Source organism: Pteropus medius, unplaced genomic scaffold (genome assembly GCF_902729225.1).
Source record: "Pteropus medius unplaced genomic scaffold, Ma_sr-lr_union100, whole genome shotgun sequence".
Classification (NCBI taxonomy): domain Eukaryota; kingdom Metazoa; phylum Chordata; class Mammalia; order Chiroptera; family Pteropodidae; genus Pteropus; species Pteropus medius.
The window spans coordinates 3,461,145-3,605,323 of record NW_024350319.1 but is presented as its reverse complement, the minus strand read 5'-3'; the positions used below and the strand labels follow the sequence as shown (position 1 = coordinate 3,605,323).

At 38.9% G+C, this 144,179-nt stretch overlaps 1 protein-coding gene and 1 long non-coding RNA gene across 4 annotated transcripts; both read left to right on the top strand.

Annotated features, from left to right (window-relative positions):
* The first annotated feature begins 36,702 nt into the window (after window positions 1–36,702).
* Window positions 36,703–128,992, top strand: WLS (Wnt ligand secretion mediator). 3 transcript variants are annotated; one of them, XM_039838553.1, is made up of 13 exons: window positions 36,723–37,086; window positions 72,702–72,974; window positions 97,203–97,327; window positions 102,626–102,787; window positions 103,773–103,909; window positions 106,718–106,886; window positions 108,483–108,580; window positions 108,940–109,003; window positions 110,945–111,088; window positions 112,318–112,401; window positions 118,775–118,928; window positions 122,753–122,816; window positions 128,027–128,992. In XM_039838553.1, exons 1-13 carry the CDS (start codon window positions 36,981–36,983, stop codon window positions 128,028–128,030), a joined length of 1,584 nt encoding a protein of 527 aa, XP_039694487.1. In that variant the 5' UTR covers window positions 36,723–36,980; the 3' UTR covers window positions 128,031–128,992. The 3 variants fall into 3 exon arrangements, with proteins under 3 accessions (XP_039694486.1, XP_039694487.1, XP_039694485.1); XM_039838552.1 differs by lacking the exon at window positions 122,753–122,816 and having other exon boundaries at window positions 36,703–37,086; XM_039838551.1 differs by lacking the exons at window positions 122,753–122,816; window positions 128,027–128,992 and adding an exon at window positions 119,777–122,239.
* On the top strand, window positions 109,010–109,712 carry LOC120583208 (uncharacterized). Its single transcript, XR_005647731.1, has 2 exons — window positions 109,010–109,180; window positions 109,285–109,712. It is a non-coding gene; the product is annotated as an uncharacterized LOC120583208 (long non-coding RNA).
* Window positions 128,993–144,179: the final 15,187 nt, after the last annotated feature.

Sequence of the window (144,179 nt, the reverse complement as noted above, 5' to 3'; positions counted from 1 at the left end):
TAAGACTGAGATGTTCCTGCCTTTTTTACTCAGTTTTCCTGAGGCTACATGAAGCGAGACGTTGCAACAGATGGAATGCAGAAGTAGATAGGATAATCCAGCTGTCTTCCATTGACAAAGACATTAAGAAGATTTTTAAAAAGTTAAACAATGTTACTCTTTTCACTAAATGTTTTTTATTTAGGAAAATATAGTTATTTTTTATAAAAAAATAAGATATTTATGTTAACATATAATGAATATGTTGTTATTTAAAAACGTAGTTCTAAAAGGTTTCAGTTTAACTTCCAATATTATAAATATCGGGAAATATAATCCATATAAACAAAAAGTCTTTGGATCTTCAATAATTGTTAAGAGTATAAAGATGTTTTGTAGCCAAAATGTTTGAGAATGTCTGAGGCCACTATGAACAGCAGATCTAGAGTACATCAGCTGGAATATGAAGCAAGTGAAGTTAAAAATAGTTCATTATAGAAAGACCTATAAAGGGGAGGAGTAGGAAGAAGATATGAGGTTAGCGATAATTAATTATTATAGTTAGTGATAATGAACAGTTAGCATTTCTGAAGTGATCATCCACTCGGCGACATCATTTGTGATTGTGACAAAGGAAAATTTAGATATTAAGAAATGTAACTAGAAAATGTTTGCTATATATATATATATATATATATATATATATAAAACATTGCATTCCAAACATTTTGTCTGCAACAACATAAGACATGTCTGCTTCTACACAGGCCTAGAATAGAATACGGAAAGTGGAGACTTTTCTTTGGAAGCTCACAAAAGAAAATGTATTCTTTTACAAATTATTTTTAATGGTATTCCCAAATTGCTTATAAAATCATTATAAAGTGGTCGTTAAAGCTGAATTTTTTGTGTGGTCAAGAAACTGCTCAAAGGTTGAGACACTACAGGCTTCTTTTTCTGATCACAGATTTGATTAAATCAACAGGTTGGGCCACTGTTTCTTAGCTATTTTACTAGTTGAATCCTGTCAACTATATGGCCATAAATTGATTGTGACTATCAACTGAAACCATGGCCAAAAAAATATAATTGTCAATTAGTGTGTTTCATGTAGATAAGGCCAAAGTGTATTCACACCTACATTAAATGTCTCACTCTCATTTTGGTTCTGGGAGCTCAATTTACAAAGAGAATTAACATTTCTCTTTATTTTAAGTGGTTTCTATGGATACCTTCTATGAAGCATTTCATTCACATCTATCCAATTTAAGCTTCTCATTTTAATTTAAATACATTTTCCATTCCTCAAGAATCTGTATATGATATCCACAGTTCATTTACTGAAAATAACCTATGAAAAGCATTTAGGTGCACGATATTTTAAATTAATATGTTTAAAGGTTTAAAAAGAGAAACTTCTACAATATAGAAATTCATAATCCAAAATTAGAAGTCTATTTTCATTTGTCTCATACTCATACAAAACCTAACCTGTAAAATAAAGAATCATGTTTTCTGATTTTAATTTTCTCGGTCATTATTAGTCTCTCTCATCCCCACTTTCTTGATCTTATTTATTACTACATTGCAGTTTTCTTACTTAGCAAAGTTGAGATTAAAGCTTTTTAGGGGCTAGTTAAAAATTCAATAATAATTTAATTAATAAATCAGGTTTCTACTAAGTGTAGGAAATTAAAAAATAAAGATGTTTCTTTTTAAGAATACAACCTCAAATAGGCATTTGCTAATCTAATAAGGAATTCCATTTTTGTGCTTTTTTTCAAGAAAAACTATAATATATAAACTCGTTAAAGATCTGTCATTTTCAGCTACATCTTTCAATTTTTTAATCTACTGTGCAAACTTGGTATTACTCGGCGTAGAAACTAAGTTCTTCCACATTGTCTTTCTAGACTCCTGCCAACTTTATCCACCACCCCTTCCTGTGCACATTTATTATGCCACAAACAAGCCTACTGAGTTCTCCAGAGAGTCAGTCTCCTTGCTAGTCGCTGGCCTTTGCTCTTGTCATCTTCTTTCCCCTTGAAATGCCTCCTTCAGGGTCCCCATTGTCTGTTAACTGAAATCCTATTCAGTGCCTCCAAAGATGACCAATGCTACTTCCTCTAGAAAACTTTTTTGATCCTTCCAGAGGTATCCACTCTTCTCTATATTCTACACAGTACACTATGTTTTCAAAGATTCGTTTGTATATTTGCTTTATCCTCTATTTCAAATTTTAAAATCTTTTACATTTTTAATTTATTTTTAATAAGTAATGAATATATACACTAATTATACAATTCAGAAAGCACCAAAGGATATTCAAGAAAACATGTCTGCTTCTTACCTTCCTTACCCAGTTCTCCCCAGAAGCATCTAATACTAGCAATTCTTTGTATCTTTTCAAAGATAGTCTATGCATATACATAAATATGTGTGTGTGTGTGTGTGTGTGTGTGTGTGCGTGTGCACGTGTGTATGTACAAATGGCAGCATATTTTCATGTTTTTCTACAGGATGGACACAGTGTTGGAGAGGTTGCGCCTTATACAAGTGTGTCCAGTAGAAAGGGCTCGGAGGTTGAAATTCATTCTATGCTTTTCTTGTCAAGCTGCTGTATGCTCTTGCTATGGACATCCTAAAGAAAGAGGGCTTTCTTCAAATTTCCACAAATGCTCTTTAGAGGCTAGCAGTGGTCCTACTGTGTATTTTTATTTTATTTTTAATTTTCACCTTATTGTAGAATATCTTTGTTGTTTATTTTCTTCACTTTGCACTATTACAAGAAAGGACATGCATTACAAATTCATGTTTAAACACAGTCATAGGGGAAAACAATTTGCAAAACCTGTTTTCAAGCACTGGCCTATTTCTTGACTTGCCAATTTAGAAATCATCGGTGGGTATGCTAAGTTGATATTATTATTTTGAAATAAAATATCCATGAAAAGGCTTTCCAGAAGTCATGAAAATATTAATAATCATACTTATAATGGTTATTATTTTTGTAAAGGAAGAATTTTAAAAACGTTTACTAGGCTAGGTTATTTGGAGTTTATTAAATCTAAAAAAAGTTTAATGTAATAATTTACCTTTTTTCTTTTCCCCAAATTCATCGAAGATATATTTTTAAAGGTACTGTTTTTATACCCTAAGGCTCATTGAGTGTCAGTTACAGAACATGTCAAAATCCAAGGCTCTTATAGTTCCAGAAAAAATTTATTTTTAATGCTTCTCACTCCAGGGGGTCCCCTTTTGATGTATTTCTGCCCTCATTTTCCAATAATTAAACCTAAACTTGTGTTTCCTCTTAGAAAATGCATCATTCTACTTTGGAGCCTGAGATTTGCAAGCCAGGACCATGGCTCCTGGATATGAGAACTCAGAGACTCTCTCTTAGATCAAGCAACCTATTTGTATCTTATAAACCTATCTAGGTAATAAACCTTATATTAATCTCTCCAGGAATTTTATTTTAAATGGCCTTGTTATCCTGCTTGGGCACGTTATATTTAGGTCAGGATCTCTGAATGACAAAAAGACAATTCCCCATAGCCTATAAGATAAGTGCATGAATATTTTCAATGCCACAGACATTAAGTACTTACTCCTATTTTATAACTTAAAAAAAACTAAGCTTTTAGATTTTTAATATAAAAATTAACTAATGTGCCAATCATTTACAGTCCTATTGCTGACCTTCATGCCTGTTTCTCACACTCAGTTCACCTCTGACCTCGGTCTCAGGGAAGAGTGAGCAAGGTGATGATAAGTAGGGGAAGAAGAAGGAGCTATAAACTTAATGGTCAGTTTTTTCGAGTCTCCAGATGCCAGGGAGTCAAAAGTAGCTTGTCAAAATACCCTGTTTCATTTAAAGTAAGATATATTCCCTGCATATTTTTCATAAAGCAGTAATAAGTATTAAGACATTATCACCTTTCTCTTCATTGACGGGGCTCAGAATACTCTACTGTGGCATAAAAATTATGTTGAGCTGAAGGCATTTGAGAAGGCTTTTTTCCCTAACTCCCTTATCTGCTTAAAAGCAGAGCCTCCAAAAAGAACTCAAGAGAACTCAGTTGTCATAAATCCCCTCCCTAGAAACAACCAGAGAAGTTTGTTTCATCACTGGCAAATAGAAATCAGCACCGCACCTAAACAGACATTGTCACAAAAGTATCATATCTTCTATCCATTCTCGTAAGGGCGTATTTATCATTCCCAAACGACATGTTTTCCAATGAGGCCCATCTCCCATCTTCCCCTATTAAGTTAGTATATAAGCCACAAAATCTAACCGACTCCTTGAGTTACATTTTCCTTCCAACTCACGTATATACCAATGTGAATAAAAATCTGTTATTTCTCATGCTAATCTGATTTTTGTCAATTTAATTCACAGGGTTCCAATTACTCAACATAGAGCGTAGAAGAAAAGTTCTTCCTCTCTGACAGCATCATTGCTGCCTAGGGATATAATACTCACCCGTTAAGGCCCAGCACAAATGTTGCAAATTTCCTTCATCAGGAAGTGTTTCTTCTTTCCGACTTTCCAAGAAATTTGCTTATACAGTTGACCCTTGAACAACATGGATTTGAACTGTGTGGGTCCACTTATATTTGGATTTTTTTCAATAAATAGCCCTTCCTATCCTGGGGTTTTGCAGCTGCATATTCAACCAACCACAGATCAACAACAATATTTTTGCATTCTCAACCACAGATTCCCAGCCACAGTTTTCCAACCACGAATCAAAAATAGTATTTTCGATTGAATCTGTGGATGCAAAAGGCTCATTGCAGAGTCAAATGTCATTCACAGACTTCCAGCTACTCAGAGTTAAGTTCCCCTAACCCAAACGTTTTTCAATAGTCAACCGAACTGTCCTTTTAGAAAATTTCCATAAATATCATAATGATGTATGCACTTGTATTACTCCCTCTTATTCAATATACATGTTTTAAAAACAAAGAGTGAACCTACCCTATCTTTAGATTCCCAGTAATACTAAGGATGGTATTTTGTATACGTGATAGATATTGGATAGGAAGAATGAAGACTTAACTAATGGTTCCAGCATTATAAATCTGAAGTTTCAAAAGTGCCCAGTTCCTATTAGCCTTCGAAAAATTCTTTTCCATTCTCAGCCTTAGCTTCCTCATTTGCAAAATGAGAATCATAGCACCTATGTGGAAACTAATTTTCATGGTGATTAGATGAGCTATTTCATTTAAACATCTAGCAAAATGTCTAGGACATCAAAGACACACTGTAATGAGAGTTCTTCTGCTCCTTCACACATACCAGAACACTGAGGAAACTCAGAGGTCTTCACATTTGAATCCTATCTAAGTTTCTCTTTCAGGAGGCTGCCATCTTCTCTTCTGTCCAGGTGAAAAATTTCCCAAATAAGAGTTTCTCTTAACAGACAACAAATACTGGGCAAAATTTCTTCCAAGGGCACATAAAGCCAAAATGTTAGGACTGCTGAAAGCTGGTCTTGTTCTAGGCATACTGTTAGATTAGGTGGTCAGTAAGCTTAATATCTCCTGTGTCTCCTGGGATAGGGAGGTTTGAATGGTGATTGTGGTGGGATTGACCTGATGGAACTGGGCTTGAGAGAGAGGAAGAGGGATGGAAAAGGTGGCCACATAAGATGGCTGGGCTCAATGATGAGAACAGTGTCCTCATAAAAATTCCTAAGTATGAATTTTTGTGATTTTTGTCCTCTGAATCTGTGTGTTCGTGCTTATGTATTCAGGAGAATCACCCAAGAAAAATCCATTGGCTGTTCGTTCATTCATCTGCTCATTTTAATCAAAGTAAATAACCTTTTTAAAATGCTCTAGGCACTAGAGGGGAAAAAGATAAATAGGATACCCTCCACCTATAAGGAGTCAGATACAATCTGTTTACAGTCTGTTGAAGACAGACAAGTAAGTGCTTTACAAGTGAGGTTCTATGATAGGTTAGCAGGAAGTGCTAGGAAACAGAGGAAAGAATGCTGGAAAAAGGAAAAGAATTAAGCTGGGTTTCTTTTCTCCTTTCCTGGTTCTACAAGTACATTCAGTTTCATATATTCTCCATCTTATCTTCTCCCCACCCCAGGAGTTTGTTTGGAAATAGAAACAAAGTTAATGAGATTTTTTTTTTTTTCCTTTTGTCATGTGCCGAAAAGCCAGTACTATGCAGCATTTCCTCTCTGGTTTAGGGGCCACTTTTTTCCTCCACCAATTCCAACTGAGCAAAATAAAAATCTGACATTTAGTTATAGCATTTCCCCTCGTTAGTTGTGGTAGATTGTAAACTCTTTGAGGTAGCAACACAGGGCCTAATGATATAGGGAGGAGGCATGAGAGTTAAATATTAAATCAAGTTGTATTCAGAGCTTGCTACATGCTGCCTGACACGGGAACCTGGCTGATCAGCACACAGCCAGGCAACAGGGAACCTACAGGAAGATTCCTGCTGAGATTACCAGCAACTACTTCCCTATGCCTATAAGGCTGCATATCCATACCTGGAAAGAAAAACAGATTTAAACTCAATTCCTTGAACAGTCAGGGAGCCTCTCATTCTCTGTCTCTGAGAGGAGACCACACCCCATCTATGGAGTGTTATTCCATCTCTAATAAACTTTCCTTTGGTCTCTCTCATTCTCTTGTCTTTGAGAGGTGACCACCACGTCTCTGTCTGTGGGACATTATTCTTTCTCTAATAAACTTTCTTTGTCTCTAACTCTGTGCATAGTCAAGAACCTTCACCAATTCTCTCTCAATGCAAAACTTGAGTCCCCACCCTTGTCCTGCATCACTAGCATATAGAAAAGGCTCAGTAAATGTTCTTTGAATGTTGAGTAAGTGAGCGAGTGAGTGAATGAGTGAGTGAGTGAGCGAGTGAGTGAGTGAGTGAGTGAAACTAGGTCTCATTTGTAAAGTGGAAATACGTCTTTCTGATTCCATTGTGAGTAGCCTGATGCTGGACCCGGTCTTCAAGAAACACTTAATACATGATAGACAGTGTTGTTATTATCACTATTAATATCAACAATTACAGCTTAGTGGATAACAAGTACCAAAACACTTAAAACATTTACTTTTGCTTTTAAAGTAAAAAGAGACAGAAAGAAAGAAAAACGTTCAGGCCATAATTGAAAACGTGCGAGGCACTCCACAGCTCTGTTTTCCAGACTTCTACAAGAGGTTTCCTCCTCTTAGCCAAATTCCGAGATGTAAGAGCTACCCCTTGAAGCGAACATGCCATTCCAGGCTGGGGCCATTATCTTGCAACCTCTGTTATGTGAACAAACTGTCTCCTTGGCTCCCTTGGATGAGTAGATAACCACACCTGAGGACAGTCTGCCGTCTACATAATTCCAGTCCCTGGAGTCACAGCCTAGCGTCTGAGAAACCCAGAGCTTCCAAGGGCTGCCTCACACAGGACTTGACTTTCACTTCTTTGCCTCCTAAGTGTTTGCCCACCACAGAATTCTCCACTGCCAGGATGCTTGGCCAATGTGCAAACCAGTGTGGTTTCCAGGACTGATCACAACTTCTTTTGCTGAGATCTACATTCTGAAGACAAAAGGACTGAGTTATCTGCAAGGGCCACAGTTGGATTTGTTATTGATAGGGAAAGTGGGTTATTTATCAGCATTTGTGAGAAACATTTGGAATGCTACCTCAAGCCTGGTGATAGATTTAACTCACTCACATCAGCTATTTGGATTTTCATTTTGAAGAGCTGACTTTTATACCTGGTGCTACAGTTCTGAGCTTGGTACAAAAATATCTCCCTCACAGAAAAAAATATTGTTTCAATTAATGGAGATGTTATTTGGGTCTTAACCTGAATGATGACATTTACCTCATCTGGATAGAGAATTTTGCTTTGTAGGATGGCTATTCTCTCAGGCTCCATTCAGAAAGAAAACCTCTAAGGAATTAGACCTGGCAGGAAGCAGGTGCTTTTAAAAAGTTTGCTTCACAATGGTAAGGCTGGAGGTATAGAGAGGACAAAAGGAAGTATGTATAAATATGTTACCATGTAATTGAAAAATTTTACATAAAAAAAGTAAAGCAGAAAGACAAAATGCTAACATAAATTAACTTTTCTTAATGTGGGAACATATATTTTATATGTTCTTTTTTATATTCTATTTCAATATATTTATATTTTTCATAATTCCCCAAATTTAAAAAAAAAAGTTTGTTGCCTGAATTTGGTCACCAAGAGGATATGGATTAAAGGGCACTAGAACTCGTTACAAAGCAACGAGTGGCTTCTGCTGGCTCTTTTTTTAAATGTAGGCCAGATCATATATCCTTCACAACAACCTTAAGTGTCAGGTATTACAATATTCATTTTACAAAAAAAAAAAAAGAGGCACAGAGAGGTTAGTTAACCAGGCCAAGATCACATTGATCTATATGGCTGAACTGGGCTTCAGATCAAGCAGTCTGTCTTCAGAGCCCTTCTCTTTAACTACTAACGTGATAAATTGGAACCACTGAAATTGCCATTATACAATGCTGCAACAAAAATAGTCCTGTCTCCTGTCTTCCTGGAGTCAAAAACAGCTGGAGAAGTTTATGTTCTCTCGAAGACAGTGTTTTTCAACTTTTTTTTTTTTTTCATTATCACCTCTCTTAAAAGAGCCTTTTTGAGACATTCTTTTTTCCCCCCTAATTGCCCTCTCTTCATGAACTTTGAATACCACAGATATATTGTATATATAGTTATTATATATATCTAGTACTTTGAAGGGTCACAAATCATTGTAGTGTCTGGTTTTTCTCACCCTCTAAGAACCGATTTTCATCTCCTTGGCCATAATAGTGTCCCCTGCTAAGAATGCAGGTTCTAAGAAAGCCAGTATCAAAGATTTCTGAAAGACCTTCTATATTGCCATCATTCATCCACATATTACAAAAATGTGGTATGAAACAAAAGCTCTCATGTAGGCTGAGATCACAGGAAATATAGTAATGGAAGAATTTCAGTTCTTTCTCCCCAGTTTCTGAGGTTGTATGTTTGAGGGATGACTGCTGGTAGGTTTTGAGAGAATGAGGGATGAGTAACAACAAAGTAACTGCCTTCAAGCTGAAGATTCCAGTTGTCCTTATTATGCAGAGTCAGTTTTCAATTATATGTGCTAATGAGGTCCAGCAACAGGATGGGTAATTGAAATCCACAAAGAATTCCCAGACCTCATTTAGGAAACTATTTCAAGCTCTTTCTTTGAGCCTGTGAACCTGTAAGAAACAGACTGGGATAACTGTTCATTTTCTTCTGTTGTTTCCAGCTTCAGATGGAGTGGGAATAACAATCATGCCATGTTCACTTTGTATTCGTCTACTCGGGGACTTCTCCCTACCAGCCACTTTGTGTCCTGTTCATGGAGATGTCTGGTTTAAGGCCAAAGCCTCCACATGGGGTAGGTATCATCCTTTCTATTTTAAAGATATGAAAAATGACCTGCTGCAAGTGCTGCCAGTAGGAAATTCAGAGTCAGGATTCAAATTCAGGTATTTCTAATTTCAAGTATGTTTCTTTGTAGTACTTTCAAAACCTTATGAAAAAGCTGGAAAGACCTGGAAAATTTCAATTCAATTGAATTCAGTATTACCAGTTCAAATGTTAATTATTTGGACTTTAAAGTTAGAAAATTTCTTTCTTTCTGATCACCTGTCAATAAACAGGTTTCTTAAGGGTCTTGTTTTCACTCATATTTATTCTAATCAGTAAAACCGTGTTGTAGGGAGGATTAAATGAGACCGTTATCAACTACCTAGTATAGCCTCTGCATCAGAATCTCCCACCACATGCATCACTTTAGTCCTCATATTATTTATTTAGCTTTTGTCCTATGCCACCCTGCATTGTTATTGCTCGTTTTACAATATCTGTCTGACCTCCTTGGCTGAATTGTAAGAATATTGGGATCACAAGCCATTCTCATAAAGGTGGTTCTCAAATTTTCATATTTGTATTTTTTCAAGGCATGAAATTGTATACATTGCACCTCGACACTCTTAAAAAGACAGTTCTAAGCTAAATGTAGACTTCTACATATCACCTAATGAGTAAGTATTTGACTTCTCAAATTGTTGCCTCTTGCCAGGATGGCAACACTTTTTGTTTGTTCTGTTATATGAATAGTTTATTGCATTTGCTCTTTGAATTTTATAATGAGTGGAAAACAGTAACAACAACAACAACAAAAGTAATAAATAAAACTGTGCGATGATAGAAGATATCCCCTAAATGGCTGATCTGTATATAGCCTGTGGATGTTTATTGGACTTTAGTCTATGTCTGTGTTCAACGTTGAAGGGTAAAAATAAAATGAAAGGTCACATGTGAAACATCTGGAGTCTATTTTCTGACTCTGCCTAAAAGGAGAGGAGTGGTGGTAGGAGACATGAAGAAATCTTTAGATTATGAATTGCAAATCTGTGTAAAAATCATTGCTATGATTCAAATGCCCAGAGGAATTCAAGGCTGAGAGGGGTGTTGCTAGGGGTAAAGTTCAGATTCCGCACTCAAGTAGAGAATGCCAGAGAATTTCCTTTCACAAAAATTTAAAAAAAAAAAATGATATCATAAAAATCATCATTATAAATTTCTGGTCAATCTCCTGCAAAAATCACATTCGCAAATCCTTTCTCCTACGATGAAATGATTTGTTTCTTTTTTCTGTTTACAAGATGCCATTTTTAGAAAGTAAGTTCTTCATGGGCAGGAATATCTGTTTTTATTTTTATGTGCTCCAAGCATACAAATCAGTACCTGGCATAGTAATCAATTAATAAATATTTACTGAATTTAATTCAAGTAAACTAGTTGAGATAAGATATTACTTTATAAAATTATTTGCTATATTCAATGTGTTTAATAATTATGTGAGCCTTATATAACTCAGGAGTTTAAGAAAACCTAAAATGGAGAATATAGTTAGGATTTTATAATTTTAGTTCCACTGAGTTCAGAAAAGTTAAGTACTAGGTTAGGTTGTGTCTTGCATTAAGTGTGTAATATTGATCAAGTTACTAAACCTCCTTGAAACTGATTTAAGATATATGCATAGTAATATATTTTTGTATCAAACTATTTATCTATATATCCACCTCACAGACTTACGACAGCTTACAAGAATAATATAGGTTAAATGAGAGAATATGATAAAGAAAAGAGCCTCAGGTTTTTCAGTTGTAAGTTAAGAAATGGCACTAACCTTGCAGGTTAATATGAGTATCAAATGATTTAATGTGACATTAATTTGTTAAGTTTAACACATTTTAGAACTTTTAGTTGTAGCAGTTGTTGTAATCATAATCTTATAGATGGATAAGATTACTTTATGTTTCCTACCTAGATGTCATTCATGGCATTAATCTTCCCTCTCCACTCTAATCTTCATGATGGTTGTGGATGCTCAGTGGGTTTTCAGTAGATATTTGAAGGTGACACACAATGTGTGATAGATTATGTGCAGAGACGGCCGCCAAAAACTCATTCCTACACATCTGCTGGGCCTCTCATCTTGAAGTGGGGTCTATTTTCCTTTCCCTTAATTCTAGGATGACCTTGTGACTTGTTTTGACCAGGAGAATGGGACAGAAATAACATGGCACCAAGCTTTGTGAAACTCCGAAACTTTTTTTTTTTTCCTCTCTTCGGAGCCCTGAGACACCAAGTAAAAGTCCATTTTCCCTGGTAGACAAAGAAGCCATATGGGGAGAAAGAGGCCTAGCCATCCCCAGACATTTTAGCCACCCCAGCTAGAGCTTCAGACATGTGAGTGAAACCATCTGAGATCCTCCAACTCAGGTGAGCCACCCCAGCCAACACCATATAGAGCAGAGATGAGCTGCCCCGACCAAGCCCTACCCAAATTGGGGAATTGTGGGCAAACATATGGCTCTTGTTTTAAGCCACTAATTTGGGAAATGGTTCCTTTTGCAGCAATAGGTTAACAGTATGGTTTTCTCTGGTCAGAACTCCAGCTTCAGAAGTGCCCCACCCAAAAGCAGTTTGTTTTGTTTATCTCGCCTTTTATCTCCTTTGCTGAGCAACTTCCTCTTTATTTCATCAATTACAACTCTATTGTCTGACCTATTCACTATCTATGGATTTTCAAAGAAGATCAATGATGTTGTGAAAAGGCCTTGACCTTTGACTGATGTCTCAGAGAAGACTACCAGATGTGAGCAGTAGGTAAAAATAATATTTAAAACTTAGTTGTTTGGCAATACAGAAATGGAAATCTGGGACCTCTATAGACCAAATACCAGAAATTAGATGCTTCAGCAGTTTGTTTGCATTAGGCAAGAAGGAAAGAAAATGACATTAGTCATTTCCAGTGGACCCCAATGAGATATTGGTATTGCACAGGAAATGCAACCTTACTTCACTTATAAGGTGATAAAAAAGATTAACACACAAATATGCCCTTTTTATTTCCAATCTTAATATATTGTACAATCGATATTTTAAGGACAAGGAAAAGAATAAAATGAACCACAATCTTACCACAAAATGCAAGTATTTTCATTTTGCTAAGTTCCTTTCCAGTCATTTTCTATGTGTATTAACTGTGAACCTCTATTTTTAGCTGGTTGATTATCCAACTTCTCGTGCACAGACACAAAGACCAATATAAACCCAAACCAATGAGGAAGGCAGGAAAGGGAAAATAAAGGAATTGTGCTCTTTATCTCCACAAAAGCTTAAAGAGAAAGCGTTAATGGTTAATTTTTTTTTTTATTTATTCAGTCAACGAACATTTTTGCAAGCATTTTAAGTACTTTCTGCTTCCTAACATTCTTCGGCTGTGTAATTACTTGTTCACTTGCCTTCTGCCCAACTAGACTGTAAGCTATGTATGGCCAAATCTGTTTTAACTTATTCTCTACTATTTTTTCTAGCATATAATATAATGCCTAGCACTTCAGAGGCATTAAGTAAATATTTGTTGGATTGAAGCAAGGGAATTGCAAGTCTAGAGAACACATTTACCAAACTAGAGATGGAAAGAAAGAAGAAGAAATGGTGGTTGTTAAATCAAATAGCTGATGAGAGTTTATATATTAAAGGAAGAGCATGCATGCCGTAATGTACTTTTAAATAAATGTGGTCTGTTTGATTAATGGTGATAGTTAGGATTTGGATCTTCTGGAAAAAAATGACGAAACCATCTCCGGAGACATTGTGCATTCACTTCATTTAATATTTATATCCAGCTTCTTTACTCAGCATCCTCAAGGAGACCAAAAATGATCATTGGAATGTGCAGAATGATACTCAGGAGAATCAGGTAAGAGCCCTCCCCACTCGTCCAGTCCCAGATAAATCAACATAGATTGAGTTAAATTTAGGTGCTCTCCTAAAGGATGGAGAGAGTACTCTAGAATATTTGGAAAAGAAATATCCTTTCTCATCTCTTTCTCTGTAAGACTCTGGCAGAGATTTAAAAAACAGGTTTGTTATTACAAGAACAAAAAAACACCCCATAATTCAGTGGCTTAAAAAAGATAAAATTTTATTGTTCTCTCTCATAATAGTCTACAGTAGGCAGACCAGACTGGCAGACAGCTCTGCTCAACAGAATAATTGAGACCTAGATTCCTTCCATCCTATTGATCCATCATCCTCTACTAAGGCAGTACTTCTCAAATGTTAATGTGCATTCAAACCACCTGTAGGTCTTGGCTAAAATGCAGATTCTGTTTCAGTGGACCTAGAATGGGGCCCAAGATTCTGTATTTCTAAAAAGCATCCAGTGATGCTGATGCTGCTAGTCCAAGGACCTAGAGTACTGTCATTATCTACATGTTCAAAGCTGGTAACTGACATATCTCAAGTCTAGTTCTCAGGAAGGGGAAAGAGAACAAGTCAAAGACAAGAAGTTTCCTTCAGGCAAATAATATAGAAATAATATACACACTTTCTGCTCACATCAAAAGTCAAAGACAGTCAGATGGCCATGCCTGACACCTAAGGGGCTGGCACAAGTGCTTAGTCTCTAGCTGGCAGCATGTTACAGGCAAAAAAAAAAAAAAAAGTGTGGAATAAAGGAAAAAAGCATTATTACCATAGGAAAAGAGAGAATGGACATTGGAAATCAGTTAGCAGTCTGTACCACAAAAACTAAGGAGGCAGGTGCTTATAATTAAGCAATAGCGATGAGATGAAACACCAAGAAGTAGGATGTGTAAGCTAGATATTACTCTGAAATCTGTGAAGAGGACTTTAGCAAAAAGCTATTGAATCAGAAGTTAAGAGGCATTGATAGCATTTCATTTTCAGTTTTCCATCCCTGGCATGCTTTGCTTGCATGTCCTCTGTGACTTGGTCTTGGGGAGTACTGACAATATGACAGATAACTGGGAATGACTCAGACTATTTTAGAGACACAGAGTGAACTCTGACATCTGCCTATGTTTTAAGAAAATAAATGTAAACTAAAATCAAGAACATAGCTAAGATAATTAAAACATTAAGCTGAAATATTCATATAATCCAAGCATAAATTAGGAACTTCTGGATAAATAAAACATGAATTTATATCTCTAGGACCATCATTTTATCCAGGACATACTTTAAAGTTTGTGTGTTTCTGAAAGATCATAACAAAATTCTTTGGTCAGCCCCTTGGATATGACATATTTTCTTAGAACATTCAGTTGAATAATAAATTTTAGAAGCTTCCAGCAAAGAAAGTGGCATAACTTTTTCTAGTACCCCTACTCCATTTTGACATTTAATTATCCTCTGTCTTGTATAAGATCTGTTTTGCATCTAATTGAGTTAGAGTGACCATATTGGAACACTTCTGAGATTGAAAGGTGCATTGTTAATTATGCCAGGACAACAGGGGTAAACCAGTATTGCCTGGATAACCTAAAGAATATATAACTAAGTCTAGATAATACTCATCATATTTCCTTCCTTCCTTCCTTCCTTCCTTCCTTTTTTTCTTCTTTCCTTCCTTCCTTCTTTCCTTCCTTCCTTCTTTCCTTTCTTCTTTCCTTTTTTCTTTTTTTCCATATATAGATACACATGTATGTATATGTGTTATATAATTACTCAATACTCAATATTTTAATATGTCTTATTTCTTAGGTAGAAGTAGAGAACATTAATTGTATTAATAAGACTCTACGATTGCAAAGAATAGTCAGTTGCAGATTACCTTTGATAATGAGTTTGTTCCAAGTATTTTATGTAATAAAAGTAATGTGGAGATATGACTAGAGAATTGAGCAATCAGTCACTATAACTCTAATCCTGTACTTTCGAGAGTGGGATATACAACAGGTTAGAGTTCAACGTTATCCAGAATATAGTCTGGATTCCACTGTCTCCCCTCTCTGTGAGCCTTTGTTGGCAGAGATATTGCCAAGTCCTCTCAAGGCATTGGCCTCCCTCATATGAAGACTATGCATTTATTCATTATATATTTGCATTATGTCAGGCTCTGTGCAGGATGCTACAGTGTATAAAAAGATGAGCAGGTCCTTCACTCAAAGGACTTGAAGTCCTGCGTGTTTGATAAAACATGTACACAAATAATTACCTTGTCACCAATGAACCATAAAAGCCAGCTATCATCATAACTAAGAGATGCTTAGAGTTTATGATTGTGATTTCCTACTGTGGGACCACATGATTCTTTAAGTCCATAGAGAATCAGTGCTATTAAAAAGAGCAGACACAGCTGAACTAGGGAATTAAAGAAAGGCCAATTGAAACCTAATTGGGAAAAGTAGAATAAACTTGCTTTTCCTCTGCAATTCCAAAGTCCAACTTTAAGTGGTAAAACAAAAGCCCAAGTTATCAAAAGTAGCTTAAATGAGATCAAAGTATATTTCTTAGAACATTCTAACAATAAGGGATAAGGGATAACAGGGCAACTTCATAGCATCAAGGGCCCAAGTTCCTTCTCTCTCTGGCATTCCCATTGGTGTTGCCCTCTCCTTGTAGTTGAAGGTGAATTGTCAATACACCTCAATGGTCAGCATTTCAGCAAGCAGAAAGGGAGAAAGGTTCAAGGGAAAGATGCACTTTTTGCTTTTAAAATGCAATCTGGAAGTAGCCAACATCACTTCAGCTCATATCTCATTGACTACAGGGGAAGTTGGGGAATATCTTCTGTAGCTGGGAATTCTGGTAAAAGGCAAAGAGAGTAGACACCAAGAAACTACTAGCAACCATGCCACACATATAAATAATGATTTAATCTGTCAATGATTAGGGAGAGCCTATAGGCATTATTTAGTCAACTTGCATCAAAGAGTAAATAAACTCATACACCGATGATATTAGAATTGACAAACCCTTAAATTCTGACTTATGAAAAGATTTTGAGAAATGAGGACAACAAAAAAAAATATTAGACCAAAACCCAATATTCATAATCCTTCAAGGACTTAGAAAGTTTCAGGTTATAGACTTGAAGTTCCCTAGACAGTTTTAATATTAATAATAAGAGGATTTTTCTTAATGAAGAGGCACTAATTCTATAACATTATTCTTGATCTCAGATACAGTTCAGAGGAGCTAATCCTTTTGGGGGGGTTTCATTATGACTTTTATTTTGTTATTTCTATTTATAGTTCTAAATTTAATATGAAGATTCTCTGGGCCATTACTATGTTGGTAAAAAGAGAAATAGATTGAGGAAGTCTAACAGGTAGAGCTGATAGTTAGGAGGTACAATTAATTTAGTCTAAAGTAGTGATTTAAGGCTGGCCTCTCTTCTGAATGATCAATACCTGTACCAATGCTAACAGGGACCTTTGCATTAAAAAAGCAAATGTCAGTTCAAAAACCAACTCATTCTTGAGGAGAATAGGATAAACTTAAAACATCTTCATTTTATTTTGGTAGATAGTTTTAAATCAAAGACAGATACATTTTTCGATTCTCCAAATAAGTGTCATTTGCAAGTTGACTAAGTTGCGTAGGCCGGCCCTTGAGTTTTGGTGCTGTTTTAAACATAGTTTGGGCTTGCTTATAAAATTCAAAAAAAAAAAAAAAGAATCAATTTCTCCTACTGCTCCCCTTCCTGCAATGAAACCGAACAAACAAAACCAGTGGGTGTCGTTAATGTACTAGCCTAAGTCACTCATAAACACAGGCAGCATATATGTCTCTCTTCCTAAGACCATTTTCAACAAAGCATACAAACAGGTACATACACCTAATCTTTTCTATTCTCTTAAAGTTATTCTGAATCTACATTTTCTATTTAGATTTGAAAAGTTCTCAACAGAAATGATACGTATATATTGACTCCGAAGTATTTGAAGAAAGTAATTTGTGAATTGACATATTAGTTTTCTTTTTTGATGTTTGAAACATTTAAAGCTAGTGACTAACAAAACTAAGATTTTCCAGCTTTTTTAACCGAACATTAGAAACCCTGCCCATTTCCTGGTCTCTGATAATTTCTCTTCAATTTATAGTGCAGAAAGAAAAGACAGCATGGGGAAATTAGTTAATTCATGAATTATTTCTCTGTCACTTAAACATATAGAAATCAGGTATATAGATACATAGAAACCAAATTATGAGGAAAACAAGAAATTCAGAGAACTCATTTTTTTCTATCATGATTGAATCAAAACAACAAATTATTTAAGCCATTATATCTTCCAAGGCTAGGCATAGCTTAAATAAATGAAGAATAAATAAATTTGAATTACTCTAAGCTATCAGGTTTTTCTCCTATGGATCTTTTCTACAATACACTGAAATATTCACTTGTTATATTTTAGATGTAAGATTGTGATCAACTGCTTTTCTTTTACTTCAAAAATATTTTGACTCACATATACTACAAAAATAGGTATTTTTTAATTAGAAAAATAAAATATTATAATTTTTATCATTAGAATGCTCATTTATCTGCTAAAATTCTACTGCTTTACAAAGTTTTAAAGAAATATGAAATGTAATAATTAATAGTTGACTCTGCTGTTGTCCTCTACTATTCAATGTAATTAATCTTAGAACTTTTTGATAGAATCTTTGTTGGCAAGATACCATAATTCTGAAGTCAGCATACTTTCATAAAACTGAATATTTCTCTTATGCAATAAGTCTCAGAGAGGTAATGAGAGCCAAATTATTCAACGTAGAAAGAGATTGAATCACCTCTAATGGAAGTTAAAAGTCATAATTTTGTTTAATTTTGTCTTATGATGATTTTATGGAGTATAATTACACTTAAAAAAGAGTGGGATGCCTGATTTTGACCAGGAAACGAAACAAAGACTTAGGCACATTTGCCTTAAATGAGTAAAGTTTTGAATCTCTGACATTAATATAACCATTAATATAATTTGTTACTTTTAATATTTAACAACAAGATAACTTTTAAAAAAGATTGATTCACATTATATAAAGGGTCTCTAATAGTCAACAAAAATTTCCATATGGAAATATCACAATAATCTTTCTTAATTTAATTTATAAAATCAAAGAATGAGATTGAAATCAAAATTTGTCCCCATGGCAAAGATGAGTGGTTTATTGTGAACTCTGAATATTAGCAGTTAATTCACACCAACATTAGACAAGGAACAGTTAAAACATGTTACTTTCAGGGATTTAACTTATTTCCACCATTAAAATGATTATTTCAAACTAATAATTCCTCCTAATGTTTCAATATCTTAGAAGAAAAGCCTCTATTGCCTATCCTAACAAATGAAAATTGTTTATAGTTTTTCTCCAAGAATTGAGGATAAAAGTTATTGAAAAAAATTTTTAAGTAAAAATAGTAGGCATGACTGCAATGAAATCATGGTTTGTGCGTGTGTTGCATATTTTTACCAGAAATTACTTAATACTATCAATGAAAAGTAGAATAGCCTAACGTTTAATAATACAGTTCTATGTCAGAATCCTGGAATCAAATCTTGGCTCTACCAATCCTAGTGGTGAAACCTTGGACAAGTTATATACCCCATCAAAGACTCAGTTTCCTTATTTGTAAAAATGGAAATATCTCATTGGAGTATTGTAATCATTACATAAAATACAGAACTATAGCTTCTAATCCAAAACTCTAAGTCCAAATGTATTTCAAAATTTAGATAGCATGTTCACAAAGGAAATATGGTGAATATACTATATATTATGTAATACCCCCAACAGAGTCTGGAGCAGTACTCTAAAATCAATTACATTGTATTAGTCAGCTATTGCCTCAATAATTCCTCATAACAAAACACTCAAAAACTCAATGGTAACAAAAGTAATCAAGTGTTTTTCTTCTTATTTATAGGTCTGTGAGTCAACTGGGGTGACTGCTTCAGGTCGCAGGTCATCCTGGGCTCAGCTAAGTCTGGCTGGGTTTGCTCCAGACTGTAGTTTGGGGAAGCTGTTCTGCAGTTCTCATTCTTTTAGGATCAGTGATTTCCTGGGGCAGGCTTTCTAATATGAACCATGGGAAGGCTTGAGGCAAGCCCAACCCAAACCCCACAAGCACATTTAAAGCCCCTGTTCAGATCACCTCCACTCATGTTTCACTAGCCAGTCAGATAACCAAGTCCGAAGTTAGGGAAATATATTTCAGGAAGAAGTAAGTGAATTACTTCTGTAAAATACTTAAATCTATTATACATAGTAACATTTCTTCAGTAAAACATAAATGAGTATATTCACATTAAGTGGGATAAATACATTATAAATAACCTCATGATAGTTTGGTTTTCAGAACTTTCTGGATTTGCATTTATAGACAGACATTGTGGCTCAGTAATGTAGGCAAAACACTTAGCATAAGGCCTGATAAGTCTTTTTCTGTGCTCAAGGATGTTTTATAATCTTTATGGTACCTAGAGACTCTTAACTTATTGAAAGCTTTATCCCATGTCATGGCAAGCATATTAAAATGCATCTCTATCTCCTCTTGAGTGTATGAATGAAATTAAACTACAAATAATTAGATGACATAATTCTAGATTATAATAATGACTAAATATTTATTAATTTTAATTCATTTATTTTACTGGGGTTTTTTTTAATGTTGAAGGCAATAACATTTCTTTAATTCTGAAATACATAAATGTAAATAAAATAATGCTTACTATGAGTCAGACACAATTAAACTTCACATGTATACCTAATTTAATCCTAATAACTACTCTGTGAGTTAGGCACTGTCGTTATCCCCCATTTGATATCTCTGATAAAGAAACGAAGCAAAGATGTTTTAAAACTTTATTCATCTTCACATACCTAGATAGTTGCAGAATTGGGATTCAAATCCAGGACCCCTACTCTCTTCTCTTTTTTCTTAACCTTGTGCTAACCATTTTGTAAACATAAGGAAGTTCATAACTCCACAACATTGAACCAAAAATCCGTTGGTGGGGCGGGGCAGTGGGGAGGATCCCTGTTTACTCAAAAATCTAGGACTTCTCCAACTATCTTTTAAGATTTGGAAAATCTAGTCATTAGTTTACTTCTCGTCAATGCCATTTATCTGCAAGGTCCTGAAAATCAAGAAGGCCATGTGATATAACATTATCTTCCAAGTGTCTGGCACAATGCCTGGCATATAATAGGTATCAAACAAATATTTGTCAACAAAATGAATGACCAAATATGCTACACATAAATAATTAGTGCATTCTAAACATGGGCCTTTAGGTATAGTTTGGCAACAGTTTGTAAAATCTCCATCAAATTACGTGGTATTTTTCTCTCTTGTCCATTTACTCTTCAATTTTTACTCCTGAGTCTAAGTGCTGCAGTAAGGATGTCCTCCCCTCAACGCAAGGCAGGCAAAAAGCTACCTCTGGTACTAGATTCTTAAAGTTCTCCTCTGTGTCATGGCTGTTTCAAATTTCATTCATTTCTTTTGTTGCCCTCACAGGACCTAACAGAAGCTTCAGGCCCGTAGGAAGCCCAGAAAAGAAATGCTTATTCAATTGGATTGTAATGTCAGTGATGTGTAGACTCCAGGCAAGCCAATTGTGAGAAGGCTTGAGGAATTAAGCCCCAGGGACATTCCATCCATTCAGTTAGTGCATCTCGTCCACTCGTACTCTCTAATCTCTATGCTTAAAGAACATCTGAGCAATTTGCAAGTATTAATTAAACTTTACGGCTCCGTTTATTAACAAATTCATACTACCATGTTTTAAACCAGAGTGAGATAGTTACTTAGTCTTCATTAAAATTTTCCTAAAATAAAGAAAAAAATGTTTTTATTCGAGTTATACTAACATCTAAGGTCAACTAGTAAACAGTGACTATATCATTTTCCTAATCCCTTGGCTATCTGAGAATCAGTTTCTAAGATTTGAAATATGGCTGTTGACTTGTGTTTAAAGTGGAATATTGCCCAATAACAGTGCTGTCTACTATATATTTATCCCTAGCCCTTCTGGCCTAGATTATAATTAAAAGAGGGTTATTAAAACTGCATGGTTATTACTTATTTCATGGTACAGTAGGTTGTTGATGTCTTCTTGAAAATAAAGAACTAAACTTTAACCTGAGGAATTTTTCTAAAAAATCTCAGTGTAATTCTTGAATACACAAAATTATGATTTCTCAAATTTTGGAAGAAGAAATAAATTCCAAATAATTATGAAAGAAAAACAATACTGCTGAATTACTAGCAATTGAATTTAAAAAAGTATAAAAATAAATTGCATTTGGTTTTAAGGCTAGATCATGAGAAATAGCAAATCAAAGATAAATAAAACAAGAGAAAGATTTTACAGTCTCAAAGGAGATTTCTAGACATTTTTCTGGGACTTTAAAAATTGACACACACATACACACATAAGTAAAGCTGACACAAATTCTCCATTGCTTTAAAAAATTAGTTTATTTTATTGCTGCAGTAATACAGGTTCAATACTTTAAAAATTAACAGAATAGGAAAGTATAAGGTAAAACAAAATTTCCTCATCTTCTAGCCTCCTTACATTTTGGAGGTAACCTCTGGTAACATTTTCTTCCTTTTATGGCCATCTAAAAGATTTTACTTTTATTATTCATATTAGTTTGCTAGTGTTGTCATAACAAAATACCAGAGTCTGGGTGATATAAACAATAAAAATTCATTTTCAAATAGTTTTGAAAGTTTGAGATAAAGGTGTCAGCAGAGTTAATTTCTTTTGAGGCCTCTCCATATGTTGTAAATGGCTGTTTCTTCCCTGTCTTCTCATGGTCTTCCTCTGTGTGTCTTTCTGTGTCCTAATCTCCTCTTCTTATTGGGACACAGTCAAACAGGATTAGCACTCAAACCAACAGCCTCATCTAAATTTAGTCACTTCTTTAAAAGCTCTATCTCCAAATACAGTCACATTTTGGGATACTGGGCACTAAGGCTGCAACATATGAATTTTGGGGAGACACAATTTATCCCATAACACAATTAAAAGTAATGCTACAACAAAATTGCCATTCTTATACCTATATCTCTGAAAAATTTTGCAGGTATATGAGTAGGATGAATTTCAAGATGGAGGTCAAAGGATGTGCTCATTAGTAATTTGGAAAGACATTGATAAATTTCTTATAAAAAGTTTATAATAATTTATACTATCAACAATACATAGACATACCTATTTCCCTTCAGCCTTGGGCATACCTAACCTTTCCATTTTTTAATTGGATAGAAAAAAAATGACTATTTTTGTTTTAATTTGTATACTGTAAAGTATGAATGTTATTGAGTGTCTTTTCACATATTAATTGTCTACTAATATTTTTCCATGAATTCTCTTGCCCGTTTTTTCTAATGGGTTATTTTTTTTATTTGCTCATTTATGAGAATTTTTTTGTATATTAAGGATGCTTTGTCATATGTATTGCAAATATTTTTTCAGTCAGCTCTCTTTTTTGACCTTTTTAATGCATAGAGTTTTAAAATTGATAAAAAATTTACAATATTATGATATAAATTTGGATATTATCTTTTCTTGTATAGCTTAAGGGCTCTGAAAATGCTTAGAATGGCTTTTCCCATGCCAAATTATTTTTGAATTAATATTATCCCATATTCTTTTCTAGATATTTTATAGTTTTTTTGAAATTAAATTTATTGGGGTAACATTGGTTAATAACATTATATAAATTTCAGGTATACAACTTTATAATACAACATCTATATACTCCATTGTGTGCTCACCACACCCTGAGTCTGGTTTCCTGCCATTACCATATATTTGATGCTTTTTACCCTCTTCATCCTTCCCCTACCCTCCTTACCCTTTGGTAACCACCATTCTGTTGTCTGTATTTATTAATGTGTATGTTTGTTTTGTTTGTTTATTTGTTGCCTTTTGTTTTATATTCCACATGTCAGTGAAATCATACAGTTCTTGTCCTTTTGTATCTGATTTTTTCACTTAGCATGATACTCTTAAAATTCAACCATATTGTCGCAAATGGCAATATTTCATTTTTTTTATGGCAGAGTAATATTCCATTATGTATATACAACTTCTTCATCTAATCATCCATCGAAAGCATATAGATTGTTTCCTTGTCTTGACTATTGTGAAAATACTGCAATGAACATACTGTGAATAATGCTGCAATGAACAATGAACATATAGACACGTTTTCAAAATTTTCAGGTACATCTCCAGAAGGAATGCTGTGTCATATGGTAGCTCTATTTTTAATTTTTTAAGTAACCTTCATACTGGTTTCCATAGTGGCTGCACCAATTTACATTCTCACTAGCATGTATGAGGATTTCCTCTTCTTCACATCCTCTCTAACACTTGTTATTTTTTGTCTTGTTGATAATATTCATTCTTACAGAGGTGAAGTAATATCTCATTATGATTTGCATTTACCTTATAACTAGTAATGTTGAACTTCTCATGTCTCTATTGACCATCTGTATTTCTTCATTGGAAAAGTGTCTATTCAGGTCCTCTGCCCAGTTTTTAATCAGATGATTTGATTTTTTGTTGTCGTTGAGTTGTATTAGTTCTTTATATGTTTAATATCCCCTATGGTTTCTTTTTCTTTCTTTTTTATTTTTTATCACTTTTAAGTTTCTTTTTTCACATTTTAGTATAGAAAGAATAAGAGGGAAACTCTGCTTTATGTTCTTCAAATGTTTGTCCAGGCTTATGAACATTATTCAATAACTCATATTTTCTTGTTTAATAAAGTGAGATTTTTATTATTTATTAAATTCTGATGATTATTCAGGATTATTCATAGATTCTCTCATCTGTCCTGTTGATCAGTTGGTCTAATCTGAGTTCAGAGAAACACAGTTTCAAATACCTTATCCGTTACTCTTCTTACAGTTCTTCTCTTGTAGAATTATTTCTTATTTTACATTCTTCATATGAATTTTAGCATCATTTAATTCATTTCAAAGAAAGTCTTGTTAATATTTTGGTTGATTTAAGGATAACCGATGTCTTTTAAAATATTGGCTTCTCTATCCAAATTAATGGGTATTTAACATTTTTTTATGTACCTCAGAGGAATTTTAAATTTCTATGCTTTCTTATTACATTGATTCCTAGAATTTCAACTTTTTATAGTAATTCTGAATGAGATATTTCCTTCCATTCTTTCTGACAGATAATTAGTATTCTAAAGTAAAGTAATGAAATTTTATATTAAATTTGTGATTAGCCATATTAATTAATCCTTTCATTGCTTGAAATAATTTTTGTTTGGTTTGTCTTTTTTAGGTTTATATTTATATCAACTATAAATAATTATAAGTTTGCTTCCCTATTGCTTCTCTTTTTATTCTCTTGTCCAATTGCACTGGCTAGCATTTCCAAAACAAATATCAAATAATAGTGGCGATTTTTTATTTCTACATTGTACTGGAGGCAATATTCATTATAATAAAGCAAGGAAACAATTAAAAGCTATAAAGTTTGGAAAGGAAAGGAAGAAGTAAAATTATTATTATTCACATATGACATGATTGTTTATGTAAAAAATAAAAAGAATCTACAAATAAATTATAATAACAAATTAATTTTGCAAGGCCACTGGATAGAAAGTCAATATAAAAAATCAATTATGTTTACATATATTAGTACCAAACTAGAAAATAAAAATTTGAAATTACCATTTATAATAGCATCAAAAAAAATCCAAATATTCAGGAATAAATCTAACAAAAGAAATGTAAGACCTCGTCCTTAAAAAATTTTAAATATATCTGAGAGAAACTAAAGAAGATCAAAATACAAAGATGAAATCCTATGTTTCTTGATTGTAAATCTCAATACATTAAGATGTCAATTTTTTCTAAACGATTCAATGCAATCCTAGTCAAAATTCAACAAAATTCTTTTCATGGAAATTGATGAGATGATTCTAAATTTATTTGAAATTCAGAGACCCTATAGGAGGCAAGGCAATTTTGAAAAAGAACAAATCTGGTAGACTTTTTGTATATCAAGCCTCAATATAAAGCTTCAATAACTAAAACAGTCTAGTGTTACCACAAGTTGAGATAAACAGACAAGTGGAATAGAATAGAGATCTCAGAAGACCTGTACAAATATGGTCACTTGATTTCTTACATAGCCACTACTGAAATTCAGTAAGAAAGAAATTGTGTGGGTTATTTGTCTAAACATATAGAAAAGCTAATTTAAGATAAATCATAATCTTTTATGTGAAGTAAAACAATCAAGCTTCTAGATGAAAACAGACTATCTTCATGACTTTGGGATAAAAAAATATTCCTTAAATGGAATATCAACACAAACCATAAAAATAAGTTTGATATATTGGATTCAATTAATATTAAGGATGTCTGTTCATGAAAAGACGCCATTAAAAGAGAAAAAACAAGCCATATACAAATAGATATTTGCAATACAAATCCTGAAAAACAGTTTAAATCCAGAATATATATGTAACTTCTGCAAATAAATAAGAAAAAAAAAAGTCAACCAATTTTAAAATGGGAAAAAGAGTTGAACAGTCATTTCATCAAAAGGACCATCTCGGGATCGACGGCTATTTGTGCTCTTAACTCCACCCTAGCATTTTTAGCTACAATATTTCATCTATTTTTCCAAGACAAGGAAACAGGAAGAGGGTGTGGAATTAGTACAATCTTGTTATTTTGGACAATTCAGTGAGCTGCAAATTTGAGTCCTATTTCTGGATTCACCAGTAACTTTTGAGCAACCCTGGATTTCTGACTTCTCCTCCTTGTACTCCTGCTTTTCCTTATGGAAAGTGAAGATAATTATAATTGGCCAGACCTCCAAAGTTGTGAAGATTACTTAGATATTATCTTAAAATTGTACAGAACTGCTGCTATGCAAACACAAGAGAAGGTGTTATTATTCCCAGTCCAGTAATAAACATGCTTTTAAATGATAGCTTTCAAAGATCTGTAATCATAATGAGAACATCACTTCTCCACCCTTGTGATGTTCCTATCTCCCATGGCTATATGTCTCCAAAGCAATATGTTGGAGAAACAAAGACATATTATACCAACTTCTCGGCTAGATGTATGAACTTTAAGAGTTCCTGTTTCCTGATTTTAACCTTGCCTATCTATATTTTCCTTTTTGTCTATCAGGGGAATTCCTACTTATCCTTTAACACTCATCTAGAGCTATCTTTCACTCCAAAGTCTCATCTGAACTCCTTTCTTTTCTCTAATATAAAGTAAGCACTCTCTTTATTCCTGCTTTCCAAGGCCAGTGTACCCTTTTGGTAATACCATGACTACTCCTGACTGTAGCTGCCCTTTACTTAGTGTTATCACATTCCAGGCCCTGATCAAAGTTCTTTATATTTATTAAAACTTAAAGTCTCGACAGCAATCACATGACGTAGATACTATGAAAAAAAAAAGACTCATAAAATGTTTAAATGAATTTTCTAAGGACATAAAAGAAGTGACAAAGCCAAGCTTTGAACAGTCTGTCTGCATCTAGAAATTGTTCTCTTAACCTCTGCAATTCTACCTGTCACACTTCATTGTACTCATTATTTATAATGTTCTTGTCATTTTATGGATATTTATTTTTTTGAGAGGAGAAACATTCTCTCAAGTATTTAATGTCTTGCATACAGTGGGTGCTCAATAAATGTTTGCTAAATAGGTGGGTGGTGGGATGAATAAAGAGACCCCTCCTTTCAAACTTTCAAAAGTATCTGAAAGTTTGTGATATATGATATGAGAAATCTAAAATTCCAAAGAATCCTGAAATAAACCTTTTAGAAGAGGAAATGCATACTCTTTTGAAGTGAATGTTCACTTCCAGATTGTCTGGGTTTTCAGTTTGAATTTTTATTTGGTTTTCTGTAAGCCAAGTTCATTTGCATCAGTAATCAAGGGAAAAAATAGCACCTATCTCATAAAGGGTGTGGTGGGGATTGAATGAAGTAATACATGCAATATATTCAGAGCAGTGCCTCGTACATAGAAAACCTTAAGGGGTGTTACTATTACTGCTATTTAAACCAATAGCAGAAGAGAATAACTCTTAAGTGCATGGACTTTGGTGCTACACTGGGTTCAAAGCCCAGCTCCAGTATTTATTAGCTGTGTGATCTTGAGTAAATTACTAATCCTTTCTAAACCAAAGTTTCTCTCAGTGTCTAAAATAGAATAATAGTATGGATCTTATATGGCTGTAGTGAGGATTGAATGTTCTCAGTCATATATATCAGAGTACATTTAAAACATTTAATCCTCACCACAACCATTTGAGGTACATACTTTTATTATACTATTTTAATTCTAAGTGTTATATTTTATATACTACATACAGTCTATCTATCTTTATCTCACTTCAAACAGGGCCTTTCACATAGTAAGTATGTGTTCAGTGTTAGTATGATGGTGTATTATTTGTGATGTCTGGCAGATAATATTCTCAACATCTGTTGAGAATATTTCCATCAACCCTATGATTTTTCCATCAACCCTATGAGAAGAGATAAAGTAAAGGAGAGGATACTTGGGAATACTAACATTCAGGAGTGAGCAAAGGAAATGGAGCCAGTGAACGAGAGAGGAGATGATACAGAAATAGTAGGGAGACCAAGAGTAAAGTGGGGAGAGATTTTTTCAAAAGGAGAAGTGTTACATTTCAAAGACATCAAGTAGGATGAACACCAAAGAGGTCACTGGTGGCCTTTGTCAGACCAGAGGCAGTAGAATGTTGGGTCTGGAATCTAGATTGTCTACAGCGGGTCAGAGAGGGAATGAGAAGACAAGTTATAAAACTAGCAAATGTGAACTGTTCATTCCAGAAGTTTGATTTATAGTCAAGGAAAGAATCTAGTGACTGTAATGAATTATGTAGAATACAAGGTTGAGAAAGGTATTGTTAGGTTAGGAAGACTTGAGAATAAGATTGAGGGAAGGGATGAAAGGAGATTATTGAAGAACCAAGCCATAGAAGGTGATAGAGGTAATAATAATAGCTAACATTTACCAAGTGTATACAATGTGCTAAGTACTCTACCTATTAAGTCCTTTTCACCGGCTAACTGATTTAATTCTTACTCTTACCCTGGGAGCAAGGGCTAAACAGAGCACATGCTATTAACCTGAGGCTATGCTGGCCAGCTCTCTTAAATAGAGCATAAGTAAAGTTATATAGCAATATGTGTATAAGTAAAGAGGTATGCTTTGCCTAAAAGGTAGTTCATTGCTCCTTTGGAGATTAGGCATAGGAAAATCATCAGTTTGGAGGCTGAGAGTGGTAATGCCTGATGCTCCTTTTCCCAATATCCCCAGTAAAACAAAATATTTATTTTCGGGGCTGCGGGAGGAGGGGGGAATGAAGAGGCAACGATCTGGGAGAATCACTACAGAGTCTGGAATTCTACTAGAATTAAATAAAAAGATTTCCAAGCAAAACATAGCTCTTTTGTCTTAAAAACAGAACAAAACAAAACTGTGATCTACTAGAGCAGATATGATAAGTGCCCAGATAACCGCAATATCAAGTAGCATGTGTGAAGGGACACAATAGATATAGCTATATAAGGCTTCACCCAAGGGTGATGCTGTATCTGCTTAGGAGGGAGGAAGATCAAAAAGTATCTCAAAGTATGTGTGATACTTGAAAGATAGTCAACTCCAATCCACAGTTCCAGAGCTTGCTAAGAGCAGGATCATTCAATGAGAAAGAGTTGTCAACAAGGATTATAGGCAAACAAGGGGAACCTGGCAAACAAGAAATAGAGTCCCTAAACAGTGCAGAATGGGAGGGCAAGGGTTGGGTTCATTGAACCTTAGTTTTCTAACTAAATAATGCCTATCACCTCTACATTAATCCTCTTCCTCTTCCTCTACTTCCTCCTTAATATTGAATGCTTATCAAATGTCTGGAACTTTGCTAAACTCTTTATACACTGAATGTATTCAATCCTCCCCACAGCTTTTGTGAAGATACCATGATCACCATTTTACAGGCAACTTCCCTGAAGTTCTGAGAGGTCGAGTTATTTGCTTAAGGTCCCCGAATTTCGCCTAGATCTGTTTAAGCTAAATTCTTGCCTCTCACATTGCCTCACGTAATTATGTAATAGCACCTGGCACATAGGAGATGCCTAAAAAATTAATAATGGATAATAATAATTACTAATGAATATATGTACAACAACATGTGGTGCTTTGGAGATTTATTAAGATGTTTTAAGTGAACAGAACCCAAAGTATCCTTGTGGCAGTAGCAGAAGAGGAAAAACTTCTGGTTATTTTTGTTTTTGTTTTTGAGTAACTTAATACTTCAGGCACTATTTTAAATACTTGACACAAATTATCTCATTTAATCTTCATAACATTCATATTTGGGAAGAGTATTATTATTCCCATTTTATAGATGAAGGCACTGAGTGACAAAACAATTACCCTAACTAGCCCAGCCATACAACTAGTAAGTAGCAAAACCAGATTCAGATTCAGACCCCAGCTAGTTTGGCTCCAGAGCCCAGGCTCTTCGCTGCTACACAATGCTGACCCGGTGAAGATCAAATGCAGCCAGAGCGTGGAGTTCCTGTGCACCCAGCCAGGGAGAGCACCCCCTGTCCTGTTCCTTCCTCAGATCTGAAGTCTCTTCCATCACTCTTATACGGGTGATTCTTTAGGACTTACCATCTTGGCTAAGAGAGCCATGGCATCACCAAGACCCTTTTATATACCTGAGATTTAAATTTTATGAAAGTAAGAGCATATCTGTCTTTTTTGTATTTGCAGCTCAGCACTTGCCAGATACACAGCATATGGTAAACACATAATAAATATTTATAAAGTAAATGAAAGAGAGTACCATCTAATCATACAGGTTTCCCATATCAGATTTCTTAGAAAGGTAAAACATATATTAGAAATTGGGAAACTTTGCCCTCATAAATTGTTACATTAAAATGAATAATATTGATAAAGCAACTTGAAATCTTTGGTAAAGAGGTTCTTTATTAGGAGTTCATATCAGGATGGCAAAATAAACAAAAATATTTGGAATCAATTTGCAGGTTAATTAAGCCAAAATTAATTTTGTGCGCTGAATGTCTTTCCCTAACATGTATTCTTCAAGAATGTCCTCAAAACATTCTGAAATTGTGCTTAACAATCACTTTCATGAGTCATTAGACTTGAAAATTGGTCTTCAACTCGGAAAAGCCTTAGTGGCAAAAACCTGCAAAGAAGACTTGCAAAGATTTAAGGCTGAATTGGAGGGAGTTTGATCTGAGTGGGAGTAAGGTGCAGAAGAAGAAAACGGAGTTGACTCAATGAACAAAGGGGCAGCCGAAAAACACTAAAATGGTTCTGTCTAGAACTGGCAGGAAAAGGGGTTTCTAAATGAATGTTTCCTGAGAGCTCATGGGGAAAGCAGGAGTGAGGCCCCTTGGCAAACCAAGGAGGTGATTTCTATTCATTTCCACAGCCCTGCAGGTTTCTTTCTGTGTTGAGTTCAAAGGGCACAGCTGACATAAAGGAGATAAGAACCAAGGCTCTGAAGTAGACTTTCTAATGTAGGCTCCATGAGGGCAAGGCCTTTGTTGAGCCCACTGCTCTTCCCCAGCATCTAGATCAGTTCCTGGCACTCACAGGAGCTCAATCAATATTTAGTGATTGAATAAATGGTGTGTTGCATCTGCTTTAGAATCTGAGCTTCCCGGTTTACTAATAGAAGGTAAGGGAATATTCCTTAACTTCTCTAAACTGGCTTTTCTCTTTTTAAAATGATCAAAATAGTACCTACCTCATAGGACTGTTGTGTGTATTCATGATGATGATGTTTGTAAAGCATTTAGCATAATGCTTGGTACATAAGAAGCAATCAGTATAAGTTCTTGTTCTTGTTACTGTTATAATAATTATTATTATTAGGGGCTATTAGCTGCTGTTAGATCTGACATTTGGGGAATTACCTGCCCTCCCTCACTCCTATACATCTCGGTTTCCTTCATCTCATGCAAAGTAGAAATATTAAAGGTCCTTGACTTTCACGTATTTTATCCTCATGCAACTTTTACTTTCCCATATTACATATAGAAACCTGAAGCTGTTTTTATTGGAGATTATCCTTCATGCTGAGCTACTTAGTGATGATTCTGAGCAAATTTACAATTAGTGTGGGGTAAGGATTGGGCTTTGGCTCAAGTCAGGGACTATTCTCACCCCAGATGGTCTAGGTCTGAGGTTAAGTCTGAGTTCCTCTTCCTGCCATTGGCCATCTGTAGGGGACCATCCTGAACTCCTGGGCAGCCGGAGACTGGAATGCGTTCATTCATCATTCATTCATGCAACAAAATTTATGTGCCGACTCTGTGCCACAGTGCTGGATGTTGTCTACATATCACAAAATCACTGTCCAGAGCATGTGTGTCTTGGCCTGTCCAGGAAATGTGTGTCTTGGCCTGTCCAGGCTCTCCTCCTCCTGCCACTCTCCTTGGCGGGGAGCAGATGGAGAGGAGCTTATGAGCTTGACAAAATACAAGGTGAGACTGGGAGGGAGAGCTGTCGTGAGAGCAGTCATGGTGGGCAGGGAGCACTCAGCTCCGACCCCATTAGGCTTATGGTATGGAAACTGGAAGAGAGAAAAGGCCCTTTCCCTCCACCTCTGTCCCAGAAACTGAGCACATGGCATCTCAGAGGGTTTAAACACTGGAAGCATCCCAGCTCTCTGCTGCAGCCTCTTTCAAGCCTGGGAAACAACAGGAGGCTGACTGGCTAGTTCAAGGTGTCAGCTGCCTTCCACCAGAGGCCTCTGGAAACCTATAAAGTTTTTTTACCTGCTCCTTCAAAGTTGCCTGGATTCAAAGAAGCAATTTCATAAGAAACAAGTATTAGGGTTTTATAGTTCTTTGTTTTGTTTTGTTTTGCTATTTGGGAACAGAAACTTCCTTCTTATAACATGTAAAATATTTGTCCAGTGCCCACTTTAAGTCAGGCTCTGTGTTAGGTACTTTGTAACACTTTTTTTAATGCTCATCAAAATTTATGAAGTTGATATTAGCATCTTTAAAAAAAAAGAAATAAGAAAAGTAAGTCTCAAAAAAATAAGTAATTTTTTCAAATTTATATACACAACTAGTAAGACATAAAGCTCTGACTGAATAAGCCTAATGTGTTAAATGTACATGGAGTGTTAAAGAAAAGGTAAAATGGAGTTTATTTAGGGAGGGTGCAGATATGTAAAATGGGAAGGGACAGTAAGGTATTCATGAAACAATTTCATCTAAAGATCAGGTTGAAGTAGCAGTCTTCCCAGCCCTGGGTTCGAACAGCTCCTACCCAAGATTAGTGTGCAAAAGGAGATGCTAGGAAAGGTCTTGTATTTACATCCGAAACGAGACAATGGGGCTCATAAAGAGAGAAGGAAAGTGTGGTTTTGTCTGGGGAAAAAAATAAGCATTAAAAAAAGCTGTGAGTGTGTGTGTGTGTGGAGAGAAAGAGAGAGAGAGAGAGAGAGAAGTAACACTGAATAATAGAATGTGAACCCAAAGTGCCTGCTCACATTCACAGGCACTAAGAGAAAATATCAACAACGCAGGAGCCACAGGGTGCCATTTATAGATAAAAGCTATTTATGAGAATGAGAAGCCTAAGAGTGAGATTATTACTCTTGTTAGGTCCCTCTGGGAAGTAAATTAGGTATTTGAGGGGTATATGCAATTCTTTTAGATCTCTGCATTACATTAACTGCAATGCCAATAATGATATGCTGCCTTTGGTTTCCAAAGGGGGCTTTCTCACCTCTAGGAACTGAGCCCTCCTCTGTGCAAGATGCTGTGCTGGGGCTGCGAGAGAGACAAAGGCTCAGTCACACTCTTTTCGGTCTTAAGAAGCTTGCAAGCCAAGGGTGACAATACGGCACATATATAGATGTAGGTATAAACTACAACCCTGGATATATGTGCCAGATAATCATTAGTCAATAAATGCTATAAGGAATGTGGGAAGGGGGTAGGAGTTGCATTTAATTCACCTTCAGTTAGATATTCATTTATTCATTTGTCCATTCAATAAATATGCATTGAGCATCATTATGACCTTCCATATGCCAAACCCTTCAAATAAAAGGATGGGTAAATCAGGATCCCTAACTTAAAGTCTAATGAAATTGAGTTAGAATGATCAATTTCTGTTGTTAGAGCTGGATTATCCGTCTCTAGGACAATCTACCTTGTGACCCAAAACAAATGTTTTATTAGTGACTGGAAGAAATTTTTAGAACGGAATGTTTCTATGTTTAAAGTTCACTGACTGTCGTTCAGAGTGCAATACTAGATGTTGGCCTTATTAGCACGTTAGTTGGAATTAGCCAGCCAGATTGCTCCTAAAATATATTTCAAAAAATAAATATAACATGATAAAATTTTAGAGCTGAGAAAGAACCAATTATGATCAGATTTACCAGGGTTTTTTTTATACGAGATTATTGATTTCCTTTAAGGGTTTCTAATGATAATAATTAATCATAATACTTTGCAAGCACACCATGAATTAGGTACTATTATTATCTACATCTTACAGATGAAACCAATGAGTGGCAGAGTGGGTAGGTGATTGTGTAATGGCCCGGGACCACACATATTTAGGGGTAGAGCTGGGAGCTAGACTCCATCCCAAATCTAGCCCATCTAGCTTACTCACTCATGCTCTTTTCTACTCAACTGTGCTATTCCCTTGGGAAATCAGAATCCAACAGTCATTTTTAATATTTAAAAAGACATACTAGGAATTGTAATTTATTTTTAAGCACTTCATGGTGATGAATGCTGCATGTGTTTGCCCCACACTCAGCTTGGCAATATTAGTAATCTCAAGCAAGTTAGACATACTGGTTAGCAATTAGAAATATCTCTTTTTAATTTAAATTGCTATATAACAAGTGCCTTTTCAAAATAGGGGATCACCATGCTGGAGAACTAGTATTTTAATCCAAGCCTCTCATTTCTAGATATGACACTGAAATCTAAGGAGTTAGGCCAGTTACTTTGAAGATATACATTTGGGAGCCAAGGGGATGAGGTATATTGTAGCAGTGATAGAAAAATGAGTTGAGGAGCTCACTAAACTTAAACAAATAAATCAGTTCAACTAGCCAAGAATTTCTTATGGATCAAATTCATATTTGAAGAGCTTGGAACACCATTTCTTTATTCCTAGTGAAAAGTAGTTTCAAATAGAGAGTAAATCTTGATGTAGAATTCTATTAACCTTACTTTAAAAACGTCTCTGGTATTAAAAAAAGCAATTCTAACCCTAAGGCATCATTATTATTTAAATATATGGAAGTTGGCAGCTTGCTGAGATGAGAACACAGAATGTAGAGTTAACTAGTAACAGAGGTGAGAAGGTCATTCTTAACTCTTTTTATGATGCCCTGGAACCTACTCCTGTCAGGGAAAAAAAAAAAATGAAGCAAGCTTCTGAAAAGGTAAAGAAGGTAGGCATTGGTCTATTTATGTTTGGGTAACAATAGAACACTTTAGATCACTGCTTTTGACAAGAATTATTTGGCTTATCCCCCCCCCTGCCCCTCCCCCCCCCCCCCATCTGGTGTTCACCAAAGTAAAGATTGTCAATCACTATTCAGAAAATAACAGCTGGAGTGGAGGAGTCCCAGACAGGGGCAAGTATTTTTAAACCTCTGTATCCTCCAAGGCTTATACAACAAAGCCTGGAACAGGTTAAGGGATCAATAAGTGACTGCTGGTTAAAGGGTTTAAGGAAAGAGTAAATAAAGAGCAACTATATCCCCAGAATCATTAAGAATTGTTAGACTCCAAGGAGACAGAGTTGTATCTACATAGAATTTGGTACCGGCCCTTAAGAAGTGTCTAGTGTAGTTTAGTGTAGTTGGACACTAGAAAGGATCACCTCTATTCTATGAAGTTTAACTTCTATGGCATCTTCTATAACGGCACTGTAAGTTCAGGAACAGAGTAGAGGAGGAGACAGAGCTTGGGATACTCCTTTGGTATCAGAGGGCCTAGATGGAGGGGATAAGCAGGAAACCAGGTGTGTTAGGGATGGTGGGTGGTGGAAACCATGTTATGTGTGGGAATGGGGGTAGTCACCAGGGTCAGAGGCTATTGGGCAATGTGTTTTGTGCTGGCCAAGCGACCAGTTTATGAAACATGAAAAATCCAGGCCTGGGAATTTAGGCTTAATAGAACAGGAAATCTTTTAAATCCCACTCTCTTTTCCCCCTTGGACCTTAAGTGTAAATATAAATATATCCTTGCAAGAAGACAACAAACATTGCAGCTCAATGTGTACCATCTAAATCATATGTCTCTTTTAGGCTTTTGAAATGCAAACCATGGGCTTGCTTTCCCTTCACATATTTATTCAGTTCACAAAAGTTTGTGGAGGACCTACTAGAGCTAGAATTCTGTTAGGTACAGGGCGGAGGAGAGGGGGTACAAATATGAATAAACTTGGTCTCTATCCCCCAACAGTTTATGGCTCTATGGTGGAGACAAACGTGTACACTCAAGTCCTTACAATAGAAGCTAAGAATGTAAACACAGGAACCGTATAGCCTCATTTCCCGGAGGTATTACACGGAGGTGGTTTGGAAAATTAACAAGGTTTTGCAGACAAGTTGGTTTTTAAATGAGATTTAAAACTCTGATGGAGTAAAAACAAATATTTTTAAGGCAAGTGCCAGGGTCAAGGCTCCGGAAACACATGGAATGGAAGATAATGTGGTAATGAACAGTGGTCTGATTTCGCTGGAGCGCAGGTTTCCTTAAGGGGTGCAGTGAGGGGCGGGAGGGGCGGATTTCGCTGAGTATATGCCTACCACCCAGGCCGGGATCAGGTAGAAGGAAGCCAAGCTGAGACTTTATTCTGCATCTCTAGTCTTTGACTAAAGCATCTTTGGGTCCCTTTAAAAAATTCTCATTCCTAAAGAGAGTTCTAGCAATTGGGGGTGGGGATCATTTCCTAAAGTCAGCGCGTAAGTTAAAGGTCTGCAAAGCTGTCCACGGGTGATTTCTGTCTCGCACCAGAAAAGGAAACGTGTGAGAGGCAGGTAGGGGGAACCCACTTAACAAACGACATCGACCTCGAAACAACACCAGCCCCTGGCGGGACACGCTGCCTGCCAGCCCCGGGAGCGGGACGCCAGCACCCGCCGGAGCTCCGAGCCCCGCACTGGCGGGCAAGGGGGAGAGGAAGAGAGGGAGGTAGGGAGGGAGGGAGGAAGCGCGAGAGGGAGGGAGGAAGAAAGGGAGGGAGGCGGTGTCATGTGATCCGCTTCCCTGCTCCTTTAAGCGTCCACAGCCGGCGGAGCGGCCACAATCACAGCTCCGGGCATTGGGGGAACCCGAGCGGGCTGCGCCGGGGGAATCCGTGCGGGCGCCTTCGGTCCTGGTCCCATCCTTGCCCGGCTCCCGCACCCCTGAAGTTTTGCAGCGCCCAGAAAAGAGGCGGGGGAGGAGGGAGCGTGAGAGGAGAAGGGAGCAAAAGCACACCCATAAACATTTATTTCCAAGAGAAAAGAAAAAGGGGGGCGCAAAAATGGCTGGGGCAATTATAGAAAACATGAGCACCAAGAAGCTATGCATTGTTGGTGGGATTCTGCTCGTGTTCCAAATCATCGCCTTTCTGGTGGGAGGCTTGATTGGTAAGTGCGAGAGCTGCAAACTTTTCCCCCTTTCTCTTTTCGGGCCCCTTCCCTCTTTGCCTCTCGGGCTACTTGTTACAGTATCGCTGCCTTGCTTCTATGATCTAATTAGTCCGGCTATTGTGCTTAAGAAAGCAGAGCTCCATGGGGCTCCGTGGGGCACAATCCAGTCTAGTGGCTAAGAGAAAAGGAGGGGAAAAAGTTTTGGCCTAGTTTCAGTATCCACTTGAAAGGAAGGAGGGGGGTGGCGGGGGTGGGAATCTTAAGCATGGCGACGGATCGCGCGAGGAAGCGCTGGTTACAAAGTTGATTGCTGCTCACCCCCGCTTTTCCCCGCATTCCCCCCTTTTCCTTTCCGTTCCCTCCCAATCGGCTCCAGAGGGCAACGTAATCGACTTTATTAGGAAAAACAGAAGAGTCGGGTAACTGCGCCCCGCGCAAACCCGTTCGTAGCCCTGTTACGGGTCTGTGCTCCTTGCATGTGTAAACGCATTTGGTCGCCTCAGCCAAGAGGCGAGTTGTATTTTGGGTCCCGACCTTCGCGCCTCCGCTTGCTCGCCGCACCCCTACCCAGCCCTCGCCTTGGCTGTCCACAGGTCCGAGCGGAGGGCCGGGAGGCGGGATGGGATGGGGTGCGGTGGGGGAAAGTGCTTGTCTGGCGCTGCGGGAAGTTGGAGAGGTCGGAGAGGAACTGCGTATCCGAAAGGTGTTGCTTTTGGCCTCCTGCCCTCTCTCGAATCTCCCCTCCCCCATTTCCTAGAGCCCCAAGAGCGGGCGAGTATGGGGCTCCTGGTCCTCCTTTGGTGTCTCGGAGAGCTGCCCCCGCCCCCGCCACAGCCCCGCGCAGGTGACAGCTCCCCCGGCCCGGCGACGGCGCCCGCCTAGGGAGACCTCCCCTGGTGTGCACCACCCGGACCTCTTGGAGCCCAGCAGCCTTCCGGGTGAAGAAGGTGGTCTCGTGGACCTTCCACTCGAAACACTCCCTCTCGCTGTCTCTCCATCTTCATCCATCCTTCCACCTCTCCGCACAGTCGCGTCCCCTTTCCCCTCGAGATATAGGACATCCCGGCACAAACTTCAGCGCCAACTTTGCAACCTGAGCGGATGGGAGATTTTTTTCTTCTTTACTTCTGGAATTTGTAAAACTTTGCGAACTAGAGAGTCTATGGAGGGGCTTTCTACGGGCTACCCTTTTCGAGAGTCCGCGCGGCGCGGGCGTAGTAGTCGTAGGGATGGGAGCTTGGGCACCTTGAGTCGTGTGCGTGGCGTTTTGTCTCCAGACTTGGGTTAGATGGCAACAAATTAAAGGGAGTCTGGTTCTGCAAACCACTGTAACATCCAGGCTAATCGTTTAAACAAAGGAGAGTGCGCGAAGCTTCACCGAGGAGAGAAATTTCTGGAGGAGATATGGCTTTCTTCGTGATATATCCACAAAGCAGAAAGGGATTCAGAGTTTTCCAAGTTCATATTCTCAATTTGGGCCAAACGGCTTAATATTTTTATTCCTGGACCCCCAACTCACACACACACACACACACACACACACACACACACACACACACACACACACACACACAGTTGAGCTTTCCTGTTAGCTCCGGTTTGGCTACGTGTTATCTCCATGTTTCCTTGTATTGGATTTTAATACATTCTCTGCTGGGAGCCAAAGGCAGCCTTCCCTGTGCCCTCACAGTGATTATGCAGCGGTTACAATTACACCTCTTGTCTCCCTTGATGAGCAGTTGCAGTTAGATGCCATTGGATCTTGTGTGATTTCAGTGGCAGACCATAATTAAAATTTCTTGCACCTTGTGCTTTCAGAATTAAATTGGCCTATTATCCCTGTCTGACCTTCATCCTCTTTGAGGTTTTTGCACAAGCAGCGAACCATTACACATAGTTCCCTGGTGTTTTGTTGGTGTATGTTTCTTTTTCTTTTCCTAAAGCCGATCTCTTAGCCTTGAAGAACCCATCATCCAGTGTTGTAGGTTTCTTAGGGCACTTCTGGAATTAGTATAATTTCTGTAATCTTAGTACTGGGGAGATGGTCCAAGGGCACTGGTAAGTGGCTGCTGAGTGGCTGCTGGACATTAAAGTTGCTGTAGGATCAAAACGGTTTTGTGTTCAAAGAGGGGTTTGTCTGGCGTAACTGTTGCCAAGGGTGGTTTTTCCCAGAGAACTTGGTTAGTAACCATACTTGGTAACACTCTCAAAAAGTTAGTGATAGGTTCCAACTGGAATTAGATTCCCTTCAATAAATAAACTGCTTTATTTCCAACTTTCCTTGAAAAAATGTCTGTGCATAACACTTCTTGGGGAAAATTGTGTAAATTTACTGCTTAGCTCCCCTGTTTCCTCAATTGTCACAGCTTTGTCCCCAGTTCTGGCTGGAAGACTAAAAAGATCAGATCCAGTTCATGTTAAACACTTTGAACAGTGAGTTAGCCTTTATCTAGTCCACTTAGAGATTTTTATTTTTATTTTTTTGCTACTAAATAAATCTAGGAACTTGGGTATGCTATGAGACCTAAATATGGGAAATAAATATCAACAAAAGGTAAGTGATATTTTTCTACCATACTTCCCTAAATTAGAAAGCAGATGAAATTGAGCAAAGAATAGACCTTCAACAAAGTGGTCTGGGGGAATCAGTTGTTGAAGGCTGTTTGTAGGCTGGAAAGTTGAAGTGTAAAGTTCTGAAACCTCTTCTCCATTCTCCCCAGTGAGAAGGGAATTCCTTCACTGCACATTTCCACTGATAGGTTAGAAGTCAGGTGTCCTGAGTGGAAAGTGTCTTTCTAATATATCTGTAAGAGACCAAGGGAGAAAGTGAAATCTTCATTTTAAATTACTTATAATATATGTTTCTTTTTGATCACTTGTCCTGGATGAAAGGAAACATGGCAGCCTAGGAAGGGGAGCATCTGAATGGCAAAGCTCCTGATTACAAGAGTATAAGTACTACGCACACATATATACAAAACAAACACAAGCAACTACCCCCAAATGATAATGACAAACCATGCACCCCAAACAGTTAACCAACAGGCTTCTGTCTCCCCATTGGTAGACTGAGTTTAAGGTTCCTTTCAGTTATAAAATTGCATGAAATTTTCAGTACTTAGAAAATTTTATATGACATCTAGACTGGTGTTTGGTTGCAGCCTTCTAGAATTGATGGGGAAAATTTAAACATTAGATACAAAAGCAAATGGGAGGGACTGGGTTTTGATTAGCCAGCTTAAATACTGCATGCCCCAATTGCCTTCTTAGAACCAAATTTTGTATGTGTGTGTGCTTTTGTTTTGTTTGTTTTCTTTGTGCCAGTGTCTATATACTGCTAAATCGTTGATGGGATATTGGAAAAAAAAAAACTAGAAAGCCATTATCCTACATGGTAGAATTTGGGGTATTGAAAATTTCACTGACTTATGCCATCTATGGTTTTGTAAAAACTTTGAGCCATTATAAAATCTTGAATCTGATTGTTTTCTTATGTATTGACAGGGTTTCTGAAGTAGCTAGCTTCTCTTAATATTTAGAATCATTAAAAAAATTTAAGAACCCCCAAAGGAAGAGAAAATTTTTTAAAGATGTAACTTAATCTTTATCCTCCTTAAAAATAAGCCCGCTGAAAAATTTTTAAAAATAAATTTCTTTTGATTTTATGTTTGGTGAATTTAGTTCATGGAGAGGCAGCTGCAGGGGTGAAAGAAGGAGGGGGTGGAAACCATGCAGCTGACTAAAAATCATGAACTTGAATCCCTGGCCCATTATGTGCAATTTGCTCAGCTTCAAATTAGTCATGTCTGGGGGATATAATGGTTGAAAAAGCAGGTCACTGTACCCACCTGTTCTAAAACTGTTAAGAATATGAAGATCAGGACTGGGTGAATAGAAAATTATTGTATTATTTTAAGCATACCCATTAATGCTATTATTTCAAACTTAAACTACAAATAAGTATCGACAAATTACCCATTATTATTTCTTTAGGAAAGATTACTCTTTCTTTCAAAAGCTCAATATGTGAGCAGTCTTTTTTTTAATGCTGAGAATATTTGTGTATTAACCATATACATACATATATAACCAGTTTTCTCTATTTTTCACGGACTTATACTGCCTTTTGGTAATGTTGCCCATACTATTGTGTTTTTATTGTTTAAATGGAAACTGTTCGTGGTCTTGATTGTGGTTCATCCAAGCGAGTTTTTATTTCTGCTACCATTGTTTATTTAGAAGTGGCAGGATTTTAAGAAATTAAATACAATTACAGTTATGCAGAGTATATAAGGGTTTGCTTCCCAATACATTAAGCTTTAAGTTTGTTGTATTTATTTTAGAATGTGTTAATAATACCATACTTGTAATTCTGCAATGTTTGGATATCTGGTGAGAATCTTGAATCTTGAGAATTTTTCTGTATTTCAGTTTCCTTTTTATTTTGTAAAATTTTATGTCTGATTAAACCATGTCATTTTTTTTTCTTTTTGTTAACTACTAGAGTGTCTAATGTGGTTTGTAGGAGTACTATACAACCTCAAAAATTTTTGTAGAACTTTTTATAATTGAAATTACATTATTTGACTTTCACGCTTTCATCCAATTGTTCAGTACAGCCTCTCTAGCCTTCTATTGGAACTTTCCCTGCCCTCTGTTAAAAGTGAGAAATATTTCCTTAAGATAATAGTGTGATGTGTGTCTTTGTAAGGTTTTCAAGTCCCTGCCTGGAACCGATGTCTAGACTCAAAGTCGTTCCTACCTAGTTGACATTTTGCAATAACTTGGTTTTTAAATTAAAAAAAAAAAAAAAAAAGATCCAGATAGATTGAGGAAAGATTCTTACCTTATCTTCCTCATAAAGGTGTTTCTATGGAGATTTAGAATTTGAGATTGTATGAAGGTCCTTAGCTTTGAGCTTATGTGCTGAATGTGAAAAATAATTATTAGAGCCTACTGTGTGCTCAGAATAGGGTTGTGGTGTTGACTGGAAGTTAGGAAAGAGGGGACTTGAAGCCTGAGTAACCTAGGAAAGCCCGAGGTAGAAAAGAACCCCTTTTAATCCAAGTTCACCAGCAAAAGATTCCCTACTTTGAGTTTTCTGTCATCAGGATAATTCTTACTCATTTATTGGGAATTTGAGAACATGTGAAACAAACAGCCCTGTTAATTATACCATCGAATTATATTAACATTTCATCTCAAAATAAATATATTAATGAAATAGTATTAATAATGTTAATCCTGTGTTAAATGTGCACAATGTGCCAGACGTTATCTAATTTAATCCACACAAAGCTTTGCCAGATTGGTACTGTTGTACCCAATTTACATGTATGTAAACTGAGGTGCAGAAGGGTCTAGTAAAATTGCTCATGATTACCTAGCTAGTCAGGGTCAAAGCAAGGACTCCAGTCAATCTGACAATAGAGCCAGAATTCTCAACCATTAGTTTATCCTGCCCTGAGCTTCCAAAGCCTTGACTTTAAGCACTGAATAAAAATGGTTTTAATGCAGAAAGACATTACACTAGAAAAGCAATTAATTTCTCATTTTTAATCATTGGGTAACATATAAAAAGGAAAGGATATCAAATGTTATGATAAATGAAATGGAGTCCAGCTGTACATAGCAAAGCAGTGCCTTGCCAAGGCTAAGGGAGGACACCTTTTGATCTGTCTGCATAGGCCGGTCTAACCAATTTCTTAACAAGTGCTAACCAGTCTTCATAATTGTATGAATCATTCAACTGGCTGAGCAGCCAATTTCATTAACCATAATGTGTTTGAGTTCTGCTACTCTAAGGAAGATTACTTGATTTCGTTTTCTCTAGTTAGTGGTTTTAACATAGTTATATAGTTATGTAAGTCTGGACTCTTTCAAAGGAAGAAGAGAGAAGGAGTCAACTGAGGTTGGAGAGGATTTTAGAGGGTGTGAATTGGCAGTGATGGTAGAGCAATTGAAAGAAGAGCCTCCTACGGAAAACTGAAAATTCTGTTCCCCAAAGGATGAGTTTTGTGTATATACACACCCATACATAGTAATGAGGGCATTTCAAGCTAAAGGGTTTCATGTTAACACCACGAATAGGTTTATTTTGTTCCTTGGAAAAAGTGCTGATAGACTTTCTCTATTGAAAGATTTGTTGCCCTTAATTTTAATAGAGACTCTTAAGGGATGATGGCAGATGGGGAGCATGAAATGATTATGTCTATTCCATTTAGTCTTATGACTTCTCTGAGATGTAATGGTGGCCTAATAGACAAACAAGCCAGATAAAGACAGTTCCCAGAGAAAGTATCCGGATGGGGTTGGAGATTGGGACTGGAGAAGAGGTGCTTGAGGCGTTGAAGTTCCCAAATGTGATGATGAAATGTTTTGCAATTTCCTTTTTCATAATAAGGCTAATCTAAAAGGATTGCTAAATAACAGAAAAGAGCAACTCGTGTGTTTTAGAATACAAAAACACTAAGGTTCTTTAGCCTTTTACTACTCTCTTTCTCTCCTACCCTGCCCCCAACAACCCCTAATTAAATATTGTAGATAAGCAAAAGCTATAGTCAGATTGTCATCTGAGAAGTAGTGAGAGATTTGGCTTATTATGATTTGTTGCTGTTTGAGAATTCATTGACTGTGGGAATCATTTTCTGTGTGTTGATTCATTTAATGATAACAACCTAGAAAAGCGGATACTTTCTCAAGTTTTCTGACGAATCCAAAGCTCATTTAAGGAACTTTTCAGAGATTACACAGATAGTAAGTAAGAGGTTCTGGCACCCAAGCCCATTATCCTCGACTTAAGCCATGGTCTTAGGTCTAATGCCATTCTCCTCCTATTGTCCATTCAATTACCATGGTTAACGAAGGGTAGAGTGTATTGATTCTGCACAGATTTAATAGAAGATGAAAACTCAGTCTCCCTTTTTTCTGTTTCAACCCTTTTCTCAAGCCACATGACTCTCATCACTGCATGGGTACTAATTATTAATCTAGTTAATTCCTAAACAGATTATCCCAATTCCAAATACATATTAACCCCTTATACTAGCCATTGTTATGTTGACCAGTGCTTGCAGGCCATGCTGGGGAGGGCTGAACCTGAGAAAATTATACCCCAGATACCCCCCAAAAGAAATTATTACACATAGAGAAGAGTGACTGAGAGTTGTAATTGAAACGTGTCAAAATAACCGATTTTCTGAATGCTGCCTGGACTTGGCACTCACAGCAGGGCCTGAATATAGCTGTTGAATACCAGAGAGGGGGACGTGGGTGTGGAGAAGGGCAATGGGAGTAGAATATGGACCCAAGAAAGGGAAACTAAGGATTTTGTGAACGTGAGACTGTCTCTTTGGGACACAGCTTTTACCTGGATTTCCAAAACCTACTTCTGGTACCATCTACCCCCCAGTCCCCAAACTGAGCTAGTGTTTCTCTCTGCTGTGCCTCTTTAAATCCTGGGCCTTCTCCTTTCTTTTTTTCCTTCCCACTCCATTCTTTTAATATTCCCTAATAAATGGGTGTTCTTTCTTCACTGGCCCACAGGGCCTTATAGGGCCTTCTTAAACTTCTGGTTAATTCCCTGTGTTAACTCAGAGGCTTTATCCACAAAATACATTTCCAAGAAAGCAGAGGTAATTGAAAGAAGAGGCCAAGTTATTACATTTGTTTTGGCAAAGCATTATGATTTCTCTGTAGAACGAAGGTAATGGGTCTGTAAATGACTGGCTCAGTTTTTTTTCAAGCCCCAAGTTAATAAGGCTAAGCTCATGAGAGCTGGTTGGGGCCAGTTAACTGTTGCCTTAGTCCTGGCTGAGCCCCTCCCAAAGAGAAACCTCCTGGTCTCAAGGCAGCATCCTGTAGTGGAGAGAAACTTGGCTCAAACTCTGCAGATGACTTGTCTCAGTGATCTCAAATAAGTCACAAAAGCTCCTTGACTCCCGCCCTCAACTCTGATGTGGGACAGAGCGCTCCTAGGTCATCGATGATTGTTTCAAGGAATTCACTGTCTTGAGGACGTGGTACCCGTTAGAGTGTCTCGTTGAACCAGACCCACCAGAGATGTGATTCCCAGAGGACTCTTCTCTGAAACTATCTGTTTAACCCCATGTCCATCTTTCCTGCTTTCTTTTCTCTGTCCCTCTCTGCTTTTAGATCTAGAGAGAACTTAACCATGATATTGTTTATTTTCTATTCTTTCTCTTCCTTGAGTCACTGCCACTTTGTCAAATACCTCCAGATGCATGGATCTATTGAGGCAGAAGGAATGGGCATGACCAAAAGCATTACTAAGTTTGAGTTTGAAAGTACCAAAGAGGTCATCCCATCCTACTTCCTAATAATGTTAATCCCCATTCTGTTACTGAATATCTCATAATGAGCCTTCTCTAAATAGTAAATACTGTTGCAGAAAACAAGCAAAATAAGAACATAAGTCTAAATCATTCTCCTAAAGCACGCACTTTTTACTCCCAAGAGAATACCTCATGCTTTTACTCAAGATCTATTATTTTTGCTTCCTACACAATTTTAATAGAGCTCAGTTATGCCATTTCTAAGTCTACAACATTTGGGTTGATTTCCACAGAAGCTCTAGCAGCAGAGAGATGTAGGAGTGTGGTGGGTGATGTGAGGACAAAAGAAGAGAAAGGGAAGAATGAATGCCCAGGATTCTGAGGTGTCTGTGATATGAGCAGGGCGTTTCATACCTCACTAGCCCCCTTGGCAGCATGATAATTGATTCTACTAAAAGCTGTGTGATCTTTTTGCCTGCCACGAGTGCATTTTTTTGGGTCCACTGTATCCATACACTTTGGTGTTTGTTGTTTGGCCCTGAATGGAAGCCTTGGAGCTTGTCGCTATTAAATTGTAAAGATGAAAGGGCCTTTGAGACCATCTTGTCCTACCTCCTTTAAGGAAGAATCAGAGTCCTAGGAAAGGGAAGAGACCCAAGTTTATAGAATTAGAGACAGAACTGTGGCTTGGACTCAGGTTCTAATGCCAGTCAGCACTCTAAACATATATCCCCTTCTGAGTTTCAGCATGAAAATTATTTGATTCCTGTACAAAGCCATAGAGTTAATGTGCAGAAAATTCTCCACATGTAGTTCATAAAGCTCTATTGACTTTTCTGTACTTGAAAATAAAATAGCAATAACTTTAATGTCTTCTCCTTCTTGCCTTTATATACTTAATATTCTTAGTTAATGTCTTATGGAACAATAGAATTATATACAGTGTTAAGCTGTTCTATGTGAATTTTAAAGGATACTGCAAAATTAAAAAATTAAACTAAATTCCTTCTTTGCTTGCCTTGGGCATGGTACATTCCCTTTACTCTTGCATGAGAAAGTGTTGTAAATTTAAAACTTAAAAAAAAAAAAACCCATGACTATGGTCCTTATTAAACCAACGAAAGAACCATCCTTGTGTTTAGTTTTAAGACTTCATCAATCAGGCTCCTTTGACTAAAATTCTGTCACTTAACTTTTGTGCTTTTAGGGCATGTTTGTGGCATGCGTAATTCTGAAGTTATAGTGAGTTTAGAAGAAGTGACGTGTCTTATATTTTTTGGTCTGATTTACATACAAAAGCAACAAAATTGCTCATCTGTCTTCTCTACAATTTCTTTACTTTAATGATAATTGCAAACAGAAAATTCAGATTGCTAAAATAGAGCTTAAAATGTTGAGGACTCTGTGCCATAGTAGCTGACAGGCATATTTTTATGCTTCCAGAGGTACAAATATTACACTGTAAATTCTTGCTCCTGTGCCCTTCTTTTTGTTGAAACTAAGCAGAGTCACAGAGCACTATGTATTTCTGCATCCTCTGATTTGGCCATAATGAATCTTGGCTTTTAAGTCTCTGTTTAACATGCTTGCCTTCAGGTGATCATAACCAAAAAGCTGCATTCCATATTTATTAAATCCAGCCCTCTCTCAAGGCGGATCAGGTCTTTTTGAGGCCCTCTTCTTTTGCTCTGGGTTCTTATATATTTTATCTGCTCTCAGCTGGTTGTAACTTGCCTGAGAATGGAATACCTCCAACGTAGACAAGACATGTCCCCACATTCCATTTTTTTTCTCTGTTCTCTTGAGCTAGTTCTGGCTTGTGTGAAACTGGCTTCAACTTTAGCCCCTGCTCGCTATCATCTATAGAACACACCTCTACTTAGAAAAGATCAGCTTTTTCAGAATTGTGAGGTCAGGTGGGATGGGGTGGGGTGGGAAGAGTTGGCTCTGACCGACATCTCTGGGACCTTAGACATCTTTTTAGTTACCCTTCCTCCTAATTTTACAGAATTTGCAGGTTCATGAGAGAGCTGGTATTAAATCCCTGGAAACATTCTTTGAACATGCCCAAACAGAACAGAGTTTTGCTATAATAGAACATAGTATTTCTGAATAACAGTTGATAAGAAGATAGAGAAACAGGATAATTTATAGACACCCAAGATTTTTAAACTAAAAGGAAACTAAAGTTACCTTTCAATTAGCATTTGTTTCCTTTTTTTACAGATAGCAGAAGAATTCCTTTCCTCCTCTACCTCACTCACTTGTTAAAAAAGAAAGATAAAATATAGTTTGGGAGACGGATGAGCAGTATGTTTGGGATTTAAACAAAAAGATCATTAGAGGACCTGGGTTAGTTCCTGAGACCAGCTCTGTCCATTAAGCACTTTAGAGTAATTCTCTTCGCTAAGCAGAACTGCTACAGTAGTTTTGAAAGTTACCTTTGATGACTTGGGCTTCTCATAGGATTTCTAGGAAATGGTCATTCTGGTAAACAACATGGTGCTGGCTCAAGATTGTCCATGTGGTATATCTGTTCAATGATAAACTCACTGATCCTTTCATCCAAAGCAATCAGATTTCTAACTGATGGCATGCAGTTTTATGGTTGATCAGCAGGTGTGATGTGGTTTGTTATCAAACTTGCTTTGTAACCTGGACAAACCACTTGCACACTTTGAACCTCAGTTTCCTCATCTGAATATTTATTCTTCACAGGGATGTTGTTGGGTTTAAATGAGAGAATGTAAGTTATCTGTGTATACATGTTAGATCAATCAATATATATTAGCCATTTCCCTGAATTAGAAGTGTCACTTATTAACTTTTTAAATGTTTTTTGGTTTTGTTTTTTTTTTGTCATTTTATATATCTAGTTAGGCCCATGACAGGTTATTGCTGCCTCTTAGTGGATTATATGAAATTAGAAACTCAGCAACCCTGCTCGATAGCCTTCTGTTAGGTGTAATCTATGCTAGCCAATAGTTCAAGAAGCATGTCATTTACACATTTGGAGAATTAGAGCAACTAACTGACTTTCTGAGTTAATGATAGTTTTTACCAAGGTTTAATTTGAATGTTAAATTTTGCCATTTAAAATGCAGGACAAGTATTTTTGGCCCTTTATAGCGTAGATAAACCCACGTAGCAAGACTTTTAAATGGATATCACTCAGTTCGTGGAAGAGATATATTCCATCTATGCATGCTACAGAGCGAATCCCAGTTGTTCTGTTTTATGTTATAAAATTGAAGTCATCATCTATTGGGAAATTATTATTATTATTTCTTTGCTTCTAGATATAATGTAAATGACAAAGACCTTTGAAAGTCAAACTTCAAGGAAAAAATAATGATCTTTTTCTTATAAAATATTAACTACTTCTGAAACATTAGCTATAATTATAGTGCTCTATTGTAAGAATTTATAAACGAAAAATAAAGATGAAAATATAACTCTTATAAAACTGTAAACTACCTGAGAGCAAGAATCGTCTAATTTGCTCACCTTTATCTCCAGTGGTTACCACAAGGTAGTACAGTAGAGATGCCTAGTAATGCTTGTTGGAGCAATAAATAGATAAATGCCTTACATTTTAGACCTATTGCAGAGGTAGCTAAAATACTTCAACTTCAAGGTCTCCCCTAAGATTTATAATATTTTATCCTGGGCCATTCTTCTATAATTTAAATGAGGGAAGATTTCTTATTCACTTGAACTTAAAAGATTGTCTCCTTCATGGTTTACATGCTTAGATTTGTAAAAGTGTATACTTTTTGGAGTTTGAGAAAGGGACCTTCTTCTATTATATTGTGGAAACGAAGGCCCAGAGAAGTCACAGTAAAAGAGTAAGATCTGAATCAAGTTTCCTGACAACTAATGGAGTATATCAGTACCTACGCCTACTGTTCCTCTGATTACTATTATGTCTTACATATATTTGGTCTTTACTTAGCCAAAAAGGCAGAGAATTCATTGTTACTGGTTGTCCATACTGGCTGGGAGGAAGGGGATATATAATAGTATATGTATTTCCAAATTTAGAATATTCAAATGAGAATGTTGATTGATGATGGAAATTTTATGACATATTGTCTTTAAGAAATACATGTGTTTCTTTTGTTCCACATGGGCTGTCTTTTTCAGGACTTTTAAAGAGCATATGATTTTCTATACATTTTTAAAGATGGAAAATTCATCTTTCAAAGTTGCCCTTCTAAGAATTTTGTATGTGTATTTACAGTTCTTCTTAGAGATCAATGATGTATTTATGATATCAGCTTTTATAACTTCCTTTGACAAGAAAACTTCCCACTGTGTTCAGCTTATGCTTCCGGTGGGTGGGAATGAATTCATCCACACATTCTTCCAAGTTCCTGAATGGTACTAAACATGCTGTGCTGAATGTGTGCCTGCAGGCAAAGAAGAACCTGGGCCCATCGACTTTCAAGTGGAGCCAGGTGGAGAAGCTGGAACAGAGATTTAAGAAGCAGCTGTAAGCTGAAAGGGAAGGAAGCAAAAGCCAAGGAGACAGTCACACAAAAGCTGGACTTGGACTTGTCTTAGCCAGGCATTCCAGCTAGAGGTGGGAGGATTTTGGAGGAGCGGGCACAGAGTTGGGGTAGAGTAAGGGGAGAGGGAGGTGGTGGTGATGGAGAAAAAGTAGGGGCTTGAAAGAAAAATGACAGGAGTTCCTCCTCAGCTGGGTCATCACGTCATCATGTACTCCCTCTAAAGTCATGACTCACTCTCTCTCTCTCTCTCTCTCTCTTTTTTTTTTTGGTATGGACCCATCCACTGCTCAAAAGCCTAGATAAAACTCCACTGGAAATGGGAGTTTTCTATTCTAAATGTAAGTGAGAGCTTTGTGGTCAGGACTGGATACAAATCCTGACTCTACCACTTACTATTTGGCCTTGAACAAATTACTTATTCTCAGAGCTTTGAGTTTCCTTGACTCTCAAATGGGTGAAATGGTAGTAATAATGCTCATGACATTGCTGTGAGGATTAAATGACATAATATGTGAAAAGATTAGATGAGATAATATGTGTACAGTGCCTGGCAAATAGTAAACAGTTAGAATAGACTAGGTACTATTTTATTATTAGTCTTATTCTTTTAACCCAGAAATGAGTTCTGGGAGTTAAAACACCCAGAGTCTTTTGGGAGGCTGGCATAAGAGGTTTTCTGTCTTCTCTGAATCTGACTTATACTGATTCAGAGAAATGTAGATGGTTCTAGAGTTAAGCTTAGATTGCTTGTGTGAATTTAAAATCTCATAACTAGAAACATGCATTTTTCCCCTCCTAATTTTGAACAAAATTGAACAAAAATACTATGATGTTAAAGGAATTAAAAACAAAGGAAAGAAATCCTGAAATCCACCATTTATTTACAACAATTCCATGTTAATATTTTTTTCTTTCACCTTCTGTGACTGAATATTTTCAATTTTATATAAAAGAAGTGTAAAAGCCTAATTAGCAGAGGCTCTGAAGTTTATTGTTTATGCCTCTACCAATTGTATGTTTACTTTGGAAATTCAATAGTCAGTTCCTCCTCTCCTCCTTCTAAACTCTTCTCTAATACTTAACCCAAGATTGCTTGTTGAACCATTGAACCATGGGAAATTCATTTTCAAAATCTGCTTAATTGCTGTGAGACTTTTAATTTGTTCTGGATGATGGTGCTAATGTCTGGGAACTGGGACTGAAGCCCTCCAAAGTTGTTAATTCAATCAGCCGCTGTGCCCTTGCCATGCCTAATGAAGGGGGGCATCCAGGTCCTTCTCACAAAGAGGCTGGGGCTCTCCTGACCACCTTGTCAAAGATGAATGAGAGGGGCCCCACAGTTAGGTTGAACACTTGGGGCAAATTACCAGGGTGTCAGCCCACATTATCCAAAGCCTTGGGATGGGCTTCCCAAAATAATTATTCAGTAGGTTTTATGTAGGACCCCAGATTCTTACGGCATAGGTTTTGTGTGCATGTTGTTCGCACCTGCTAATCTGCAAAATTCTTTAATTACGAAGTTCTGTTGTGGCTCTGTCTGTAATCTGTAAGATCATAAACATTACCCCCAGACTATTGATATTCCCGTTAACCACTGAAGTTTTCCATGGCGAGACTGGTGAAAGCTTGCTCTGTCCTCATGATAAATTAGCTTGTTTATTCCTCTTCTGCTTATTTCTATCCTGCTGTTGGTTAGTGTAATGAAGCAGAAATCCATTGTGTATGTTCATTGGGTAGCGATCCTCTGGCACCAAAGGGGGTAATTGAGTAGAAAGGCAGAATGCTGTTGGTGCATGGGAGAAGTTAACACCACATGAGGTCACCAGGCTTCAAGCTTTAATCAATGTGGACACAATGCAATTGAGATTTTGAAAAGGGTTTGTTTATAGTGTGAGAGTAAGGGTCAGTAGTTAATTTGAAATGCTGTAGGTGTGTTTTCCTTGAACCAAGAAGGTACAGAGCATGTGTCATAGAGGTTTGTAAATATCCTCAAGGGAAGGATGTAATTGGGGTGGGGGTTAAAGAAGGGCATTTAAGAACTTAAGCATACTTATTATTAACCCATTTATATTTTATTTAAACTTTACCATTCTTCAAAATGAGAAAGAGACTGTAAAAGAAACACAATATAAGTCTATAGTATAGAGGCACAACCCTACCAAGAAACAACTTTTTTTTTAAGCAATGATTTCCTTTGGGAAGATAATTGGAGTGCTATAAAATATTGCTAATAGTAGTACTGGGTGCTAATTCTAAAAGAATTCTCGCTCTCAGAAGTTTACATCTTCTAGGATTTTTAATTGCCATGGCTTGGCTTGAATGAGATGATATGAAAACCATTAACCTCTCTACTTGTTCATGCTGCTGCCCTTCTCCATTTCGGGCTGACTCCAGCCTATATATACTAACCTATACCATGTCTGTCTGCTTTTTGGATTATATTTGGCATTTCCCCTTATTAACACCTAAGTTTCAACAGCTAGAAACACCATACTTTTTTATAAGCACTCTTTGGCCTATTTGGGCCGTCCTTTGTTAAAGGGAAACTTTACGGACCAATAGCTGGTTTTCAGAAATGACTATAGGAAAAGAACATGAAAGTTATGTGGTAAAGCCAAAGGTTTGATACAGACTCTCAGATGCTTCGTTGAGTGTATGTTAAATCTAGGTGATGAATTCTTACTCCTGATTCCTCACGCTTATATAGTGCTTTTAGCTTCCTTCAGAGCACTTTCATAGAAATCATCTCATTTGATATTACCAATAACATTCTAAGATAGGCCAGTCCACTAGGGACATTCATATTTTAAAGTTATGGAAATTGAGAAGGAAAAGAGCTATGTTTATGGTGAGTTTGTTGGAGAAGGTAGTTGGTTTTGTTTGTGATAGGAATTACTCTGGGGATTTGAAGATTAATTGCTATATGATTGGATGAAGATCAGAAAAAAAACTTAGTTTTTTTGTATAGGGAATTATTTACTATAGAAGTCTCTATATTAACCACAAATTACTTTTTGAGCTCTCTTCTAAGACAAAAAAAAGTGCCACCTGTGGTCCATTTTGTTCACCTTGCCCCCATAAACAATTGTTAAATATATAAAAAATATCTCTTTGAAGGAACAACAAATTTTAGCCTGCTGAGGGTGTCCGTATGTTTTGATCTTTCCCTGGGCAGAAGCTAGGTCTTTAGAACCTTGGGTATTTATTCAGAGGAACCCAAGACACTACTTCGAAGGGACATGTGAATCCATATGCTCACTGCAGCATTATTTACAATGGCCAAGATATAGAGGTAACCTGGGTGTCCATCAATGGATGAATGGATAAAGAGGTGGTACATATATACAGTGGAATATGGAATTTCTTTTGTGGCACTTCCCGTTCCTCACTCTCAGTCCATGTGGTTTAAGAGAATCCTTATTTCTAATTCCAGTGATGGGCCTGTGACCAAACCACAGTGGACACATGGCTTCAGTTACTCTAATCAGAGTAAATTCTGAGGCTTTTGTGGAGGCTACCAGCAAGTGATATCCTCTCTTTTTCTTACTGAACTTGAACCCTGATAGTATGTACCTGGAACTACTGGAGGCTTTCCAATGAAGCCTGATAATGAATCTAATAAAATGTAAGGTAGAATTCAGTGACTATACAGAAATGAGATCTGTTGACATAATTCAATTTCTAAAAACAACCGTTATCTAAAAACTATTCTGTCTGTGGACTTTTTTCAGCTTTCTCTTACTAGATGATTAATTAACTTGATTTTTGCTCAAGCAACTTTGAACATGGTTTACTTTCCCTTGCAACCAAGGGACCCCTGGCTGATGCACTTATTACTATGTCTTTGATTTAAACGTAGGTTGATGGAGACCACTACTATATTGCAGAAGGTACGTTTGGAGAGGTTGTTCCTGTTGGATGAGTTATGACTTCTGTAACAATTAAAATATAAAATCAGATATGGCACCACCTCTGTTAGGCACGGTTCTTCCAACTAGAGCACTAGTTGAAATGGGTGTGTGTGTGTGTATGTGTGTGTGTGTGTGTGTGTGTGTGTGTGTGTTGTACTACTGTTGGAGCACCAAGTGGCTGGTGAAGATCATTAGTGATAATTCCTGGAACTAGGCCAGGCTGTTGGCTTTGAAGTCAAGCTCATTGTAATACGTACTCCTGCTGAGATGGATGTCTATATGAAATGGATGGCAACAGGATGTCCCAGCAGTTAAAATGAAGTTCTTGAAGGCACAGGAGAAGCTTTAATAATTGCCTAAGCAGAACAATATTTCTGGGGATGGTTGGGACTCTATTACTTTGAGATGTCTGGGACTCTGTGAGGCGGAACAAGGAATGAGCCAGCACACGTTACGACCATCCCCGACCTGGGTTAGTCAGGGGCTACTGAAGGAATGCACACACAGGTCTTGCCTTCAAGCAACTTAATTGGAGAGATAAGATCACTGAAATAAGAGTTTGTCTTTAAGGTCAAAGTTCGGTGAAAATGGCCTAAGTGTTCTAAGCATTTTTTAGATCAGATAAAAATATTCTTTTGAAGAATTAAGGAATTTGACTTGGGCCTTTGAAGTTTGGGGTGATCACTTATGCAAATACTTTATTATGCACATCAAAGTACAATTTGATGTGCATAATATAAGATTCACCTTATTTAAAATATTGAATCAAAAATGAGCTTATTAAAAAAGCCAGGAGTAGAGTATCAGATCTGGCTCTACTGCCATTTGCCTCCTTAGACATACCATTCAATCCCTCATGCTTCTTCTTGCCGTATTATTTGCTAAGTAAACATGGTAATACTTTCTTTTGGCAAATAGAAACAGTCATGTCTTTCTCAAAGCCAAATATGTTGGCATTTTCCAGCCATTTCTTTTTTGCTGTTGTTAAAGGCACTAAGATAAATCCTGAGACTTTAGGTTACCTACAGATTAGAAATTTGTTTAAATGGTGATTAATGTATATCTTAGCACTTGGTTAAATTCTGGGGAATATGAATAGGCAAAAGACTTGATAATCTGCTCAGCTGTGGTGTTATGGAAAGAAAGCACTGGATCTGAAATTACAAGTTGAGATCTCAGGGCATCTACCACTTGCCAACTATGAGATTGTTTGCTTGTAGTATCTCATCAATAGCCTACCACAGGTCTGTAGGCTTAAATAAGATGATTTACATGAAAGCAGTTACCTTTTGTAATGCACCAAAGGCAAATAGGTGGCACTGTTTTAACTGAGTAGATAGGCAGGACATATCTTAGAATATCATTAATAAAACAGAGCAGAATGTGATAATATATTAGGTAATATTAATTGAGAATTTAATGTGCCAGGCAATGTGCTAACTGTTATGCATTATCTCAACCTATATGGTGGTTGAGTTGGAACTAGAATCTTTGTCTCAGTCTCTGTTTTCATATTTAAAAGTCTTAAGAGACTGAAGGATCCTTCAAACAGTGATTTGGACTTCCTTAATTTGTTAATTGTATTTCTTAAAAAACTCTCTGTTCTAAAAGCAGTGGAGTTTTGGGGACAAAACCTGGAGGTGGCTATAAATTGACCGGCTTTACAAATACCCATAAGGATGGCCATTGTGTTAGACATTGTGGACAAATCCATTCAGCCCAGGGCCTTCAGTCTGTATTTCCCTTTGTGAACTCTTTTGCTGAATGTCCCATCATCCTTTGTCCAGATGAGGTCCTGTTCATCCTGTCTGCTTTCATGACCTAAATGTTTTAGGAACTCTCCACAGACTGGCTGGATTGTCTCTTTGGGCTATGAACAGATTGTGTGGGTGATGAGACAAGTAGGAAAAGACTCAGCAATCAAAAAAGGGAGGTGGAAATCTCTTTCTCTGGCTTTCAGAGTGGAGCTTGGACACAAAGGGAACTTCGTTAATCATGCCCCCTTTGTAATCAGAATGGTGGAGGCATTTTTTTCAACCACTATTATTTTGTCCTCTGTCTCGTCTGAGTTAAACCAATTGTTAACGGCTAATCGAGGGGTTAAAAATTTCCCAGACACAGCCAGGCAGAATCAACTAACTTCATTTGATAAAGGAAAGGGTCAATTCTGATTGGAAAACCAAGTTAGGCGAGGTATGAGGCTTACTACAGACATAGTGCTAGTCTGGAAGGGTACCCTTGTCCAAGGTTTACATGGCAGTAGATTTGTGCTTAGACGATAAAAATGTATGTGTGAGAAATGGGGATGAGATGAGTAAGACTTGGGGGTTTTTGTGAGTTTACAAAGTTCAGTCACTTTGTACCAAGACACTAAAATAAGCACTGAATGGAAAACTCCAAGCATTTTAATTTACTGAGCAACCTTGGACAACTTACCGCTTAATCTTTCTACAGTTGCCTTCTTAGAAACCAAAGGAGAATAATAATCTTAACAGGTGTTACGTAAAATAATGAGACTATAAATGATTCGAGTGCCCTGGAGATGAAGAGATAGGAAAATTTCTCTTAAGTATTATTCATATTTAATGTGGAAAAATGAATCGGTATAGCTTTTCTTTTATCTTTTCTTTTCTTTTTTTTGTAAAACTTGTTATGCTGTCAGCAAAAAGAGATTGTGTGCCTTAGCAGAGGTTGACTTGGTAACAGTTCTGTTTTCTAAGACAGATCCTGCAAGTTTACAATGTGGTTGGTTTTCTGAGAGGAAGGTTTGAGGCTAATCTTGTCCTCTCTCCATTTAGTCGATCTAGTGGTAAAATGTTTCAAATGAATTAGTGGTTCAGGGTAAATCAATTAAGAATTAAATGGAGTTTTGAAGTCAAAATAGTGAAAGGTAGCTGTAAAGTCCAAGAAAGAGGCATCACAGTTTCTTAGGGTTGGAAGACAGAAGAAAGAGATGTTTGATTCTTGGTCTTTCTACTTTATCTTTGTCTTCTTCTCCATCTCCTCCTCCTTCCTGTTCCCTCCTCCTCCCCACTTACTCCCTACTTCCCATTGCCCTATCCTTTGGTCATCTATTTAGGAGGAAAAAATTCCCCCCAAGGTCTTTACCTCTTATGTTTAGTCTCACCTAAATGATATTTTATTCCCAGACAAGATTGGAATTTACCACTCCTATTAAGGTGATGAGCTACTGCTGGTGCTCTCTGCCCAGTGGAGACCTCCACTTCTCCCACTTTCCATTTGTCTGTTTTCAACAGGAATTTCACAATTTCCCGGTTCTTTAAAGAAACAGATTCTTATTCTGTAAGGGGCCTGTGAATTTGTCTAGTCCAGCTTTACCCACACTGGGGTCTCCCAACAGAGACGACCACCCTGCCATCACCTATCTAACCCAGTGATGAGTTGCTGTCTAGCCAGCTTGTTTAATTTCAATCCAATTGAAATACTGTGATGATTAAATGTTCTTATCATTCAGTGGAAAACTGGCTTCCATTACCATGATGTAATTTCCACTCACAAATCCTTTTGGAATAATCTAGATCATGTGCTTTCCTTCTGTTAGATGGTGGCCTTTCAAATAATTGAGGATGGCTGTCATTTCTTTTGACTTTCTCTTTTCCGATTGAAAAACACTCCTTGCTGGTTTAGACTCCTTACCATACTTGCTGTCCCTGTCTTGGTAATTGTATTCCCAGTCAAGATTAAGTTTACCTCTGCTACCATGGCAACCAGCTACTGCTTCTTGTTTCTATGTACAGGAAACCACCATTTTCCTGTTTTCAGTAGAATATCCATAATCCAAAAATCAACTTGTTAGTGTCCTTAGAACAAAAACATCTATATTGCTGGTTGTCAGCTTATTCAGAAAATACTGAGTTCTAGAACAGTCTGTGCACTGCCTCAACATTTTAACTCATATAACTTATGCCAAATGTATTTCCCATATATATCTGCATTGGTTTTTCTCACTAGGAGAAATAGTGTGGCCTAAGACAAAGAGAGACTCTAGGCTCAGAGGATTCAGGTTCAAACGCCAGTTTAACCACTTGTTGACCTTGGGTGAGTTATTTACATTTTCAAAGCCTCATTTTACTCATCTCTAAGTGTAGATAATACTATCTTACTCTCCGTTGTATAAGAATGAATAACAATCCAGTTAAATCCCTTAGCCCGATGCCTAGCACATAACAAATATCCAACAAATGGTATCTGTTATAATCATTTATAATTTGTAGATGACAGCCTGATACAGCCATTCCAGCAGGCAGACAGTCGTAATGGTTATGGATTGTTGAGAATTTGGAATCCCTGTGTTGCAAACTCTGAAAAGGGAGTATCACATACAGAATGGCTTAGTGGGGTATGAATTTTTCTTCTAAGATGAGCTGTTAGGAAAAAGTAGGGTTTCTCAGCCAGGAACAGTTTTGCCCCCCAGGGGATATTTGGCAATGTCTGGAGACATTTTTGATTCTAATGACTTTCCGGAGAAGGAGGGAAGGTGCTACTAGCAATTAAGGGGTAGAAGTCAGGGCCGCTGCTAAGCATCCTATAATTCTTGAGATAGCCCTCACAACAGTTATCCAGCCTTAAATGTCAAGAGTGCCAATGTTGAGAAGCCCTGGGGTAGAGGAATGGGGACAGGCAGCCAGGAGTGCTAACAAGAAGTTGGCAAGTATAGCTCTCTGATGTGAGGAGCCCAGACTTTGGACAAAATACTGAAATAAGATGATGATCTAGTGTAGCTCTGGCCCTAACTTCATATAGTCTAGCCCCATAATCCTAATGTGCTTTTTCTAAGATGTCAATCCTTTCCATCTTTCCAGTGCCACATGCTAATTAAATAAATCCTGCCAAAGATTTATATGAAGCTTTTGCACCTGTTACCATATTTTCTTACATTGCTTCTATTAAAGACATGACTGGCCTCCCCTAGCCAATTCCATCTCTTCTACCTGTCCCCTTTCTCTTGAACCCAATGAAACCATCTAGCAATAGTCGAACACTCATTGGGGCACACGTGAGGACGGACATGCCATGGAACAGGCAAAACAACATTCTTTTTGTCTGAAGAGAGGAGAGAAGGAGTAGGGAAGAGCCAATTTTGGCTATAATTATTTTATAATAATTTGCATAAATAATAGTGAAAAAAAGAGGTTATAATCCCATTTCGCTGAGGAGAAAACAAGGGCAAATTCTGTGTTCCCTTAAACTAGGGCTGTTTTTCAGGGAGAGACATCTTAGATGTTCAAGTTAAAATTTTTATAGAATCATCTCTCATTATTGGGACTATTAACCAAGAAACAAGGAGAACCCCTACTTTTAATGACCCAATTTCTAGACCATCCAATACCTTGGGATTAATACATCATAGGTAAAAGAAGACAGGATAGGGAGCAGGAATTATATCACCGTCTCCCGCCAGATTCTTCTTCTTCATTTGCTGACAGCATCGTCGTTATCAATAGTTAACATTTCTTCGGGCCTCACTACGTGCAAGGTACTGTAATTGGCCTTTTCTATTAATTATTTTATCTACACAATCAACCTGTGAGATGGCTACTTTTAGTTAAATTTTACAAAGAGGAAACTGACATTCTGTAAGGCTAAGAAAATTGCCCAACTAAACCTCTAGTAAGTAGCAGAGCCGGTACTTGAACCCAAGTATTTCTGAGTCTAGAGACCTTGCTTTAAATTTTTTGTATTCTATGGTAATATAAAGAACCTTTCCTATGAAAGCTGCACTCTGCACTGTAATCGTTTTCTGTTATGGAATATTTTTTGGTAGAGGGTAAGGTATAAAATTTGAAATATGGTAAGAACCCAACACTTTAAAAGAAAACCTGAATGAATGTTATGAATCGATGTCTCATTAGCAAATTTTGTTAATGACCTTTTAGCTTAGGCCAGTGTATGCCACAACTTCCATTTTTTCTGAATAGTAATAAACAGCTCTGTTGAGCTTATTTCTGTCATCCTGAAAAATAGATGTTGGACTTGCTCCACATTGTTTCATTGTATTGGAATGTCTTTGTGTTGTATTATACTGTGCATGCATGGGCCATTGTCTGGAAGCTGGAATGGAGTCCCCCCCACCCCCCAAATGTTTTCATTTTGATCGGTTTAGACTCACTTTCCCATAGTATATGCTATGGAGGTATATTTCATCCTGCTGAAATCATCAGTATGAAGTTTTATAGTTGGCTGTGGCTTGCCCTTCCTTTTTGGAACAACTTATTGGTCTCACCAGTTGTTGGAAGATAGAAAATACCCAGAGCCCATTCTGATCCCTAGCAGCAAGAGAATAGAGTAGGATAATTAAGTTCTCGCCCTCAAACAGATGTTGAAAATACAAGGAAAATAAGGGGAGAAGGGACCTAGATGAACAAGGCTCGCCAGCCTCTATTCTTGGCATATAAATTGACCCTAATTTAAAATGATATTCTTTTAACATTAAAAGAATGATTTTCGCTATACCATAAAATATATAACTTCCCTTATAGAGTCATAGAATTTCTAAGCTACAAGTCTTTAACAGTTAAAATACTGCCTTTACAGTTGAGAGAACTAGGGCCCAAGATTGTGGAATAATTTGCCTGGTTTGTGGCAATCCAGTACTAGAACGCAGCAGTCCTGATTCCTAAGATAATTAATTTCACCAAGTTTCTTCTCAAGTTTGTAGTAGTTCAGGAATAGCAGATCATGGACCAGAATTGAAACTCTAAATGTATGAAGAGTCCTCACAAAGTGTTAATTATGAAGAAATCTCTAAAGGCCGCCTTTTCATCTCAGCCCTGTGCTCAGGTGTCCTCTGTACTCTGTATTCACCAAGTGTTACCAGCAGAAGCACCTCTACTCACATAGGTGTGGGCAGCTCATTGTCTGCAACTGGTCGGGGTAACTTTGGACTGTCAGGTTTTATTGATCTCAGATTTCCTTTCTTAGAATTTGCAACATTGGGGCTACCTAGAATAAATCTAGTTCCTCTTCCAAATCTTAGTCATTTATATATTTGACCTTTTATCCCCCCATCAATGCAAACTGAGCTTTTTTCTTGAACAAGCCATACACCTCCAACTTCTACATATTCTCTTGTAATATGTCATATCACTCAATTTCCTTTGATTTCGCTCTTAGCAGAATGACATTACCATCTGTCTGCTGCCTGTGCAAGAAACTTGGAGACATTCTTAACTTCTCTTTCTCGCCCACATGAATCAACAGGGCCTGCAAATACTTCCTAAACAGTATTTCCCTCCAGTCACAACTGCATCTACCTGTCACCCTTTAGAAGCTCTATGTGTCATCTTAAGATTTCTGATACCCATCCTATCTATGTACCACCGTTCCTTCAATACCAGAAATCTTACATTGCTTTTTTCACTAGTTTTTTGAGAATTTTCTATATAATTAATTGGACCAGAGAGAAAAACTCATTTAATACTGCTGCGTAAATAGAACATACATGTAGCAGAAAATTCATTTGCCCATTTGCCCAGGTTTCTGTCTGAGCATGTTTTGGAGATATGGTTTCAAAAGTAGGATTTGATGCCTTTAGAAGTGGGTGTTTGCTTTTCCTCACTAGTAGGATTTGTTTGAAGACGTTAATGATATGGCCCAAATTTTCCCTCTGTGTGTTCTTAAGAATATAGATTTTGTCATAATATCTTCAAATATGCTGCCACTAATTATATGCATTTAAAGCTAAGAAATGGACATTTTATCTCATTTTTTCTCTTATTTTTTTTTCTATCATTCAGGCCTTGATCCTATCAGGGCAGTGCTAGACTAGGATAAATAAATCTAAGTCCTACAATTGAGAACCTCAATTTCCAGGAAATAGGCTAAAGAATAGTTATCTAAACACACTCCCACATTTTAATATTAGCTACAAACCCTTTGGGAGAAATTCAGAAATTACCATGTTTTTGCTTGCCTGTTGTCTGTCTCATACACATTCTTTTGATGTGTAAATTTACTTTTTTTCCTGTGAATTGGGATGGTAATGTTTCAGTAGGAGAAGTTTATTTTGATCCTCAAAATTCAGTATTCACGTTATATATGCGTAGGTTGACACAGATCTATAAGAACCATCATAAATGGAAATGAGCCTCACTTGGGGCGCATGTGTACCTTGGGGGATCAACATCAAGGAAAGCGGTCATGGCTTCTTCCCAAACTCTCTGAATGCCAGTCTTAATTGTACTTTCCCATAAGCAGGCCGTGGATCTAATACACTATGATATTTTCTTAATGGTGCCATTTAATAAATGTTTGATAAAAGTTTATTAGGCAAATCAAACATAACAACATTAATGTGTTTATTATGACATAAAGACCCTTTAATGTCAATAGTTCAATTCAGTTTTGGGGGTCTGCATGTTCAAATCTGTGCTTGGTGGCATAAGGAGGAACAAGACATGGTCCCTCTTCTCAGGAGCTTGTAATTTTGTAGGGTTTAGAAGCTATATTTACAAATAAAGTCAAATGCTGTAATGAAGACATAGACCAGGTGATATCGGCATTAAAGGGATCATTTATTACTTAAGGGAAATTGGCAAAAACCTCATAAGATGCTGGCACATTATAGGCATTTAACAAACTGAATAAAAGAGGTAGCACTTGAGCTAGAACCCAGAACTGATGGAAGTATTAAAATATTTAACAATTACATAGTAATTTTACTTTATTTCAGTACTTTAAAAAAAAATCTAATAATTTCTAAGAATGTGACTGTTGAAACTGCAGTTTACTCTTAAATTTTACCTGTACCTCCATCCAAATCTAGGGAATTTGGAAACTATAAGGTCCTACTTTTTCTTTGAATAATTAAGAAAGGGATATGATTATTCCTGGCACTGTCCAACACTAAAGTTTTGGCCCTTCAGAATGTCCTGGACTTTTGTTCCTTTAATTGCTTTTATCTGTTTTTCTGAGATGGATCAGAATCTGGAAGAAAAATAAGCCAATAAACAGCATGAAGCTCTTTATTGGGCCTTACAGTCTCCATTCCCTAGTATCCCACATGTGTGGACAGGGGACTTTATCATTTTGGCGACTCTAGGAAAAACTTACTTAGTTCAGGCTCTTAATCTATTTGGTTACTTCCTGAATGTTCCCATGAAAGGAGAACTCACCCTTTCCTGAGTCTGACTGTGCCCGTGGTTCGCATACCTGAGTTGTCAGTGAATTCTTCCTGAGGGAGCTCTGAGGTCAGCCCGCCTCTAATGTGATTCTGCCCACGAGATCTGGTATCGACCCTTCCGTGGCAGCTCTATCATGTGTTCCCGAGTTGGATCTTCTCTAGGTTAACATCCCAGGCTGCCAGCCCAGAATTTGAAGTTACAACCCAAACTAATAAATTATGGGAGAGTAAACATTAGTTTCAAGTGAGTTTAGTACATTTTTAGGAACCTGTTATTCCAGCATCCCTTTCTGAAACTCTATGGAGCTACTCTGTAGCTGACTAAGTTTCCCAGAGAAGCCAGTTTGCTGGTTTTGTTTGTGTGGCTACCAGCCCAGTGCTGGATAGTGCCTGTCTCTGGAGCTTCAGCAAGTTCCTGATGGCTCCATTCGATCTTCTTCATCCATCCCTCTGCTCTATACATTACCTCTCAGGTACTTTGAGAGAGTTAATAAAGAAATGGACAATTGAGAAGCAGTGTGGTGTATTGAAAGGAGCATTGGAAGTCAGACTCGGGTTCTAATACCAGCTCTGCCACTTACTGGTGGAACAAAAATCATCCGTCTTCTTCATGTGCAATGGGGGGTCATTATAATGACTTACCTGTTTACTGTGAGGATTAGATGATGCAAATGTGTGAAGAAAGTGCTTTGTAAAATGCAATATGCAATAGACATATTAGCATTTGTTCATTAATAATATTGATAAAAGTAGATACCTATAATTTATAAATAATAAGTGATAATAATCAATGATAACAAATGTGTGAAATTTATGGTATAACAAGTACTTCAGAACAAAGCAGCTGACTGTTTCTTCTAGAAAAAGTTTGAGGTTTCTTAACTCTAAAATTTTAATACAAAAATGTGCTGGTAGCAAGCTTGCTCACAAAATAGAACCAGTTATCCACTTTTCTGTAGCCCTCAACCCATCAACTCTGCCAGAGCAGCTTTGGGGTCTCCAGGAGGGCTCAGAGAGATTTCCCACACAAGAACTGGTTTGCCCTCCATGCTGAGTTTATGAAAGATCATAGCCAAGGTAGTAAATTATAAGGTGTTGTAATTCACTTTCCATAGGTGGTCTTGGATGCATTCCATAGCCTTTTGGCTGAAAGGTGGCTGATTTTGAAGCACTGGCACAAAGTCAAAAATTCAGCCCAGATGACTGGTTTGCTGAGCAGTGAGCAATAGCATCAACAGATGAGCCATTTGGTTTTTCTGTGGAGGTCTTTTGTGTTCACTTCACGAATATTTAATTTTTACTGTTTTGAGTATTTCTGGAGTGACTGAGAAACAGTAATTGCAGGTATTTTTCACAGATAGAGGTAGAATTAGTGATCTGATGTATTTCTGTTGATCTTCTTGATTTACTATCTCTTTGCTGCTGCACACCAAAGGTGAAGGTCAGTTCTTTTAATCAGAATTCAGGATTTAGGATTGCTCCCCCAATTAGCACGTCTAATGGTTGGCAGATTTGATGTGCTAAATCCCTTTATGTGCATTTTATTATTTTTTTTCAAAAAGAGAAAAAAAAAAACTGGCACCAATCTTGAGCCTAAAGTAATTTCATGTTTACCACAGCATTTCAAATACTATGTAAGAGTTTGGCTCAGTGTCCCAAAGCACTCTAATTTTTTTCCTCTCGCTTCCAACGCTCCTCAATTCCATGGGATCCAAGCCAGGCAAGTAATGGAAGCCAAGTGGTGCTGCTTGTTTGCTGCGTAGATTCTGACAAATATAGAGTAATTCTTCTATTCTTCAAAGCTGTTACATCTTTGGCTCCAGAACAATTGAGGTTTCAGGCCAAGCATTTAAAACTCTCATCAGCCTAAGATATAAATAAACATATAGTATTTTTCAGTATTTTTTAAGTCAGAATGAATTATACAAGTGTTCGCTACAGTTTCTGAGACTTTGATGTTAAAATGTCCATGTCATTTGTTCATAAGTTTATGTTGTTGAGAACTATTTTTAAATAAGTGCTTGCAACTTTTGTGTGTACAGTACAAATTATTTTGTTTTCAACTCTGTTGCGTAGTGTGTGAATTTTTGTGTTTTGGTGGTAGTAGTTTAGTATAGAGGAAATTTCTGCCATGTTTAAAAATTTAGCTTCCCTACAACAGATGTTAGCATAATTAACTACTTATTGAAAATTACTGGTAAGAATGAATTTCACTTAATGTACCGCATAACACACACTAGGGCATAACTAAGATAATTCCAAAAATCACTTCTCTGGTCTTGGCCCTGCAGATCCGCTTTCTATTCTCCAGTAATTGAGATTAAATTGTGAAATAATATTTCATTTAGTACTCTAGTAAGATTTCATTGGTATAGTTGAAATCTAGGAGAATTTTATCTTTGAGGTAGTGTGAATGTCTGGCTATTATAATTTCAGAGCAGTTTCAGTAAAGGAATTAACAGACCGAGTCAGTTAATTCTGAAGCAGTAAGTCATTTTAACACAAGTAAGTATTTACACTTTCTTAAGCTGAAAACCTTTGAAGCAGTCATTATAATGAGACATCCTAAAACTTAGACACATGCTGTGGCAGATACTAAGAAATCTTTTTAGGAACTGACCTAGTGGGAACTGTAAGCAGAATCGGCTGAAGGAATTGCTGGTTGTCTAAAACCTCACAGTTCAACCAGATAATATGATGTGGCTCTATCAGTTGTACAGTATATCCTACATGTTTCCTTTTAACTAGAATTAAAGTAGGAGGTTTTTGAGCTTGAGAAAGGCAGGCAGAATCTCTGAGGGAACTCAATTTAACACATTTAAAAACTAATTTCTAAATTTAGCTGAAGATCCTTTTATGTTAAATGAGTACTTGTATTGGGGGGAGAGTCTTTGAATAAAAATTGTAGTTGTATAAATAAGAGCAGTTCATCTGGTCTGCTTGATTTCTGCCACCTGTGTTCCTCTTCCCCTCTTCTCCCTCTCCTCCTTGAGGCACATCAAAAAATCCTAAGCAAACCCTAGAATTATCCAAGGGCCTAAATGCTCAATACATTTCATATACATTCTCGTTTAGGCAAAGTTTAGAACCAAGATATTCAGATAGGCAAAGTTTAGAACCAAGCTGAGTATAGTAATCCCCCCTTATCCATGGTATCAGTTACCTGCAGCCAGCCATGGTCTGAAAATATTACCTGGAAAATTCCAGAAATAAACAATTCATAAGTTTTAAATTGTGTGCCATTCTGAGTAGTGTTATAAAATCTCACATGGTCCTCCTCCATCCTGCCTAGGACCCGAATCATCCCTTTGTCCAGGGTGTCCATGCTGTATACGCTCCATTAGTCACTTAGTGGCTGTCTCAGTGATCAGATGGACCATCTCAGTATAACAGTGTTCAAGTAACTTGAACCTGTGTTCAAATAACCTTTATTTTACTTAATAATGGCCCCAAAGTACAAGAGTAGTAATGGTGGCAATTGGCATATTCCAAAGAGAAGCCATAAAATGCTTTCTTTAGGTGAAAAGGTATGTCTGTATTGGAAAGAAACATAGTATATGTAGGATTTGGTACTATCTGCAGTTTCGGGCATCCGCTGGGGGTCTTGGACTATATCCCCTGTGGATGAGAGGGAATTATTGTATGTAATCTCAAACACCATTCATAGCCAGGTAATGAAAGTTTTCCATACATTACAAAGTGAAATGGACATTGAGTCACTTAGCTTTATAATTCGGGTGAAAGTTGTGGGGGCTTACATTATCCAGCTATTGCTTTTGTTCTCTACTTTTGTAGATATACACATAAGCCAAGTAATTCTTAGCTCTCAAACATTAATTCTATCTTTTGAAATCAGCCTCAATAAAAAAAATAAAGTTTAACATTTACCTCAATTAAAAAAAATAAAGTTTAGTATTTACTTTCTAGTAACCCAAAAATTTTTTAGGGAATAAAGTAGAGAATAACTAAATGACATTATTAAAAAATTGATTAGTAAATCAAGCATTCATGTCCAGAGATCATGACACCAGCTTTTTAACTGAAACTAGGTTTTAAGAATTAGATCAACTTCTCTCTTGAGTCAGTAGAAAAAAAGTATCTGCTAGCAATTGTTAGGATGATTATTAATGCTTATAAACATGAATTACCCTTTTAACTGATCTGTTCTCCACATTCCTTCTCCTTGTAGCCCAAAGCAGATTAATCTTTAAATATCATCTTTGTTGCAAGGCAGACATTCTTCTTCATATTTAGGTGAAGCTTATTACCTGATGATCTAGACTTCAAAGGCTCTTCTGAGGCCCAGTTGCCAGAATAGGAGGTGGGGCTTCTCCATTCCCTCCCACCACTATCTTGCTTTTTCATCTTCCAGGACAGCTCATGTCTAGCCTTGTGGAAACCTACAGGACAGAGATAGGTGTCTTAGATGAAAAGATCTTCCAAATAAAAGTTCTTTGTTATTTGTAGGTCTCTTTATTATTACTTCTTCACGTTGCTCTATAGAGTGGAAGCAAGACTATTAGGAGCAGAAGCCAAGACCACCCAGTAGAACGGTGCCAGTGGCTAGAAAAAGCAAAGGGCTGAAATAGGGGTGATGCTGCATTTTCACCTGTTAAATGATCTTTTTAGAAATATTAATACTCAAACACAGACATCTGTAGAACATACTGTGATTTTCGAGGTATCCTATGACCCAGCACATGTTCTTCTTCAGTGCCTTTCCCACTTGGCTGTCCCCCTTTTCTTCCTTGGCTAGCAAACACCTGCTCTTTCAAGGCTAAGTCCAGGCCTTCTGCAAGCAGCCCCCAACCCACAGCCTTCTTTTCAACTAATGCATCCTGAGCAAACTTCTGTCAGAACAAGTTTCAATTAGGATGTACTTCTCTGCCAACTTCTCAGCCTCCCACACCAGACCATGAGCAACTCAGGGTCTGGGACTGTCATTGTCTCTATCTTAAGTTAGTACAGTGCTCGCATAATAGTAATACTCCTAGATAATTGCTAAAGGAATTGTTTTTACTTGAATAAAGCAAAGAAATAAATAGTCTCTGTTAGCCTAAATAGAGAACCATGTGTCATGCCAGCATGTTGTTTTAATTTTAACTTTTCTAGGAGGCAACCAAGTCTTGCATCTCTGTCCAACTCTTTAATTACAGGTTCTGGAGGGAGTAGGGGCTAATGATTTGATGTTGACTCACCTTTGAGCATGATAGCGGTAGTGGTTGGCTAGATAGTAATTTGTAAACTGGACAGCCATTTGAGATGCCATAACAGGAAGCTGACTGGAGTCAATGAATATTCTTCCAAAAGAAGTACAGGTTTAGTCATTGTTCACTTACATTTTTATTAAAGGTTACATTATAATGATGACTGGAATTTTTGCCTCATTCTAGCGAATTCTTCTTCACAAATATCTGACTGTTGCCCTTTCTCAGGTAATGTCAGGATAAATGTAGTATTCACCACAATTATAATTACTTTTTCCTATAATCGTTTTTTGTCTGTTTTCCTTATTATTTGTACATTCCACAGTACCTAGCACATAGTAGGTGCTCAAGACACACTTTGTAAATGTAGTATGAGCCTTAATAATGCATGTCATTGAGGGGCCACTGAATTTTCAAAGAGGCTTCAAGTTGTGTTTGTGCTGTTTTTCACAACCTTGAATTATAAGTCTTTTTAATTTCATAGCACTTCTAAATTAAATGTTGTGTAGTATCACATTTCACAATTCCTGTACTGTAGTGGAGAGGTAGACAGAGGACTAATGTTGAAATACAGATAAGAAAAAATAGCGTATGTTTGACATAGTAAAAAGAACTGAACTCAAAATGGGCCAGAGTTTTCAGTGAGTAGCTTGTGATTTTATGACTTCTGTGCATACTCTAAACACTGTCTTAACCAACCATAAGTTAACTAGTCCACAGTGCCTGGAAATATTCATTTTGGGCTAGCTTGCTCTGTCTAATAAATTGTACTCATGTAGAAGTAGCTTTTGGCCTACTTTTTTTCAACTAAATGCTATGAATGGGTAGAGGGGACATTTATGAAGTATGCTGAAGCAGCTGGGTGATATTGCATTGCTATCCTAGAAATACTGAGAGTGCTTATTTTTAGCTTTCACCTGAGCAAACATGACTCAGTTTGTTGACCTGAATCCATCCAGCCCCTTCTTAAATACACAAACTCTATTAATCCTTAGAACCACACTGGTTTCTAAGTAAGGCCTTCATTTCATATACCTGTTAGTTGACTATGGCTTCTTCAGAGGTTGCAGATAATTTCAGCTTCTTCCATTTCACTCTTTTCTCTTACAATAAAATCCCTCACACTTTTTAAAAATTTAATAATAGAAATCAAACTTCCTTTGATTTTAGACACTGTTTTGTGACACATGTAGTCACAATTTTGGCTACAACTTAATAATAAAAACACCTTCTAACCAGCTATTAGCTATAAGCTTAATTTTTAGTTTACTTTGTTAGGCATTTTACCTAAAGAAACACCTGGAAAATCACTTAACTGGAGTAGGAAGTTGTCTTGAGCTGTAAATACATTATTGGAGAAACATTTACTGTCTGTTTTTGAATAGCAGAATATCTATTTACTTTCTCAAATAATACAACTATTTTACCTTCTGAGCACTACTAGAAAAATTGAAAATATTGAATTATCTTCAGGTTTTAAGTTATGCAAAGGTTTCGAGATTAGAGGACTAATTCAAATGAAGAAAAATATTTGTGTTTTTCAAAGTATAGTTTGAGATACATTTAAGGCTTCTCCAAGTTCATTGCCATGATCTTTCTGAAAATATTAGTGTTCCTGGGATTTTTTTTCTTTATGCAAGAAACACTGGACTAATGAAAGAATGAAAATAATTCAGGCCGCTACAAAGGCAGGCGTTCACTGTGTCCATTAAAAATGCAGCCTTTGTGCCCGTAAAGTGTTCAGCTTCTCTGTTATTAAGTTTGGAATGTGGTTTTGGAACTGAGCTGAAAAACTCAGCTAGTTATTTTTCATTTTGGTCTAAAGAGGGAGAGACTTGTTTTTCAAAAGGAAAAAAAAAAAAGAAATGAAGAAAGGTTAGGTTCATTTTGGAAGAATAGAAGTTTTAGAATGTAGTAACTATTTTCTGCCGCAAATAGTCAGTTTGAGCATGTTAGCCAAAAATAGAATTCATGACTTTTGTCTCCCTGTTTATTTCTCCAACCACATTAAAAAGGATTCAGTGAAATGTGCCATTTGGTCTTTTTAATGTCAGTAGGCTATTTAGCTGAGTCAGGATAACCAACATTTGATTGATTCATATAATAATAATAAGCTAGATGTCTGATTATAGATGGATTAGGTGTAAAGTGTCTGTGATACAGTTTTGAGTTTTAAAGAAAAACTTCCCTGGCATGGATAAGTGGAGCCTCCATGTTGCAGTACGCAGGACTATACACCTGAAAGACTTTCAGCTAGAGTTTAGTAGTTCTCTGTTTTTGGATACATTTTAGTAGGCATTGTGTACTAGCCTTCTGCAAACATAACATCTTACTACTCAAAATTTACGATCAGGATAGATACTTAGGGATAGAAAAAGAACCGTGTTTCTGAGCATTAAAGTAGGGCAAAATATCAATAATACACACTTTTGCTTCCTATGTGACTTTCCTTTACTTTACATATTTCTCTAGTTGCTAACTGATCTCTACTAAATGAGATGATTTCTGCTCATAAAAGGTCTTAAAGCACAGTATGCAAATATCATATGCACAGAATTAAATGTACGGAATTTCAGTGAAAATCCAAGCAATTCAATGTAAATTTGAAATGGATTGGAGGGAGTGTCAGATAGTGATACAAACCATGAATTTACAGGATTCAAAACAATATTGTATTGGGCCATGAGTTAACTGTCCAATACATGAAATAGAACAGATTGTCCAGAAACACTTATTGTTACACATAAGATAAAGATGATATTATAAGTCAATAAGAAAGGAGAGTCTCTTCAGTAAAGGATAATATACATATTTAGAAAAAATAAAAAGCTAGAACCTCAATTCATCTCTTATAGCAAAACAAATAGCAGATGGATTAGCTATTTAAATATTTTTTTAACTGAAATTGTTAAAACTAACTGGAAGTTAATAAAGATGTCTGTTTATTGAATTTGAAGATAAATAAGGTCTCTCTAAGAATAAAGCATGGAAAAAAAATCAAAGGAAAAGACAGATTCTATGAAACCTGGAACTTCTCTGATTAAAATATGCTGTAAACAAGTTTAGATAGCAGATGGAAAAATTAAGATAAATCACTAACAAAAAATATTAAGCAAAGAATATTTCTTATTTATAGACAACTTTTATAAATTAAGGGTTGTGTAGGTAAATTAAATTTAGTATATCATGTGATTGATTATTTTGCAAACACTAGTTGAAAATTTTTAATTATGTAGAAAATATTTATAATAGCTAATATTAATTTTATACTTTTTATGTGCTCAAGCACTATTCTGAATGCTTTTCATATGTTAACTTGTTTAATGTATACAATGATTCAGAGAGGTAGGTTCTATTATTATTGCCATTTAAAAGATGATAAAACTAATATACAGACAGATTTAGTGATTCACCCAAAACTTTCCTACCATGGAATAGTGATGACACAACTAGAAATGAGAGAGCCAAGATTTGACATCAGGCAAGTTGGCTCCAGTGGTGGAGTTATTTACTACTGTACTACTCTGCTTCTCTAAGTGAATAAAAAGAAAAAGCTACAAACCTATATCTAGTATGATCCTATTTTGTAAAAGTGTGTGTTAATATTAGCATATATTTTAAAGTCACACAATTTAATTCATTTATAAATTTTTTTCTAATTATACATTCACAGAAAAGATACAATACTTTGATATTTTTCCAACGGTTGTTACTTCCCTCTAGTGGGATTCTGGGTAAATGTTGTTTTGAACTTTAAAATTTCTGTATTTTGCAGATTTTCTGTTATAACCATATAACCATTTTACAATCACAAAATAGTGCTTTTTAAATGTTATATAATTCAAATGTGATGTTCTTTCTTGACATGCATGTATTATATTTTAGTACACCTTCGAAGGATCAGTCAATGTTTGAGTTTCCACCCTCCGATAGGTACACTCTAAGTAGCGGTCGGAGATTAACAAAGTTCTTTCTCTCAATCAAAAACAGTGTTGTAAAATTTTAGAGTTAAGAAGAATCTTAGAAACCAGCTATCTTGGTTGAATCTTAGAAACCAACCATTTTGTTTATCACATGAGGGTCCCGAAGCTCCTATAGATTTAACTGACTTGCCCAGGATTAACTGGGAGTCAGTTGTTCACCCAGGCTTCAGACCCAGGTTTTCTGACTTCAAACACTATGCTCTGTGGAGCAGGAGAGCCCTGCAAGTCCTCAGGTGGGAACTGGAGCACTGTGCATTTTTGTGACAGCGGTTTGGTGTGAGGAGGTAACTGAACCCAACAGGTTACAAATATAGCCTTCCAATAACACTGATTGAAAGCACAATGGGAAGACTCTTGGGTTTACTTTTTGACACTTCTGGAGGTCACTGAAGGATTCTCACCCAGAGTTGGGAGATACCCAGGTATTACTGGTCCCAAATTACAGAATGTATATTAAAAAAAAAAAAAAGTGGAGAGAAGACAATAGTAAAAAGAATGTTAGCCAGACACGAGCACCTCAGTGGATGATTTTTCTAAAACAGAAAAACATTCTCTTTTCAGCTCCAGGGCCCACGGCGGCAGTGTCCTACCTGTCAGTGAAATGCGTGGATATCCGTAAAAACCATCACAAAACAAAATGGTTAATGCCTTGGGGAGCTAACCAGTGTGACAAGATCCGGGACATCGAGGAAGCAATTCCGAGGGAAATAGAAGCCAATGACATTGTGTTTTCTGTCCACATTCCTCTCCCCAACATGGAGATGAGTCCTTGGTTCCAATTCATGCTGTTTATTCTGCAGCTGGACATTGCATTCAAGCTGAACAACCAAATCAGTAAGTGCATTCTCCTCTCTTTCCTCTCCTACCTTGGGGAATTTCTCTCTTCAAGTTCTGTCAGAGCGGTTTTAATAACAGTAAAATGATAATATTAATAGTAGGTAATTATTGACAACTTACCATTTACTAGGTACTTTTCTGAGTACTCTACCTATATTAACCCATTTCATTTTCCCACCAATTTCTTGAGCTAGGTCTTCTCTTTCATTGGTGAGGTTGCCTGTGGTCAGAGAGTGGATTCAAATCCAGGCAGCCTGGCTTCAGAACTCTGCCCTAACCACCAAGCTTTCTCACCTCTGTAGGGATGAAAAATGTTCCTTTCTTTCCTTGGCTGGTTTAAGGATTAAATTGACATAAGACAGATTAACAAGAGCAAAAAAATTTTTTTTGTACCTCCTGGAACCCCAGAGATATGAGACTCGAGGGCCAATTGGGTAATTGACTCTTATATGTCATCCTGAGCTAAAGAATGGGATAGAGGCCTAGGGCTTCAAAGGGGAGGAGGGTAATTCACAGGATGATAAGATAGCAGATGTTTGGTAATTAGAAGTTTGCCCTGTCATGCAGGTAAGTCTTGCAGATAAAAAGTTATCTCTGGTAAGAGCTCTCTTTCTGTGCCAGGACCCCTATCCAAATTCTTTTAGGCAGTTAAGGGAGAGGTTAAGTTTTTCTTGAGTCTGCTGGGTCTTGATTGCCTTCAGCTCAAAATAATCCGTATGCCAAAGGGACACATTTTGAGATAGCCTATTCTACTTCCCTTTACCTCTCCAGTGCTGTGAAGGAGCTTACTCTGGCGGAGTGATTTAAGGATTTCTGGAAGGTCCTATGTTTCAAAATGTCTTTTACCACTGGACTTTGAGTAAATCCGTCATCTTAGAAGAAGATCCCTGTCAAAATGGGAATGTGAACCCATGAGCCCCGCCTTTTCCACAAAACCAGGTTATTTTTTTAACCTGCTAGTTATGATTCAAGACTCTGTGGGCACGGGCGTATAAGCATTTTGTCAGGAAGAGACTATTGAATGATTTCTGGGAGACAGCTACATGTGGCATCTGGGGATAGTATAGGGAATCCTAGGTTGAGGAAGAAAAAATTGTTTTTTGTTAAAGCAGGATCGGGGTGAGAGAGAAAGAGAAAAAAGTATGTTGAAGACAGCTCTGCCTGGGGCTTGTCCATGGATCAAAGTACTTTTTCTAATTGCGATTTTTCTGTATCAGCAGTAATCTTGATATAAAATTACATTAATTTTACTCTATTTGGGAGTTATAGCAGTATATGTACCTAACTGACATCTTATCAAACAGATTATGCTGAGATGATTTTCCAGAATGCAGACCCCCACCATTTATTTAATCTTTTACCCTTTACTTCAAAATGTTTTTGAGTGCCCATGCCATACAGTGTACTAATAGCTGGACGTGGGGATACAGATGAAGACTCTGCCCTTCAAGGGGCTTATAGTCAAGTGGAAATGAATGGGAAATAACCATTCATTTCAGTATGGTGTGCTAGGTGCTGCAGCCAAGGTATGACCGGCAGGCTGTGGGAGCATAAAGAACAGGCATTAGAGCAGGAAAAGGCTACCTTGGTGTATGTGTGTGTTGTGTAATGTAGTGTAATGTAGTGTAGCACAGTGTAGAAGTGAGCAAACAGATATTTGAGGTGAGTGTGAAAGAGTGAAAACTCTGACAGGGATTTGGTGGTGAGGGTGGGGGAAATAGAAGAGCTCTCTATATAGAGGAAACAGGGAACAGCTGATATGAAGATCTGTATTTGCACAACAGCCTGATACATTCAAGGGGTAGTTCCCATGTCCCATTCTTTTGCCTATTGACTTATTCATTGGCTGTGTAACACATTTATTTATTCATTCATTCATTCAAGCTTTATTAAGTCCTTACTGTATGTAAAGCCCCAGGTACTGAGGATACAAGACTGAACAAAAAATGTTCTTGTAAGGGGTTAGGGAAGATGGGGGTTGGAAAACAGATACTTGAACCCTACCAAAAAGAAAGACATGTGCTATAATGAGAGGAATATGCAATGCTGTGATATTGTGATTTATAAGAAATAGATATTTGGTCTTCATCCACAGTTCCTGGCTCACAGCTCCCAAAACCCTTGCAGTTTCCTGAGCTATGAAAGTACTGGGAGCATCTTTTGTTATATTTGGTCTCTTGTCTTCAGTTCCTGAAAATGCTTCAGAGCCATAAAGACGAAGTGGGTGTTTTGTTTTCATAAAAAGCCCCTTTCCACCACAACTGGGCTTATGTTAGTGGGTAACTTTTGGAAAGTACCTAAGGATAGGGGCGGATTTCCAAGGAAACTGTAAGTCCCCACACTGATTTCCGGGGAGGAGAGAAGGGCTGGAGGTTGAATCAGCCACCAATGGCCAATGCTTTAATCAGTCATGCCTATGTAATGGAACCTCAATAAAAACCTCAAAGGAAAGGGTTTGGAGAGCTTTTAGGTTGGGGAACCAGAACACTTCCATGTGCCGGGCCTCAACTCCATGAAGACAGAGACTCCTTTGTTAGGGACCTTGCCCTATATTCTCTTCATCTAGCTTTTGATTCATATCGTTTGTAATAAATTGGCAATCTAGTGAGTAGATGGTTTTTCTGAGTACTGTGAGCTGCTCTAGCTAATGAGTTGAACCCAGCAAGCGGGTTGTGGGAACTTCTGATTTATAGCCAGTCAGAAGCACAGGTGACAACCTGGGCTCATCATTGCCATCTGAAGTAGGGGCAGGTCTTGTAGGACTGATTTCTTAATCTGAAATCTGATGCTATCTCCAGGTAGATAGTGTCAGAATTGAGTAGAATGTTAGGACACCCTGATGGTGTCCGAGAATTGTTGGATGCGTGGGAAACCCCCCACCACACACACATCCTAATTGGTGGTGAGAACATATTACTTATATATCTTAATAACTTACAGATGAATTACTTCCCAGCAAATGTTAATCTAAACATCAAAAATGCTTATGTTGGTGAGGCTTTAGCTAAAACATTTCTATATGTAAATGAAGTGTGAATATATATTCAGGCTCCAAAATATATTTTATCTTTATTTAGAAAAAGACTGTACTGAAGATTCTTATCTTTTAAAAAATCCTTAAATTTCTTGTAACATGAGGGCCTGCAATTACTAAGGGCACACAAAAACTTTAACAAGATAGATAACTAACAGTTCCTTCAATAAATGTATAAAATAGCTGAAACCATAGAGCCATCAAGAAAACCAAATCAAAAAATACTTTTTTTTGAGCAGTAGCACTGGTTGGGGGCTGTTGACTTTAGTAAGAGAAAGTGGGGATTTTTTTTTCCTTCAATTTATTCTCTATACCTTTGTTTATGGACAAGGAAGAAAGCATCAATTAAAAGGTGGTAGTATGTCTGTGCTCATTGATACAGATATATACCTATATGTATTTTAATTACAATAATATTTATAAGACACATTAGACTTTTCTGTGATCCTTATATTAAGGATGCATGAGACTGCCTGTCCAGTGTTTACATTTTATCATTGTTAGGATGCCTTTCTGGCAGCAATAAATGGGACAGGAGAAAAGAGATGGAGTGTGATAAACAAGACCCTATTATATGTGGATGACTTCCTGTTTATCAAGGATTGAGCTGTAACAATATTGCCTCGAATGTAAGGAAAAGTCAGGACCAATCTTATGTTTCCTTTAAGCTTTCCTAGACAGTCTATGAAATGAGTTTCAGATTCCAAATAATGGAAAGAGATTTCACATTTGTACTATGAAATTAAAGTTGGGGTTTCTAATATATATAAATGGTCAGAGTTCTCAACTATCTTTGAAGAGTCTTTAAGCAGATAAAATAATCTAAGGACTATATATTTTAAATGACTTTAAATCATTTGAAGTTAAATGTTTATTCCTTTTAAGCTTTTTAAGGTAATACAGGTTTTAGGCAAGATTTGAAATCTTGTCAAAACCTTGGAAACTGGAAAAGCATTGACTTGACACTTAAAAAGCTTGTCATTGTTTCATCAATTCCAAGATTTAATCAGGCTGATCCTTAAGGGGGAGGAGGGCATAATGATAGATATTAGGGTAATTTATAGTAATGAAAGTGGTTAGAGACTGTGTATATTTGATTATCAAGAAAGACGATATTCCATTTATATTATGAAAAAAAGTAACTTACATTTGAAAAATAATTTTAAACAGAAAATCTTTTAAACATAAACATTTTAAACACAATTGTCATTTGGTGATAAGCATAAAAAGTAGTAGCCACTTCAACTTTTAAATGGCGATAGTTTTAATAAAATAGTAGTCTACAAGATCTGGGGAACAGAGGCCAACTGAAGAGAATCCAGAGACTGAGAGATACTTGGAAATAGAAGTAACTGACCTTTCAGTGAATATCAATTACAAATTCTGAGCACATCTATCTGGAAATCCACAATTGGGTCAGTGCTGACTTTTCCCTGAACATTTCAGAGGCATGGAATTAACCTGTTTGTCGAGGCACAGATGTGGTATTTCTGTAGAATTGTAAGGGATACAAGACTTGTTTTTACTCCAAAGAGTTAGGAAATGAAGGGAGTGTGATTAGACTGAAAACGGTGTCAGGAAAATTGTCACTGAAGCAAAAAGTTCTGTCTGCCTGCACAGTCTAAGTGCAATGAGATATGTACAGGTTTTGCAGCAAAGAAAGTAAAGGTTTATTTTGGAGAATTCAAGTCCTGGAGATACAGGTGAGCCACTGCTCAAAGACCTGGCCCCCTAAGTGTCTTGAGGGGATAGATTATATAGGGAAAAATCATTAGCCATGGAAGCTAAGGGAGTTGGGGTCATGGGTGGTACTGATTGAATAGGGCTGGGGTAATTGATCATTGTGTCAGGTTCTGGAATCAGCCACCGCCTAATCCTGTTTGGTCCTGTGGTCTGTGGGGCTGTTGCACTTTCATGGGTCTGGGAATGAAACACACCTCAAGCCAAGATGTTATCCTTGGTTTAACCGAAACTTATTCTCTTCATGACTTATTCTCTTCATGATCGATAGACCCGAGGCTTTATTCTTAAAAGATTTGACACTAGCTGGAACCTTATGTCCTAAGGCTTAATGATTAAGGGGGTAAGTCATACAAAAGTGGAAGGATAAGGGTGGAAAAAACAAGTGAGTCATTATACTAGGCAAATGCCATTATACTAGGCAAAGCCTGCTTGAAGCAGAGAAAAAGCTATCTTAAAGAAATGAAGTCTGTGTACAGTTACACAATGTCAGCCTAAATATTTGGCATCTGGATGCATGTTTAATCATTGGAAAAAATGAGTGCTTACCTATGTGATGGGCTTAGATTTTTCTGCAACACCAAATTCTGTTATTTGAAAATATCCTCTAGAGTGTGTGCATCTTATTCTTTTTAAAGTGTATTGTCAGTCATTCAATTTATGTATATCTTTGTGAAATGTAGGCTTGAGTTGGCTAACATAGTGCCCATTTGTAATGGAATATCACTTTACTGATTATACCTGCAAGTCACATACTTAGCGTAAACTCTGACTCTTCATGGGGCTTCTTTTGAGGAACTTGGGTGCAGAGATCAAAGAAGGAAAGTTTTATTTTTCACATGTCTCTACCCAGCTTTCAAATCTATAGGCTGCTGAAATAGAAGCACCAACAGTCATTGGCAGAAAGCCTCAAGATGGATTGTTCTGTCTTGAGTAGTAAATCTGGGATTTTCAGGGGTCTAAAAATTCGTTAGGCTGAAGAAATACTGGTAAGTGGTGCATGCTGGGGAAAGCCAGGGGGTCTTTTTTATTTTTAGGTAATGAAGTTGTTCTGTTTTGCCTTGAATCCTATGCTGTATTCCGTAAGCGAGTTCTAAGTCTTACTTGCTTGTTTCAGTATAGCAAATGACTACATGAAATGATGGAATTATCTATTTCTATGACTGACAAGTGATTTTTCTTTTCCCAAACTGAAAACATTTCTGGAGAACATATTTCTAGTTAAGGGAAAACAAATCAGAATGATAGTATTACCCACTCGGTTTTCAGGTTAGATCACCGAGTGTCCTGGGAAAAGATTGCCTTTTTATGAAGTGATCGTGTTCTTTTATTTGTGCATCTATTATGGAGTGTTAGGTAGACACTATATGAAAACAATTAGAATAGAGGAACAATTTGTTAACTGTAAAAAATAAACTGTCAGATTAGCCACAATGATTAGGGGTGAATTTATAGAAGGCAGAAATTCGGGGAGTCCTTCTGTGAACTTATTGTTGGCCATCAGCAGGAGCTGTGGTTCTTAATAACGTTTTTAGATACCTCTTGGGAAGGGGTCCAGAAAGAGAGTTGAATGGGGCAGAGGATTCCATATACCATAAAACTACAACGGCTGTGATGGAACAGAACATTGGTAATATGGTATTCACACAACTGGAATTTCAGGTTTCATCAGATAATCCTCTTTAACAAAATATGTTGAAGCAACTACTGAGAAAGTGAATTCTACCCTTCCATTCCCCACAAAAAGAGACCGTCTTTGATTCATGACTATATTATAGTCTGTGTTTATAAGGAAAACATTTCTGATTAGTTATTTTTTTAGTTGCAGGCTAGAGTCACCAAGATTTTCAGTTACCTCTTAAATTTCTTTACCTACCTTAATCAGAGCCAATGTAAGCAGAAATAGAAACTTCAGAATTTCTCTCTATCCTCTTGCTTCTCCCCCTTAAACAAACAAACAAACAAACAAAAAAGCTGAAAAAGCTCAAAATATACCAGAAAAATCCGGGAGACTTAAATGGAGAGGAGTTTGTTGTGATGGGTAAAGATAGGGAAGTTGTCAGTATTTAAGATGAGTTTACATGGCCAGTCCTCTTTCTTAAGGAGTCATGCATCCCCCGCTTCAAACCAAGTCTAGAAACTGGAATTTACTAGTATGAATCAGTCTTACCTACTGACTTGAAATAGAAAGAAACTAAAGTCATGGGAGAAGACTGTATTTTGATGATTAACCCAGGGCAGTGAAGATTAGGGACATCATGTTTGTTTCTTCTCATTCATGGATTGTCTTTCCCTTTGAGGGAATCTTCAGGCATAACTTCGGAATTACCCATTGAGAGCATGTTGACATTGGCAGAAGTGTGGGAACCTTTGGCTTTGTTTTATTTGGATGTGATGATTGGTATCCTATACTTGGATAGCATCACTATGAAGCTGTCTGGATCTATCTGGCTCAATGGTTTTGTGTTATGTATTTCCAAATGAAAAAAAAAACCAACCAAGAAACAGAGTTGGGCTCCTCTCTAAAACCTTCCCAAGATTTTAAAATGAATGTTATAGTTTACTATGTCCATTTCCTCCCACTTCCTTCTGTTGTCCATTGGCTTATTGGTCAATTTAGCATTGAAAGTATATCATAGGGGCTTGGTCCCTATTCTTAACAAAACACTCATCTGTGGTGCTGAACAATTTACAGTAATTACGAAATATCAGTTATGTAATTACAGATTTTGAACACTGGAAGGAATGTTAGAGAAATGATGGTCTTATAATCTTCAACCAACAGTTTATGGGTAGAGTTCAAGGACCAAGTGAGCCCCCTGATATGCTATGTAAAATTCTAGCCATATTTACTTATATGAATTTTTAGCTTAAGAGGGTTTGTAGCTTCTGTCAGGTTTTTACATAGGGGCTTGACCTCAAAATGTTGGAGTCTGGTTTTTTAATTTATGAGATGAAGAAACCTTACAATAAGGGATACTTGCCCTCTGTAGCACAGCTAGCTGGAGACAGAGCAGGATCTCCTTGTCGTATATCAACCATGTAGGTAGATGGATGGTACATGGCAACAAGTACACTACCCTATACAGGTTAGTAAGCCTTCTACTAAACAGTAGCCTCTAATATTCTTGGACAAAAGTTACACTGATCTTTCTAAAATGCTGTATTTTTCTTTCTGTCATTTGTTTGTTTGTTTGTTTGTTTTTAAATCTCCCAATCTGTAGTTCAAGGTAAGTAGTATAGTCTCGAATCTAGACTAGGAGGTAGGCAGGTCCTGTTTATAGTGCCACAGCTGCAGATCACCCACGTGTCTCATTTCCTGCTCTGAGTTTAGAATATAAATGAGGAGATTTTCTTTGCATCCATAACAAGTATATCCTGGTTACTAAAATAAAAAGCTGGTGACGTCAATGAAAAATATGAACTACAAAGCAGCCAGCAGCAGCAGATTCCTAGATGGTACTCCCAATATATATAAGGTGTTTTAGTGTTTTTACCTTTTCTAACTTTGGATTTTTTCGTCACTATTTAAATGCCAGTCAGTCATCACATAGCTAATGTGCGGTTATTTTTATGGGGAATTATACCTTTATTTTGGGCAACCTAAGAAAATATCAAGTAAAATTATTTTCTGGTTTATGCTTTCCAAAGCAAAAGAAAGATGGGAGAAGGAAAATCTTTTGTTAAGCAAGGCAGAATTCTACTTTCAAATGTGCCAGGGACTCCACTGGAAAAAAACATTTCTCTGAACATCTACCTTCTAGAAATGGCTCCAGTTCCTCTTTGGCTTTAGTAAGTTAGTGTTAATGGTGTTATCAGGAGAGGATGTAGTAATTCTTCAAGGGAAGAAGAGGTTCTGGTTTTTTAATTGTTCTGATCTAGGTCGTTTCCTAAAATAATTGTCCAATAAATCATATCTTTCCTGCCTTGCCAGTTCTTTATATTATGACCACAAAGGAAAGCCCAAGCCTGACCTAACAAGCAAAATTATGCCTTTTTTAAAGGTAAAGTTTGGGGAAGATTGAAAATATTTAAATTTACTATCTTAAAAAAAAGTTTCTGTCACATAGAAAAGAGTTCTAATAATCAAAGTCATTTAGTAATGAAAAGGCTGTATCTTCAAGTAGTGAGCAGCCTATTCACTGGTAGTAATCAAGCAGAAGATGTTTGGCAGGGGTGCAGATTATAATGATGATGACCACAGTGATAGCTTGCAGTGAGTCTTTTTGTATCAGAGATGCTGGCCGTTGTCTCTGTTGCCAACCATTTGCTTTGGCCTCATACCATTTCCTTGTTGAATTTGCCTATCTCTTCTCTCTCAGAGTGGGCTTCTACCATGCTCAATGAATGGGCAGCTGGCCACACGATCAATCCCCTAGCCACAGATAATTGGGTTAGAATGGGCCCTTGACCCAAGGGGAGAAATCAGATTCTTTTTTTTCAAAAATTGAGATTCAATATTTCTAGGCTCATCTTCACTGGCACTTAAACTGAAAAGTCTTGAGGACTATCTGGGGAGCCATCATTCACCACATGCATGGAGAAGCAGAAAAAGATGATTGGCTAAGTGGGAAAACCGGACGCAAAGAGAAAGTGGAGATGAAGGACTGTGGGGTGTAATTATGATCAACTATAAGTGATGACTTTCTCCCTGACAGCTTTCTCTTCCTGGTTCCAGTCCTTCAAACTTGTCAGCACTTTCTGTCCTTGAATTCCTTGAGATACTCTTGTATCCTTCCAGCTGATTTCTATTTAAGCCAGTGTTGGTGAAATCCTGTTACTTGCAACCAAATCATCTCTGATTAAGACAACTTTTTCTTTATTTCATCTGATCATCTCAATAATTCTCCCTGGCAGAATGAGGAAACTGAGCAGGATAGAGATTAAATGATTTAAAGTCTCCCAGCTGGGAAATAGAGGGGTTGTAATTGAAAGTGATCTTGTGGCTCCAGTGCCTGGATCCCACCGTGAGTCAATGGATAGTGCTGTGGAATGGCTCCCTGTTCTGAGTGGAAATTATACTAGATGACTCCTGAGGGTCCATCTACTCTAACTCTTTTGCCGAAAGTTTATGATTCACTTAAGATTCTTTGTAAAAATCTTATGAGTAACCCTTCAACTTCTTAAATAGGTGACTTCAGAGACCCTCACGTGTGAACCATTTTAGAAGACACCTCTTAGTACAGATGCCTCTTTGTTAGTGGGTGAGCTTAGTGTTGAAATGAGTGCGTTTTCTTGTATTTAATTTTGTTACTTGTTACCGTGTGTTCATTTCTAGTCCTCGGGTAGGCAGACAGGGTTGGTGTACTGGAAATGTATTTTTAGTCTGACATTAAAAAATGTATCATAGACACCAACACAGGAAGCAGTTTTTAGGTGAGTCAGTGTATAAATAACCAAAGAGTTTTCATAAAGGGATAGCAGATCTTTTAATTTAACAGTCTAGCTTCTGAGCCCTCCTTCCCAACTTCCTTCATTCATTCAGTAGTCATTATAGGGTTTCTAGTGTGTGTTGGCGTTTTTTTACTTAGGATTTCAGATACAGAGAGATAAGTCCTTCATGATACGGTTTCAAAAAACCTCACGGCCCTTCAATGTTTACTTCTCTCTATCCTGCAAGCCTAAATTTTGAGGACTGTATCTTGTTCATCTTTGCATCCCCATACTTAGCAGAGCCCTGGGCATAGTGAATACTCGAGTTGTACTCAAAATAATCAGTTGAGAGCTCACAATCTATTTCAAAGAGAAAGAAACAAAAATGACACCAATGTGTTCAGTGCTAAGTACTCAAAGTATTCCATAAACACAGACAGGGAAATGGTTAACTCACCAAGAAGGTAGTAATTGGTTAATACAGTCTTTAAGGGTGGACTCTTAAAGGAGATGGTGGAATTTATGACTATCTACTATCTGATGGCAAAGAAACAGTTCAAGGGCAGCCTTATTTTGTTATGGGAAGCCAGAGTGTTTGGGCTGAATCCTCGACCTGCCACTTAAAAATTATGTGAGTTTTGGTAAGTTTCTGAACTTCTTATACTTCATTTTTTTATCTCTAAAATAAAGATAATAATAGTGCCACCCTTATAGGATCGTTTTAAGGATTAAACTAGAAAAATACATATGAGGCTTTTACATAGTAAATGATCAATAAAGATGAGTTATTTATTATTCTTAGACTTGACCGGAGAGGAGGAATGTTAAGTTCTAGAGAGAATGTAGAAGCCCAGAAAGGGAGGCAGCAGGGCTGAGTGTTCAAAACAAGGTACCAGGTGGATGCTAGCCGCAGGCCTTTCATTACTTCAGGACAGTGGTTGTTAACCTTGGACCAAGGACCTTAACCTTGGGAGAAAAATGTGCATAGGCCCCATTCACACATATTGTCTTCATATTTCTTCTGAAACCCTGAAAGTCATCCATGGAATTGAGAGGTTTGTGAAACCTCAAGGCAAGAGCTCCAACTTCACAGTACAAGTAGACCGCATGAGTGCCAGATATGCTGATCAACACTTGAAATGGGTGAAGAAAACCCTTTTAAAATAGAAGGTGTGGGAAATTTTCAGCATCCTTAGGAGAATATGCTCACAAGGCATGATTAAATTATATTTGACTATAAACATATTAATGTATAAATTAAGGTGTTTAGGACTAGAATAATAATTCAGGATGCGAGCAGAGGATATACCTCTTGAAGCCCCGAAACTGAAATTATAGAAGTTAAGTGACTTCTCCAAAGTCACCTGGTTTGCAGGTGAGAAAGTCAGGACTAACACCCGTATTTTTCTACCATGAAAAGCTATGAAGTAACATGTTGTATGCAAAGCCCTGTAAGCCCATTTGTTAGGCTGTAGAAGAATTCCACAGTAGAGAGAAAAGATAAGCTGTTGAAAGACAGATGGGCCAGTTGGTGCATTGCCTTGATGACCAGGCAAAGAAATATGGAGTTTGATCCTTAAGAAAAAGAATTGAAAATCACATATCTAGTGCTGAAATGAAATGTGGAATTCAGGATTTGAGACTCAGCTTGTCCTTTGAATTATACAGCAGCTGGAAATCACATTTCTCTCTCTTTATTTCCATCTGGACTTCTCGCATGGTGGTATTCCCGACGGGAGGGCATCTGTGAACTTTTTAATGGGAGAAGTCGTAAAGCTGGGTTAGGGCTGTGTTCGCACAAGGCTGGCTTCGGAGGCAGGTAAAATCTGACTCCCCTTTTGCTTTTCAGCTACAGACACAGCCATCGCTGCCGCCACCAGCTGAGTGACTCGAAATCTAGGGGTTGCCAGTAATTGTGGGTTTAAGTCACAGAGGAAAAAGATAAGAGGCTAGCAAGGCTGGTTTTTCCACAATTAAATGTTGCCTCTCGGGCTTCTCTGACGGCAGGAATCCAGGAGGTCAGGAACCACCAGCCATATTATTTTTCTCCCTGGCTGCCTTCTCTCATTTGTATCCCCTCCTCATTCATGGGAACGAAGAAAAGGTGGGATGGAAATAAAAAGCTTGTTCTAGCCTACTTTTTCCTTTACGAAACTTGTCAGAAACAAAGCTTTCCTGTGAAACAGATGTGATCCCTTCTGGTAGCTGGCTTTTCCTGTGGCAGCACAAAGCTATTTTGGGGGGAAGGGGGAGAAAACTATTGTTGCAATGCACTATTGTCCTTTTATAATTATGACGATTTTTTCTCATGTACTGCCAAGTATTCTGGTATTTTTGTATTTGTTACTGTTTAACTCTTACATTAGTCAAACTCAAGTTTTTATCCTTTGTCACTCCAACACTATTATAAGTGCCCTGAGGGCAGGAATTGTTTTATTGTTCTTTGTTTTTGCCATAATGTCTCAAATGTAGAAGGCAGTTAATAAGCAGCTGGTGGTGTTTTAGATTTCTACATTCATGAAATGTTAGAACTAGAAGGACCTTAGTCATCATCTGATTCAACCTCAGTATTTAAAGAAAGAATATAATATGTAAAGTGACTAACTCAAATTGTACAGCTAATTAGTAGTTTTCCTAGAGCAAGAAAAAGGTCTCTTCACTCTCTTTACTTTTGGCATGAGGGAAAAAACTTGAGCTGTGGAGTTAGGCAAACCCGAGTTCATATTTTGCCTCTCTCCCATACTAGTGGTATAACCATGGGCCTCAGTTTCCTCATTTTGAGATTGTAGATGATCGTTGATATGTTGATATCTGGCTGGCATCTATGTTTGGGTAAAAATATCTGCACATAGTAGGCACTCAAAAATGTGAGCTTTTAAAAATCATTGTTTTATTTCTTTTTAAAATACAGGACCACACACACACACACACACACACACACACACACATACACACACACACACACACACACATATATAAAGCTCACATTTCTGCGTTCTCTTCAATATCAGAAAATATGATTCAATTGCTTTCGGTGAGAATTTGGGAGGGAGAGCAGGCTCTTAGGGCTCTTAGGTGGATGCAGCCTAGAGTGGACTAGAAGTAGAAACTGGTCCCACTCACAGGAAATGATGATCACAGGTGCAATGCCTTTTCTTTCTCCCGTAAGGAAGTTGGCTGGTTTGTTCAGCAGTTAGTAATGGAGTATCTACCATGCTGAGCAAGAGATTAGAGATGTGGGGTTATGGGGTGGTGGGGAAGAGAAGAACAACCTAAGAGGCCCATCTTGCTTCAGAAGATATATGATCACAAGTGATGTGATGGCAGAGGGGAAGGCCAGGGGCTGAGAGAGAAACAAACAGGAAGAAGCTGCCCAGACTTTGTGTTCAGGGGCAAATTTGTGGAGAAATGCATAGACAGACCAACAGAGGCAAAGGGGGTGCCAATATTACCTGCAAGGAAAGATAAATTATTTCAAGGAATGACTGAGGGAGATGGCTGGAGAGAAAGAATAGAAAAGGGGACCAGCTTAACACTCCTCTTAGTGTGGGTGGCTTGTATTGGGGGAGGGGCAGTGGAGGGCTTCCAGGGGTTCAACGGAGGGTCGTGGTTTTCATTTATGCTTCCTTCTCGATTTCACACATCCTTCTCCACCCTCTTTGTGATATTATGAATATGTCCATCTTTTAGAAACCTGGGAGGGAGCCCAATATCATCCCCATTGCTGCCCAGAGCTTGGGTTCGGGGAATGCCCTGGCTGATTGATCAAGGGGAGGACCTGATCTGCAAATAGAACCCCAAATCCCGAGTGCAATAATTCCCCACATAAGCCCTATGAAACAAATACTCTGTGTGAGTAACACTGGCTTGACTCCAGCAATAACACAGCTGTTGAAACAGCTTAGTCACCAGGGCAATGGAGGTAGTGTAGCGCGGGAATGCTGGGCTGCAGTGATCTGACATTTAGCTGGCTGGCAGCAGCCCTGAGAGTCTACACAGATCTGTGGGAGAGCTGCCGAGAGGATCTGCTTCCTGTCCACAAGCATTCCCTTGTTTCTTTTGAAGCCCAACCATAATCCCCTCCCTGGGCAGGGCAGACTGAGGGGAGGAAAAGAAATGGTTCAGTCCTTTTAGACACCTGATTTCTCTCTCTCCCTTAATGATCCATGTTTATTTTCTGAATAACTTTTTTTTTTCCTGCCCCAGGCTAGGCAGAATGTAATTTGGATGTGGTGAAGGGGGTGGGGCGGGGGAAGCACTCATTTATCTTATCTGGAAAATGTAGTGACTTTCTTAGCTTGGGGGTATCCAGGTGATATATGGAGTAGTTACAAAGGCAAGTCCTGTCCCATCTGTCTGACCTTGCTTGGATTCTCTAGCAGCTTCATTTACTAGAACTCTTGTCTGAAGGACTCTGGGCAGATCTGGGCAAAATACTTACCCTGTTTCATCAGGATTTGGGGAGGAGAAATAAACTGCCACAGAGGGACCCCATTCCTCTTCCAGTGGTTTGAAGAAGTGACTTTTGTGTTTTCTCTTTATCCTGGACTTCTTCTGCACTGTTTGTTTTGGAAGGTGTTAAGTTAAATTAGCCATCCCTTTCTTTTCCTGGTTATTGCATGAGATTGCAGCTGTCAGTCTGTGAACTCTGCCATCATCTATTTTTAGATTCAGTGTGAATGAAGCTCTCTTCCCTAATTGCATTCAGAGAGAGAGGCAGGTAGATTTTTGTAACTATCAAATTACCTATTCTAAGATCTCTGTGCACTGGTGTCCTGGGGAGAAAGTACAGAAGAGCCACTGAGTGTTTTTTTCCCTTGGCTGTCAAGTCTGTTTTCCCTCCACATTTATGTTGATTGTGGTCAAATAGGAAAGAGCTGTTGCCACATTTGTTTCCCAGTGTTTTAACACTTGCCAGCTTAAATGGTTCTGATTTCTCTAGCTCTGGTAGGAAAAGATTGGTTCATTGTTGAATTCCGATTCCTTGGAAAACAGGCAAGGAAGGTCCTTCTGGTGATTTTTTTCTATGAGATTAAATAATCTTAAACATTTGGAAAACTAAGTCCAGTGGGCTCACTTTCCTCCACATCTATCTCACCCCAAACCCCAGTCTGCCTTTCACACAGCTCTCAGATTCCCTTGCTTAAACATCCTTCTAAATAAAATGCTGCAACCTTCAGAACAAACTTCCCTTTGTCATCAGACCCTTCTTGTTCTCCAGCCTTGCCTATTCTTTGCACTTGTCTCTAACTACACTATGCTATTTTGTGCTTCTATGTCTTTTTATACATGTGGCATCCTTTGCCTGTAATTCCTTGTTCTACTTCATCTCCTAGTCAACTCTTACTCATCCTGTGATCTACAGTTAAACATCATCTCTTCTGGATGGAGTGATTCAGAAGATCATGTATTCTGCGCTACATTTTTTGTCCCCCTACCTAGTACTCTTAGCATCTTTGTGCTGATGATATACTTTATATGTATTTCTAATGTAGTACTACTCACACGGGATTATATTTATTTATGTATATGACTGCCTTCTCCACTTCACTGTGAACAGTTGAAGGCAATGACTTTGCCTTGTTTGTCTCTTTATTCTCCACTATTGTGCATGGAAACTAGTAGGTAGATAAAAATATTTGGTGGCGGTAAAAATGAACTGGATTGGATGATCCATCTACTATTAGGTTTTTTCAAGGTATATTGATTCCATCTCGGCACCAAAGCCAGCTATTATGGCTTCTCAGTTCCTGATGGGCTTCTTTTCCAGTCCTGGAAAAGTAGGCTTGACTAGATTACCATGGACGTTGACATGTTATACCCAAATGAGCGCAGCACAGTTTTTCTTCTCTGGCATTTGTCAGTTGTTCCATCTAGTCTCTTATCCCTATAGACTTAGACAGGCGTGATACAGACCTCAGAGGCCCACCCTTTTATTGCTTTGCTTAACTCTTAGACTCTAGACCGGGTCAGAGAACTCTTAGTTTCTAGCCCTTGCAGTATGTCTTGTCTCCTTCGTTGCCCCCACTGGTCCTCTCAAGCAGAACACTGGTGTAACCCCATAATATAATTCAGAGAGAAAGAAACAGTGTCTCCCTCAGATTCCCTGAAAAGCTCCCCTCACACCCAGTCTTGGAAAACGGTACATTGTTTCTTGATGGGACCATTGGGCCAAATTTGAGGAATATTGGGGTTTTTTTTGTTTTTTTTGTTTTTAAGAGGAGAGTGTGTGTATGTGTGTGTGGTGTGGGGGTAGCAGGTAGTAGGGCAAGAAAGTGAATGCCACCGAAATAGAGCAAACCACAGACCACATATGTGTGGTGTAGAGGTGATGGAGCAACAGAGGATATTTTGGATCATAGGAGTAGCTAGAGAAAGAAGGATATTTGTTAATTTGGCAAATATTTAACAAATACCTATTTAATAAAGACATGGGTGACATAGCTGTAAACAAGACTGAGGCAGTCCCTGGCTTTCAGCAGCCTCTCCATCTAAGTGGGAGGTGGATAGGGAAAGACATACAGGTCAGTGGTCAGGTAGTTGCACTGCAGTAAGGTAAGTGTTACAGTACTGGACGCACAGGGTACTGTGGGAGCATGATCAGGGCATGTCATCAGGTTTTAGCAGGTGAGGGAAGATGGGGGTGAATCTCTGGAATTCCAGAAGATGAGCAGGAGTTAGTTTGGTACCAGCAGGGATGCCAAGCACTGTCTGCAGAGTACTGTCTGTAGCCCAGAGGAAAGGAAACCCTTTTGTAATTCACCCTCACAAAGTGGGCACCATTTGAAAACTTGGTGTGCTAGCAGGGACTCCAAGCATAACAAGTACAGGCAACCTTGAGTAGCAGCTTTCAAATAGCAGTCAGCATTTACTGAGTGCTTACTGTATGCCAGGGCTATGCTAAATGATTCATACATTATCTCATTTAATCCTCACAACCAGAGGAGATGAGCATTACTGTTATCTTCATTTCATAGATGGAGAAGTTCAGTGACTTTCCTGCTGTTGCACAGGCCCCAGGTGGCCAAGGTGGGCCACAATCCCAGGCTGTTTCTCTCTAGGGCCTGAGCTCTTACCCATCTTTCATGGCTGGAGGTGGGATGATGGGCTACATTCAAGTTGACCAGCCTGAGTGGCAGGAGTAGAGAGAGGGTTCATGAGATGTAAACCTGGAAGCCAGATTAGCAGCAGGAGCCGCTTCTTAGCCTTTTTTTTTTTTTTTTTTTTTTTTGCCATTTGAGGAGTTTCAGCCTTAGACTGAGGACAATATAAAGGCACTGAAAGTATTTTAGAAATCATCTCTCTGGTTACAGTGTGAAAAAGAGAGGAATGGGGCGTATGTTTGAGTCTTCTAGGCCTGGGATGATGGTGGTCTTGAATAAGGTTAGTGGCAGTGAGGAGAGTAGGGTATAAATCCATAAGATTTGATGGGCAGAGAATTGACCAAACTGGGTGTTTTGGCTTTCTGAACCACTGAAGTACAGTAGAGACATCCAGTGGGAAGTGAGCAGCAGATTTGAAATTCAGGAGAGAAATTTGAACTTGAGAAGGTGACTGGAGTCCCAGGAGCAGACAAGACCCCTCAGGGTAAGTGTGCTGAGTTAGACGTGGAGAGAGCTACTGTACACCTGGCGAACACCAACGGGTGTAGTTTTTCTATACTCTGTGGTACTTCAGATCCATTTGTTCATAAAACGATTGCTATTCCGGCTACTTGTCCCAATAGATAGCCTTTAAACAGTACAGTAGGGTACAGTAGGGATAATTGGCTGTTTTCTAACTGAGAAGATGTCACTTTGCAAAGGGCCTGATGTGAAGAATGTTCCCCCTTGTCCTAATAGTGTTTCTTAGATTACTGTTTTATTACATGCAGCTCACTTCACATAGGAAATATTGCTTCAAAAAATATCGCAAGGGACCACTTTGACAATGCTTAGAAAAATGTTTTCTTACACGTGGAAAATAATTTCTTCACAATGCAAATGTTTGACGTGATGGGGAAAAAATGAGCCGAGGTAATGTGAACTAAACTGTTAGGCTGGTTTGCGAAATAATTGTACTCATTCATTTTTATAACTACTCACACCCAGGCCTGTAGGGCATCTTAAGAAAACATCCAGGGCCAAATTTATAATTAGCTGAGTCCATTTTTGCCAGACCTACCATGGATGTAGGACAGAGTTGGTTTTGTTATTTCCTTAATTAAAAGCGTCAAGAAAATACAAGCCAGGTCAGAGAGTTTTTGATTGGGGAAGGAATGCTGGCATAAATAACCCCAGATTATATGTCTGCTGGAGGCTGGGAGGAGGCTGGTCTGCGTGCCTCCTCCTGAGGTTACCCAAACAAACCTGGTGACTGGCAGCGCCCCTATGGAACATAGGAATGCCTATGAGCATTTTGAAACCTCTTTAACTTTTTCCCAGGGCAAGAGACCAGGAAAATCAAGGTTTCTCAGGGAACCTTTGACAATCATAAAATAATTCTTTATTTCCTCTTAATGTGACTTGCCCTCTCCTTTTTCCTCTTTACCTTTACTTCCAGTTAATTAATCAACAATATAACCTAACCATTCTGGACTGGATGGAACAGGAACTAGTATTTTAAATGCCTCTGTGCCAAGGGGTCCGGTCAACAGCCTTGCGAAGAAGGTCCCATTGCTTCTATCTTGCAGAGGTGAAAACTGAGACTTATTCAAGGTCACTTAACTAGAAAGACATAAAGATAGAAATCAAAATCATTTGTCTTTGGCCTCCAAACTCTTTTCCTATCCTGGCTGGCAAATGCCTGTTTCAGAAATTTAAGTGAGACACATTCTGATGACTTCCTCAATGAAGCTTCATCTTTCATCACTCACCCCTGACCCCACCTGGAGGCCAGTTTTTCACTAAGGAGCTTCCCTAAGTTCTTGAGGGTGCTCAGATTCTTTCCTAGCTATTTGTCCCCCCACCATTTTTGGCTTATTCATAGAACTCACTTGCCTCTCTGACTACTTGTCTTCAGAAAATTGATTGGCAAATGCTTTTCTGATGCAGGGCAGGGCAGGGCGGTTTAACTAGTACAGAGATAAATGCTTCCTAAGGATATGACTGGTTGGTGCTTCTTAATATGAAAAGACACAGGTCTTTCTACCTGGAATGATACTCTGCCATCTGGGTCTGCTCCTATAAAACCCTGGAGCGCAGGCTTCCCCATGTCGGAGCAAACCTCCATAACAGGATGGAAAGAGTAAGTGTAAAAAATGACAGTGCCTTTCCATACCTCCCTTCTCAGTATTCCAAATGAATTTTTCACCCAACCAAAATCTATCTCCAAGTCCTTTGAGAAACATGAAACTTGGACAGCCCGTGAGGTAGCAAAGCTGCTAGTCTGGCATATTATGGAAAACCATGCATTTTGAATCTATAAATGCCCTATGCTGACACCTAATTTAGTGATCACAAAAGACAACTTTACCCCATGGAACTGGTATAACCAGTGTCCTTGTTTTATAGGGAAGGTTCTCCAGGTGCCAGAGGTAGCCTTGGCTTTCCTGCCATTCTCCTAGGGAGTTCAAATTGGATTCTTCACTTTCATTATCTCCAGCGGTGCTGATAGAGGGAGGGGAGTATTGCCCACGCAGGAGCCATGAAGGTGGTGTTTTATTACATGCAACGTAGTCATTAAAGCTAAACTTTATTTCCGAGTCCATTGGAGGCAGAAGAGAAAATGATTCAGATGGCTGACTTCACGGTCTTGCCAGGTTCCCCTGCCCAGAGCTTTTCATGTTTCTGAGTTTAATGCTCCAGCTTTGGATAGGGGTTCATCATGGAAATTTCTGTGTTCTTGAAACTGGGCAATTATTTTGGGTTAAAGGTGGGTATGAGTGTTACACTTCCCTAATAAAATGATAAGAACAATAGCTAATGCTTTTTGCTTTCTGCACTGTCCTAAGCATTTTTGATGCAGTAAACCAATTTAGTGATCACAGAAGACAGCCAAAGATTATAGGACTGTAGGCCATGAAGCTCTAGAAGCTTGAGTCTGGTCTTTTTATGGGTGGGACTTTCCACCTTGACTTCTCCAGGTCACAACCGGGAATGGTAATACCTGCCTCAAACAAATACATAGGAAATAAGGAGGAGATGTGTGAGGATGAGGCAGAACATGTGCTAAAGTTCATGAACAATGACAGAAAGCTTAAGAGGGAATTTTACTTACTGGTAGAATGGAAAGAAAAGAATGGTGGTGTGGGGGCAGGGCAGTATGTAAATGTCCCCTCCACAGAGTGACTCAGGCCATGTGGTGTTTTATTAGCTGACCTGCATAGAGATTTTGCTTTGTTTGAGTTTAGTTTTTGCTTTTAGTGAATTAGTTACTGACATTTAAAAATTGAGAGATGTTTCATACCAATCTGACTTTCTGGCTTTCCTTGAAAAAAGCACATCTGGTAAGAACAATCTATATTGCCCTATGATGGCTATAGGCTGGAGCTAAAGCAGCTGCCTCCAGCAGTCGGGGCTTGTTCCCCTCTCCCCACTCAGCCTGTCCCTGAGCACACTGTTTGGATTGCATCACACTTCTCCAGTCGGTTTTCTGAAGTAGTGCTGTGTGGGTTTCAGAAGTTCTTACCATCAAAGCTCAAGCTTAGGAAATTCCATACATATTATTAGCCACGCTTGCAGCCTACTAAGAAACGCTGCATACTTCCATCCTATAGAAAGCTGTGAAGGGTGTTTGGTCAAGGTTGAATGGCCTCTTGCACACAGTGTGCTTAATTCAACTGTTGTTTCTTTTGAATTCTGCTGTTTTCTACCAACTAAGGTTAATGGTCCTCTGGAGTTAATGGGACTTAAGGTTTAAGTCCCAGCTCTACCATTCTATTATTAAAACAAATTTTAATGCATTCTCTTACTATAGTATATTACTGTATATTCTTAGACACCTATTCTTGGGCAGTTTATAGAACTTCTTCATCAGATGGATATGAGGGCTGAAGGAGAAAATATTTACACAGAGCTTTTGTTTTTATTAAAAACTTATTTCTCCATGTTTTATGACTAGTTTGAGGAACTTCTTTCATCATAAGTTGGCCAGGTTTTTTTTAAGCAATGTAAAAAAGATGATTGTCTTTTAAAAAGTTACCTCTCTCATATCACCAACAATATGACTTTAGACAAGTTACTTAGTATCTAAGAACTTTAATTTACTTTCTTAAAAAAAGGAAATGTCCATGCCCACTGACAGAGCTATTGGAGAAACTAAATAAGGTCATTTGAATGAATGCCTAGAAGTCACAGGGGCTTCATATAGAGTAGTTATACATGAAAACTGTTGTAAATTTTTGTTTGTTTTTAACAGCATATTTTAAAAACAGTTTAGGGATTCCCAACAGATGGGAATAACTCTTAAAGCTGGGAGCGGGCTAGGAGGCAAGCCTATCTTATCTTCTCGGTTCCGAGGCCTTTGCTGTGAACCAGGCCCACCCCTAACACCTGTGGGGCCCAGGGCAAGAGCACCTATGAAGGTATGGCTGCCACATGTCTAAATATTTAAAAGTTATAAGTAAGGCCAGCAAATTGTTAAGCTAAATAAATTCTATCATCTGATTTTAACACATTTACCTTTATAATGAACTGGAAGGGCAGGTTTGAATTTAAGATTCTGGGACTCCTTGGAATTCTGTGCCAAATTGTGACTGATCTTAGATACCATTTCTCCCCATCTCTGGCTTTGTCTTATACAGAGAGGAGCCTTTTGTGCTTGTGTGTGGACACCCCAACCTCCAAGCCCAATCTCTGTTCATAGCCTCTAACAAACAGCTGCCTTTGACCACTCCTGAGCAAAAGGGTGCACAAGTGCTTGTGTAGTTCCCCTTGGGAGGCCAGATCTGGGGAAGAGGCACCCCCCAGGCCATGGAAGTAGGCTCAGAGTTGTCTGGGTAGAGTATTCTGGGGTCCTGAGTTCTTGGAACATGGTCTAGGAGTTGGGAGAGGAGTTAGGCTCTGGGTGGGCATGTCACTATGAGGAAGGGGACAGCTGGAAAAGGGCAGATAGAGTGGGACCCTTTAAAACTGTAGGGTTCATATTAAGAGTCCTTCCTACCTGTGGCTAAGTCTGTGCTGTTCTGAATGCTAGTGCTCCTAGGAACATAATATGAGGACCGATAATTTATAGCTTTACAGATTTGTATTCTTGAATTGTATGGTTCTGCAAGTGACCTTTCAGCGGAGTTGACAGTCCCAATTCCTAATCTCAGTATTAGAAATAAAAAAGATGTCCCTTGGTGCCTAGTACTGGAGCTCTGGCCAGTTCTTTCTGTTGACCACTGAGGCTGTCCAGTGAGGAGCAATTGTAGCCTTCCTGGCCCCTCACCAAGAGGATATACAAACAAACTCCAAGTGTTGGCTTCTGCCGAGCTGAGCACCCCTTAGTTTCTTATACAGACTTGTCCCCACCTTCAGTCCTAGGTCTCTTCACTTCCTGATGTTCTCAAGTCCAGAGTCTCCCCTCGGACTGTGTGGAGATGGGAAAATGTAAGAGAACTGGGGTCCAATGATTCTGTGCACAGACTTCGACCCAGTCACCCAGCTGTCAGCACCGTGCCTCACCTCTGTCTTCTGCAACACCTGGAGCTTTCCAATTCTGAGCCGCTTGAGGGTTTTTGGACACATTGGCTCACTTTTCCAAATATCCCTTCTGTAGGAGTTTAGGCTGTGCCTGTCTCTGTTGCTATCAAGAAACCCTACTTTATTTTTCATCTGTAAGAAATCTGCTGAAATCTCTGGTCTGCTCATTTACCTATATTTTTTCCCCTTGTGATTTAATCACCTTTGTTTTTCTTTTCTATCTTTTTATAGAGTTTCAGGAGGGAGAGAAAGAGAATCCAAGTAGCCAGTTCACTATGTTTGACTGAGGATTTAAATACTAATAAAGTAGCAGGCTCCAGTGTTCGCTGAGGATTTCATCTACATCAGAATGGCCTCAGATCCCTTCTTTTGTGCATCATGTCTTTCTCTTCCTGGATTTCCTCAGAGAAGTAGGGATTCACCACATTGTCAGATCAGCTTCAAGCCACACTGGGCCAGAGGATAGAAAAGCCTTGATTTTCCAGACAGCATTTACCCTTATCTGTTCTCCTTGTACCCTGTGTGTATTTAGGTTCCAGAGCCTAGAATTGAGTGCAGTCTCATAACTCCAGTGGGAGCTTGTTCTCTAATCATAATGGAAATGTGATCTGTGCTTTCTTTATTTCCCAGTAGGAACCCTCTTTTTTTGAACTTGCTCAACATAGTATAAAACAGACAAATAGATAGAAGCAATTTTTATTACTCTAATCTTCTTAATGAGCTCTGTGGTGAGTTAAACCCTTCATGGTCCTTACCGATATGGAAGAATGTGTGAACATTCATTTGTACAACTATGTGCACATTATTATATTCCTATCTGTGTGTAAGTCTTTAATTTTGGGGAAAAAAATCTTTTAGATTTACATTGCCCACCATATGAAGAAGGAATTTTGAGTTTTAGAGAGGTAGTGGATCCTATATTTGAGAGCTTCTTAGGGATAATTTTAAGAAAGATACTTCAGACTAGAGCGTGTCCAAAAGAGAGCATCAAAAGTACTTAAATCACGTCTCTGAGAGAGGTTGAAAAACCTGGTCATGCTTCTCAGAGAAGGGAAAACACAGGCAGATAAGGTACAGGTTTTAGTACCTAAGGCACTTTTTGTGGAAGAAGGACCTCATCTTTCATGTGACTCCTGTGGTCAGACCCAGGACCAGCGATGCAAGTTATAGAAGGATAAGTGTTGGCCATGGGCCAGAATCTGACCATCCGAGCTGCCTCTGCAGGAGTTTAAGTGAAAGTTTTTGACTCCGTGACAGAGCAGTTATAGGAGGGGACCCAGTATCCAGATAGACATTCATCTTACAAATTTTAAGTCGTCAGGTTTGGAGTTTCGGATTTGGACTTTGAAAGGTACTAATGTTATTCTTTTTGTCTTGTTGTTTTCTATGGTGGAGAGTATAAGAATGTTTAAACTGTTTCTAAGAGTATCGTCCCAGAAGCCATTTCTCAGTTGGGAGTCCTTTCTCTTGCAGGAGAAAACGCAGAGGTTTCCATGGATGTTTCCCTGGCTTACCGTGACGATACGTTTGCCGAGTGGACTGAAATGGCCCATGAGAGAGTGCCCCGGAAACTCAAATGTACCTTTACATCCCCCAAGGTAGGATTCCTAGATGGCAATGTTGATGGATTTCTTATTTGGGTTCCCGGTATGTGGGAAGATTGGCTTTACGATTAACAGACGTGTTCCTTATTTCTCAGCATACATGACTCACACTGTCCTTCGTATTAGTAGAGAAAAGGGCCATGTAGATATGTTCATGTCCCTGCAAAAGAGGGAAAAAACGGAAGAGGGAATGATTTAGTTGTTCCTCTAAAATACCTCTTTAAAAATAAACTCCTGTTCTTTGGTTAATAGCTGAATGTGTCTGAAGAACGTTGCTAAGTTATTTTGAGAGGTGAGAATCTGTTCATATTAGATCAATGCTGGTGTCTACTTCTTTGTTTCTTAGCCATCTCTTTGTTGTCAAAGCTAATGTACAGGTATGAAAACTAAAAGTCCTGCTGATACCACGGACAAAAAGAAGACCCGAAAAAATCTAGTTGTATTTGGAGCCTCAGTCTTCTAAGCCATCTTTAAGAGTCTCCTCTCACTTATTCTTCTAGGAGGACTTATTCAGCCACCCATAGGAGGGAGGTTATCATCCTGCACTGAAAATAGGGAGATCTTTTCTTTGGGGCAAAAGCCTTAGATTCCTTATAAATGGGAATGTAAGGATTGACTCAGTGACCCTCAGAACGTAGTGAGATTTGATGGTTCAAGGATCAATTATCTCGGGGCCCTTTTCAAAAGCCAGGTGCTACCCTCATACTTGCCTCCCTGACATTCTCATCCCCAACTCTGTTTACCTACCCACTCTTGAACATCTCTGTGAAGGGGAAATGGAGCCATTCTTACTGCTTGTGGTTACTCACATCCCTCAGGGACTGACATGGAGTGCTATGAGCTAGGTGATCTCTGACGTTCCTTCTGGCACAGAAACGGTCTTGTTTTCTTTGTGTGAAGCTCATGAGAGGCCAAACTGCACAGAAGTACATTCTCGAGTATGTTGTCACATGACATCTTCAGATCAGTTGCTCCTGAAGGGTTTGGACAGCTTTGTGGTACCCGCTCCATTGTTTGCTTTAGTTTCCTCTCCTCCCGTAGCATTAGCCTTTCCTAACTTTGCTTTTGTCGATAACTGTCAAGTTGGGGTTCCCTATGACATGGTAAGAATAGCAGGTTGAGGCTTCTGAGTACCATGCCCCAGCCCTTTTCATCCTGTCCTGAAGAGGGGTCAGATAGGGTAGGGCAGATTCACAGCATTGACATTAGTTCAAAGTGTGGATTTGGAGCAAAACATACTTGACTTCAATTCCAGGCTGTATCGCCTATTCTCTGTGCGACGTTAGGCAAGCTTACTTAATCTGGCTGAGCTACAGTTTCTCTTCTGCATGGAAAGACTCCCTACCATGGGAGTCTTTATGAAATGATAGGCATAAGTAGGGTGACCTTATCATTTAACATCTAGTCTGGGACATGTTTGAGAACGAAAGAAGAGGTTCACCAAATGGGCCACCAGGACTCTCATGGGCAATTCGTACATCCCATACATAAGCACCTGTTGGGGCACCTGGTGTTATGTCTCCCTTCTCAGGTTCCCTAGACCAGAGCTACAGAAAGTATGGTCTAAGGACCAAAAGCTTTAGCATCACTTGAGAGGCTTGTAGGAAATGCAGATGTTCAGGTCATACCTCAACCTACTGAATCAAAATCTCACGGTGCAGGGCCAAGGAGTCTGTGTTTAACAGAATTTCAATTCTTTCTCTTAAGCTGGATAAAGTTTGAGAGCCACTGCCCCAGACCCTTTGCTGAATATTAAATATAGCCCCTCTTCAACAAAAAAGCCATTTGGAATTGTTTAGGGTAAGCTCTTAGAGGGGGGCAATCAGTAAGTAAAAACGAATGGTAGAGAGAAACTGGAGGTAGCAGGAGAGAGGAGTAGCTAACATTTTCAGAGCTTTGTATGCAACAGAGAAAATTAAATTAAAACCGTCCAGCTGTCGCTGCAAGTTGATTTTGCATCTTTCAGCAGCGAAACTGTTTGGATATCTAAGCTAAAGGATATAAAGCTTTGGGATATGGAATTTCATCCTCAGAAAAGGGAAAAATCATTTCTCACATTACTTACACACTTAGAGGGCTCTGAGAAGCGAGTGAGGGGAAGGTCATTAAGAAGCCCGTAACTGCTCCTTAATGATGGTTGCTTAATTATCTTTAGGATGTGTTGATCCCTTTCAAGAAAGATATTAAACCTTGAAAAGTGTGAAGGAAGTGAATCATCTAATCTATGCTTTCTGATTGCAGTGAAATTTAGTCTTGAGTCTGAAGATTAAATGAGAAATTGCTTTAAAGCTTTTTAGTCCCTGGTGGATTGTGAAGTTAAAAAAAAAAGTCAAGTTGCCACCTGCTGTAATTTGTCCTAATTAGTCAGTCTCATGCTGGAGTTGGGGGAGGGATGAGGGAGATGGGAGGAAGCAAAGAAAGGTGGAGGAGTGTCTTTTTCCCTAAGTGCTCTAAATATATGCAGAAGTAGAACTTTAGTGCATAAAAAAAGTCCCCAACAGAATACAGCGAATTTGTCTTTGAGACAGGTAGGCTGGGCCCAGATCCCAGAATTCAGTGTGTCTGATTTGTTGAACTTAGATAAATTTGTCTCATGGGTTGGTAATGTTACTCTCTCTATAGAGAAACGGAAGTAGAGGACACCCAAAGACCCATGACAGGGAACTAGAAGAAACCCTGGAGATTATCTTATTTAACCTTCTTGTTTTACTTAGGGGGAAAGTGAGGCCAAATGATGTGGGTAACCTTCACAAGGTACCCAGCAAGGAGCAAGGTCAAGTTAAGACTCTAGGTCTCCTGGCTTGAAGTTCAGTGTCCTCCTTATCACAGAACAATGCCTCTCTTCATGCATTTCTGACTACAACAGTTCCTGCTGCATTCAAGTATCCTCTTCCCCATCAGAGCTGGAGGCTAGACTTGGAAGACTCGTGCCCTGAACCCAATGCTACTACTTAGTACTTTTGAGACTATGGATGAGATGCATAGTTAAGTCAGTGGCATTAGACTAAATAGATTTTGTTCCCTTCCCCCTTAAACTGTCAATTTATAGAAATAAGACTGACTAGAAACATCAGAAAACTCTCTTCTTACCATTACCACAGGCGTGATTAGCCTCCTTGGTACAGCTTAATCTGAGGCTGAATTAGAGCCTGTAATGTATTTTCAGTAGTTCCTTCAGAGGCCTAATATCAGCCCTGACTTTTAAGTATAAGAGAGAAAGGAGCAGAGAGGAGAGAAAGACCACCTATACAGGAGGAATCAACCAAGCCTGCAGCTGAAGTTTGGAAGAGGCAGATTCTTTCTACAGAAGAATTTTTTCAATCTCACAAGCCAATTCTAATTAACCAGTAGCTCTGATAAGAGCCCCTCAAACGTTAGAGAATAAAAAACTATCATGATTGGTTAGTGATGTCTGCCATGAGTAGGGAATGCAAGAGTAGAAGAAACATATAAGCCAGATATTTACTTGCTCTACCTCTACTTTCGTCGTATGTGTCTCTCATCTCTATACAATGGTCTGTTTATTGTACTCTAAGTTCTGACTTTCTAATAAAGAACTCTTCAAGATCGTTGAATGAGCAGAAGACCCTTCATACAGTAGTTAGACTATATAGACTCCTTGTTATCTTCCTTCTGATTGCTCGATTTGTTACTGAGTATAAGAGGTTCATTTGGCTTGCACGTGTCAAAGCCAAAAGAGGCATGGACCGGAGTTTGCAGCAAAGAAAGGAGAGGTTTATTTAGGGAAATGGTGCCAAGCCCAGAGACACAGGTGAGCTAGCACTCAAAGACCTGGCTCCCAAATGGCCTCTAGGGATAGGTTATATAGGGGGAAACTCATTAGTAGCTGAAGGAGTTGGGGTCTTGGGCTCTATTGATTGGTCAGGGCTAGAGTAGGAAGCAATTGATCATTGTATCAGGTCCCAATGTCAGTCATGGCATTGTTCTTTCTGGTTTTAAGGGGATTCTGGTAGGGTCTTTCCACTTTCGTGGAAGTGTAGCTGCAAGATGCAATATGTTACCTTTAGTTTGACAGAAAAATTCTCTTTCTGTGGTTAGCTGACCTGGGCCTTTGTTCCTAAAACTGTTTGATGCTGACCTAAGGGCTTAATGATTAAGGGAGTGGTCATGCAGAATGCAGAAGAATAAGGAAAGAAAAGAAGCAAGTGAGCCCAAGGCCAGTTTGAATCAAGGAGAAAGAGAAATCATTTTGAAGCAGTGAAGATTTGCAGTTACACACTAGAGTTATTACTCTGAAGATTAACAAAAAGATTATAGAAGTTCTGAGTATTCAGGTTTAGGAATAACAAATTAGGTCTCCCCTATCACTTGATTAGGAGGTGTATACCCAGTAAACATTGAAGCTAGCATATAAACCCTTTCATCGGGGAAAAGCCGAAGGCTGCTAAAGCTCATGCCTGTACAAGCCCATATTTATCTCCCTAACCCTCCTCTAACAGGGACACACAGCCAGGAGCCTTGGTAACTGGAGAGCAGAATTTAGTTTTCAAAAGCAACCTATACCTCTACTCTCCAATCTCCTACTGCCATACTCTGGGCAGTACTTCTTTAATTGTTTGCCAGGAAGTCCAAGAAGCTTTTCCAGAAATGGATTAATTTTTGTTTAATTAAAATTTTTGCTCCCTTCTGCCATCTTGCCTCTTAAGCAGTTAAGAAGCTTTGGAGACAGAAAATTTCAAGAGGGCCTCCTCTAACAAACTAATCCCATTATCACCTTTCATTCCTTTCTGTCTTCTCCAAATTCCAAGGGCTCCTGGAGTTTCTTCTTTTTCTGACAAATCAATAAAAAGTAGCTTCTTGCAACATATCCTGCTGGCCAAAACCATGCAAGTAATTAGCCATCATCAAAGACTATGAAGAACGTCAGCAAGAGTTTCCTCCTGAACATTTAAGAAGTTGACTGTTCCACAGAGCCCTACAGGTCTCCAGTGATATGCTGCAAATACTAAACCTGCAGTCCTGGTAGATCAGGTTAATCTGATGCGAGGCTTAAATGAAGATTGAAGTGTAAAGTGTAAAGAGATAGAAGAGATTTCTGCTTTTTACCTAACACTTCTGGTTCTACCTCATATGTGGCTGGTGTTTCTTTTTTTGCCAAGGGGTGAGGCAGCCAATGGATACCATTGCCTCCAGTGTGCCTTATTATCTGTACCTCTAAAGTATACCTTTAAGCATTAGCTATTTAGCATTGGCGATAGTAGGCAAAGGTAAGATAATTCAGACTTTGTTGGAATTAGTGGCCCTGCCTGAAACTCTCTGTTATTCTTCTAGACTTCAGAGCATGAGGGCCGTTACTATGAATGTGATGTTCTTCCTTTCATGGAAATTGGGTCTGTGGCTCATAAGTACTATCTTCTAAATATCCGGCTGCCTGTGAATGAGAAGAAGAAAATCAATGTTGGGATCGGGGAGATAAAAGATATTCGGTTGGTGGTAAGTGAGTCTAATTGACCTAGGCAGCCTGTGGCACTAGAACACTGGCTAAGAACACTGGTTCCTGAGCATGCATATTGGAAGGGAACTTGCATCTCATTCTTGGTATCTCCATGCCTCAGTTACCTCATCTGAGAAGTAGGAATAATAACACATGACAGCTGAGAGCATAAATTTGTTTGCAAGATTACAGAAATAGAAAATAATGCAATTATTGTGCCCATTTAAGATGTTATTATAATGATCATGATTGCATAATGAATACCACCAAGATAAAAGTAATTGTTTTTTACATGTTTCAACTTGTAAGTACAAATGGTAAAGGGAACAGTGTGGTGTTTTAGCTTCTTTCCATTTTGTTAAACAAGGAAAAAATTAGAACATGGAGAAAGGAGACAATTTTTTTAATTTAAAGGTAATCACACAAGAAATACATATTTATTGTAGAAAATTAGAAAGCACAAGTAAACACACAGAACATAAAAATTACCTTTAAATCCTACCATTTAGAGAAATAACCATGATTGAGGCTTTGATTCCAGATTTTTTTCTGTATATAAACTTTCACTTACAAAAACGGGATCATACTCTATTGGTTTTGTTTTTTATTTTTTAAATTTAATGATCATTGTGAATATAATGCATATATACTTTGCAATACCACTTAGCATTTCCCCATCTCAACCTTTTGGGCAACTAAGATATCTCCAATTTTTCAATGAAAGCCTTACAGAAAAATCTTTGATCATGTTCTTAATCATTTCCTTAGTATACAGTGGGTCCATTTTTATGACTTTTATATTTCTATGATACCTGAGAAGGAGCTGGGGAAGTTTGGGGAAAATACATGCTGTGAATGTGAAAGCTCTTGATCTTGAAAGTTTAGCAGACAAGGTCTCCCCTCACCTCTCTCCAAAATGCATTTGCTGGTAGAAAATAATACGAAGATATATTCACCTTCAAAATTGTGTTGGTATCGCTCTAGGGAATCCACCAAAATGGAGGCTTTACCAAGGTGTGGTTTGCCATGAAGACCTTCCTTACACCCAGCATCTTCATCATTATGGTGTGGTATTGGAGAAGGATCACCATGATGTCCCGACCGCCAGTGCTTCTGGAAAAGTAAGAGCTGATTTTGGAGCACTCTAAAGGAACACAGCGTTGCATGATCTGCCTGCCATGCTCCTGGTTTTGCTGGGGTCTGGTTCAAGTGGTCAGTGTGTTAATTGGGCTGTTGATTTGACCAGGAGTCATTTTGGATTCCTTTTTCTCCTCTAGCTTTCCCATGCAAATTATTATTAAATCCTAATCTCTTTTGGCTTTTTATTATGTCCTTGCTCCTTGTTCCCATGGTCTGAGTCAGTTATTTATCTCTGTTACAGTGTTTGAACTGCCTCTCTCCTAAGTCCAACCTCTCTTACCACCAGAAAGATGATGCTCCTATAGATATATCCCCTTTCTCTTCCATGTTATGGACTTTTCCCTTTTTTCTGGATTATTCCCATTGATGTACAAACACTCCACACCATCCTCCATTCTTAAATAAAATCTTCCTTTTTCTACTTCTCCTGAAGCTATCACACCATTTTTCTGCTTTTTCTTTTTTCACAAGTCCTTAAAAAACTTATCTGTATATCTTTCTGTATATAGAAATATATTTTTTCTTAAATCCATTTCACCCCTCCTTAAATTGCTCTTGACAGGATCACCAGTGACCTTCGCATTCCAAATACAGTGGTCATTTTTCCATCCTCACTTTTCTTGACTCATCATCAGCATTTGACATAATCGATAACTCGCTTTTTTTTTCACAGAGCCTCCTCCATCTCTCTTGTGGTTGTCCTTCTTTGCTGACCATTACTTAATCTCCATTGCTGTTTCCAACCAACTTTCTAACCTCTTAAACTTTAGAGCCAAGGCTAAATCTTTGGAGCATTTCTCTTTATTAGCTATGCTTATTACTCTGGTGATATCTAGTCTCACGATTTGAATAATCACCTAAATGATAACTCTTAATTTATAATCATCAACCCCAGCCTTTCCCAACTCTGGACCCAAATGTTCCAGCTGTTTATTCAACGTCTTCACTTGCACAAAAATGTAACATGTGCAAAGAACACTTGATTTCCTACCACTTCAAACTTACTCCTCTCCCAGGCATTCCCATCTTAGGAAATGTCAACTCCATGTGTCCCCTGATTAGGCTAGACATGTAAGAGTCATCCTTTACTTCTCTTTTTTTCACACTTCTCATCCAACGCACAAAGAAATCTTACCATTTTCATTGCTACGGCCCTAATCTAACCCACCATCATTTCTATCTTGGGTTATTGGAGATAGCCTCTCAACTGCTCTCCTTGCTTCTTCCATTTCCCTCCCTATAATCTATTCGCAGAGCAGCCGGATTGTTCCTTTTTAAGTGTAAATCAGATCATGTCACTCCTCTGCTCGAAACTGTCTATGTTCTGGACCCTTGTAATGCTGATCTCATCCCTTATCCTTTCTACCTAACCCACAAGTCCCCTTGGTGGCATGCTCTCACCTCAGGGTCTTTGAACTTGCTGTTTGCTATCTAAAATGCTCTTTCTAAGCTACCTCTGAGGCTCAGTTCCTCATATCCTTCAGGCCTTTCTCTAAAGTCTCTTATTTTAGAGGCTTTTCCTTGTCCACCATATATAAAATAGCATCCCATCACATTCCATTCTCTTACCTTACTTTATTTTTCTTCATAATACTCACTCTTTTTATTTATTATCTTCCCTTCCATACCCTTTCTCTCACCACATCTGAATGCAACTTTCACTTGTCTGTTTTGTTTGTTACTATATCCCTGGCTTCTAGAATAGTGACTGGCACATAGTAGGAACTCATTAAATATGAATTTTTTGAATGAATAAAGGAATCATGTCACTCAATTGTTTAACCTTTTTTTATTAGATCCTCAGTTCTTTCAAGATAAATTGCAAATTCTCTGCTGAGGTATGCAGGTTCCCTCATGAGCTCAGCCCTTCTCACTTCTCTGGTATCATGTCCTATTGTTTCCTGCTACATGCAGATCCCCAAAATGCTTCAGTCTGTTCCAGGCTTCTCTGCCTCCATCCAGGCTTTTCCCTCTGCTTTCCACCTCCCTAACCCTGACTCACAACTCAGGTCCATTTCTGTGTCTGTCAAAATTAGATGTCCTGGTAGCAGCCTGTGTACACTTTTATCACATTGCTTATCACACTTTCTCTTTATCTGGCTCAGCCACTGAATATATCTCTATGAGTAAAAGAACTGGTCCTATTTATTTATCTATAGACCTAATAAATGCCTGTCACATGATCTGTGCTTAACAAACATGTATTTCATTGGTATGAACGAAAGTAGGAATAAATCAGTGACTGAATGATATTTTGATAGAGAAGTGGCAATTAATTGTGTGATAGAAAAGCAAAATAAAAACTAAGAAAGCAGCTAAAAGAATTTGTATTTCTTATTGTTTGGAGTCATTTATTATTGAAGTGCATATGCCTATGTAATTCATAGTTCTGAGGATATCATAGTAATAATGAGTGTTCTTAATGCTAACCTGGATATGTAAGAGAGGATAATTACATTCAATGAGGTCTGATTAAGAAGGCAAGGGAGGGCAAAACATTGTAAGAAGCTCTTAATCTGAGTTGGTACCAAAATAAAGTCCTGGGGATTAAGTAAGTTAGGTTCAATTATATTGAAAAGTTAATGCAACACTCCTTTATTCTGCAGTGGTGCCAACAGAATAAGACATTTTGCATTTCTGTGTAGAAACTCATTATGAGAGATAGGAAACTAATCATATGGCTTCAGCACTAATAAATGACATCTCAATTCCCCAAACTGACTTCTGATTTTTGAAGATCTGCCTCCCAAATGAGTAAAGTTGTTTTCCTGACATTTTCTCACCATCAGAGTCATCTTTGCCCTTGGAATTTCCATGACTTTTATCAATATCCCAGTGGAATGGTTTTCCATTGGGTTCGACTGGACCTGGATGCTGTTGTTTGGAGATATTCGACAGGGTATCTTCTATGCAATGCTTCTCTCCTTCTGGATTATTTTCTGTGGCGAGCACATGATGGTAAGAGTCCACCGGGGAAGGGACAGTGGACAAGGCAGAATAAATTAGTGGTTACAAGAGTGAGCTCTGGAGTCAGACCCTCAGTTCAAGTTCCTCCTTCACCACTTACTAGCTGTATGGCCATAGTCAACTGACTTAAATCACTCTGAATCTCAGGTTCCCTATCTATAACATGGAATTTATAGATAGGGTTTTGTGAGATTTAAATGTGAATAATGTAGCAGAAAGTAAACACACAAATGTTAATGATGATCATTATTTCTTATCTTTTGGCTTCTGCTCTGCCTGTCCCCAGGACCAAGGTAACCACTGGAGAATGTGGGCCCAGTTCTTTCCAGCTGGCAATTTATCCAGGTGGCCTAATAACTCCTATTACCCTGAAAAACTGACCTCCTGATTTGCACAGACACCAAATCATATTTCAAGAGGGATTGAAGGTACCATGGTTAAAAATAAGAACGGTGCCATCATCACATTGTGGCTAGAATGATATGCCAGCTGGAACTTGGGCCGCATGTCGGGCACTTGGGTTTCATAGTCAAGTGGACTGTTTTTAAATTTCATTTGCATTTGATCATTGCTTCTGAAGCATTGTAGCCCTTCCAGGAGACCAGTGAGAGCTGGCAAGTAAAGAGGAGACCATCTAGTTTCAAACTAAAGACATGGAAACTGCAAAATATGTATGGAGACTCTCTTTTGTGTGGCACAAATTTTACAGACTAAATCAGTGTAGCCTGCAAACTCAGACAGTCCCAGTGAACCCAGTTAGGAGGAGGATTTGCCCAGACCTCACACCTATATGATTCCTCCCCACCCCAGCTGAATTATAATGGACTTTATACAGAACCAAACACTTCTTCCCAAGATAACTTCCGTATGACCAACCAGAATGGATACTGCTGGGGTAGACATGAGGGGTCTGCCAGCAGTGACACACTGAGATGAACCATCAGCAGCAGGGACTGAGAGTGGAGGGGACTCAGATACAGCAGCAGGACGGACTACCAGGGTGGGTTGCCCAGAGCAGGCTGGTATGGACTGTCCTACCTGGTCCAGCCCGGATGCTAAGATATGTCTTTTGCCTTTCTCCATTTTCTCACTTTACATTCCTTCATTTTCTGCCTTTTAGTGTCTTTGTATATCCATCAAGAAGAATCATTCTTATTTTTAATAAAAACAGGGAAAACATGTATCTGTTTTCCTAACCATAAGAGACCTCCTACACTTGACATATTTTAATGCCTTACAGTCTTTATCTTCTGGGGACCACCCCACCTTAACAAACACAAATGATAAATCACATAGGAATTTAATTCTGAACGAGTGATTTTGTGGCCCACTAAACTACAAAGCTTTTCTTAGTGTTCCTATAGCATCCTGTTGTTATTACCATGAGAGCCCTCAAGGACGGGCTGACAGAAGTGAGTTTCTTAGGAACAAAGATTTTGGTCTTACTCATTTTCGTATGCCTAGAGTCTAGCGTGATGCTCAATATACAATAAGTTGTCGTCAAGGATTGTTTGAATGACTGACTCATCTATAGAATCGCTTTGCTCTCCTTGTCTTTATTCCATGTCTCAATTTGGCTTTCATCAGGATCAGCATGAGCGGAATCACATAGCAGGGTATTGGAAGCAAGTTGGACCAATTGCTGTTGGCCCTTTCTGCCTCTTCATATTTGACGTGTGTGAGAGGTGAGCAGATGCCTGTGGGTCTCTGAAATGCCTGTCACCATGTCCACTCCTAGCTCTTTAGGAAGAGTATTCAAAAGGGAGAAGGGTGGTTAGAGGTCTGTCGAATAAAAGTGTTGGACATGGTCACATCCTCAGATAAGGCTTGGGATTAAGTCAAAGGCAAAGCTTTAAAGATGCAAAATATTTGGACTGATCATATACTTCAAACTCCATTTGTCTTTAAGTCCTCTGTGACTTTTCTTGGTCTAAATACAGCCCCTACCACTCTGACTGAAAAGCTAAGAATATGTAAAAAGGAAATTTGCCCATTGCCTCTGTACTAATTGTGTCTTGCCTTTCCATTTTGTTTCTCTTTGTAGAGGGGTACAACTCACAAATCCCTTCTACAGTATCTGGACTACAGATGTTGGAACAGAGCTGGCTGTATCCTTCCTGGATGAGCTCAGAGTTTTATTTCTTCCCCCAACTGCCCAGTCCCCAAGATCATTTTCTAATGATGTTCTCCATATGTGCTCAGCCAGAGCTTTGATCCTTAGACCAATGATAACAGCACAATTAAAGCAAATAATGAGAGGAATTAATGCTTGCTTTCAAGCCTGGGTGAGAGCAAGCAAAATAAGAAGATTGCACCACGTCCCCACGGCAGAGGGATCAGAATTGCTGTTCTGATTGTGCCCTATCTATTCTCCACTTGTTTACTGCAGACTGAAGCATGACTAGCTTTTCCCTGGAGCCCTGGAGTTTCCTCTCTGGGTCCCTGTGGGAGAGACTGTTTCTGAAGTCGCCTGTGTGTGAGACTTCTTACAGCGACCCTGGTGAGCTGGCATACCATGCTGCTGCTGTTCATTTCCGAGACCAAGTGGAGATAAGGCTAAGGTGATTAGTTCCAGAGGCATCACCAGGGCTTCTGGTTGGTTGACATAAACTCTGTCTGAGACATCTTAATGAAGCAGAAGTGACAGTCTTAGCTTATCCCTTTTAGGATGCTGGATTTAAATATTTTATCTTCCTGAATAATATGTTAAATGCTTTTGAGACTCTCCCTGTAGAAGGGAGAAAGGCTTGAGTTGTATTCTTTCTTGTTGGATAATATCTTGTCATGTGTTGGTAAATACGCTATGTCTGGCCATGATGTTTATATTGTCTTCTTAGTATCACAAGAACGTTGCGAGCAAACTAAATCAGTAGTGTCATATCTTAAAGATGAGAGTTGAGCTTCCTGCTCCCCTGTTCCCCCAACCAAAAAATGTTACCTGCACCACACAGGGAAAATTTATATGCTAAGTCTACTCCAACCCTTTTGACAAATAAAATTTCAACTCCTACAGCAAATAACTATATTCCCTTCAATCCAAGGTACTGTTGATTTTAGAAAAGAAGGAAAAACTTCATTAAATATGTTATTTAATGAAATGTGCATGCTGAGTTCACACTTGTTAAAATATTTGATGCAGCTTGAGGTAGAGTTGTAGCAGAAAGGAGTTGGAATCAGGACTGCTGTCTCCCAAGCCACCTCACTCTACCCAAAGCCTTGGTGATTCTCAGCTTGAGCTTTAAAGATCGGTCTCCAAGTCACCTTGATCGGTCTCAAAGTATATTGCCACCATCCTCAACTCCTACCTTGGCCATCTGTTTTTCTGCTCCCTGGTCCATTTAACAAGGTTTTTATTGTGGTGAACAGAAGATTACAAACAGAACTCCATTCCTGGTTTTGCTTTAATCCCGTGGTCAGTGTCCCTTAGCACCTGCTGCTACTGTACCTACCCCCACCCCACGCCTCCTGATTCTAAGCTATCTTAATATTCGTATAAAAATCCAGGGTATAGCCCACTGGTTCTCAAAGATGGTTATAATTGGATTCTTAGCCCTTAGAAAATCTGATTCCATATATCTGTGATGAGAGACCTGGACCACCTGTATTTTTACTCCTGGTGATTTTAATGCAGCTTTCCCCCTGGTCACTATTTTGCAAACAACATCCAATATTTTAATGCTTTTCAAATTTATTCTGCATATGCATCTCCTGAGGACCTTGTTAAAAAGCAGATTCTGATTCTGTGTTTTAGGTCTAGGGTGGGCCCTTGAATCTGCATGTTTAACAAGCAAATCTTCATTTCTCTTCTTATTTGGCTTAGAAACAATTTGGAACGTTCCTTGCTGTGGTACTTTTGTGTCAGAAAACCTCCATCACTAGGGGTTAAAAAAAGAAAACCTCTATCACTGGCATTAAAATGCTAGGTTTTCATCTTTTATCTTTCTGAAAATTGCCTAACTATTTGGAGATAAAGAGTATTGCCAACCGAACTGGGGAGAAGTGCTTGCGTCCTTGGCTAGCCTGCCATTTCCTTTACTGGACATTGTCAGATGGCCTTCATCATTGTGGCTGGGATCTGCCTCTGTCTCTACTTCCTGTTTCTGTGCTTCATGGTATTTCAGGTGTTTCGAAACATCAACGGAAAGCAGTCTAGCCTGCCAGCCATGAGCAAAGTCCGGCGGCTGCACTATGAGGTAAGCAGATCTCTTGGGTCATTCAGGAACTGGTACTTAGCATCTCCTGCTTGATGTGTAAACACACAGGCACACACACCCTACACCTGGAGAGTGGAAGTTTTTATTTCAAAGAGAGATTGAGAGATTCACATGTACTATAGAGTCCCTGGGCAAAATAAGAGGCTATTCTGAGAAGCATTTAGGGAGCCTGTCTAAATCTTGGAGTTTTCTGTGGGATAAATGTCTTTCTGTCCCCAGTGAGGAGTAAACTTGCCCAGCAGGTTCTTCAGCTTTGGGATGGAATGTGGGTGCATACTAGATGGGAGATTTGAGTGTGGTAGAAATGGGATTTGGTTTGGGGTGAGGCATTAGTTTAGGTTTCCTTGCAGAGAAACAGTGTTAAGACTGGGGTTCATCCCAGGTGATCTGATTTCCAGACTCCAGGAGCCCACATCTCGCTTTGAAATATCCAGCCAGGTGCTCAGATAGAGTTCAGTAATCTCTGTTCATACATTATGTGCCTGATTCAAGAAAAGCACTCAACATCCTTAACTCTCGAATACAAGCAACACATTCTTAATTTCTCAAGGATCTCTTGGGCTCATGCTGAAGTGGCTGTCCTTAGAGACATGGGCCTAATTCCTCTGTGAGAAGAAAAACAGAAACCGCAGAACCCCAGTGTTTCTATGTGCAGTGGATCTGCAGATGAGAGCCCCTGAATAAGAGGTGTCCCTCCCCAAAACACAGGTTCCCTTCAGTTCTGCCCTCAGGAAACCCCGGGTACTTTCTCCAGCTTTGCTTGTCTCTAGAGCTGGAGTGACACATGAAAAATCTCAACCAAATCCACTTCATGTTGATTAATATGCATATTTCTTTTTGTTCACTGGAGCAGAATTTTATTACAACCGCAGAAAACTTGGATTTGGTAACTTTGAACCCTTGCAGAGAAGCATAACCAGCTTAGCAGGGAAATTAGCAGCCCCAAGACGTGCTGTGAATATAATTTCCCAGGCTCTGGTATTGCTGTTTCATGAGAGATAAGAATATAGGAAATATTTGGCTGGATACATTTTTCAGCCACATTCACCTCTGCAGGAGAAATGTTACTATGTGAAATTATTTTACCATCACTCTTAGGGACTTGGTTTAATAGATTTTTTAAATTAGCTTTTTATAGATTTATATATTAAGAAAAGGATTGATGGTAGCTGCTGGAATGTTAAATGAGTCTTTCTCTTACCTAACAGGGGCTAATTTTCAGGTTCAAGTTCCTCATGCTTATCACCTTGGCCTGTGCTGCCATGACTGTCATCTTCTTCATTGTTAGTCAGGTAAGTGGGCCCTGAGGGGTCAGGGTGAGAATGCCCCTGGAGAAGTCTGTCTGCTCTGCGCAAAAAAATTCTATAGAGCTACTGAGAAAGGAGCAGGGAGGCGATAATGCTGTGCAGCTCATGAAGCCATGTCTTCTTAGGCTGCTCCAGTCTGGGACTTGTTATTATCTGGCCAGAAATGGACTGAATTTTCCCTTTCACTACAGCCTCAGAGGGGGAAGAAGTTACTAAATAAGTTAAAAGCCTACAGCCAGATTGAAAGGTGCTTGTTTCATTAACTTACTTAAGAGAATAAACTTTTCAAGCCCTGCAGCAGAACACCAACAAGCAAGTATTAATTTGACTTGATACTTATCTAGCATTAATATAAATCCTTTTACAGTCCATCAGTCATTCTTTGTAATAATTATATTGCCATTTAACATGAAATGAAATTTAAAAGTCCTCTTGATAGAATCATTCTTTTGCTGATAATTTCCCAAACTCAACACTTTGCTGTACTTGAAAATCTCAATAATGCTAATAATTTAAAAATATTGGTAACTTATTTTAGAAAGTAGAAAGTACTGTTTAAATCTAATGTATTATGTATCTGTCATTCATTTGAGCTTCACAAAAATCCTATGAATAAATAGGGTAGGAATTGTTATCCCAGTTTGCCACAGTATGAATTCTAATGGCCTTAGAGATATTTCCCATTTATATTGTTTACCAGCTGGGTGGGACTATGGACAGGTTCCTTAATAGTTCTAAGATTTAATTTTTTTTATCTGTAAAATGGATATAATAATACCACCCGCAGAAGGCAGCTGTAAGGATCACATGGAGTAATGCTTGAAAATGCTTTGCAGTGTGCCTGGCACATTGTGAGCTTGAATAGCTGTGCCCTTATGAGTAGCAAGAAGGGTGAGTGTTGTGCCAAAGCACGTACAATAAGTTAGGGATCAGAACTCAGTCTTTTTAACTTTTTTGCCAACTGCTCTGTCATCCCTGTATTTGGCCCAAGCCGAGAATATTAGTAGTGCAGATAGAGCCTTAGGACAAGACCTGCCCCATTCTGCTAGCAAGTTTTCTTCTAGTACTACAGAGGCTCCAAAGGTGTTTTGTACCATGAATGCTTTAGGCAACCTGGTGAAAGCTATGAGTCTCTTCTTTGCATGTTTTTAAATGAGTAGAATAAAACAATCTCGATTTCAAATGGAATCAGATAGGTTAGTAGATAGATAGATAGATGATATATGCTTATAATTTACACATTACAGATATATAACTTATTGATATGAAAACATGATCTCTCTATTGGTGACAAAATTATAGATAATACTAATGTTATAGGGATTTTTCTATATTCATAATTGAAAGAAACAGTAACTTTTGGTTAAAGACTGATGAAAATAAAGATACAGTTTTTTTTCTCATTCGAGGTCATAGACCCCTTGAATTTTATCCAAAGACACCCAAGGGTGCCTCTAACCCAAGTTAGGAGCCACTAGAGTCCTGTTAGCTTTGCCCACGGGGCAGTGTTAATGTTGCTGCTAAAGGCTAAAGTGAATGTAGAAAAATATAAAACAAATATACATACATGTCTTCCCAAGTTCTGTTCATCACGTCTGCTTTGACCTACAACAGTGCTGTATTTGTATCAGACTGTTTGTTTACGAAAACTTGGACACTTCATTCTCCACTCCAAATGCAGTAAAAATATTTCAAATTCTGAATGAATTTTTTATTCCACCAGCTGAGGCTTAAACAAGGATGTCTGAGACCTGACATCCCTTGGCTGATTCCCTTGTGTGACCAAAATGCTTACCAGTCCTCCAGTATCTTGGTAATACTATGACACTTAATACAGCCAGATCTGACAGGCCAAGAAAGCAGGGTGCACTGCTTGGAGAAACAGAACCTCAAGTAAGTTGGGCTGAGGCATAAAAGGCAATACCAAAATATGTTCTCAAAAAGGGTACTGTGGTCCTAACACGTGTTCTGCCTCTTTAGAAAGCCGAAGTCATTCTCTACAGTCCATCCCACTCACTCTTGTCTCTGCAGTCTCTTCCACCTGAAGTCAAGAAGGGACATTTGGCCGATCTTTAAGGTGGTTATATGTTGTCCGAATTTAACCTCATACATGTTTAATGAGGGCACCTTTTTAAAGCAAAGGAGGTCAGTCTCTCAAGGACTGGAGTTTGTGGGGGGGGTTTTTTGAGAAAAAGAGATTAATATTCCATTGCCCCAGTATTTTCTAACACAGCTCCAGCCTGTGGCTGGCTTTTTATATCTGCTGCAATCGTCGGCCCAGAGTGGATTTCAACTCTAAGGGGGTAGCAATGAGGTCTTTTGGATTCCATTAGCTCCTCACATTCCTCCTGCTGGGTTATTTTTTTTTTAAGGTTTATTTATAGATATCTAAGACATTTTCAGGCATAACTCTCAGTGTCCCAGGTACTGTATTAATATAGTCATCAGAGGATTTATTTTTTAATGTCATTTTGGAATGTCTCAGCAATGAGCTCACCTGAAAGAAAACCTATTGGGTAACTTTTTGAAATAGATCCCAGCCTTAGGTAAAAGGAATGTATTAAAACTCCCATTATACTCTCAGGCTTGCTGGGAGAGCTTGCATTTAAGCCCCATGAAATATAATGCGAGGGGATCTCGCCAGGATATTGAAGCTCTGAGGCCAGGAATGAAAGGCCGATGGGAAGCTGTGGAATGCAGTGACCTTGAGGCTTTGTAGCTGGATACTGAGGTGCAGTCTTTTAATGCCTGCCATTTTAATGGCCTCAGTCCTAGCAACCAAGAGATGGCACATCACACACAGTCTGGTATTTTAGCCCCTTTCCTCTAGAAAAGAAAGAGGCGTTCCATTTAGAGGTGACGAGCAGTAGGGAACAGAAGTGCAATGCAGGGGAGAAGGTCACCAACCTTCGCTAAGGGGACCCCCAGGTGTCTGACATTCAGGTCAAGCCACAAGCAGCAAACTCCCAGAGAGCCTGTCCCCAGCTCTTTTTTGTGTGCGTGTGATCACTTCATTCTGTTACTTACAGAGGAAATGTTTCCAGTAAGAGAGCCTGTGTCTGGGATTTGGAAATCTTGTTGTTAAGTGGAATGTTGGTTGTCAAGACTACTGGGTGTAAAGGGATTTGACCTTCGCTTGGCTCCAGGGGTGTAATTGGGTGGTTTCATACAAAAGTAAATTGTTCAAATGTTAAATCAGGAAAAACAGGAACTTTTAGAAATAAGACTTATACAGCGAGGAGATGATCTTTTTTCTTTTTGTTTTATTTTGGTTGGGGCTACCTGATTTTTCTCTCTGAAAGTTAAAACGGGGTGACTGTCACCTCTCTGCTTTGGTATTAATGAGATTTTGGATTTACAAGGCCTGCTCTGTTGAGGCTGCTTATTGTGGTGTGTATTGGTGGGAATGTGCTCAGAGCTCAGGATGGCTCAGGCATGAATAATTGAAAGAGGAGAGGGGAAAACACAATTGAGTCTTCAAACAGCAGAGCGACACTGTATATAGTTTATTTATGCAAATTCGACTCTGCCCTCAGCAGAAAATAACACATTTAGAGATTACAAATTAAGTGTATGGGTAATTCTCCAACTCCATTCTAAGCAACGAGCATGTGTCTCAAAGCAAACCTTAGAGGGGGACGTGAAAATGCTATTTCTTCTGTCTCGGCTCCTGTGTGCTCCTTAAAGTATAAGCATCTCATTTCAGTGGTTCTACTCTAAAACTGTATTTTGCATATATACAGTTTATTATTTACCACCCATTATTATGTCTAAGATATATAGTGCATATATATTACTATAAGATTTAAATAAAACATGTGTATATATACTGTATAATGTGCATTATGGTCAATTAAGTGAATTTTCAAGACATTCGACCTTACAGAATGGTTGCCTCAAATATTAACTTAAGTGACTCACCCTGTGTGAGATAATATTCCTACTCTTGTGTTGTATAAATAGGTAAGAACACCTTCTTTTGGAGTCAGAGCCATCACGACTTTCTGGCTGAGCAGTCTTGGGCAAGATGTTGTACCTCTGTGTGTCACAGTTTACCCATGTGTTGAGTGGAAATATTACCTACCTACCTCATAGAGTTATTAGACTAGTTCTAGACTAAATAATATCTTCCATGTAGAATTCTTAGTGTAGTACCTGATGAACCATTAGCATTGAATAAATGTTAACTGTTATTATCCTTGTTATAATTTTTAAAATCTTAGCTTTGCTAATATCTGTGTTAACTACTTGTTTTAAATGATGATAAAGGAATACAATAGACAGCAAAACTTAAATGAAATAACAGTTATTACCCACTGACCTCTTTTAAGTGCAATTATTATGATTTGCTATGAACTACAATAATTTTTCTTTACTTTTCAATCAGATATTTTCTAAGAGTGACTGTTTCTATTTCCCCTTTCTATCTCCATGTATCTACACTGGTTGTCTGTACATTCCTATACTTTTGCCCAAATTCACTCACTGACATCGGTCTGTTGAGAGCCATTCAGGTGAGCATTTCCTCAGATCGGTAATGCCAATCCCAGCAGGAATCAATTTCCGCAAAATTGTCAATACTAGGTATTCCTAGCTTATATCACAGGAAGTAGGGTCTTTTACAGGCCCACCGTCTTAACACAGCGGAGTAAGAACTGCGTTACTCCATCTTATACTTCACCCAGCATGGCCTCCCTCTTTAATCACATGTAAAAAAGTTCCCTTTGTAATGACAGCAGGTACATATGTTTCCAGGAACCATCTTAAGGCTTCCTCTCCCTTTCCATTAAATGCATTAAAAAGTCATCTTAAGTATATTCTAAGTATTGTGATTTTTATAAAGTTAGGATATTCTATACTTAAAAATAAGAAGAAAGACATTTGGAGACATTTCTAAGAAGTAAGTCCTAAGTAGCTTGAATGCTGGTGCATTGTTCTAAAATCAATAAAGGTTATGAATCTTTCTTTGCCAAAAAACATTCTTGAGCATGTCATATAAAGTGAATTATTTTCCAAAATAAATATGAGGTCATGGTGGTAGTTTGTTTATAAGTCACAAAAATGAAAACTTATGTATCACCAATGTTACACTAAAACTAGCAAGTTTATAATCAGTCGACTGGTTAATTGACACTCCAGGTCTTTCCAAAGGAAATACTTGTACTTGCAGCTATATTATGCCTGGGGCCCCAGTGGACCATGGATTATAAAGAGGGTACTGAATGAATATAGACACACTGCCTCGTAAACAGAAGGTGAAATCAACTTGTTTGTTAGTCATTAATATTTAGATATAGCTTGCTATCTTATGCTTTAGCTCCTAGAAGCAGAGGCTCCTAGGGATGGTTTATATAACCCAGCTTCATTAAGCTATCACAGGAACATTTGTCTAATACTTTCTTTTATCCCCATCTAGGATTTCCTGTAGCAAGCAGAACTGGTCAGAATCATTTCATTGATCTCAGACCTGGCACAAGTTATTAGTCACTTAGCTCAACAGTTCTATTGACAGTTCTTAGAGTAATCCATATGTTATCAGGCAGCCCTCAAAATAGTTGCCAAGTCATTAGCATAGACAAAAACAGCCCCAAAACATTCTTGCAGAATTGTAAAGCACACAAATCTTCATAATTACCTTTGTGAGTGACTTACATAGTGACATGATATAAATAGGATGTATTGAGTGTTCACTACTCAATAAATGCCAGGAAATTTCTAGACATATTTTTATTTAATTCTCAGTAACCTGCAAGTTTATTTCAAACTTAAAGAAACTAAAGTTCAGAGTCTTAATCTTCTCTTATTTTGAACAGGAAGTAAGAGTGGAGCCTGTGTCTTTCTGCTTCCCCACACTGCCCCACTAAGGAAAACTCCTCACTCTAAGGATTCGTTTGTTTATTTAATCAACCTGTATTCACTGAGCCCCTGCAGTGCATCAGGCACTGAAGATAGGGCTGTAAACAAACCAGAGCTGGTTTCTGCCTGCAGGGAGTTTACAACTAGCTGGGAAGACAAATAACAGAGGAGGAATTATACTTATGGATAAGTGTCAAGACTCAAACACCATTTCTTTAAATTAGGGATAACCATATACTGCTATTTCAGAAAGAGACATTCCCCAGGTGGTTCTGATGCGCAGCCAAGGTGAGGAGCACCAGACTCTGTGCCTGACATACATAGTAAGCCCTTAATTTGTCCATACTAGTGTGATTCAGATTAAAAAATGGAGTCTCACATAGCCCTTCACTTTTCTCATATTTAGAAGAGCTTTGATTTTTGTGTCAGTTGGTTCCTATGTTGGTGTTGTGTTTCTTCTTGGCTCCAATTTAGTGTCGCTGTTTTTTTTCTTCCCCCATAGGTGACTGAAGGCCATTGGAAGTGGGGTGGTGTCACAGTCCAAGTGAACAGCGCCTTTTTCACAGGCATCTATGGGATGTGGAACCTGTATGTCTTTGCTTTGATGTTCTTGTATGCTCCATCCCATAAGAACTATGGGGATGACCAGTCCAATGGTGAGTTCCATTCTCTTTACTACAGCTTTATTTTGGATAAGTAGGCTTCTCTCTCTACAAGACTTAAATATCAAAGGCTCTGGGTTTCCCAGTCAAGCCTTTCCTCCAAGTGTGAATGATCACCCTAGGGATTCTGGAGCCATAAGACAAAAAGCCAGCACGAGGCAGATAATTCTTTAAGTCCTCGTTTTTTCTAAATCTGTAAAATACATTGGGAATATTACATTCTAGTCTAAAGCATTTCCCAGTTTTAGTATAGAAATGGAATTTGCTTTCCTCAAATTTTTTTGTGCAAAATTGACTGTTAGAAAGTATGCCGCATGTATTCTCCTAGTTTGAGAAGCATGGTCCTAAGATACCAGGTGGAGTGGGACTGAGCCTTAAGAGTTGAAGATGGAGCCAGCTTCATTTTTTTCCCGTTCATTTTTTCTGCAAGGCTGTTGACACGTGTCCAAACCAATAGATATTCTCCTGTCCTCGTAGCCTTCTTCTCCTCAAGGGCTGGTATGTGTTGTCTCAAATGTTGATGCTGCAAAGAGCCTTAGAGAACTTAGCCGGTCTGGTCATTTTATATATGAGGAGACTGAGGTCTAAAGAAGGGAAGAGCTGGCCTGGGGATTCTCTTATCAGCCATGGCAGAAAGAAATGAAGATAACTACCTAAGCAAGTGCTGTTGACTTGGGATAGGTGGCCTGGTAAACATCTGATCTGATAGCTCCTTTTTCTTTGCATACTTAGTTCTACACTATTTGGCTCCACCCTTATTCCTTCTTCTCTTTTTCACATCTGCTTTACCCTAGCCACATACTTGCTGTTCCCCAAATAGAAAATGCTTTTTCTCATTTCAGAGCCAGTGCCCTTCACTCTGCCTCAGAGCAGAAACCAGGCCCTTAAGACCAGCTGTCCGTCGTGGCACCAAGGGTTGGCCTTGCTCAGAGGGAGTGCTCTGCGAGCTTGTGCCGAATGAATGGATCTATATCCTGTCTCCGTCTGGGCCTGATAAAACTTTACGCATCTTTTGGGCCCATTCAGAATGCTTCCTCCTTGAAACCTTTTCCTGATCACCCGAGTTGGAGTTCAGCAAATTACATTCAATAGAGTATTATTGCCATGGGATATTGATAGGTTTTAGTAGTCAAGTAAGTTTGAGAATCATTGGGTTTTTATCTCACATTAGTGAAGTTTTTACTGTAAGACATCAGTGCCTTTAGTACATTAATGTGTATTGTCTTTTAAAATGGCCGGGGGTAACAGTATTTCCCCAAATTTTAAAAACATTTGGCCCTGGAACCCTTTTTCCAGGCAGTGTATCATTTGGAACGAGTCTTCTAAGGATCATGCCTGAAGGGAACATGATTACACTTTTCACATAGTACTCACTATGTGGATGTGGATGACCTTGCCTGTCCCTTTTCTCTCCTGCTGGAACAGTAACTCCTTAAGAGCAAGGACTGGTATTTTAAGGATGCTTTGAAAATGTTGAGTGAATTAATGCTTTAGAAATAAGAGTTCTAGATTAGCTTTTATATTTCACAGATAAGCCAGTGATCTTGAGAGAGAAGTAAAAGAAGATGGGTGATAACATGAGATATAGAGCAGGGAGGAGGGCATCTGTGCCAAGGTCACCAATAGAGGAATGTTCTCAATGTCACCGTCTTTCTCCAGTACTACACATTCCACTTCTGTGCAAGAGCATCCTAGTCATCAGGCCTCTTTTCCTTCCTACTCTTTGCTTTTTGTCACACTCACTGTCTGGTCCATCTTTGGCCATGGGTCTTGGGCAAGAGAGAAGACTTTTGGCTTAGCTGCCCAGCTGCCCAATGCTTGGTTTGATTGACGTCCTATATAGAAAGCTTGTGAACTAAGGAGTCTTCACTTTCCACTACTAGTACTCAGGGTTTTACTATGCACATGGAAAATGGAAGCATGTAGCCTCTCTGACAGTGGACCTCCATAACACCAGCAGGAATGGATTCTGGGCTTATGAAGAAGAATCTCAAATGCATTTCATGATCATACTGTTGGACTTTGACAGGAACCACATGGACCTGTCTTTGACTTGAGAGTATTAAGCAGGAATCTAAAAGGTGGAGCTCCTGCCTTTCAGGGAATTACCACATTAAGCAATGGCTGGACTTCCTGGGATGGATGTTGGAATGATCATTTTAATGGGTAATAGTTATTGAATACTGACCTGTGCTATGGCACCTCATGTACATAAACTATTTTGGTTGTTTTTGCTATGTGACTACTGGTAAACTGCTTAATTTCTCTGGGTACCACTTCTTCCATCTATAAGTGATCTCTTAAAGTCTTTTGGAACCATGGAATTCTTTCTTCCTGTTAGCAGGAAGGGGCAGAAGAGCACCTCCTGTCATACAGTGGAAGCCCAAAGGGTAATTCTGTCACAGGTAAGGAGTTTCAAGACACTAGTGAGAATTTGCCCAGCTCCAGCACTTTCAGGCACGTAAGATGGCCAGAGCTGTGGCCAACCCTGCAGAGGCAAGATGACTGCCTGCCACCTATTGGGCCAGATGTTTGAGTTGCAGCCAGGTGTTAGGCAGCTTCCCTTAGGACTTTGCCTGCACAGCAGTCACCCTCCTAGGCTTGAAACCTTGCAATAGCACTTGATCAGTTCCCCATCAGTTTATTTTTTCATCAAAGACAACTAGAACTGCAATTCACAGAAAGTTCAGAAGATAGTTCTCAACAGGAGGTCATGTCCCCTGAATATTTTGCTAAGTAGCGTTTGGAAATGTTCATGGTTGTTTTAGAATGTCACTGTGACTGGGACGTGCCACTCGCGTTTAGTGGCCAGATTATGGGGACGCTAAATGTCCTGCGATGAGCAAAACAGCTCTTTGTAGTAAGAACTGTCCTGCCCCAAATGCCAATAGAGCCCCTGTTGAAAAACACTCTTCAAGCAGTTGAGTGGGCAGATTCTTTTGGGACCCTCTTCTGATCATAAACACAAAAGTCACACAATTTAGCAGTTCTATGATGGTGACATGATCAGCTGTGATTTCACAGCAGCCCATGAGCCCTTGTCAGCTGGCCGTGCCCTTGCTCTTACGTGGTGCTGTGACCTTGTGCATTTGGAAGGGGGCGCTTCCATGTTGGGTTCTCTGATCATTTTCCTTCTGTACTCTCTTTCACTTTCATGTCTTCATCGGCTGCCAGACCACACAACGTTTTCTAGGAATTATGGCACATTTGCCAAGATTTTGAAGCTCCTTGAAAAGAGCTAGTTTAGAATATTACGAGGAAACCTAGAAAAATAAACTCTCAAGGGGATACACTGTATTTTCAAATTCTCTGGGTCTCTGATGACATTTCTTCTTCTCTCCCAGCCTTTCAAGCCTTTTCCTTTTTTGTGGAAAGTTTTTATTTTTAAAATGGTTTGGACTCCTTCCCCTACTCCTTGCTTGTAAGGTCCAGATCCAAAAATTCAGATCTCTTGCTATAAAGAATGAATCCCAGGTGTGTTGTGCTTCTTGCCTTCGCAGATGGATTCTGGAAGAAGAAAAAGCTCATTTCCAGGAACTTGGAACGCAGTTTCTGATACAGCAGAGGCCAAAGAGGATGAGGAAAGAGAAAGAACCATTGAGAAGTGTAGTTTCACTTGGGAGGTGGAGAGAGATGCTAAGAAGTGTCACGAGAGAGAGGGTAGGAAGGAAATGGAAGCAGAGAGCATAGACTTTTGTGTCTCCCTTTTGGTCAAGGAATGAACAAAGAGAAACAAAGCAAATGGCAGATTCAAAGAGAGGGTCGGCTTCCAAAGAGCATTTTTTCTCATGTTTTTCTGTTTCTCTTTTATTGTGTAGGTCGGAAAGTGACCCTTAGAAGTGAACCACTGAGCAGCTCAGTACCTAGCTCTGTGCTAGGCTGGTAAGATGGAGTGATGTGAAGTCCGAAGGAGTGACAGAGACATAGTCCTTGCTCTCAGGATGCCAATTTCCTGGTCTGGGAGACAATACTTATTTGGCTGCCTTCTGAAACGGGGGATATGACGAGATAGCTCCAACCTGGACTATTTTCATGTTTTCAGTAGCTGATTCGTGCAATAGGGATGTGGAGCTCTGGCTTCCTTCTTGTTGGTTGATTTACCATAGCTGCAGTGGTGGTATAAGCACGTTCACATCAATCATTTTATATACACATAGATATATGTACACATAAATTTATGTGTATATATATTCATATGTATATACACACATATATGTAGGTCTATATGTAATCATTTTATGTCTATGTATGTGTACACACATATACAAATATACATATAATTTTGTTTTATTTAGCAAAGATATTTTAGACCTCTTTCTCTCAAGGACCATTCACATTTTCTACTCTGCTCTTGTTGCCTTTTCATTGAAGTTCTTCTTTTTACCTGTTTCCATAACCAATTTGTGAATCATTCTGAACGTCCTCCCAGGCTGAAGCAAACTGCAGCAGGCAGATGTTAACTCTTAGTTTAGAGTGAAGGGGTACAACATCGATGCCCTATACACACGACAGACTGTCCCAACCCCCTCAGTCACTAATTCACGTGGGAAAAAAAGGTTGGAGCTGGTTATGAAGTCAGACGATTCTCGATAATAGCTTTCATTTTTCTGTTCTTTCTACTGTAGAATTCTGGTCAGAAGGTTTTGGGAGAAGAAACGGAATTCCTGACTGAATGTCTATGACACAGAGAACAGGAGACACTCTAATTGCCAAATGGTTCTTTTCTATTTCTATTCACATTATATGTCTCCTTTCTGACACACTCATTCTGCTGGAAGCCACAGTAGCAACCCCAGGTTCATATCTTGGTAGCTTAGCTACCATACTGTGTCAGTTTTACTTCCGAAGGCTTCTAAGGTCTCCTGCTGCTTGTCTCACAGGAAAGGTGGCTTTGGCTTTTGTTGCCTCAATACCTGTTTGGTTTGAGTCAGGAGGCTTTGACAGTGTTTGCCTTTTATTAAGGTCTTTCCCCTGGTTGCATGTCAGATGACTCACGCATGGCCAGACTGGCTTCTCCTTGATGTCTGTGAGCAATGGTGGAGTTAGTCTTATGACCGGGGCTGGACTCAGACTCTGAAGTGGATCTCGACAGCTTTTTCCCATTTCTTAATGAAGATGGGAAACGGATGGCAGGCCATCACCAGCCTGGCACCTCCTGCTCTACTGTTTGTAGTCAGGCACTTTCTGCTACTGCCTTTCCCAGGGCTGCTGTCCTACTAGTGACCCAATCTTTTCTTGCTCAGGCAATAAAAATCATATTTTCTGAGTCTTAAAATTACTATGACACCGCTCTTACTTCAGTCACCTTCTTGAGAGGGCCTTCCTGCTTCCTAAGGTATTAGTTTGGTAGGGCCGCTATAACAAATAATGACAGAAAGGGAAGCTTAAACAACAGAAGTTTATTTTTTCACAATTCTGGAGGCTAGAGTTCCAGTCCAAGATCAAGGTGTCAGCAGGGTTGGTTTCTTCTAAGGCTTCTCTCTGTGGCTTATAGACCACCATCGTCTCCCTGTGTCTTCACATGGTCTTTTCTCTGTGTGTCTTTACCCTAATCTCCTTTTCTTATAGACACTGGTCATATTGGATTAGGGCCCCTCCCAATACCTCGTTTTAACTTAATTACCCATCTCCAAATATAATCACATTCCGCAGTATTGGGAATTAAGACTTCTACAAATGATTTTTTTTTTTTTTTTTTTTTTGGTGGTGGGAGGGTATACAATTCACTCCACAACACTAAGATTTTACTCAAAACTTCTAGATTTATTGTGTCCGCCCTCCTCGCAGTTGCCTGGCATTGAGTATCTGTAGGTACTATGGAGGTGGGGTGGGAAATGGCTCATCTTAAGCCTGGTATAAACCACCTTAATAGTTGAAAGGGTTTGAGAGATGGCTGGACTCAAGATTTCTGAACCCTGTCCCACCAAGGCCACTTTGCCCTGTTCCCTGGAAGGGATCACCAAAGCCCAGTCATCTTGAGGCATACCTGTTTTCTAGCTGAGGGTTTGGCCCTAAACCCCAGTGGGGAACACCAGTACTGGTGCAATAGGCTGGACCTAGCTATGTGGAGTGCAGCAGGGAGGAGCTAGACTAGCCTATACCAGACAAGTTTTGAGTGCTAAAGTATTTTAATGAGTGCTAAAGTATTTATATTCTTTGCTAAGTATTTATATTCTTTAGAAAAGAAAAAAGAATTTTAAAACCTACCATCCACTATTTTATTAACACTCAAAATGTAGGAAGGATGTAATCTTAAACAACAGTCATTTGCATGGGAATAATTTAGCTTTACAAATATCACACTCTTTGTTGATTTTCTCATTCTGCCGTGAACCAGGGACTTTGTTACAGGGAGTTAATATTTGAGCTTAGCTTTGAAGGTGAACAGGAAGAAGGTCAGTGTGGGACTAGAAAAAAATTCACAGAAAAGGATGAAGTCAAGAATGTTATGGAAAGAACATAACCTTTGGAGGTAGACACAGATGGTTTGGAATGCTGGTTCCAATATATATTTTGTATAACCTTGAGAAACAAACATAAACTCACGGTGTGGCACCTCTGTGGCTTCCATATCTGGGTAATGGGGTGTTAATCTGCTTTAGTGGTTTTGAGGACAAAATAATAAGGTAGCCCTTATTAATATTAGAAGACCACGTGCTGGTCTCTCCCAAATTCTGCAATCTTAGAATTATCTTCACAGTTTTCTTTCTTTTTACTAAAGTTGTCTCAGATACACAAATGATGGTCATTAAAATGCTGCCAGTCTTTAGAAGCTGTGCTTACGTAGCTATATGAAGTGTATGTAGCTTTCTGGGTTTCCAGTATGCATTCCAGGCAGTTAGAATCAGAATCAAGTAGCAGCTACGGACCTGTGGCCGTAATACCATAAATATGGATCCATTGATAGTCCTTTGAGATTAAATCCAATGCCAGAGATTGACCTCATTCTGCAATGGTTAGAAAGAAACAAGCCTGCGTCTTATTGTTAATGAGCTGAGATAAATTGACGTTATAACCAGAGAGGCTTAATGCAAGCTGAAGAATTTTTTTCATTTTCCTTTCTTAACATACCATTTTTCCTTTTATTCTTCCCCTCCCCTCTAAGTAAGAAATGTATCACATTTTTGGAAGGGTGTTTTGGGGGTTTTTTTTTGTCTTGGATGGGAAGAGACTTTGAGCATGTTTGTTCCCAGAGCAGCAGGAGCTGAGAGAGGGAGAATAACAAATGGAGCAAGACCTTGGCAGGAATAGAAGTCAAGGGAATTTGGAGACAAATGGAGGGATCCCCATTCCTGCCACGTTACTGCCATTTTCCCACATTCATTCCCTAAGGGGAAAAAGTTGGCCTTCCAGCTATGGTAGAACCACACATGAATCATAGATTTTGCTAGCCAGAGTCCCGCAGATCCAGGTCCTCATCCCAGCTCGGCTGCGAGGAAGCTGGATCATATTAGAGAAATTAATTGCCTCTCTGAGCCTCAGTGTCTTCACATCCTCACAAAATACAGGGCATGCTAAGACCCTAATAGTGCATACAGGAAATACTAATATATAACAGCTCTCCTTACTACCAATGCACTGATATTGTATGTTAAATTCTCTTTCATCAGATAGAAAATCAAAATTAATATGCTGAATAATTCATCCAAATTATTGTATGTATATATTTATGACTGTAATGCATTGCATATGGATTTATACTTTGCTGGCAGTCTCATTTGAACATTTACAAAGAGCCAATGTAGCCTAAAAGTCAAGAGCCTGGATGCTGGATCCTCACTGCTCTCATGTGAATCCCACATTATTCTTTACAAGCTTGGGTCTTGGGCACATTGTTTAGGCTCTCTGTGCCTCAGATCCTTGATTAACAGAATGGGAATGATGATAATAGCACCTCTGTCAAAGGGCTGGGATGAGGATTGAATGTATTAATATTTGTAAAGTGCTTAGAATAGTGTCAGGCACATGATAAGCACTATAGTGTAGATATCCGTTAGAACGAAGAAGCCAAATTCATTTTGGCTGTTTCTTCAAATGATCTGTAAGATCATACACATTTTCTAGGACCTGCTAATTGGAATTACAGTTTAAGCTTAAAGAATTAGCATCTTTGGTTCAAAACCTGAATAAAATTACATTCTAGTGTCAATTCTTAAGAAGTCTTCAATGAAAGGGACTCCTTAGGTAAGCACTCAGAGGTGCTAATGGGTTTACTAGGGTAGTCAGGTCTTGGAAATTTTGGTGACTCTCAGACGTGCACATCTTGAAACTGGCTTTGAACTTTTGATGGCTCACCCAGATACGCAAATCCAGAACTAGCTTTGACCAAGCACCCTGCAAGGCCAATGTGTGGAATAATCAAAACAGTGGCATTGTGGACAAAATCCTGGGGGCAGCAGAAAATTCAGAACACACTTCTGCTACTTTTTCATTGGAGAGAAAACCCCTAATTGTTCCTAAATGCGTTATATGTAGAACCTACCAAATCTGTTGGTAATAGGCAGGTCTTGTTTGCCTTCAAGTGGCATAGCCACCTTGTAAATTGTTCACAGCAAGTGTGTACGTGCCTGCCCTCCTATCACGGGAGAGGAGTTGTGCTGGCCTAGCCCACAGCAGGAGCCTTCCTGCCTCAGCCTAGTTCCTGGTTCTGTCATGTGTCTTCTCCACCACCTGAGGCAGTCAGTCACCTTACTTCCCTCCCAGTTTCCTCATCTATAAAGTTGGCATGATCAGAGTGCCGCCTTGGAAGGCTCTTGTGAGGATTAAATATAATCAAAGATAAAGCATCGAGAATAGCGTCAGGCACCAAGTAAGGTCTCATTAAGTGTTAGTAATTACTACAAATTATATAAACAGTAAGCTGACTCATCTCTCATTACTATCTCTTGTCTGAGAGACAAAAATGGATGAAATTATTGCAGAGCACAAGTGAAAAAGTTGAGACTGAACCCTAGGTGCTTGTGCCCTGGTTTTCTCTATAAGCTCAGAATGTGAAAGAGGGCTGCTGGCATTGAGTGGTTGTCACTCAGATGAACCCCAGCTTTCTTCTCCTTCCTCCTTGAATATGTCTAACACCAAAAACTCTGTTTCAGGTGATCTGGGTGTCCACAGTGGGGAAGAACTCCAGCTCACCACCACTATCACTCATGTGGATGGACCCACCCGAGATCTCTACAAGTTGACTCATAAGGAGGCCCAGGAGTAGGTGGCTGCAGCACCTGGCTGGGACTGTCCCCCCACATCCCAGCCCCTCTAACTAGAGTGGGGAGCATGCCAGAGAGAGAGCTACGGTGTAAATGAGTGCTCCTGTCCCTTAGCTGTGGTTCCTTGGACCAGCGGCATGGACTTTGTCAGTGTGCCTTCTGACCACAGCTCTTGGAGGAAGATTCCTGCAGCCACCAATACATTGTGTATAATAGCAAAACCTCTGGTGTGACACATCTTCTGTGATCATTGTTAATTAGTGACATAGTAACATCTGTAGCAGGTGGTTAGTAAACCTCATGTGTTGGGGGTATACTCCTTGGGGGATCATTTGGGCCAGATGGGGTCTATATCGAGTGGAATATTTAACTCTTTTTCCTGTTTTAGATTCTAGGATAGATGTTAACATCCTTTGCAGTTCAAGATAGGCTGGTGTCATAGTCTTTTCATTCCTAGTTCTAATGACCACTTTTTTCCCCCTATTTATATCACCAAGTAGCCTATTGAGTTAATATTTAAGTTTCAATAGATATGCGTCCCTATTTTTTATGGCATAATATAAAATAACTGAATTTCATGAGAGGGTCTATTACACCAGGGGCATTTCAGCTTTGAAACCAAATCTGTATATCCAATACTAACCAGTCCGTTGGATGTGGGTTTTAAAAATGTTTGCTAAACTACCCAAGTAGGATTTATTGTATTAAATGGCCTTTGGGTCTGAAAAACTTTTTTAACCTCTTGCTTAAATTGTTTTTTCTTTTTATAAGATGCTTCAAACGGCCTCTGAAAGTGTAGATTTGCTCATTTAAATAAACTTGTATGTATATGCATATATGTATATGCAAACGTCATCCTCCTGCTCAACCAGTAGACATGCACCCAGATTCTTTTCCATGTTGAGTTATGTGGGGTGGGGAGTGGGTGAGGGAAATAGCTTAATGATAAATTATAATATTTTGCCATCAAATTGAAGTGTTGGGGGCAGTATCTATTTCTGGAAATAGGGTAGTATATTCTGAACTGGATAGTTTACCTCCTTAGACTGGCGTTTGTGGCAACAAGGATGGGGCAGGGGAGTTACATGGTTTAGAAGCAGATTACTACACCCCCCTCAGTTTATTCCCACTTCCACAAATAGCCTGTTTGATTGTATTTTAACTGCCAGTAGAGAGGAAAAATGGTATAGCAGAGAAAAAAGAACACTGGATCTGAGGTTAGAAAGTAATTTTCTGTCAAAAGTCTATCATTTACTAGTGTGAACTTGTTGAAGCCACCTGACCTGGCTGGTCCCTCACCTACAAACTGGCATTCATAAACTTTAACTGCTTCACAGGGTTGCCATGCCAATTAAATCAGTTAATGTATGTGGAAATGAATTTTAAACTCTAAAGCCATGCAAATGTGTTCTTCCTGGACTCTAAAAACAATTTTACGAGCATCCTGTTTTTCAGACACTGACTGATGCCTGGAAGGCCTGGGTCACAGTCTGTTTAATTCACCCACTCAGCACTCCCCATCCTTTCTTTTCTTGGAATTTGGCTAAAATCATGGTAAGCAAGGCCAGAAGGAAATACTTTGATTTTGGATGTTCTCTCAGGCCTTTTCCTATCCTGGTGAACCTCTAATGGTATATGAACCAATTCATTAAGTACTGAGTTCTGATCAACCGCTGTGGTGCCAGGAATTAAAAGTAGCTTATGCCTCACAGTCTGAAAGGGAAGATGAACTTAAAATGTGACAAATGATCTCATGTCCCAGATGATGAAGGGAGAGGTTCTCCTAAAGATGGGGAAAAGACCTGAGACAGGTCTAAAAGAGGAAATAAGACTTCACCAGGGCCAAAGGGCAAAGGGAACAGAAGTATAAAAATCAGGAAGTGAAGAACAAAGAATGTTTGCATAGGGTTGGTCATCAGGCTTGGCTGGCACATAGAAGGAATAGAAATAGCAGAATATAAGTCCCATGTACCTGAGAGCCAGAATGAGAAGGTAAAAGCTGTAAGACTCAGCTAAGGGTTTTAGACAGAAGTGTTAAGCTCCGAATTACCACTGGAATGTGGAGAGGCTAGATAAGCCCAACAAAGAGATCACAAAAGCCGGAACCAGGGCAATAGTAGACGATGTGATGATGGGACTTGTTTTGGAGATAAAACTGATGTGGTTTCACCATTCCAAATGTGGGTCTCAAGTAAAAGCAGAGTCAAATTTCGAGATCTTGATGGGTGAGGGAATGATAGGGGCCCTGGCAGAATTAGAGATTCCTGGAGAAGTGTGGGTAGTTCTATTACTTAAAGGTGTATAAGTAGTAAAAGCCAATGCTAACAAGCTTAGCCAAAAGAGAGACTTTACTAGAATTTTTCTAGAGTATGTCCATGAATCCATAGGACAGTAGAATTAACCAGAAAGATTGGGAATGGGGACAGTTTTAAGGTACCTCAGCTCCAGGAACTCATGGATCTTTCTACAACCAGTCCAAGTCTTATCTCTCTCACTTCAAGACTAGGAGAGAGTCCATGAGTGGTTCAGCCTCAGGCAGGTGCCTGTCCCTGTGCCAATCAACTGTGATCAGGAAGTCAAGTTGAGTGGCTGCTAGCACTTTACCCTTGTGGATTGGGGTAGGTTTCCAAAGAATGGAGAATCTGTTTTGATCTGAGCAAATAATCGGAAAAAAAATCTACCACAATAGGCAAGATGACAGGTTTGGATTTGCCTGGGCTGGGTTTTAAAAGCCATCTTCTGGAGGAATTGACAAGCTAACAATTAAAAATGAGAAGTTGAGCAGACCACTCAGAGCGGGAGGTTTGGCAACCGTTATCGTTGAGAATGAGAAGTACAGCTGGGCAGAGCATCAAAGCATCAGAAACCAAAGGTGACCACATTCAACAGCCGAGAGGAAGAAAATGAGGTAGATTACTCAGAAAAAAATGTGAGGTATATGCCAAAGAAAGAATCAAATTCATGGAGGAAAAAATGTTAGCTATCTTGAGAGATTCAGAAGCATTTAAAGATTGAATATAAAGCCAGCAAGATTTGGTGGTGTGAATGCTAAGACCTTTTCAAGTGGCAAGGGCAGAAGTAAGAGAGAGGTGGAGCAGTCAGTGGGTGGTAGTGTTGGGAAGGAAGGAGGTAGAGTGCTGGCTCCAGGAGGAACCAGAGTAGAGGGAAGTCTTGCATTTTTGTCTGTGGAGAGAACAGTGCAGATTTGTAAACTTGAAGAGTGACAGCCAGCCAAGAAGTCAACAAGATGATGAGTAACATAAGCCCCAAGGAAAATACTCCAAGGAAGGTCAGAGATTTAGGATCAAGAAGACCAGTTGTGTTAGTTTTGAAAGTATAAAGGGACACTTTCATTCTGAGATGAGAGAGAAATAACATGGATATTGGAGGAGAAATTTGAGGTCAAAAGTAGAGAGATTGTAGCCTGTCCCTCTGTATTCTGTCTTCTCCACAAACGTGAAATGAGTGTTGGAGTTCTAAAGAGAAGTTCTCAGTTTCAAGAATGTAGGTTTAACATAGCCATTTTTAATCAATGGAAAGTTCAAGAGACTTCAAGAGGTGAGAAACAGTATTTATTAAGGATTATTAACCTAGACAAAAATATTACTTATTGGCCATGTATACCAGTTTTATAAATCATCCTAAATTTTTTCATGTAGCTTTGAGGACTATTATAGAAGAGATGTGTAAAATTTCCTAATTATTTGCTTTTTAAAAATAAGAAAATTCAGGAATATATTCAACAAGTAAAATACAATTGCTATTTCAAAGAGAAAACAAAAATCAGTTTATGTTGGTCAACCCATTGGGTGTGCACTAGGTGTTATTCCTTCATTTTCCCCTATAGGGGAAGAAAATGACCATAATAATGAAATAAGTGATTCTCCTGTGACCTCCAGGTAGTTTTAACTGTTTCTCAGAACTGAAATAAAGCACTCCAACGATTCCGATGCCTGAGTCCTCCAGCCCAACTCTCAGAGCTAGTGGAGCCCTGGCAGGTACTTTTGAGAAAGTTGAAGGAAATTCAGAGGAGAGAATGGTTTGGGGTCTCATCCTCATCTTGGCAATTCTAGGAACTATTTCGTCAACTCTTTCAAATCAATCAGGCTTTGAGAGGCTGACTGGTCACATTGGGGAATCTCAATAAACTACAATTGCCATGCAGTCTTTTACAAAGCAGCATACACGTATCTTGTGGTTCCATCATCCCAGAAGGTCCTCCTATTTTTAGTTCACCAGAAGGTAACCGCAGAGGCTAAAAGAGGAACCTAGAAGAGGATCCTGGAAGAATGAGATAACATCTTAGCTGTGATGGAGCCTGAGGGATGATCCCTGCACCTCCAAAGAAAAGACAGCTCCCTAAAGAGTGCAGAGCCCTGTGTGGGAATTCAACAGGGTGTGAGCACATGGACACACCTCGGCTCATTCCAATCTCTGCCTGACTTCTGTGGAAACATAAATTCTTTGGGACCCCCTTCTTTTTTTTTTGATTCAAGCAGACTGCTCCATTTGCTGACATTCGTCATCAGGATACGTTAGTGCTGCTGATATGGCGTAACTTGCCAGGCCGAGTTGTCTGACTTTTGTGAATCTATACCTTTGTCCCCTGTATTTCAAGGTCCTTTCATCCAATGGTGCTACTGGAACCATTCTGGCGTCTGCAAGCTTGCTGTTGCCCATCGCTTTTTGATATATGACTTATTTCGTTGTATAGGAACATCGTGGTTTCTGAGACCACTTCAGCAGCACCTTTTCTCCTGACAACAGAGGGGTCTTCCCGGCACTCCTTGAACTCAGTGTCCAGGGCTTCCTGACTCTCTGACGACACACTTAGCTTCGGTTATTGGTTCACTATTGAGACCAGACCTTCTTTTGTGACTTTGACCCTCTTGTTCAGACCAAACTCCTTCCTACAGGTCCTGTCCCACTCAGGGCTGCTCTTCTTCAGGCTCATGGTTCAGTTCCTCAACCCTGTCTCCAGCCATGGTTTCCGGATTGTCCCCTTATGAATGACTGCTTGCCTGGCAACTGCATTCTAATTCCTCAGTGCTCCAAAATATGATACTCAAACTGCGGTATTGCTCTGGCTGTCAGAGATTAGTGTGAAAATAACACTTCTACTAGGGCTCACATCCTAAGAAAATGGCACTAGATTTTTAAAAATGTCTACCTCTTACTTTTTTTGCCGCTTATGACCACATAGGTGACCACACAAACACTTAGAGTTTTAAAAATTAATATCCTTCCTTTGTATTCAGGAATATTTTTCAACTTAATCGTCGGAGTTTACATGTATCACTGTGATCTTTCACTTTTCTCACACACAGACTCAATAGGTAAAGCCCGTCTTTAACTTTTAAAATAAGCGCAGTTTGGAATACAAGTAAAAGTTGTTAAATCCTTTCCAAGTACAAAATGGATTGGTGTCAATTGCTGGAGAATTTATAAATATATGTTTACCTGAGATCAGAAAAGCCTCCCTCTGCCTGGACCTCTCTCCTTTGTCCAGTTGTGTACACACATGCACTCAAGTGCACACACACGCATGAACATATACATTTTTGTTAAACTCCTTTTTTATGTGTACGTGTTTTGTAATATGGAACTTTACAATCTTACATATTTACCCCCTAGGATCACCTCCCCATAGTCACATAGTGGGGATCCTACTTCACATAATAAAAAGTGAGGCTCAGAGAAGTGAAGAGATAAAGTTGGAACCAAGAAGAGAACTTCATTCTTCAAAACTCACTGTCTTTCAAGTGGCATATTTGCAGCAGAAGAGTTGAGAATTTTGTTTTGAGCTGCAGCTCTCATTAGAGCAGGATGACCTTATTGGGAGATGTTATCCCAGCCTAAAAAATATCTGCCTGCTCTCCACCTCCATAGATGGCAAGTGTCTGCCCTCTTATGGCCAAAGGGAGAATGACAGCTATCACTGAGCAAATGCTCAGGACAAAAGTCAGACCTTGGAATCTGGGAAATTGGTAGTTGCTTTATGATAATTACTGCTTTTTAGTGAGTTCTTTTCCTGGCTCTGCATATACCTTTGCTCTAGGACCCTCAGGACAGCTGCACTCCTCCTCTACCTCTGTGAACTAGGTGAATTCTGCAGTTCTCACCAGCTCTGTTTCTAAGAATCATGAAGGAAGCTATGTCAGAGATACCCTACAGCGGTATAGAGTGCCTGATCATATCCACTGTGGGCAGATGTGCTGGCATCACTGTCTGAGAAGAGCTGGTGTAAAAATATGTAGATAGATAGATAGATAGATAGATAGATGATAGATAGATAGATGATAGATGATAGATAGATAGATATAGATAGTATTATATACAAAAAAATTTCTAGAGAATCTCAAAAAATTCTCTAGAAAAGTGTTATATAACCTGCCTTTTTCGAATACACTATATCTAGAAAAATCAATGTCATATCATCCATGACATGATTTCAAGGACTTTACTATTGTAGTCTCTAACGACGTATCATAATTTGCTAATCTGTTGTTGGACATTTAAATGATTTGAATATTGAAACATATGCTGACATGAACATGCTTGGATGTAATTCTTTTTGTAGATCTCTGATTGTTGCCTTAAAAGCAATTCCTAAGAGTAGAGTTCAGTCATTCACTAAGTGTTTGTTGAACATCCTATTATGGGCCAGGTACACACCTGGGACAGATCGATAAGCAACATCCCTGTTACCAAGGTGTGTATCGATCTCGTAGTGAAAGATGGGGAGGGTTAATAGTTAATAAATAAATACAGTGATAAGAATAAAAGCTATAGAAAAAACACTTATCATGGACACCTGTAAGCTTAAACTGCCCTCCAGAAATGTGTCACCAGCAGAACGAGGGGATCTGTGTCTTCACATCCTCACTGACACCGTGCATTGTTATTTGCCACTTCGAGGGGGGGGGGTTGAAATTTGCATGTATTTCATGACCAGTGAGATTGAACATGTTCTATATTCCTATAAGTTTATATTTTTAGGTTGTCAGTTCAATATCTTTATCTGGTTTCCTCTGATATTCGGATTTAGGCTATTCATCCTTTGTTATATGTGTAGCCAAATTTTTCCCAATTTCTTGCTTGCTTTTAATTTTGTTTCTGATTTTCCCTGGGGCATAGAGCTTTTTAATTTTTATGTTATCATCTCTGTAAATCTTTTCCTTTAGAGTTTCTATCTTTGCTGTAATGTGTAAGGAAATCTTCCTAATCTAAGATAATAGAACAGGTCACCATATTTTTTCCAGTTTTAAAATTTTCCTATTTTAGTTTTCTTTAACTCATCAATTCATGTGGAATTTGTTTTTCAGTAGGAATCTCAATTAAATATATTTTTTCCAAATAGCTACCCCGTCATGATTTTTTGGATAATAATTGGGAAAGACAGGATCCTAAGCCAATTAAGGAAGCCATGGCAGTAGGTCACCCCTGAGCTTAGACTTTGGAGCAGCCATGAGGCTGATGTAGGGAACCACTCCAGCTGCGAGAACCACTCCAGGAGCAGCCAGTGAGTAGAGTATTTTGGGCTCCGTTACCAGAGGCTGCCCAGGGGGTCCCAGGGAACTCACCTTCGATTTTGCTGGTGTGGGCCTGTCTTTGTCAAGGACGAGCACCAGCTAGGGAAGATGGACTGGCACTCGGTCACAGAGGAAACGTGAGAGCTGTGGGCAGGGGCCCAATGAGCTGAAGAGCAAATAGCGGCCTTCTGTCCACTGTCATCGGACCTCCCAGGAAGCCGATCTGGAAGGAAGTCTGCTCCTCTGTGTCAGAGCCCAGAGGAACCACGTCTGGGGCCAGAAGCTGATGGTTACACTGATTGGATCAATTCTCAGGGACCAATTGAGCCTCCTTTGTTTATAAAAAGGGAAGCAATTGATGATCTGGTGGGATGGACAGTGCTCTAACTCTACAACTAATTGCTGTGTGTCTTGAGCCAAGTTACAGCGCCTCTCTGGGTCTAGTTTTATCAAATCAGATGTTCTTTTTTATTATACCACATTTAACATCATTAGTTGTTTGGGAAGAATACTGCATAAGGATATGCACTTCATGGTTTGGAATACGGGCTGCGATTGTATAGATAAAAATTGGGAGTGTGTATAGTTTACTACCTTAATGCGGAGGAGTTAGTGTGTGTCAGTGAGAGAGAATAATAATTAAAGAGATGAAGAAGTAGAGAAGGGAGGAAAGAAATTGACAATAAATTGGGTCTGTGAGAAAAACTTGAACCAAGGTTTTCTATGAACTGGAATTTCTGCCAATCACTCTAACCTGCGCAAAGGTGAGTGGGAAGGGCGGAAGTCACTCATACAGGTGCAATGGCAAACTTTCAACCTACCAGCTGGATCAGGATAACCCTGTTAGCCTTCAAAATTGACACTTAAAACCGCCTTTGCCCAGAATTAGTCAGTCACAGCTATTTGCTGCTCTCTGCTGGCCAAAATAAGTAACGTCTGCATGTTAAAACAGTTTTCTGATTGTAATAATATTTACACAATAAGTATTTATGGAGCGCCTGCCTATTAAGTACCAGGCACTGTTTTAAAACAGACCAGGAACTAAAACAGACAATGATTCCTACCTTCATGAGACTTAATTCAATAACAACAACAATTATAATATCAAACATTTATAGACTCTTTGCTATATATGTGCCAAGTACTATTTTAATAGTTTGATATTTATCAACTCATTTTATTTCTCAAATGAGTCCTAAGAGGTAGGTATGATTATTCCCCATTTTACAGATGAGGAAAATGATACACAGAGAGGTTAAATGATTTCTTTGAGGTCACACACCTGGGAAGTAACTGAGCCTGGTTTAACTCAGTCTGGCTCCAAGCCTGTTCTTAAGCATTCTATGTACTGCCTTTACTTATATGCTCTAGTAGACATGCTTCCTTTCCCGCTCCAAATTTTCACAGACAGCAGCATTATTGGGTGGAAAGGCAGACAAACTGCTCGTTTGGCTCAGCCACTCATTCATCTCAGCCCTGTGTGGCGGTGAGCCAGTCCCTCATGCCATGTAGATGGGGGAAGATTAACACACGGCACATGCGTGCTCACAGTAGGGTCTTACCAAGTGTTGTCCCACCAAGGGGCTGAATCGGCCTGCTGCTCCAGGCCCCTGTCTCAAGGCCCTTGTGATCCTGCTTCTCCGATTCGGCATTCAGGGCAGGCAACCTGGAAGTTAATGATAAAACTGCAAGTTCTTCCCTGCTTAGCTTAGATCTCTAGGGCAAAGGGATGACATACAGCAAGAAGGCTTCAGGTCAGCTCCGGGGAGAACTGGCATCTAACGATGACGGAGGCGGAGAGCTGCTAGTCTCCGGGGAGGATCTCACTAAAACATCAGTGCTGCTGCCAGGACAGAGACGGGGGGACACTAGAACACTGGAAGAATATGGGAGTCTTCAGCTATTTAGAAGCCCTTGACTTCTATTAATTTTTTTTTATCATGTGTGCCCCACTTCATACAAAATTACATTCAACATAGAAGGGATTGAAGTGAGGAACAGGTTCTGTGCCTCAGATTCCCCGTGTATAAATGATTGCATTCCTTATCTCAAAGTGTTGTCATAAGGAAAACATGAATTAGGACAGTGCTTGGCAGGTAAGAAATTCTCAGTAAATGTTAGCAATCATCATGGATTCTTGATACCTGTGGAGTATGTATGGCTCAGGACCTTCTTGAATTCCCTAAATGATAAATAAGGCATGCTTATAAAGGCTTCTGAATTTCTCTAAAGGACATGACCAACCCAGCCACATGAAGAAGCAGTCCTTTGGTTCCCTCCATCCCCCCGTTCCCCCAGAACTGAGACTTTTGCCCAGAGCCCCAACCAGTGCGTATGATTCCAATTTTTGCCTCAGAAAGCTGCCAGGTATTGTACTATGGGCTCATTCCATCCAGAACAGTTTAAGCCAGGGAAGTTGAATCTGTGAATGCCAGAGTGCCAACATGGCTTTTCCCAAGGTGTGTTTCACATGACACTAGTTCCATGGAATGTTCACAGTTGTTGAGTCATTGTTAGACTCTCCAATGATTTTGAGGAGCATCAACATTTTAAGCACATTTCTTTTCTGAGGACATCTTCGTCTTTCACTTGCTGGCTCTCTGAGTTTGCAAGGGACAGTCAGGATGTGCTCTTTCTCAAATTTATTTGGCCATACTTCTCTCTTTTGTTTGCAGGGCAGCTTGTGGAACTTGGTGTTCTGAGGCAGTGCTTTACAAGCCTTCACCTGCACATGATTCACCCCAGGGGGCTTACTAAGGTGCAGTTTCTGATTCAGAAGGTCTTGGGATTAGCCTAAGACTCTGCATTTCTATCATGCTCCCAGGTGGTGCTGATGCTGCTGGTCCACAGACTGCACTTTGGACACTGGGGGTTGAGAAGATATTTCTAAAAGGTATGTCTGCTGTGTTCCCTACCCTAGGAGCTCTGTGGCATCCCTGTCACAGCCTGCTGAAGAGCTCAGATCAAGGGAAAAATGGACCAGGCATCGAGCTGGAGTGGAAGCTCATGAAGGCAGGGTGTTCTTCCTGTTTTGTTCCCAACCATATATCCAGAACCCAGAATTGTGCCTGGATCATGGAGGTGCTCAGTACATACTTCTGCTTTACTAGGGAAATTCAGCAAAGATGTCCATTTCCAGGCATTTTCTGAAACATTTGCTATGCTGAATTGTGGCAGATTTGAGTCCTTAAATAATCTAGGACTGCCACAAACTCACCAAAGATTATAAAAACCATTCAAAGCACCTCTTTCTTAAACTTGTAAATCTGATTCAGCCAAGTATATGTAAGGCTTCACCTGTGCAGACATGGCTGTTGTTTTTTTTTTCTTGTTACAGGAGCTTCAGCCTTTGTGGTCTCCAGGCAAACATGACGAGAGAGTGCTTCCTGCCCTGGGACTCAGGGGTGTGGACCACAGGTTATCAGTGTCTCCAAAATGAAGCCCTGGCTTTCAGATGGCACCAAAGCATCCCAGGCCAAGTTCATGGGCAATTTACTAAACCAGGTTCACAGATTTAGCCTCATCCTTGTCCTAATGCTCTCCTTGCCAGTCCAGGCAGGGAGCCAGATTTCTTGTTCTTCAATAGTTTATGTGTTTCTCTGTTTGTTTTTGATCTGAGCGAACAGGAAGAGAAGGTATCTGTTACCATGGAAACTGCTTAGTGAGATTCTTAAGTAAGGGAGCCTGGGAGCCAAATTTCCTCCAATTAGGTTTCTACCTTCCAGGAACTTACAATCTTAGGATGCAAGTCTCCCAAAATATGAGTTGTGTAGCCACTGAGAGGTGAGAAGTGCAGTGTGAGCTTTTCAGTGATTCCTGAGTTGGAGCAATCCCAGAAGGCTTCCCAGAAAAGTGAAAATAATTAGAAACTTCAAGTAGTTGGATAGCAGGGGAGGATAAAGGAAGAGTGTGAGAGAGGGTAAAGATAAAATTTCACGAACATTGTTTAAAAGGCAATGACTAAGGTACTCTGCCTAGAAGGAAGTCTCGGGGTATAATGAGTAGTAAAGCAGATTGGAAGCAGAGTGTAGAAAGCTTTGAATGTCAGGACAAGGCGGCTGGACATCTGGATCCATCCCTTTAGAACTAGAGTCTGGGAGGTACATGCTTTTAGATTCAGGTTGCCATGTGGTGGTCACAGAGAGACAGGCTCCAGAGTGAAGCCAAGGGTCCCCAGATGGATGGGGAGTGAGAGGGTCGGGCCACTAGGCACAGTTGCACAGCTCATGCACTGCACAAGAGTGGCTGGCCAAGGGAGCAGATGAGCACTGAAATCCGGCTCTCTCTCCTCCCATAGATCTATGCACCCTGGTGTGCGCTGCCTTCCCCAAGGGTGCGCCTCTGTCCAGTGTTCACTAAGGCACCTACACGGGCTGGTGGCAGCTGGCTGGCTCCAGCCACAGCCATGGAGTTTTTCTCTCTGTGCGGCAAGGCATTTTTTCAGAGCAGCCCGTGTGCACATTCTCAGTGTGTCCCAGGGAGGGCACTGCTCAGCTTTGCATGGGATGACAAAGCTCCGAATACGTGGTTGTTCTGAGACTGCAGTTAGAACCGGAACAAGCCAGTTTTCTGCTCCCGCTGTCTAACAGAACAAGCGAGCAAGTGTCTGTGACTGTCCACTTCAACCAAATTCGACCGCATCTTGCTGCTAGGATGACTCAGTTCCCAAGCAGAAGGAAACAAGTGAGAACAGAGCATCTGCAGCCCTAAAGATCCTAACGTTAGGACCAGCAGCCATATGTCCCGAAGGGTTTGAGCACAGATTTGCTTGCTTCATTCACAGAGCATCTTGCAGTTTCCCTGTCCGCAGCAGCAATCATCACGCACGCAGATGACCTAGAGAAGTGTAGAGGGCTCAAAGGACTGTGAGAGCCGGCATTTCTCATTAGGGGTACACCGCTGTCATTTTGGTTCCCCAGTCACGGTGACAGCCCAAAATTTCCCCCTACCTGTTTCAAAGGCCTCCTTGGGAGCATCGCATCTCCCCACCATGAGAACAACTGGTAGAAGAGAAATGTGAGAGAAAACTGGAGCCCAGTGACTTGCCCAGGGTCACACAGCTAGGGAGGAGCAAAGCAAGAACTAGCAGACAGGTGCCTATTCCTCACCACTTTTCACCAGCAGCTGCCACATACCAGGGGAAGTTCTTATTTTCCCCATCCTCTGTCAGTCTCTACGTTTCCTAATTGAGACCACAGAACATAGTGGAGCCACATGATCTAACTTTATCCCTGGTCCCCAGATGCTTATGACAGCTAAACAGATAAAAGATGAAGAGAGAAATGGTCAGTTCCCTGACTTCGGTCTATAACCTCTCTCTCTGGCCTCTCAGGGCTGGGTGCCTAGGAGCCCAGGTGAATGGGGCTGTTGGCTTGCCCCAACCTCCAAAGTGCCCCATGGTCCTACTGCACCCTCACTCTCCACTGGGCTGGTCCACATCCCACACATAATCTTTGCAGGCTAGGTAGCAACTCACTGCTTTGTTTATCTCCCTTACTGAGTGAAACTGCCCCTCTTCTTGCCAAGTGGCTGTGCTTTCAGTGAGTAGGATAAACTCACTCTTCAAAGACGCTAGGCAGAGGACCCAGCGGGAAGCAGTGGCAGTGTCCCACCTACCAAGGTGCCAAGGTGCCGTTGACTAAAGCTGAATGCTGCAGCACCCCTGAGATGCTCAGCTTGCCTTGAGAGGCTACATGGCTCACAGCCAGTCATGGGCTTCAAGGTCATGTACTGTGATTTCTAGAAATAGAACTCAGAAAGAGCCCTTTGACAGGCTCCTGGGACCCTTGCATTAATAATAATAGATAATAGACAATAAATAAATTGTATAATAATTTACTATTATTAAATAATAAATTCCTCTAGTATCTTTAAATTTTTTATTATGTAACAGTTGATAATACAAAACATATGCATAGTGTATATCTAAGTAAGTAAGTGAAATAATAAAAGGTCTCCAAGAACTTAAGGATGAAAATATTACCGGTAGCTTTTTATCTGCTTCTGTGCTCCTCCCCTTCACCACATTCTTTCTGGGCCTCCCCCGCGTCATCCCTTTTCTGAATGTGCTCGTTTACTCTTCCTTTGCCTTATTTTTATATTTAGAAATTTATATACTTAGAAATTTTTTAAAAACATAGATGTTGTTTCATCTTGTTCTTTTTTGAACATTAGGAGAAGATCATAAGCTATGTGAACTGCATTGTTCTTTAAATTCAAAAATATGCTTGTGAGATTCATTCGAATTAATGCCAATAGTCATAGTTTATTCATTTTCACATTCTTTCTCGTACGTGCCTCCCATTACATGTGTACAAGAGTTTCTCTAGGCACGTATTTAGGAATAGAATTGATCGGTCATAGAGATAGGAAATTTTCAATTTACTACTTAGTACCAAGTCGTTTTGCAAAGTGATTGTATAAAGTTCAATGCTCCTAGCAGTGTATAAAAGTTCTCATTAACCTACATCCTCATAAACACTTGCAGTTATCTTAATTTTCCCAATTTAGTGTATCTCATCGGGCTTAGTTTTTATTTCCCTGATTACTAATGAGATTAAACATATTTTCATATATTTATTTGTCATTTGTGTTTTCTCATCTGTAATATGTCTATATGTATTCTGTTCCCATATTGCGACAAGTGGGGGGATTCTCCTAATTGATTTGTAGAATTAAAAAATATGTAATCTGGATATTAATTCCTTGTCAGTTATATCTGTTATATGTTACAATTATCTTCTCCTAAGATATTTGGTATTTCTGCTTTCTTTATTGTGTCTTTTGAGTATATTAATGTAGTTAAGTTATCAATGTTTTCTCTGCCCCAGTATATAGTGTGAGGTTTGATAACCCACTCCTCCCCAAAAGTTACCTGCTTCACCCTCAGCACAGAGCTATTGTCAGGACCAAATGAGAGAACAGATGAAAAGACTTTGAATATACAAGTGTATGTACATGTAAGGATTATAAGAATTATCACATCCATTTTCAATTTAAGTTGTACCTACCTCTTCTAAGGGAATTTGTCTTTGACGGGGTCCAAAGCACAGTGTTTGACAATAAGGTTTGAATATGCTGTGAAGAACTGGCCCAGAGTTGCAGGACATTGAGCATCTCTGGTCCCAGGCATTAAATTCTAGGAGCTTCTACACACACACACACACACACACACACACACACACTTACACACACACACACACACAGTGACAAAGCAAAACAGCCTTGCACATTCCGTGGGGAGTAAGCAGCATATGCTTGAGAAACACTTAAGCTTCCTGCTCCAAAATGTCCAGCATTGTTGAACAGCTGGTAGCGTGCTCCTAGCTTCATCAAGGGATGAGTTTCTGGAACAGCATTTAGATTGATTTGCATTCTAGATGAAATCAAGTCTTAGTACACTTTCCTACCTCTTATCTTGGGGATCCCAGACCAGGAGGCCACTTGCCCAGAAATACTGTCTTTATCCTCCAAACTGCCTATTGGTACAGTCAAGCTGCAGAGGTCACAGGAGACTTGGAATCCCAAGGATACTCTTTTCTAGGCTCACTTCAGGGCTCCCTCGGGCTCTCCTTGCAGACATCTTGTCCACTCAGACTCCATCTCCCTGGGAGCGCTCACCCTGATTCCCCTCCTGGCCCTTAGGGCAGGCTGCCTTGCACTGTTATTATCTCGGTATGAATGGTTCAAAGTACCTTTTAATAAACCACTCAAGAGTGTATATATTATCGATGCATCTACATTTTAAATACAGAGTGCTGCTATGAGAATGATGATTAGTTGCTTTTAGCTGGGATTCTTCCCAGGCATAAATCTGCACAAGGAATTCTATAATCTCAGAGCCATGTACTTTGTTTTGCATAGTAAAATTTTCACTGCTGTGACCAATGTGAAATTTAAAGTCATTATTCCGAAAGAAAAGAAGTAGAAAAATGATGATATAGTTCTATCTTTTCTTTTCTTTTACCCCTGGTACCCTAACACCAAACTCATGCCCCTTCCCATTTGGGGCCAAAGGTATTCCTTCTTTTTTTTCTCTTTCCTCTTTGTGCATGCCTCTGACTTTCAGCGTAAAGTACTGATGCTTTCCATAGATGCAGCCTCAGAAACCCATCCTATCTTTCCACTCCTGTTTCTCGGGCCAGACATATTCTGACTCCTTACTCTAAGGCTGAGATTACTCACACACTCCACGTTCCAAGAAATATGTTCTTTCTGTTTCCCAGTTTACACTGCAGCTAGTTTTCTAGTAAATCTTGAGCCAAGTTTAGAGACAAAACTAGGATCCCTTGACAGGGACTCTGATCATCATTTTATAGTCTGGATTTTGCAAAATTGCCACCCATGATCGTTTTTTTCTTCTTGGATTCTTTCTCTACAATGAGGCAAACCTTGGTTATGGCTTAGTGGCACATAAAACTAGACTTTCCAGAAGAATGAGTGAACTGAATGAGAATTTAATGAATGTGTCCATTTTTATAGACCCTTGAAACTCTTTATTAAAACGATTA

Coding starts and splice junctions, on each gene's coding strand:
- WLS (XM_039838551.1), top strand. CDS start 36,981: ATGGCTGGGGCAATTATAGAAAACATGAGCACCAAGAAGCTATGCATT. Junction 103,910..106,717: donor CCGCCAGTGCTTCTGGAAAA/GTAAGAGCTGAT, acceptor TCTCACCATCAG/AGTCATCTTTGCCCTTGGAA. Junction 106,887..108,482: donor TCTGTGGCGAGCACATGATG/GTAAGAGTCCAC, acceptor GGCTTTCATCAG/GATCAGCATGAGCGGAATCA.